This window comes from Thermobia domestica, chromosome 13 (genome assembly GCF_964235325.1).
Source record: "Thermobia domestica chromosome 13, izTheDome1.hap1.1, whole genome shotgun sequence".
In the NCBI taxonomy this organism is placed as follows: Eukaryota; Metazoa; Arthropoda; class Insecta; order Zygentoma; family Lepismatidae; genus Thermobia; species Thermobia domestica.
This window is the reverse complement of record NC_137466.1, coordinates 68,811,417-68,955,595: the sequence shown is the minus strand read 5'-3', so window position 1 is coordinate 68,955,595 and position 144,179 is coordinate 68,811,417. Positions and strand designations below refer to the sequence as shown.

Genomic DNA, 144,179 nt, shown 5'->3' with positions numbered 1-144,179 from the left:
TTCTAGAATGCTGGTCCTTATACACAGGTGAAGATGGGTCAGTAGCCAGATTGGTTCCTTTCTTATCAAAGTTCAATACTCAATTCACATAGTAGTGCCGAGCGAGCGTTAATGAGTTATTAGCAAGGTTGATATGTATTGTTTATTACAACTCAATGGGGATGGGGACCAGTGTTCTAGAACTCTGCCGTAAACTTCTTTAAATAATCGAACATTGGACATCAGAGAACAGGGTGTCTATCGGTCACGAAAGTCATGAAAAAGTCACTAAATTTAGCTTTTGGGTTACGTTTTATATATATATATATAAAATCTGTACAAATATATAGACTGAAAAATTTTGTTCTATAAAACGTCCAAATTCACCACCAAAAATGTGTGTGGTTGGCTTTAGACGCTACAAAATCACAAGCAAAGCACGCTTCTAGCGCATGCATGAATATACGGCCTAATTCGCACCCAAATTTTCTTTTGAGAATGTTGTGAAATTTTATTGTCTGGTAAAGAAAAGGTCACGAAATTTCATTTTGGAATTATAGTAGACACCTTGGAGAAGTACGTAATTCTATCACCAGAATAGAACAAGCAGCAGCGTTACGTGTACATTACGTAAAGAAGTTTGGTTTGTGTTGAATGATATTTACACAATTACTATTGAAACTTGAGATTGTGGCAGATTTCTGTCACTTCCATCCTGAATAGAGAGTTAAGGCAGAAGACGGTATCTGTTCTTAGAACGCTACTTAAATCGATTCGGGGGGGGGGGGATCTGCTTATCGTTATCTCTTATCGTTTTTACTCTGTATAGATGAATATTGAAGCCGGAAGTTGTAGGGAATTTGTATCACTTCCGGTTTTGGTAGATGTATAAAGATGGAGATCAAATGTATTCTTGGGATACAATATTAAAACCGCAGATGGTTGTTTATACCACATCCAGTTTGGATGTCACCTCCTCAACAAACACGATTTCTTACTTTCGACTCCCTAAATGCTGGTCAAAATTAATGGTGATCCTTTAGTTAATTCTTGAATTGTTTTGTTGACAGCATCTATACAGGAACTAGGCAGCTATTAAAAAGTAATCCAAGTGACACAAACACTTACAAAAATGGGGGGAAATCTGCTACATCTGTCCACGCTAATTGTGATATTATTGCAAGCTTTTGGCTTTATTGCAGGGATCAAAATATGAGGATGTTAGAAACTTACTGGACAAAATGACATGTACCAAGAATTAAAGCGTATCAAAATGAACCTACAAAATATGTGCACAAAAGTAAAAATACTTAAAGCACAATTAAGAAAAGAACAGGAGATACTGAGCAAACTTACATTACATAACAAACTGCAAATCGTACTTAAGTTAATGATATTAACAGTTCCATCTATTTATTTAAGTGAAGCGTCCGTTTTCAGTCTAATGGATGATGTGAAAAATCGTCATTATAACACTAGAGATCAAAGCAAAAAGTCTTATTTTACTAGATTATCACTGGTACAACAGGGCTTCAGACAGAGTAAATAAAATATTCAATGCTTTGCTCAATCATATAAGAACGGAGATAAACGTGAATAAATTTAAACACGTATCTAATTGAGAAAGAATTTCTTAATGTAAAAGAATGCCTAGAAATATCTGTAACAATGTACAATATTTTTTTCTATAGTTATAATTACTTCTGGAAATTATATATATATATATCAGGGTGGATTGATTTAAATCACTTGACTTTTTTAATAAAAATCGAATTCCGAAATAAATTAATTTAAAGTGCAAATAAGTAAAATCCCGTTTCTGTTCTGTTATTTCGATTATGGAAGTTAATAATCATAATACAATGAGACCCAAATGTACAGTATAGTATGAAAACAAGTGTTATGCAGAGGATGATTAGGGAAAATCCCGTTTTGAATAGGTAACGGAGCAATCCTGCTTTCTTTTCGTAACATTGCGTTTGGGTTTTAAAATCGTTAACTATTCCAACGTGGAAATCACCATCGACATTTAAGATGAAAATTCTTTTTTGTGCGTGTCGGTGTTTATTTGTTCACAGATAATAGGGTGTATTTAAAGGGGTCCTATCCCCTCTCCATTTTTTTTTTTTTTTTTTTTAAATTTTATAACTTTAGGCGAAATTTATGTATTTCATGCCGCAAGCTAGTTCTGAGTTTTTAAAAATAGGCCCTTGCCAAATATCAGTAACTTGTGAAAAAAGTGCCATTTTGATAAACGTTGCTGTACTTTTTCCTTAATGCTTAACCTTTTAAATTATATCACCTATTTTTAGGTGATAGGGTAGACTCTTCATTATTCGATTAAAAAGTGCCAATAAGGCTTTTTACTTCGTTTTCTTCAAGACTGGAGGCATTTTAGAACACGTTACATATGCTTTCACGCCTTTCTGCGTTGAGGCATTGTGTGTGATGACGTCATAAATTTAAAAAGATATTTTTTGTTATGCGTATTATTATTATTATTATTTGGCGGGTTACATTTTGCATTCAGGAGACTGAAATTTCGCACGCTCGTTCCGTGCACTCCTTAATAATTTTCAGATCTTTGCGTGGAAACAGCGGGGTCCAGAGGGGCAAAAATGTTTTAAAAAGGATATTTTTAACAAAAAATAGCTTTTTTTTCGTGATTCTCCGCCTCAGATGGAGACATATGAATAGTACAGTTTGAAAGGCTGTTCTATTCTGAAGAAAATGATGTACGTACCATGCTCCTAGGATAAATAGGGATGTCTCAGGAAACTGTTACCTGAGATCCTGTTTTATACGGGAATCTGGGGTATTTGGGGAATATTATTTTTCGCGGGCTTACTTTTGCACCTACAAGATTGAAATTTTGCACATTTACTCAGTGGATCCATCAGTATTTTTCAGATCCAATCCTTAAAACAGGGGGAGGGGTACAGAGAGGTATTTTTTTTTAAATATATTTTTAACAGAAATTTCCTTTTTTCGTGACTTACCCGCCCCAGATACATGATGAAGACATTTAAAGGGTACCGTTTGAAGATTTGTTTTATTCTGAAGAGAATAATGTACAAATCATGATCCTAGGATAAATAGGGATGTCTGAGGAAATTTTATATTACATCCGGGTCATCTGGAGCATTGTGGGAATGTTCTTAGCTAATTGTTAAATTGTTTCCTCAGCCTTACTACTCAAGATAGAAGCTTAAAATTTTGTACACATATTTAGTACACCCCTTAGTATTTCCCAGTTGATTTTGAGATCTGTGCGTTACACACGGGAATCCAGAGGGGATCAATTTTTTTAAAAAAAAGTAAAATATATATATATATATATATATATATATATATATATATATGCCGATTACTCTCAAAATTTATCGCTTCAGGGATATGATAGGGAAATGTGAATGTTAACGTTTCAAAACTGTTCTATTCTAAAGAGAGTGATGTATGTACCATGATCCTAGGATAAATAGGGATGATGCGGTAGCTGCTTGACTGAAAGTCTAATTTACCTTTAAAAAGAGCCATAATTTAAAAAGGGTAAGAAACATTGTTTGGGATTGATATAGGTTAACAATTGGAAATAATTCAAAATTCAACCCCAACACTTTCACTTAAATGGCATAATTAACATTTAATACTAATTCCTAATGCTTTATTTTCAATTCGCGACTTGTATTATATGAGGAGAAAGATTTGATTTAAATCAAAAAAATCGATTTAAATAAAAAAAATCAACAAAAATGATTTTTTTTTAAAAAAAATCACGATTTTTTCCATCTTGATATATATATATATATATACACTTTAATCTTACACAAATACTATGTACATGTGAATTGAACCCTCCAAACATCATGCATTGGTTAGATGGAATAAATAAATGAAATTAAATTAAATGATATATACATGTACGGCAAATCAAACTATTTGAAGTGGAGAATCTCTTGAGATCTTTATCAATCAGCGAACAGAAAATTGTTGTTAAATTAGGATAATGTTGTTACCTTTAATTAAATTTTAACATTTTTGTCCCAAAGGAACTTGAGAATTCCGAAAAAAAAAAAAAAAAAACCCGAAAAAAGAGAACACACCTACAAAATCCAGCTTGGTTGGACTTTTTAATGAACTTGGTTTGTTTTCCAAGCCCTGACTTTTTGAAGTACTAATCTATTAGCGCCTTTACAGTTTTATGATATTCTCTGTGTATTATTAGCATATATATGGCTACAAATGCAGTGTATTTTGGCGAAATTTGTCTCTTAATGTTTAAAATATTCATATTTTATTAGTGACTTGATATTTTGTAACCTTTATTGTAGTACTAACTGAAATACCCGTTCTTCGCACGGGAAGAATAGTTATATAGGAAATATTTGTGTCTCCTCCCCATTAGGATGCGCATTCCAATGAAAGTGTAATGATAATAATCCATAATATACTGTACTTTTGGCATAAATTTTGAAATACGGTGGCTAAGGGAGACGGTGATGATTAGATGGGTGATAATAGTAAAATGAAGGAAGTGGGAGAAAACTGGAGAACTCCGAAAAAGCCCACGCACGGGGTGTTTATCCACCACAAAATTGACTTGCTGCGGACGGATCGAACCAAAGACCCCACATACCACAGGTGAACGCGCTACCACTAAGCCACCGCGGGTCCTCAAGAAATCTATACAGTACGCAGTTATGAGACTGTCTCAATTTTACTCGATAGAAAAATTATTTTGTGTCCTAGATCTGTTCTAGATCCTTTCTGAGTGTCTCAGTAAGTTATATAAAATAATTTTTCATGGCTAATTCCGTCTAAAACGTATCTGCCATAATGTATAACACTGGAATGTGGTGTAAGCGCCAAGAATAAAAGAATAAGATACATCAGGATTTTGTTTACACTTAGGAAGGTGTTGTCAAAGTATTTTATCAAGTGGCGTGCATATTCTGGATCTGCACATGTAGTTTAGTGAAAGTAATATTCTTTGTATGATATTAATAATGCTGTTGTGAACGAGTATATAGTTGCTTCCCTCCGTGTTGGACATACTACATGTGTGAACCAATATTATAACTCAAGAGTGAAATACCCACCTACATTTTAATGTGCAATCCGTGCCTTACATTTCAGCCACCGGGAATTGAACCCAGGTCTTTCGCAGTAAATGCAATTACGCTATTCCTTTTGACCACTGGAGCGTAATGGTTTCTCAACTCAAGTTTTGTAATATCTTATATTATTACTACTTTAAAAAAAAATACTTATTCTGTTAAGATTTATTACACAGAATATAATTGCATAGTAATACATTAATTAAAGAGAGGAGCAGAAGAAAAAGGTAATAAATACAAAGCGTGCATTATATATATATATATATATTGGACCAAGTAACCTGCCACAGGACTATGAAGAAACGGTATAAATCGCCTGGATAGTGAACTTGAGTATCACACATATTAGGAAACACTAACAAAATATGGAGACTTAGTGGTAGAACGCTCTCCTGTAGTGTGACAGTTTCTTGGTTCGATCCCCGACCACGCAAATTTACGGTGGATAATATCATGTCTTTGGGTTTCCTTCCATCTTATTCATTCCACTGTTTCGTTAATTATCATCATCACCCTCTTCCTTAGCCTTAGTGCGTAATGTGGAACGTTAAACTCAAATAATAATAATAATAATAATAATGGGGAGCCGCAGTGGCTCAGTGGTAGAGCGTTTACCTCTGGTGCTTGGGGTCCCGGGTTCGATCCTAGCCCCCGCCAAGTGAACTTCGTGGTGGACAAACACCGTGTGCGTGGGTTTTCTCGGGGTTCTCCCGTTTCTTCCCACTTTCTTCATTCCACCATTTCATTCATTACTCATCATCACAGTCTCCTTTAACCTAACCGGCATAACCGTGGGACTTAAAACTCAAAGATTTCATTTTTTCAAATAATAATAATAATAATAAAAATAAAAACAACTGAAAGTTTTTGTTGTTTTGAATGTGTATTTAATACCCAAGGTTACTATATACATAGTCACTAAATTGTGTTCTCGGGTACATAGTTCAAAACTCAAAATCGTATTTTGCACTCCCAACTGCCACTCGTATTTAGAACATCGTTCTACCCATTATTTCTGTGCTCTCAGAAATCATCTTCAAGTGCAGGCATGACCCTAGCCAGTTTTTTTCATTATTATATTACTACAAAACCTGTAAATAGCAAAATTGACACCGAGCATTCCGCGGAACAGGCCTATCCCTATTCAACACTTCTGACTTTTCTGCAAACATACTTGTTACCTTAACTCCTGTAACTATTTCTTAATGTCCACCGCTGTTAGTTGTTTAAGACTGTTTACGGGCTTGCCAAATTGTAGAATAAATATCACTTACTCCTTGTGCACTCAGGCACTAAAAAATTCAATTGAGGTAATTTATGTTTGAAAGCACCTTCGTGTAATATTCACACTTAAGCACTTCTTTGTTCCTATAACTAACCAGTCTTCCTAGTTAATTTTAACATTGACACTATTAATGTTTGTTTTAATTTTGTATTTTAAATTTTAATGATCGCAATAATAGCAATTCCATTTCCTTTTTCTTCCAGAAAACGTGTTCCTAAGCTATGGCGTCCGTACTGATTATCAAGATCAATGTTGATATTTAATTCCTGTGTCAAAATAAAAATCATTACCCGTTCAAAACTTTTGTGTATAATATTAACATTTGAAAGAAATAATGATAATAATAAAATAAAATGTACATATATTTAATTGTAGTTAGCTATTTGCTACATTGTTCCACCTATGATCCAGGTTGCCGTTATCCAAGTTCAGTTCAGGTCGTCTGTTAGAAAAAAAAAAAAAAAAATCAAAAACATTCTTTCAGTGTTACCTAAGCAAGAGTGTAAGACTAAGACTTCGACTGTGTCTATTTCATGGACTGTTGTTTGAAGATGTCTGGACAGTTCTCTTGTAGGGGGCTCTTCACTTCTCGTATGCCTTAAGTGTTCCCTAATCCTCGGCTTGATATTCCTTGTGGCGATGCCTATGTACTGTTTGTCTTAGTGCAAAAGGCTGCGGAAGATAACTGATCTTTGTAGTAAATTTTGTAAGCAGAAAACAGATTTTAAAAATTAGTCTCAGATTTGACTGAAAATTTGATACCAAAATTATTGCCTACTTTCCTCATCCTTTCAGAAACTCCCAGCTAAAGAGGTAAGGGGATTCACTGGAATTCCTTTTTAACCTTGTTTCAGGTCTTATGTGGGGTTCAAAAGCTGCTTTTTTCAATTTATTGAGAATGTAATTATCGAATTTGTTTTTCTTTCCCAGGTGGAATATTGCTCTAAATGATTTTCTAACTCTGTTTTTGTGGGAATGTGCCAATTTTTCGTATACAAAAAATTCCCATGCTATTTCTTTCCTATAAACTGAAGTGCAGGATTTGCTGTTGAGACGTTGATGTGGATGTGTAGGAAATTGAGCCCTTCTTTTGATTCTTTTTTAACTATGAATTTTATTTTCAGTGTATGTTGTTAAATTTTGAAATTAAGTCGGAAAGTGTGTTATCTTCCCAATAAAATAATAAACAGTCATCGACATAACGGAAATATCTAATTAGGCCTAATTTATATTTTTCCTTCTTCCAAAATTGAGATTCAAAGTTGTCCATTAGCATGTTACCCAGTAGGGGGAAAAGTAAACTTCCCATGGTCACTCCGTCTTTTTGTTTATGTATATTTATGTTATCTTAGAATCGAAAGTAATTATTGTCCAAACAACATTCTATTTGGTCTAGGAATTAATTCGTGCGGTTGGTACGCACACATTGAAGCTGTAGTACAAACACAAAATACATAAATACCTTAAGAAAAATATTGTCCATCGCTAGCCACCACTTTCGCCCATCTGTCAGGCAATGTACGGATTCCGTGGCGAAAGAAGTCCTCATCCTTGGAAGCGATCCAGTCAGAGACCCATGTTTCGATATCTTCTGAAGAAGTAAACCGCTGTCCAATCAAATCGTTGTTCATGCAATCGAACAAGTAGTAGTCCGAAGGAGCAAGGTCTGGTGAATACGGCGGGTGGGGTAAAACTTCCCATCCGACATTTTCTAAATAGGTTTTGACCGGTTTTGCGACATGTGGGCGAGCGTTATCATGTTGAACAATAAGTTTATCATGTCTGTTCTCCCATTCTGGTCGTGTTCTGGCCAGAGCTTGCTTCAAACGCATTAATTGTCGTCGATAACGTTCTCCATTCATAGTTTCACCCGGTTGCAGCAGCTCATAGTACACCACACCTTTCATATCCCACCATATGCACAGCATAACCTTTGCACAGTGAATATCTCGTTTTGGTTGTGATGGACCTGGTTCACCTGGTTTCACCCAGGCCTTTTTTCGTTTAGGGTTCTCGTAATGGATCCACTTCTCATCACCCGTAATAATTCGATGCAGAAACCCCTTTCTGCTCTGTCGTTGAAGCAGCAATTCGCAAATGGTTTTTCGTCTTCCAACGTCTCTGTCTTTCAATTCATGTGGAACCCAATGTGACATCTTTTGAATCATTCCCATGGCTTTCAAGCGTTTGAAGACTGTTGTTTGATCAACGCCTAATGCTGCTGCAAGTTGTTCCTGCGTTTGACACGAATCCTGCTCGAGCAATGCTGTCAATTCTTCGTCTTGAAATTTTTTTGGCTGTCCAGCTCGCTCTTGGTCTGCCAAGCCGAAATCACCACTTCTAAACCGTGCAAACCACTTCTGACACGTTCGCTCAGCTAGAGCATGGTCACCATACACTTCCACCAAAATACGATGACTTTCAGTCGCACTTTTCTGCATGTTAAAGTAATGCAGCAGGACACCCCGCAAAAACACTTTATCAGGCACAAATTGCGCCATGTTCACTTAACTACAAACTGGTGTTGTTGACGCTTTAATCCACTGCCCTATACTACGAACGATACGCGATGACAGGGGTTTGCAACACATGTGTGGATACACGGAACTGTGGGACGCTCCGTTCGTTGCGCCATCTCTTGTCCACCCGCACGAATTAATTCCTAGACCAAATAATATTTTGATCTCATAAATTACCAAATCTGAAACCTGGTTCTCTCTAAGCGTATGTTGAGCGCACAATATAGCTAACTCTAATTGTATGGTGTTGAATTAAATAGAACTAACGCATCTATTAAAACTGTTTTGAATTTGCATTTACTATCAAATATGTATCTGTAAGAATTTCTAAGCCGCTTTTAATAGAATATCTAAGGTCTGAACTTTGACAGAAATAAATCTCGCAACCCATTTACCTATTCTGTATGTGGCAAAATACATTTAATAGATTGTTTACTTTACTGAAGGAAGTTGACGTCATTTAAAAAAACGTTTTACTATACTGAAGGATTCTTTGTTGATTTCGAAGGGAAGTTTTTCCTTACATTCATTTTTCTCCATAACAGTAAACTTATTGCCCTTATCGGACTTAATACACCAGGGGTTATGTTTAAAAAGACATTCTTTAAATTCAATTACCAGTTTCATTAACCTTGGGTTGCTTGTTTTTAAGATTCGTAGCCTAGAATCTTTCCTCCGTCTCATCAGAACAACAAGACCTGAACTGAACTTCGATAGCTGGAACCTCCATCATTGGGGCAAAACAATATAATAAATTGCTAACTACAATTAAACATACGCACATTTAATTTTATTATTATCATTATTTTTTTCAAATGTAAATAATGTATTTAGAAGTTTTGAACAGGTAATGAACACAGTGCTTTTTATTCACACAGGAATCAAATATCAACATTGATGTTCATAATCACTGCGGAAGCCATAGTTTAGAGTAAGACGTTTTCTGGAAGAAAAGAGAAATGGAATTACAATTAGTACAATCATTAAAATTAAAATACAAAATTAAAACAAAAACTAATAGTATCAATGTTAAAATCAACTAGGTGGAATGGTTAATTATAAGAAAAAAGAATAGGTGCGTAAGTCTCAATATTGTACAAAAGTGTTTTCAAACATAAAATGCCTCAATTGACTTTTTAGCACTCTGAGTGCACAAGGTGTTAACTTATACATATTCTACAATTTTGTAAGCACGTGAACAGTTTTAAGTAACTAACAGCGGTGGACATTAAGAAATAGTTACAGAAGTTAAGGCAACAGGTTTCTTTGCAGAAAAAGTCAGAAGTGTTCAATAGAATTGACAGGAGTATACACTCGGATATATATATATCTTCTGACTTTATTGAACACTTCTAGATATATATATATATATATATATATATATATATATAAAATATAGGTTTTAAAGTAAAAATGTGACAAAAAATTAAAACGAAAGAAAAAAAATATTCTGGCTAGCGTCACGCCTCCATTTAAGGGTGGTTCCAGAGAGAACTGGATTATTATGTAGAATAATGTTCCAAACACAAGCAGCAGTTGGGGTGGAAGGTAAAGATTTTGAATGTTTACTATACTTACGTTGTTTATATGTGAAAGTATTTTTCGTTCTACATATTCTGGGAAACTGCATATGGCAGATTCCAGTCTGACTTTTTATTATTATTGCAGTAAAGCCACGATTATCCGCGAATTCCGTGTCAAGGTTGCCGCGGATAACCCGAAAAAAGGCTAAAAATGAGGTGCAAATACGGAAAAAAATATTTCAGCATAAAAACTATGTTTTATTGTACAAAAAACATAATAAAACTTTTAAAGTATGTACAGTACAGAAGAAACCTTTACGTCTAAATCACTAATTACTACGGTTTATGCATATCAAAGTAGAGCTGCAATTCGAAACGTGTACTATTGTTGGAAATATTGATTTTTACAATGCAATTCATTTTTATGTTTTAGAACACACAGTATGTATTTGCATGCGGAGTCTCAGTCTCCGCAGCGACTACTTATAGAAAATAATTAAGCACAACTGCAGCAGAGTTAAAAAAAATTTCGCGGCACTCGCGGATAATCGGGCCTTTACTGTATTATTATTATTATTGTAGAACATTTATATCAGTATTCAGTATTTAACAATATTTCAGTTTTAATTTCAGGGAACTCGAGTGTACCTTTGCGTACATAAACATGGGTATGATACAAAACTCATTTCTTGCATATTTTGAAGAATGAACATTTAAAAAGCATAGTACTACGCTGAAGAGTATAATAGTTGCTGAAGAAAGCGGTGAAGGAGAAAATATACCTCAACTGATCCAGGCTACAGGTCCTATTAGGACTATTAAGTCGTTGTCAGTTCCTAACAAAGAAAGTGTCCACAAAGAAGAAGTTTTCATCTAAAACAGCGATGAAAAGGTCAGAAGTCGGAGTCGTGAAATCGAGAAAAAAGCAAAAGATGGGTGATAAACCTTGTGTACTTCGTGCGGGCGAAAGAGCATTTAAAAGCAGTGATATTATGAGCATGAGTGGTTCATCAAGTGATGAAAATGATTCTGAGGACGAAACATGTAACGAGATATATCAGAATATACATAACACGTATTTAAATACTGATACTGAATCTAGTACGGGAGATAAAATAAAGGCAGTAGGAGATAATAGTGAAGAAATGCCTGAAATAGTGAAGAAAAAGTCCGGAGAAAATGTAGAGACAACGAACGTGAGTGACAAAAACAAATTTCTTCCCATTGTTATCAGGTCATGCACCCGTAAAGCAGTGAAAGCTTCTAGTAGTGTTCAGCGTGATGATACAAGTAGCTGTACTAGTCTTTCGATGACTAATGGTGATGGATGTAACGAAAATGACGGCAATGATGGTGATAACGAATTCCCTGAAAGGAATAACTGGTATATAGAAGATCGTAAAAAGAAAATCTCAGATGTACGTAATAAATATAAGAAGTTGATTAATGCAAAAGATACTTCAGATAATGGAAATCAAAATGTACCAGGTCAATTTGTAAGAGCTCCACAATATGATATTAAAGAACACTTTGTTTTCGGTATGCCCTCAACAAGTGAAACCGAGACGATTTCGAAAGTTCCTTCAAAGGCTCACAAAAGAAAGAAGAAGTCTGTTAGAACAAATCGTCAACAACAAAATACGGCATCGGATTCAAACAAAGACACGATGAATTCAGAATCCGAAGTAGTCAGTCCCGCTAATGATGATACACAGTCTTCAAAAACAGACTCTACCACAAAGAAAAAGCGGAAAAAATCGGAGGAAACTAATGCAGAAGAAGAAGAAATTGACAGTGAACAAGAAAATCATCTTCGCAAAGAAGTGAGGACATTTTTAGCGAGAGTTTTTAAGAAAATTAATGAAGAAAACTCTACAAATTCCAGTGAAAATCAGAATAAGAAAAAAAGACGGAAGAAAAAGCGCAAGAAGCCAAAATTTGAAGATGATGGCAAAAATTTTTTATCTTTTAAGGTGGCACCTTCAGTGACCGCCAACGAAGCTGGTGGAGAACAAAGCACTTCACTACAAGGAAATGACTCGGCGACGAACGTGGACAAACCACAAGAAACTGAGACACTCGATGTAGAAGACAAGGGTGCAAATTCCAGTAATGAAAAGAATAATAATAATCATTCAGATGAAGAAAAGAGTACGGATATTTCATCTTCAAAAGACAAGAAAGGAGCAACACAATCTGCGAAAACTCACCGATACATTTTATTTGTTGGAAATATACCTTATGAGTAAGTAAACAGCATTACAAATTTCTGTCATATTTTTATTACTGTTAAGTTACAAGAGGATTGTAATTGTCGCTATCTGTTAAGAGCCCTCACTACTTCTCTAGCATGTCAGATTCCAGTGTTCTGGGAGCGGGGAGAAGGGTAGCGTAGGTGTGGCCATTCGTCTGTCAGTCGAACTCGTCCTGTAGTGTTTCCACTTTGCATTAAATATCGTTATCGGTACTTAAACATTTTCCTCTTGTTTTGTCATTTGTTAGGAAAATTCTACCACATTCTCATAGGTGACGTATTCACACAAAAGATACTACAAATTTCTTACTGTTCTTCTTGCAGATTTCGTACAGAACGTTAACTTTCTTGTCGAATTATTTTTTTCCTTTAGACAATTCTTTTATATCAGATATGGCAACCTTGAAATTCCGCCCAAAATAGTTCTCATCAGTAAAACGTGTAGATTTCGGTTATAAGTTTTCTTTAAAACTTTTCACTGCTTGAAAACAATCATAGTGAAGAAGTGAACCTTCCTGACATCCCTACAGACACTGATCTCAGCATAAACGATGAATCCTATACTTCTGGGACAGTTTACTGCAATACTTCCGCGATGCTTGAATGGCAATGAAGTTGCATTGTAGTCGACTTCGAAACTACCCTGTACTCTGCAACAGCGCTAGAGTTATGAATAAGCGACATACCACACACACACAAATACACACACACACTCACAACGTGTGAACACAGGTTCTTCTTAGTAATGCGCGCGCAGACTTTTGATACCTGCCGGACAGATAGTAAAATTATTCCCGCACTCCATAGTCCATTGACACGGTTTCCAGCTGTGGAGGAGACCTTTCAGTTCGTCAAAAAGATGAAGGGACTTTGTAATGAGAACTGCTGTGTTGCGTTTCCTGAAGATTTGTTTTTTAGTCTCCCATTGTAAGAAAGCATATGCCCTATGCCAGCGTTTCCCAACCGGTGTGCCGCGGCACACTGGTGTGCCGTGAATGGGGTGCTGGTGTGCCGCGAGGAAATCGAAACAAATTATTAATTCTCTAGCAATCAAATTGCAAGACAAAGAAAAATGTATATTTGTATTTCACATTACTATGAACCTCTATATGAATCTACAACTTTAAGTTTCATACCGTGTTACTTTTCTGTACATTTTTAATGTTGAAAAAAGTATTTGTTATCATTGTTATGCCTATTATTGCTTCTTTATTGCTGCAGGCTATTTCGTAACTTGAAATTTTAAAATATCATTTAATTCTTTCGATAGAGCAAACGCATACAAATTACCTACATTTGTGTTTTAAAACTAAAAGAGATTTGTTTGTTCGTTCGTTACTTAGTGATCTTTTTTTCTTAGTGAAAGGTTGGATAGTTTTCGAAAAAGAAAGCTTAGTTTTAAAAACTTGTGTCCAATATTTCATTGCAATTGTTTTCTATTTTTAAATTAGAATGAAAAATAAGCATAATGATTTGCCACGGCGAAAAACCAGTGATCGAGCTTTCTTCTCTGTGACCAGGAGATCAGTAATCACAGAAAAAAATACCACGGTATTTTATATTTACAAATAATAATATCTATGAGTGTGCCGCGAGAATTCAAGTTACACCCGTAGTGTGCCGCAAGTTGAAAAAGGTTGGGAAACGCTGCCCTATGCAATTTCAGAAACGTATATCACAATACTTCACACGCAAAAAATGCTAATACAGTGGCGTCACTAGAATATTTTGTTTGGGGGGCTGAAGATCTTTTGGGGGGCATACTCTCCAACAACCCAAAAACTCCGTTTAGTATTTTAGAATCATCTTCAATCAAGGACACAATGAAATTCGCTTTTGGGCGAGGGAAGGGGGGGGGGGAGAATATTGTTGCTGCTCTACGCTTTCATATTTTTGTTATCATAGTCATGTTTATTTGTTTCGCTTTTATCGTTGCGGAAACGCACATTCTTGTACTTCATCGATTCATTCAGATACGAGGGTCACTACGAAAGTTTTGTTGTGGCACAGTATTTGAATTCCAACAATTGCGTTCGGTAGTGGTATCCAGAGCGAAGAAGCGAAGCAAGTTTCAACTCGCCTCGCTTATCGGTATGGCCGTATCGCCTTCACTTGTTTGTTGATGTGAGCAGTATTCGGCTGTCTAGAATGGAGCTCGAAAGGGAACATTTTCGGGCAATGATCCTTTACGATTTCAAAAGTGGTTTGAACGAGACACAAAGCCTTGCCCGTTTGCAGGGGGCATTTGGGGACCTTGCTCCTTCCCGTGCTACAATTTTTCGGTGGTTTGGTGAATCCAGAAGAGGCCGAACATCGTTTGAAGATGAAGAGAGAGCTGGACGTCCGGCAACAGCTGTGTCAGATGAAAACATTGCCGGTGTGGAACAAATGATTCGAGAAAATCCTCGAACAACTTTCAAGGACATTGAATCTACAGTGAACATTGGATCGCCAGCAGTAACAACAATTCTTCATGATCATCTTCGGCTCAGGAAGGTTTCATCTCGTTGGGTGCCTCACACTTTGACTGAACACCAGAAGCGCATGCGTGTGGAATGGTGTGACGAAATGCTTGCAAGATTTGATGGAGGCAATTCTCGACGCGTCTCTGACATTGTTACTGGTGATGAGACTTGGATCTATCAATTGACCCTGAAAATAAACGACAGTCTACAGTTTGGATCTTTCCAGACAAAAATTCACCCACGAAAGTGAAGCGACCGCGAAGTGTGGGAAAGAAGATGGTCACAACTTTCTTTTCCAAATCTGGCCATGTTGCAACTGTTCCACTTGAAGAACAAATGACTGTTAATGCTCAGTGGTACACCACTGTTTGCCTAACAAAAGTGTTCCAGAAGCTTCGGGAACGGCGTCCAAGAACTGGATTTCGTGGGATCCTGCTTCATCATGACAACGCGTCCGCACACACGGCCAACATCACAATTCAGTTTTTAGAATCTACGGAGATCAAACTTATGACTCATCCACCGTATAGCCCTGACCTGGCCCCTTGTGATTTTTTTTCTATTCCCCAGGATCAAAGATCGCATGCGTGGGAAGAGATTTTGCAGCCCTGAAGAAGCTGTAGTGGCTTACGAGAATGAACTTTCAACATTTGAAGAAAAAGACTGGCAACACTGCTTCCAAAAGTGGTTTTCGAGGATGCAAAAGTGTGTACAGTGTAAGGGTGAATACTTTGAGAAAATGTAAGTGTTAAATTGATTTTAAGTATGTAAGTTATTTCACATCTCAAAACTTTCGTAGTGACCCTCGTACAAACACGCAATTTTTTTCTTTCTTCATTTCCTTCTTTCCTTGATAGTTATTTTTCTTAAAAATACTTCATGAAAAACTTCTTTCTCAGCAATCTTATTTTTATATTCCACTTCTGACCTGCCTGAAATAGTAATACAATAAGATAAAAATAGGCAATAATAAATAACATATAAAATTTCTTAAAAGTTATCCATCTAAAATTTGCCGCATGAGATAGTTTATAGTTGAGACCTCACCTTGCGAAAACTAAGAAGTAAAGGAATGAGAAGTTCAGTTCACATAGTATTTCCAAGTGAGAAATACGATAGAAAAGCATAATTACGTCCAGTGGCGTATTTACGATTTTGTTTCGGAAGGGGCTTTCCTAACTTTCGGGTGGGGGAACTTTGCCTGGAAATGTGGAAATTCTGCAAAATATTTCAGTTATTTTATTATAGTAAGATTTCGGGGGGGGGGAGGTTAAGCCCGGAAGTCCCCCTAAATACGCCACTGATTATGTCATAATCATAATAGCTATCGCTTTTCTCAGCTAAATCTAACACATCAACAAGTATCTGTAGTCGCTCGCCGAAGACTGAACTTCACATTGAGAACTCTATACAGAACGCGTTTCTGTTTGTTGAAGCAAAAAGAAGACAACCCAATATATCATGAGTCTACTGATGGCGCGTTAGAATCTTACTTTTGAAATAAATTTCTCAGTATATAACGTATTTTCAGTGTGAGATTTGGGAGGGGAGCTTGGAAGAAATTTCCGGGTTTTATCCCCCCAAATAAGGCCTAGTGACGCCACTGTACATATAGTCGTCTTCTGAAAATCAAAACGAAATTAGGTAAGTAAATATGTATATTCTTAAATAAAGTGCTTACATACTGAACTTGCATACAATAAAAAGTCTCATATCACAGAAACAGACACTTTTTATTGGGTCCATTATTTCCCTTAAATGACTACATAGTAAACAACAAGATGAAAAAAAAGACACATGCTCAAATTGGTTATATTTACATATTATCCACACACTGAATAACTTACGTTTCGATTCTGTTTCATTTCCCATCCCTTCTCTCTTTTGCAGGTACCGTAAGACGGTTACTTTGCACACGATTTAAGGAATTTTAAAGAAAATCGCATGTAACTTAGAAACGTAATGATTTAGAACACTGTATTTTAAACATATTATAGCTAGATATGTGTGGAAAACATTCGTATAAGTTCATTAATAAACATTCAGTATGACCATAGTTACTGAAATATAGACTTTGGTGAAAAGTAACCCCGTAGTTGGGGTCACTTTGCACAACATACATAAAAGTATGTTAACATACGAATATAACGTTTCTGTGCAATGTTTTCCCTTCAGAATTTATACATTTTACTTTCTACACAAAAGTGCATACAGTTTACAAATATTGATATTAGAACGAGGGTACTGGTATCGATACTAAGTATGAATTACCAATATTTGTGAAGAAAATTATGTATTTTCTGGTACCGGCACAGGGACTACATTCTAATAGTTCAGCATATGTCCCATATAAATGCCAACTCAGGAACAGAAAAAAATCCCCGTGAACTGATTTGCCTGGGTTATTCCTTATACCCAAGAATATCATCCCAACCGTAATTAGTGGAAGATTTACGGATTTGAGACTTTCAAGCTGAAGTCCACCCAAATTGCATGATTTCTTTTTCAAAAAATCTAATGCTAATCATCGAGCCGTTGACAACCCTAAACTCGGGCCGAGCAGCTATGAACATGTTTGGCCGACGCTCTATGAGTTTTAACAATATTTGGCTCAAGCCCGAATACTTGTTCCTCCGGAACTCAAACCCAGAACCTCGTGACCGATGTCCTTGCCTCCTAAAGACTCCTCGAAGACCGAGATCGACAGTCAACTACTTTTAAGTATTTCAATCCAAACCGCCGACCTTTCATGGGTATACACAATGTTATAATAATAATAATAATAATAATAATAATAATAATAATAATAATAATAATAATAATAATAATAATAATAATAATAATTAGTAGTAGTAGTAGTAGTAGTAGTAGTATAATCATCATCATCATCATTGATAATTATACTGTCTATGTAGGATATTTGAAGAGAGTACTTGGAACTACACAGGGTTTAGCTCAAATTGGCTCGTTTTGGCTCGACTCGACTCGAAACTTGACCCAAATTCGAGTCGAGTTGGAAGAAATTTTTCGAGCCGAGTTTTCGAGTCGAGCTCAAAGATATCTGTTTCAAGTTGAGTCGAGTTTAAAAGAAAACTCGCTCGTGCCCATCCCTAAGTATTACAGTCTTCATTGATAAATCAGTGGCCACCCCTAGAAACCTGGAACGGTGAAACGGATGAAAAATCAGGGAGTTTCTGGGGCAAACTTCTAATCTCCATACGTTGTTATTTATCATAATACCCATTATTACAATTTTGGCCTATTATGATTTGAAGCTAATTGAACTTTCATTCTCATTTGTGAAAATTGTATTATACGGAATATGATTACTTATCATCATTAACAGGAGATGGGCAAATATGGTTTTTCAGAGAGAAATGGAAAGTTTCGCCAATAGGGACTGTTGTTGCCCTGATATTTCTGCTTTACTCTAGCAGAATTATAATCATTGATAATATTACCTCTGCCTTATATTAGCATGTTTCATAGTAACTAAAAATATGCAAAATACAAGTCAATTACATACTATACAGTGACCCTGGTGGAATGAGTGGTTACGCTCGTCGCATTCTAATCAGTGCTTGGGTTCAATTCCCTGTGGGACACAAGTGGCTCGTGTCTCACGTTAAATTATAGATCCCGTCCTTTGGACGTCATCATAATCCCATAGAAAATAATGGCAAACCACCATGGGCTTACCTTGCCAAGAGATATTCGGGTTAAAGACCTACTTTCGGGCAGAACACTCACCATCATATAATGTACACTCATGTCCAAAATTATTGTCGCATGTCTATAAATATGTTGTTGTAGGAATATAATTTGATAACGAATTCTTCCGGTATTTCTTATAATGTTAGTATGTGTATAATCAGCAAAGACATGTATGTGGTAAACTTCATGTCAAAAGAGCAGTAAATAAGAACAATAAAACGAAAATAAAACTTTCTTGTCCATTTAGCAACATTTTGTTTTACTCGCTCTAATTTTCGTATTTATAATTCTTTTCCTATGAAATTTACCACAAATATACATTTCCCGATTATACACATAGTATCAGTATTAAAACTACCCCGCAAAATCATTATCAAATTATATTCTTACAAGAAGACAGTTATAGACATGCGACAATAATTTTGGACATGAGTGTACATCGTTAGTTGTCTTCATTTTTTAAGTTCCGTTTTCTTTCTACATCACTTCAAGTGCAAGACTTTTTTTTTTTTTTGCGCTAGTAACCTCACCTTACGATACGTACAAGTAAAGTGAGACATTCACCAAAAACAAACAAACAAACAAAAAAAAAGAAAGAAAGAAAGAAAAGAAAAGAAATAAATAGCTGCAGGCACGTGTAATGTTAGATGCGTGGTATTCGCAAAAAAAAAAAAAAAAAAAAAAATAGTATTTGTTGCCAGGGTAACTCTATTATCACTGGCATGGTACTGTAACTTATCATTTAATATTAGCAATGTCCGTTGACTAAATACTAGCCCGGTTTGTGAAATGATGTTCGGGAAGAGAAACCGAAGTCAAATAGCAGTAATAGGTGAGACAATACCAAGAATGTATCTGCAGCACACCACAAAATGTACTCAAAATTATAGCCTATTTGTGAGGTCCTAGAAAGGATAATGACTCCAGCTTTCTGAATTTCTCGTAACCTTCTTTAGACCACCTGATTTTCTAGTCAGTAAAGTGTTTTTCCTTTGATTTTCCCCTCAGTGATTTCGGTCGCTACTTTGCCACAGAACCGACAATATTTATAAAACAAGAATGCCCTTCTGATAAGGATTGTGAACAGGGACGTACGCAGGGGGTGGGTCCTGGGGGTCCGGATCCCCCGAAATTTCGACTTTTGTGTAAATTTAGCCTAAGTTTATGGGCAATTTTAGGAATTTTGATATAAAATACCCTCATTTTGAGTTTGGACCCCTCCGAAATAAATTCCTACGTACGGTACGCTACTGATTGTGAATTATGCGACCACCCCCGCCTACTTTACATTGCTTTCAAGCTCTTTACTTCTTCTTTCGCATAGGCAAAATATCAAAATACTTAGTCTTTACTGATGAGTGATAAACATAACAGTGATATACTTGATAAAAGAAAGACAGAATTTGTATGCTGAAGACGTCCAGTTGATAGAAAAGCCATCAACATTTAGGGTATTCGGTGCACTAAACTACAAATCAAAATCTTAAACTAACAACTTATCTAAAAATTTAATTAAAAATCTACCCAAGTAATGAATGAAAAATTAAGAAGAAAATTTTGTCAATAGTTTCAAAATTTACAAATGACATTTAACTTTGTCCGTTCCCTCCAGGCAGCTAAATTTTCCCCTCCATTTTTTTCCTTCTTGCAGAAAAATAAAGGCCGCTCTTCTTCCTTTTGAGATGGCATTTTCCTAATGATTACTTTCTTCAAAGCTGCACAAACACAGTGCGGAAGCAAAACAAAAACACACTATGCGTTCGCCCTGGAATTCGGAGATTACAAACCTACCAACAGAGGAAAGGATTCCCGAACGTGACATAAGCAGCCGATTTCGAACGAACTGAGCTCGTATTTCGCGCCTCCAAGAAGTTGAGTGAGGCAGACTGCAAGGAATAGTATCACTCCGCGCTGACGTCAGAAAGTGGGTGGGTCTATGCTTGCAGCAAACGCCGCCTATGCTGGCTAGATTTTTTTTAACGTACCATTTTCTTTTTTACGTAATAGTTTTGCTAATATGCATTCAAAATAGATTTTGATTTCAGGAACGTTTAGCAAAAGGTACAATCTACAAATCCCTGTTTTTACTTTTTCTTTTACGCAACAATTTGTTTCTCTGTTGAAGAGTAATTGATAGACAAGCTGTCAATTCGATATTTTATTAATACTTTTATTAATTAAAGTTATTTTACCATGCTTATTGGAGGAAATAATTACAGACAACTGTTACATACAATTTAATCTATCTAACAAAAAAAAGAGCACAACGATATCTCACATGATAAGAGAATTAGAGCGAAAATAGATTACCATGGATTTAAATGGCAATAGCAAACTTGGACAGAATGCTATAACTCCTCTTAAATATTTACTGACTTACATTTTAACATTCACTTCCATTTCCCTGAAGACAGATATAGAGCATAAACATTGTGATAATTTAAAAAAAAAAAAAAAAAACTATTAGGTTTTTCTTCTAGCACTAAAGGTTGTTTTTTTATTTCTTGTTTACGTGTTTCTATTTCTTACGTATTCTATTACTATCTGAAATGCCCCTTTCTCACACCGGTAAAATTGGTTTATGAAAAATATTTGAGCCCCTTTCCTGAGGGATACACATTTGCTTGAAATATAAAAATCCATAATGTCACCCCTTATGCTTATGGACACTAAACTTGCACTTAAAGGACATCGGGTGTGCCACTATTCATCTCGGCAACCTTAGCAACTGTGAATTGGGCACTTGTATCGATTGTTTTCGATTAATTTTACATTCACCACTTCCCATTCATCGCTCATCTCCTTTTCCTATAGGTGTCAATGTTATAAGATCCTTGGGAGACCTAAGATTGATGATGATACCAAGTATTATTTTAATTGGTTTAGTAGTTATTGTGTGATGAGGTAACATAAGGGGAGTCAGGCCCGTATCCAGGGGGGTCTAGGGGGGGGCCTAAATTTTCGCTGTCCCCCCTAAAATTTTCACGGTAGGCTTGTAAATGCACTATAATATGGTGATAAACTATAAATGGTTGGATCGCCCCCCTCTAACTTCAGCCGGGCCCCCCCTACATTTTTGGGCTGGCTACCGGCCTGAGGGGAGTCCGAAAAAAGTTTCCCCAGGCGCCTGAAGCCAAGGTGGGGATGCAAGATCAAAAATAACATGTGGCATTCAAGATCAGACGTACCTTTTCCACAAGTACCACGTACATTGAGACATTTGCCATACCGGTCTATAAGCTTCAAAAACCCTTCCAGTAAAAATTCAGGGCTTTGCATACGGAAGAAGCGTCGAACAGCTTTTGTGACTTCAGCATTGCTTCCAAAGCGTATGCCGTTGAGAGTCTTCTTCAAAGCCGGAACAGTCCTCCGCTACTTCATCGATGGTGATACGCGTGCAACCACTACCTAGTTTCCCCCATTGCTGTTCCCTTTCCTGGGGAAAACGAGAGAGGAAACTTATTTTTGGACCCCCCTCGTATAAACTCTCAGTCACTTTCGTATAAATAGATTAAGATTCCTTAGATGTGTATATATTGTGTCAAACGTACTACGCAAAAAATTATAACCTGAAAGAATTGACGTAACTGAGTCTATAAAATATATTTAGAGTTTTTCGATGCAATTGACTAATTCACTCTACTTACAGGTTTCTGCAATTCCTGAATCTTTAAAGTTCCAAGCTTTCGACTCTCCCCTGGAGTCTTGGTCACGGAGGTTAAAAACAGGAAGAGAAAAACAGAAACATCAAGGCTTAAGAAGGAACGAACTTATCAAGAGGAAGAGCTGTGTGCAAACACGTTGTTAAGTGCGTCAGCGGTCTGCAGATGATGTTAAAGCAAACTAAAATATGGCGGAGTCAGTTTGTATGCCTTTTCTGTATTTTGTTGGGAGGTTGCCGATTCATATTCTTTTTATTGTCATGCCAATGCTGTGAAAATTTTATGATAACCATCTTCCATTCGTCAGTCAGCCATCCCTTGTCTAGATTTAATTTTGGCTATCAGAACATAACAACTGGTGTATTAAGGTGTATAAAGATAATAAATACGTCGTTATCCCAAAAGATAAGTACAGGGAAAAAATCTTTGACAAAGTGCAAGGAAGTGCTTTTGCTAGATTGGAGTCTAATCCCTTGCAAAAAGTCATAGCTCATACCAAGACAATTACCAGATCTCTAATATTAGATGATTCAACAAGAACAGCTCTTAAAATATCTGATCCCGGATTACCTATTATATATATATGAACATTATTTTTCAAAAATAAATAAGGCAGAAGTTCCTGTTAGGCCTATTATATGAGGTCAGCGCCATCCCAAGTGTAAATTGGCCAAATGGCTTGTGAATTGTTTTAAGGGTTTGCGTAAAAAATAGTTTTGAGGTAAAACAACCAATATGTAATTTAGTTAATGCAAATAACATCAATTGATGTTGTAGTCATGTATCTGTCCATTCCTTTGCAATTAGTTTTTGAATCAGTTACTAATATCTTGTACAGTAAAAACCTTAGTACTCCAGAAATGAATGAAATTCTTAATCTTCTTGAATGTTGCCTTAAGTACAATAGATTCTTATTTGGAGGTAATATCTATTATCAAGTTGGAGGTTTGGTTGTGGGAAACCCCTTATCACCATTGTTAGCTAATCTAGTACTTCGTATGGTTGAAAGTAGAATTTTGAAAGAACGGAAACTTGGTACAATACGATATTATAGATATGTTGACGATGTATTTTTCCTGTACAATGACGATTCACAACTGGATTACTTATTAAAAGAATTAAATAATATTCATAACAATTTGAGATTCACGATTGAGGAAGAAAAGGATGGTAGTCTTACGTACCTAGGTCTTTATACAAGAAAGCATAATAACAAATTCATTACCAGTGTCCATCACAAGCCAACAGCAGGTACACAGTACATTCATCATAAATCTGCACATTCAGCAGGTATCAAAGCAAATATTTGGAAGAATTTCCTTTTGCGAGCCATACGTCTTAGTTCCTTAAAAACATATTTACAGACAGAAATTGAATACCTGATGAAACTGGGTAGTCTGAATGGGTACCCAGCTTCATTATTAAGTAATTGGTATAATCTGGTTAAAAGGAATTTAAGCTCCGATAAACCTGAAACCGACATAAAGGATAAAAAAATGGATTGCCTATTTTCCTCAGATTGACAACTGCATTAAATAGAATCTATACATAATACGGTTTTCGTACACCTTTAAAACCACCTAAAACTTCAGAAAAGAACATCACCCAATTTAAGAGTTACTACACGGATCTCAATGAAAAATCGGGTATTTACGAAATAAAATGCAGTTGCCAAGGGAGTTATATTGGCAAAACGAAAAGAAATTTAAAAGTCCAAGTAAAGGAACACATTAGGGATTCGAAAGCGGAAAATCCGGTGTCAGGTTTCTCTGAAACTTTCAAAAGAAACGCAACACATGGTAGAAGATTCAAAAATTTTATTTGAAGCTAGAAATGAAATAGAGAGACTGGCTTTTTAAAATTTATTTATTCATTAAAAAAGAATAAATAAATAAATCTAGACAAGGTATGGCTGAGTTATCACAAAATTTTCACAGCATTGACATGACAATAAAAATAACATGAATTGGCAACCTTCCAACAAAATACAGAAGAGGCATACAAACTGACTCTGCCATATTTGCTTTAACATCATGTGCAGATCGCTGACGCACTTGACAACGTGTTTGCACACAGTTCTTTCCCTTGGTAAGTCATTTTTATTCCTTGATGTTTCTGTTCTTTTTCTCAGGAGGCGCGGTGGCTCAGTGGTAGAGCGTTCACCTCCGGCGCTTGGGTTCCCTGGTTCGATCCCAGCTCGCGCCGTGTGGACTTTGTGGTGGACAAACACCGTGCTCGTGGGTTTTCTCGGGGTTCTCTCGTTTCCTCCCACTTTCATCATTCCACCATTTTACTCATTTCTCATTATCACCGTCTCCTTTAGCCTAACCGGCATAAGCGTGGGACGTTAAACTTAAAGATTTCATTTCATTTTTTCTATTCTTTTTCTTCCTGTTTTTAACCTCCGTGATCAAGACCAGGGGAGAGTCAAAAGCTTGGAACTTTAAAGATTCAGGAATTACAGAAACCTATAAGTAGAATGATAATTACAATTTCTAAGCGTAGTTTTGCAATGTCTGATTAATTCACGTTTAAACATTATTTTCCCTAGTCTTAGTTGTACCTAATAACTCACCATTTTTTACATTTAGAAAACAAACTACTTACAATTCTTTTGATTCAGCCGTTTTGTAGTATCATTTTTCATTGAACTTTTAAAATTTTTGCGTAGATTTGACGGAGGACGTAGACACCTATTGAAACAGTAATCAGATATACAAGAAATAGTAAGAAAGGTCAAAATCTTTACTGCTGGAAGAAGAAAAACCGACTAGTTTCAAAATATTTCATGTGTGTATGCGGTTTATCTGTTTTCAGAGAACATGCAAGTGAATGAAAAATTAAATAACTGTTCCTTATGTTCTTTAAGTAACTGCTGACTTACCTAGAAGAGCGCCTAGATGGATTTGATTCCATGCAGTTTCTACTGGATCTTTCGTCGTCATCAATGGATAGAAAACTTTTTCTCTAAATACCTCTCATATCTCAAAATTTTGTAGTACAGGATATGGAGGTTACAGATTATTATCCGAGAAATCCATCAAGACACATTTGTAGGTAAATCAGTAAACGTATTGTTATATCCAAGAAAACTGATACACGGTAGAAATGTTCGCTTATTTGCGCACAATAGAACCGAATGAATTTGTCTCTCGATTATGATTTTTTTTTAACTGCTAATGTCTCAGTCATTATATGTTATTGACTTATAGTATTATATTAAGTATTATTCAGCCGATGATATATTAGCTTACAATCATCTCCAATCCAGTAATTCTTGCCTTCAGAAAATGAATATGTGGAGGTTTTTTTTTTTTTTTTTTTTTTAATTTTTATTTATCTATTTATTTTATTTTGTTTTAGAAAAGAGAGCTTTTATACTCTCAAACCTTTTCGAGAATTGTAATCAGGAAACATAATACCTCATAAAAATAGGACAGGAGAATGGTTTCAAAAGACTTTCCTATCAAAGTGGTACAAACATTTTTAAGAAAAATATTTACAAGCCGTGCGCTTAACAACCAATCAAGGTCAAATGGATTGGTATTCCTTTGGTTGCGCATGTTTATCCAAAAATAAAAAAAGTATTTCAAAAATATAATACTAGTACTTCAGAAGTTCCTCCAGAATTAATTGGAGAATACCCAATTAACTTCAAATCTTACTTTTTCTATTCTAAACAATTTAGTGCGATTTACAATGTCTCTTGCCAGTGTGAAAATTTATAGGTATATAGGTCAAATCAAGAGGAAATATTTATACCAGAATAACTGATGTTCGTGCTACTAGGACTCTCAGTCCTCAACAGTTATCTGGACTTCATTACATATTAGAGAAAATGATCATAATATTGATGATGGACGTTTAATGGAAAAAGCAAGAACTACAACTGAATGCAAAATCAAGGGTTTTTTTTTTTTTTTTTTTTTTTACATTCATAAATTAAACTCTTCACCGAACCTTGACAGAGGTAAAATTAGCCCAATTTGGAGTGACTTTTTTTTTATTTCATGCTTTCATCAGTTGCGAACAAAGAAGAAAATAAAACCAGTAAGCAGTGAAAGTTTCATAGTTACAGTGGTGTTCATGTGTATTTTCTGACGTGAAGTGGCGCCTTTTCACCTTATCACATGCTTTTACGTTTTTGGCCTTTTTCAAACATAAGTAAGCTAAGGATGAGGATGAAAATCGTGTTTCTCGAAAATACAGCTTGATTCTTGGTATATATGCGATGAATATGAAGCTTTTAGTTTACTCCGTATAATCTCAACTTCCGTTTCCTGTAGTTAAGTTCAAGCAAATATGTTAAACGTCGAATTTTCGCTGGCTGCTGCCAATATTCGCAAGACATAGGCAAGGAAAGTACTTTTACAGAAGCTCGTTTAATCCATATGGTAGAGAATTGTACCCACCTGCCCTACGCTATAAAATCGCTTTTCCACCACCTATCATGTTCAGTATAATGGTTCTGAGCAGAGTTAATCGATGTAAATCAAAGTGATTTGAAACGGATGATTTTTTTAATCAATGATTTAAATCACATATATTTTGCTTAAAACAAATAAAATGCAGTATTTCTGAGCTGATCGAATGTTAGTCTAAAACTATCTTCTTAATCCGTACTGTGTGATGGTAGGATCTTAATAAAGCAAGTTTAAACAAAATATCTAATTTTTTAGGTTAAAGTGAATGGCCCATGATTCTGTGACAATGTAATTCATTTAGTCATTTCATATGGTACAGGAGACTTCAGGATAAAACTTCAATCCATTTATATCCTAAGGAGGGAGAGGAGGGGAGGGATTTAATATTAATGCTTAAAAATAGTGTGTCTCATGAGCCTTTCAATGTAGGAAGACAAAATTTAGTATATAAGGTCAACATTAAAAATAATTTGCAACGTCTCCCACTGCCTTCAAAAATTTTGCTTCTAAGGGGAGAAGGGGGAAATTTTATATATTTTTTCTTTCCTTCACATTCAAATCAAAGTTGTCTGTCTGTCTCATCATCGCGAGACAACCGTTAAACCGTTTGAAATGTATCTTTGAACATAACACTTGGCTCGAACCGTAATTGTATCATGTCACTTTTGTAAATGCGTATCATAACGGGGAGGGGTTTTGAGCTATTGATTTGTCTTAATCAACGTAGCATAATTTTGATTTAGATTACAAAAATAAATCAATATAAACCATGTAATCTAAGTAATAAAATTAAATATTCTTAAGAATCTGAGTGTAATAAAAAAAAATCCGTCACCGCGACTTGAAACAAATTTTATTTAAATGATAATAATAATAATAATAATAATAAATCGAAACCTACATATATGTACATTGTATACATAAATCTTTGTTGATAGGACTTCAATAAACGCTATTCCTGGTGATCCCAATCATAAAGACCCATTATTGGCTATAGTACTATCTTTAACAGTTTCATAGTTTGATCTCGATTGAAAGTATATAATAGCTTATCCAATATTACACTGAGTTACAATTCTAATATACGAAAGCGTAAACTATGCCCCATCACAATATGATAGTGTTATATAGTTTAAAATATTACATATTTAGGAGCTTAAATAGTTCGAATTTTAAACTTATGTAACTTAATTAAAAAGTGTTATCCATCATGTGGCATAATAGAAAAGAAATGTAGGTTATAATGAGTATGGTAGAGACTTATAAATGTGAGTTTACAAAGGTAAAAGGCGATTAGTTAACATGTGTTTAAATGAATTCCAAAGTAAAGTCTGAGAAGGAAAATACTCATACTTGTTCCACTAATTTTCACGTCAAAAATGAACAGGAAACAGTTAGATGCATTATCGCCATTATTAATCAATTTTGACCTGGAGTACCCTATAAAGAAAATCAAAGATAGCATCCAGGGCCTAGGACTGAACGGCATTTAGCAGGTTGTGGCGTGTGCAGATGATGTAACTCTGATAGAGGATGATACGAGAACAATAAACAGAAATTCAGGGATTTTATTAAACACCTGCAGTGATATGAGTTCAGAAGTAAATGCAAGGAAAGATAAATAGATGAAAATTCTCCGTGATGGTAATACTGCAAATTATGGATACGTTAAAATATCAAAGAACACTTTCGACAAAGTTGATATTTTCAAATATCTAGGATCAAAATAAACAGACTGAAACCATAACCACGAACAAATTAAATATCGACTGAAAACAGAAAATTTGTGTTATTGTTCAGTGCAGCATCGTTTGTTTTCGCGACTTCTATCGAAGAATTTGAAGCTCAAACTATATAGAACGGTAATTATGCCTGTTGTGTTGTGTGGTCACGAAACATGGTCTCTAACTTTGTGGAAAGAACGCAAATTAAAGTATTTGATAATAGAATCCTGAGGCGAATATCTGGATCCAAGAGGGACGGAAATTGGGAATAGTGGAAACTTTATAATAAGGAATTGCATACCGTTTACCAAACATTGTTAGGGTTATCAAGTCTAGGAGGCTCAGGTGGGCAAGTCATGTAGCCAGAATGGAAGAAAGTATGAACGCTTTCAAAATTTTGACTGGAAACCCAATTGGATAAAGACCTTTAGAAGATTAGGAAGATGCAGATGGGGGGGGGGGGGGGGCAGTTAAGATGGATCTCGCAGAAGTACGGATACAAAGGAAGGGTACACGGAAAAAAGAGGCTCATCGAAACTTTTACGAAAAAGCCGATATGGACACCACTTGTTTGCGCTAGTTTGTACTTCTAAATGCACTACGAATATTGTGAAAAAAGTAACTCGTTGCAGAGAAACTTACACGAGAAAAAAGCCATACAAGGAAAGAAGGGACCAATCAACATTTTAAATTGCTTCTTCTGGAAAAAATGTAAAATGTCGATTAGCCCCTTCTTTCCGTGTACCCTTAGAAACTAGATCCATTTGACTAATGAAAGAAGTCTGTGGAGAGCTTTTGTGAATACGGCATTGAACTTTCGGGTTACATAGCCATAGAGTTAATTGGTTAGTTAGTGATTAGTTGAAAAAATTATGTTAGAACTATGAGCTTCATTATAGAAGACGCATTCATGTATTCTCAACTTGAAGGTTATTTGTGAATGAGTAGTAAGGTAGAGACGGAGCAGCAGACCTCTATGATGATAGTTGCCTTCCTGGACTCAAGAAAACTGGCTGTCACGAGACTCGAATAGAATCCAATTAATGACTTTGACAGTACGAGTATGTGTCAGTACTATTTGTCCTCTATGGCCGTGTATATGTTGCTCTCACGAATGTCCTTCGTTCTTACTTTTTGAGAAAGACAGTATGCCGACGTCAGCAGAAGAGAAGCAATTTTGTATGAGAGAAAGATACCCACCCCGAGAAATAATCTTTTCATTGATTTTGAAACTATAAAAGAATGAACATCTCCAACTCAGCACGAATGTTTTCTCAGAAAGGACAGAAAATGATGATGGCAATACAAGTCCTACATTCCCCTAATGCATCCGAGTAAACTAGGTTATAAAGTAAGGCAAAATAAGATTCGTCAGTAAGGTGGAGGGTAAAAAAAAAAAAAAAAAAAAAAAAAAAAAAAAAAAAAAAAAAAAAAAAAAAAAATTCCGCCTATGGTAGTTATTAAAAGTAAAAGTGTTCATAAAACCCAATATATCGTATGAATATGAAGTTCGAGCATTAAATGTTACATTTATGTAAGATGCATGTGAAACACTGTTGCAAGTCACATAAAGAACCTAGAGAACAAAGATGTTGATATTCTGCAAGCTTATACGTTTCTTCGAACCTGCAACAATAATTTTAGTATGAAGCGCTTCATGCACCAATATCCTTCTTGTTTTGGTGAATACTAAGGTTAATAAGCTTATCATGAAACATTTGTGTAGTGTGGTTCCTAAGATTATTGTTGCAAGTTCGAAAAAATGCCTAAACTGACAAGAGTATCAACCAACAATTATGCTTTGTTTGCAGTCTACTTTATGTGACTTGCTACATATTTTTCAGAAGCATCTTACAGAGATATATTGTTTGATGCTTGAACTTCATAGTCATATTTCATCTCCCTTAGCGTTACGGGCGTAATCGTGGGACATTAAACTGAAAGATTTTATTTATTTATTCGTAGTCACATGACATACTGACTTTTATGAACATTTTTACTTTTTATAACTATCATAGGCAAGAACTGGCCGATCTTTACCCACCTTCTTTGGTGGTAGCAAAGTAGGTGTTTAGAAAATGCACCCATGATGGTGAGAATTTATCTCTGAAACTGTTTGCGGTTTGTTTTTAGTCGGGTGATTTAAGTGACTGAGTGTTGGGTCTTTTCTTTTTAAGGTGCGTTGCAAGATGATACGGCCATTGCTTGTATAGGTACTAAAAGCGAATGTAAAAAGAGGAAAATAAAAACGATGGGATTTGTAGTGTAACACTGACAACAAGTCGCAGCAAATGAAGTAATTACTACATTTATTATATGGAAGAATAGCTAAAATGAGTTAGAATAGAATAATTCCATTAATGATATGAAATAATACAAGAAACAATGGATATATGAACAAATGCACTGTTGCAAAATGGTGCAAGCACTGTACGTAATATCCTGTGTATAAACCATTTTTCAAAAACTCTATCAAATGTGGTATTCATTAATTTCTGTGAGATGAAAATGTCAATTTCATCCCATGCAGCAATAATGACATCTTTCAAATCTATCTCCAGCATACACTAGCTAACACAACACACCCCAAGTATTTTCCATTGAATTGAGGTCCGACGAGATTGCAGGCCAATTCGCTATGCACGGTGTTGCGTTGAAATCATTCTTTGTGGAATTAGCTACATTAATAATAGCATTATCCGGCTGAAACATCCACAAAGGTCCACTGATCACACTAGCGAAAGAAAGTAGGTTATCTTCTAGCACAGTTTGATAGTCAGTGGTCTTGACACGATAAAAGAAAGGATAGCCAAGTATGTTTCAATCATGTGCATCAAACCCACCCCACCGCACTGCCGTTTGGAAAAGATCTGTTATCATTTCTCAAATCATGTCAGTAATATGCCACCCATTTGGCACATCCAAATTAAATTTCATTTCGTTATAGCTGGCCACCATTCTCCCTTCTAGTTCACATGCTCTTTCGTCCAGCATATTCTCTTGTCTTGTGATTGGCTGTGAGCCGAGGCTGAACCTTCTTGTGTTGTAACACGTTGCACTGCTGTATAACGTGCACAGAGTTAATTTGTGAACACTAATGGTTTAACCACGTGACATGTGTCCTAGGCTTGTGCTGTCACCACCAAACGTACGAACTACATTTCTTACTTTGTTCAGTGTTAGTTTCCGTGGTCTTCCAGTCGACTTCTTTACACTATAATTTGTCCCAGATTCAAATAATTATGCACCAGACATGCGGTGCGCCCAAGTTACCTACCTATAGCTCTGGCCGACATTTTTTCAGTATTATAAGCGATAATTTGCTCCTTTTCATACGCTGATAGAGCGCACCTCCGATCCAGTTTCCTACTTGTCAGTTCTGCATACGAAAAACACCTTACATACCCAGTGCTGTGCTTACGTGACCATCTTGAAAGGGTTTATAGTGTTACCAGCCTTTACCAGTGGAAAGTAACGCCTCCTATCACATAGTAATCGTGTGATTTTGCAACAGCAAAATCCGGCTTTTCAGTTTTTTTTTTCTTCTAGTTAGCATAGAATTACATAGTCAGTTTCTTTATCCAGCGCATACCAGAAAATTGTAATCTTTGTTACGTGGAATAACACCGATGGTCGTATCATTTTGCAGCGCACCTTATTATTTAACTTGCATCCTATTGTTTCATTAAGTAATTATAAGATTATGATGTAATTAATACTGTGATGTGTGGCTTGTGCCAAAGAGTTATTGAGTAATAGTGAGGAAATACTTTTCTAAGATATGGCGCGATGGTTTTGAGGGAAAATCTGACAATTTATATCTTTATTCAATGTATCAACAAAATAATAACTACATTAGAGTTCCGAAAACTCGGCCTAATGTAGACCGAAGGGTGACCGAGTTTGTGAAAATGCCGGATTACCGGGAATGAGGTTAGAAAAAAAATAGTGTTTTCTCAGAAAATACAGTACTGTACTTATATGTATTGGTTGCTTAAACAATACAACAGAGAATAAACTGCCCAGTTATCCTTATAAATAAAGGAAAAGTAGGTAGACCTACTTTATGAAGGCATAGAGCCTTTACTACACATGAAAATGAAGATTAATGAATACACACTGTACAGTAATTTACCTGATAAGATAGACTTCAGAAAAATACCTGGCAATGACCTTGAACAGGTCTACGCGCTGTTTTTTTCGCCCTGCCAGGGTGTGGCTGAGTTATCCGGACTGCCGAGTTATAGAGTGCTGAGTTATCCGGACTGCCGAGTTATCGAGTGCTGAGTTATCCTGACTGCCTAGTTATCAAGTGCTGAGTTATCCGGACTACCGAGTTATCGAGTGCTGAGTTATCCGGACTGCCGAGTTATCGAGTACCGAGTTATCCGGACTGCCGAGTTATCAAGTGTTGAGTTATCCGGACTGCCGAGTTATCGAGTGTTGAGTTATCCGGACTGCCGAGTTATCGAGTGCTGAGTTATCCGGACTGCCCAGTTATCAAGTGCTGAGTTATCCGGACTGCCGAGTTATCGAGTGCTGAGTTATCCGGACTGCCCAGTTATCGAGTGCTGAGTTATCCGGACTACCGAGTTATCGAGTGCTGAGTTATCCGGACTGCCGAGTTATCGAGTACCGAGTTTTAGGGACTCTACTGTAATAACAATAATATTACCACCAAAATGCAATCATTTCGCTTGAAAAGAGTTTTTAACCATGCTTTCAAAAAATAGTAATGATAATCCATAAGGATACAGCACAAAGACAAAGCCTTTCAAAATTTATCAATATGGAAGAAGAAAAGAAACTAAAGTGCAACAGTAATCACTCAGTAAAAGAAACCATTCATTTATATACTTGGAATAATTTAAGAAAGAGTACAACAAAAATCTCATAATTTTGTCTAATCATAGAAATACCAATTAGGTACTTGCTTACTATTGGCTCACTGATCAGTTATGTTGTTAGTTATGTTCTTCCATTTGCTTCTTGTACGAATTTATTAAGTTGAGTCTCTGTTATTTCAGTGCGACTGTGGAAGAAATAACGAAGCATTTTGAGATAGTAGGGAATTTGAAGTCCGTAAAATTACCTGTCCACAAGGATACCAGGAAGCCACAAGGATTTGCATTTATAGAAGTTGCTGATGAAACAGCTTATAAGGTAACAATATAATGAGACAATAAATTTTCATTGTTCTCAAATTCTTAACTTGAATAGATTGTCATTTATTTTTCATATACAAAGCTAGTTGTTCATGTGATTCCATGTCAGCATTAATAAATTACCGTGAATTCACAATCTGGTTATTTAGTTCTTATTGATAAATAGTCTTTTGAGGAAGGATACAGTAAATATATGTTAACTTGTACTTTATGTATTATGTAAGTATATTTCCTTCAGAAAGAACCTTCCAAAATACTTTTTTTTTTAGCTTTTCTTTCTTCTGAACTGCTTCTTTTCCTATTCCTGTCCCTGTTTATATTTATTTACTTCGGCATCTTCACTAATAATAAAAGTGGTCGCGTGTTCAATTTATTTCCATTTGTTATATATATATATATATATATATATATATATATATATATCACGGTTAACTTCTTCCAAATTACCATTGCTTTTGTTATCATCATTTAGTTCTACTACGTACTCTTTACAGCTCTTGCTTAAGTTTTCTAGTATCATGTTAATTTTTAATTCACATTTCTCACCGAAAACTGCGATATATTATTTGCAGAGCTAAAACATTTAACCTTTCTACTTTCTCCCAAAACATTGTTTTCACTTGTTGTTCTAAACAAATTTTAATTAATTACATTATGCTAAACAAATTGCTGTTCCAATTACATTTTTCTCTGTCATGTCTTCTGTGCCAACACTTACGTATTGGTTCATGTATACATTTTTTACGAGCCTTTAATACTTCCGTAGAGCTCCTTCGTGGCTAAGCGGTTAGCGAACGCGCCTTTGGTGTGAGAGACCCAGGTTCAATTCCCGGCGGGAGCTCATGTGGTTCGGATTCCACGTTAATCAGTAGGTTCCGTCACATATAGCTTCGCTGCTAAAAGGGATGTTAAACTCAAAATCAACTCAAGTCATTTAATACTTCCATGGCATTATTCTATACCAATCTTCTTTAGTCCTTCCGTCAAATTATCCAAGTTCACTTTATCGTTCGAAATCCAACTACATGTATTTGAACTTTGAAAATACACAGAAGAGATTATGAAATTTTAACTTTTGACTAGCTGAACCTGTGCTCTCTACACAGCGCATCATGCAAGAATCTCCTTGTCATTCCTCACAACATCTGCACATGTCCCCTTACAGACACAACTGAAAGACATCTTGATAAAAATCGGGAATAAAGGGAATATTTTTTCAATATCTCGCACCGTTTCCAAGATTTGAGCCTATTTCCTGGTGGAGTTTCTAATTCATGTATGATCAGTGTTTTCTTTCTTCTTATATGCAGTATGTAATAAGCAGATACATTACATACACAATTAATTATAATATAAGTGATATATGGTGTTCATTAAGCAAAACACTCAAACAATAAAGATTCATCGTAGACTGGGGAAAATGTTATCCTTCGTTTTTCATTATCATTTAGCTATGAAATAAACGCCTGAGAGACATGCAACCCCTGTATACAACAAAGTGGTATTGGAATGTATAACTCATAGGATATGATGCTTTACTTTATTAAAATTTCAACACTTCTAGTATACCCCTAAAAAAATGTAATGAAGAAATAACGGTCACATTTTTAAAATATTCAGTTAGAACTGGATCATCTACACAAAATTTGGAATCGACCAGTGAAAACGGCACGTTTCTAGCATTCGTGGTTTTCGAGATCTCATGGTCGAAAATATTGGAGACAAACTTATAAAGTTTTCTTTGGAGACAAACATATAAATCTAGCATTTTAATATATAGATTATTTTTTTACACAATATGGCGATAGACAGAGAGAGAGTTTTTAAAATCTGTAGATATAAAGTATGATTTGGAAAGTTTGTTCGGAATTGCGTTGGACAAGTAATATTAAGAATAGTACATACAAAGAATGTAATAGTTTGTTGATGAATGTTCTAATTATTTTGAAATACGAAAACAAACTAAATATGACCTTATTCTCTGATGCACTATTTAAATTCTCCCTGGTTCACGTAGAATTAAAATGAATATTTTTATATTGCTGTTGGAATAAACAATTCATTTTAAGAAATTAAGAACAAAATAAATAAATAAATAAAATAAATTATTTTAAAGAGTGATCATTTTTAAAAAGATTTTCTTCAATTGTAGAATCAAAATCTCTTTTGTACCGAACAATATTTCTATATAATATTGTTCACTTTCAACATTAGATAATATTGTTGGTTCTTAATATTACAAAGAGTGTTGTTATTTGTTGAAGTATTGTTGGCTCTCAATATTGCATAGAGTGTTGTTTGTTGGTTTGTCGAAGCAGTGTTAGTTCCTAATATTGCATAGTATTTTTGAGGTATTGTTGGCTCTTAATGTTACATAGAGTTCTTGTTTATGAGATGTGAACATACAGTTAACGCCATGAGCATATATTTTATGCAGACTTAGTCTATTTCTGGGAGCCATGTGCATATATGTTATGCGCACTTTACGTATTATTCAATAAGCCAGTGAACGTTGCTGGCCCCAGAGTAAAGCATCTGTTAAAGGTGAAATTCGAACCAAATTAAGTGTTCAGTGCTCTCCTATCGGGAACTAAAGAACCCGTGGCATGTACGACAAGGGTGCGTAAACTAGTTATTAGACCAGCCGGAAGGACTGATACTAATACATGATGTATATACGTACAGTATTTTGCGCTTATTCTGAATATATATATATATTGAGCAACCGTGTATCCTTTCTTGCCTTAGCAGATTTTTGTTTTATTTATTACTTTATTTTTTCATGCTTGAGATTGAATTTTACATATTTCTGAACATCAAATACATTTTCATTAGATCATATATTGTTTTATCTTTTTAACACAGAAAGCTCTGACTCTTCATCGCACTTCTTTTCGTGGTCGGTGTATTAATGTTCGAGACAGAATGGCTGATCAGACAAAAGGGAAGAAAAGAAAGAAGAACCATAAGGAAAAGAATTTAACTCTGAAACAGTTACGAGAAGGTGGTAAATTAAAAATAATGAGGTAAAATGTATTCTATTTAAATGAAATAAACGATTGTTCATTGAAACCATCATTTATTTTATTTTATTTTATTTTTTCATTGTATATTTTATAAGTATAGAGTATGATGTGTAGTCAGATATGAATGGGTATGAACTTCTGCTTGTAGAATAATTGCAATTATAGTTTCTTATTACTTACAAATAGGGTTACCAGATTGAACTGAAGGCAAGCCTCGAAACCAGCGGCATTTGTATAATTTCGGACACAAATTTGAAACTGGAGATTTTTGCATGTTGTTATCATATCACCGTCACGTCTAACACTTATAAGGACTATTATTAACTACAAACATCACCATTTCTACTTACTAAATGAATAACTAAATAATGAAAATACATTAGTAATTACTAACATACTTTATTATTATTATTTTTTTCCTTTTTTAAGCTTCTCTTTGCGTGAAGAAGATTTCTATTTCCGGAACCCTTTTGTAAAAATCTCGGAGCAGGACGTTTGGGCGAAGACGTTTAGGCGCGGCCATTTGGGCGCAAAGGCGTGTATTTGAATATGTTAATTTCTTAAATGGGTTATAATGTATTTCATACATGGAACCCGGATGTCTACACACTAAAATCCTTGAAAATAAGCACTAATATCACAAAGATAAACAAATAACTGCACAACTTAAAATATTCAGAAAGGTGAAATTTCATCCCAATTTTCTGAAAAAGCTATCTTCAAAAACTCTAAATTTTCGTTACGTTACAGTATGTCCTATGGTTAGAGGCGCAAGTTTTTCGCAATGCGCGATAAAACGAAATGCGTCAGAATTATGTAATTTTCAGGTTCTTGACGTTTTATGATATTCTGTGTATATTTTCATTGGTTTCTCTTGCGCGATAAAACGCGAAATTGGCAGTTTTGCGCGAAATTTCTAACAATACGCGATACAACGCAAAATTTTAAAAAATACGTTTATATTACTTTAGAAACGCTAGTTTTCCGCTGACGGAACGGTAGAACGTGGCATGAACTGTGCATTTTGGGTGATAGGACACGACTATACGGAACATGTTGCCCATTAGCTATCACCATCGCAGCTGGATGGGGAGTTCCAAAGTGATGATTGTTTGAAGTTTGTTGTAAATGCACTTACATATGTGTGGCTTCCAACAAGCAATGCCAATTGTGAGAGATTTTTTCCAAGTATGGACTGATGATAAGTGACATGTAGGATGCTTATATTTAATGCTTAAATGCAATGTGTGCCTATGTATTTTTCAGAAGACAGCAAAACTTTCCTACTCATAGTAAGTTTAGTTACTGATTTTCCTCAGTTTGATTTGAAAAAAATATTTTCTACGGGTATAAATTGACATTGCGAAGTGAAATATTCAGTGTATTTTGTTTTTAGGTAATTAATGGTTTATTTTTATAGTGTTCTACGAATAAAACGAACAATTGTAAAAAAGTCAGGGAATTCTTTTCCACAAGAGCTACAAAAGACGCAATTTTATTTGGAATATGCGACAAAATGCGAAATATGAAAAATGAAACGCGAAATTTTCAAATTCTTAGTGCGAAAAACTCGTGCCCCTACCTATGGTAAACAGTCACTGAAAGTCTGAGCTGCATTAAATGTTTGGTTCTAGTAAATTTTTGTATAAAGAATGAAAAAATGTACGGCTCTAATTATTTTGTTTCTAGAATAATATATCCTAATTTCAGGAAAATCGGAGATCATGATTCGCGGAATTTTTTTCAACACTAATCTGTATTGAACTGAAATAAAATTTGCAGTAGGCATCTTGTGACACCCCAAAATAAAATTGTATGAATTTACCTTTATATCATCTCTAACGTAAAGGAATAGGCATTTTGGATATTCATAACTTCATAGCTATTCATAACATTGTATTACTGTTTATTACCATATTTGCAACAGAGATAACTGGAAAGGAAACAACATTGAATATAGGTGGTCCCATGCCAAAACGGACTAACTACATTTTTGATGAAATTGAAATAGTGACATTTGTGTTGAGAACTGGAAAGTTCATTACTCGCCATAGAATCCACTTATCACAACAACTTACTCCATCAATTGGCAAACTAAAAAAAAAAAAAAACTACAAACTTGGTGAATTCTGGCATGATAAAACTCTCAGTTCACAAAATGTCACTCTACCTCAGTTTTATCACTAATGTAGTTAGTCCGTTTTGGCATAGGATCACTCATATAATATAGATATTGAATAATTTGTTTTTGTGTTATGTTACACTTACCATGACATTATTCCATGACGGAATTATGGGCCAAACCCCATAAGTATTCTACAATGTCAACGGTTTCAAAATTCTGTACGATACGACGAATTCCTTCAACTGCCTGAATATATTTTCTTCTTTTCTTGAGCGACTTGCCTTGTTCACTAAGTAACGCTTTTTTTGTATCCTCCTAAGGGCATCAAAAAAGCGACAAATCGACGGATGGCCCATTTCAAGCGCCGATTGCAGTCCACGATGAGCTGGTTCGGCGTTTTGTTCGTTCTTGACTATGGTCATTGAAAACTGTCGTACAGATTCCACACCCTTATTGGAAATAATGCTATTCTTCTTGTACCACGCGTTTTAATAATTTATTATAGAAAATGAAAGTGTAAAAATGAAAATATGTACAGTATTGTACACATTTTAAGATAAATTCTATAATGTTTGACTCAAAAAATCAAGTACACAGTACAGTATGAATGTATAGTCACATCTTTAAAATAACTAAACAATAATGAAAAAGTGCGTTTTTTTTTTTTTTTTTTTTTTTTTTTTACACAAATTATTACATATGTCTTATTTTATTAAAAACAAGTATTCTTTTAAAATTAAGCCACTTAGTACGGAGTACGGTTATCGCGACCCGGATAATCGAGAGTCTGCTGTAGTTCCTTCCTATTTTTTTTCAACTGGTAGAGACAAGTTGTGCATGACGTGCAGAAACTTTGCTGTGTTAAAGATGTTATTTTTTAGTTTTTGCAAAATTATTTGTGGAAGTGTTTCGAAATTTCCAGTGCCTACACATCCGGGCTCTAGTTATGGAATTCACTATGACATATATAGGTAAATAAACCTATTTGGATAAAAAGTTTTGCGCCCAAATGTCATGGACCCGAAAATCTTGATAGCTCAAGTTCATCTGAACACAAATTTCAGCTATCACAAATTCTGTTGACTTTCAGTTTCTAAACACCCGTTCGACATGTGTATTACTGACTGATAGAGTGAGAATATACACCATTACTTTGAATAGATTTAGCGCATCTGCTTTTTCGAAAAACGCGCTCCATAACTTATTATTATTATCTTACTGCCAAATGTTGATATTACAGATTTCAAAATAGAAAAACTCATTGCACAGTCCACTTCCATAGGAACAAGTTTAAGTTTTATCTTCATCTCTGTCAAATCAGTTAATACCACGCGATAATACAGGCGTAACAAGTAAAGAAGATAAATCTAGCCTCTTGTAACAATGAAAGTATAATCCTTATAAATAACTAACAACAACTAGGTACAACATGTAGTATCAGGCATAAATGCCTAAATGGCATAGGTAATTGTAAGTAATTTAATATAATGTTTACTTGGTGCTTCCATATATTCTGTCCCTATTTGCTCAGTAGTTGCTCTGAGGAGTTGGAACATGTAAACTCAAGGACTTTGATTCAGGCCGATATAAAGCACAGCTGGTGCGGCAGGAGCTACGTATTAAAGATGAAGTAGGGAGTCAGAAAGACGGCCGCATCGCTATAATTTCACTATACAAGTGTAACAAAACACCAGTGAAAATTTGGAAGCTCTTAAAACCGCTAAAAACCACAACAAAATTATGTATTACGCCATTAACTGGTACATTGAAACTTTATTTGTTGTTGATAGAGCAAGAACAAATCGATCACGTGAATAAAGATACAAGCAGCCATTAACACCATCGCCCAATTCGAAGAAATTCGCTCAAGAAACACAATTAAAATATGGCAAGGAAAATAAAAATCCACTTTTTGTACCATGTAACGTTAAAGATCTCAGGCCTGGAGCCTACTGCCGAAACATCAATCAAAGATTTACATTACATTTGCAGCACAGAAAGACAAGAGCAAATCAGCCTGCTTAAGAGATACTTAAGACGTTCACACCACCAAATCCTTTCCATAGATGATTTTCACTATTAAAGAAAAAATTTAACCGCGAGATTGATAATATTGTATGCGCATAGCAGCTCTCAGAAAGCTGCTGACAAAATTCCTAAGGTGGAAATGAGGTATCACCCAGCTTCAGTGATGATTTGGTGGGGGTGTCACAAAATTGCACTTGTGCGAAGTGGGAGTTAAAACTTACGCCATCAATTAACAAAGTGATGTGTTAGAGACAGTTGTGAAACCCTTAAGTACTACGTTGTTTGCTAGGCAGCAGTAAACATTCCAACAAAATTCCACACATACGCATAGGCCAAAAATGACACAACACTAGCTGGCGTCCAATGGTTCTGAATTTACCACCAATTCCGATCTTAATTCTTTGGCTTACAAACTGTAAAACATTTGAGAGAAGACCTGCACAAACTTCGTCGCAATCTTAAAAAACTGAAAGCAAATTTGGTGCAGACAGCAGCATGCATATCACTGGATATGGTGCGTGCGATGGTGGCCCGGACCATTTGTGTAAGTGTGTGAAGGCCAAGGGTAGAATATTGAAAAACTATCCGTTGAGGTGAATACTAGTAGGTAAGTACTCTATATCATAAGGTACATTGTGTTTCGTCAATTGCTCTATACACACACACACATGCTCATTAAATCTTGCGCGTATACTGTAGTTCGCAATTTTTCGTATTTATTACATTTTTCCGTCCGCCTATGGTTAAAGTTGAGTGATTAGTGAGTGAAGATGGTAGAAAGTATTCCTTATATGAAAATGTTCCCAAAATGTTAAAAATAATAATAATAATAATAAAATTAATTAAGCTCGATTGAGTGAATCCTGGCAATCGTGCTTTCGAGGGATTTTCGTTGTAGCGAAGGAAATGCAGAATCTCCATTAAAGGAGCTGGGTAAGGCAAGGAAGGGAGGGAGGAAAGGGACTAAAATGATGAATCTAATGGTTTAATGTCAAGATTGTCTGCCAAACATATATTAATGTCTGTAATCAAGATTAAACTCTTCGCGTTTAAAACTTAAGGAAAGAAAACAATAACACACTATATATATATATATATATATATATATATATATATATATATATATCGTCTTAGGGAGTCTTGGACCAGCACGACAGGAATAAAAGGGGCCAAGAAAGGAAAATACTGATGGCCAATTTTTCACAATTTATCGTAGCAGTGGATTTATGTATATACTTTGAATAATATTGTTGAATAAAATATACCAATTTTAATAACAGTTCACACACTTCTGCAGTATAAGTCCACTTTTCTCTTTCTTTTCTATAATGTATTAATACTTTATGTATAGTCCTTTTAATATTGGAATGCACTATTTTGTGTGGTGATTTTTTTTTTCCGTTTCCATTTTCCACTTCAAATTACAACAATCACTTTTAACGATATTATAACACAACAAACCCAGTGTATTGACTTTTAGTGCTCGTATGTTGTGGCCATTCTGTAAAGTAATACAGAAAAGCACTCATATCTTCCGTCTAGATAACTTTTTCAACGAATAACAGCATACAAACACACAGGAGCAACTCCACAAACAAATGCACGAAACAAACGCGTCAGATAGGTTATAACATTATCCTAGTATATTTGTTTTTATTTATACAGTCCACACTTTAAGAAAAACACGAACAACTGTTAATTCTCTTTTTATCTTCTTCAATTCTCATTGCTGAAAAGAGTTAACTGATTTCTGTTTATAGTTTTTCGCTGATATTGAAGCTTCCACCTCTAGCAGTCGTGAACTCAATTGGTGATAATTTCCTTCGAATCTTGCTAATTGGCACCCACAATTTGTCATCTTTAGACATTTGGCAAGAAGTTATGGATCTATGTGAATGAAACAAGTGAATAAAAAGATCGTTGTTTTCGTCACTTATTTTTTTCATTTCCTCGATCTACCAGTTATTGTCATAAATGCAAGCTACAGTCACATCTTGTATTTTCAAGAACAACACACTTTCTTCTGGAATTGCTGTAGTGCTGCAATCGGTAAACTCTTTTGAATGTAAGTATCTATAAATCTGACTTTCGTTCAAATTAAAGGTACAAATCTTTTAAATTGGCTTGTTTGGGAATTTGCTTGCAACAATCAAATCTATGTAAGATATCTTAACTTCAATACAAAAATAGTTTGATGGAGATCATTTGGCCAAGCTGTGTTTAATTGTTTTTGTCCGTATTCTTTTGTATTTTGCTTAAACAGTAAGCCAAATAGGACATCCTATTAATAAATTATTCTTGATTAGGTTATGAATTGCATAAACTCAAAAACCGCGTTAAGACAAAACAGCATTTATATATTTTCTTAAAATTATTATTTTTTCTTTCAAAACACGATTAACAATTAGTTTGTACTAGTAAAATGCACAATGCAACTAAACTATATGTTTTAATATCTAACATATAGGATGTAGTTATAGAATGAACCATCAGTTTTAGTTGCTAATAAACCAAATTTCTCCATATTAAAAAAAAAATGAAACTCAAAAACTAGCGAATGTCAAAAATTTTTCAAAGTGAACATAATTCGCTGTTCACTTCTATAATTGCAAGCTGCAACTTCTTTACACTCATCACACATTTGTTTCGTTCTATATATTACACATTACTACTGATCTACTGACAAAATAATATACTATTAAAATAAACCAAATCAAAGCATCTTCTAAAAATTTGAAATTTCTAATTATGTATTATTTTCTGGTCATTCAAATTACAGCAGAAGCCAAGACACTTCCTGTAGCAAGCCACAAATTGCAGTTGAACAGACTCTCGTCGTAAGTTGAACTACAAATCCAGGGAAAAAATATTTCGTTGGAATGCCTTTTCAGTTGAATTTTGATCCAAGGCGATGATCACATTTTTGCTGTTGCCCATACGTAATATAGCCCAACTAAAATTGGCCATTTCATATATATATATATATATATTTTTTTTTTGATTCAGTGATTTGATACAAGATTAGTAGCTAGGTAGGTTCCTTTCTGTACCTAAGTTTCATATTTAATGCACATAGTATTGCCAAGCGAGCGTTAGCGAGTGAAGACGAGTTAGAGCCCCGCAGGGCACGTTGTTTTCTGTCTTCGTTACGCATCGGTTCCATTGAACGAAATAGCCAAAGTAAAGACTTGCCCTAAAATTTATCAAAATGACTTGATAATACTCCTAAAAGCAAACGATCCCGTTTCGTGTAGCATCGATGCCTTAAACCCCAATCAATAATGTAACTAAGCTTTGGTTCACGTTTTCTTGACTGAAGTTTGTGGGTAAGTAGCTGAAACATTAACATAATTAACTTCAGTATTATGCAAGCAAGTATATTCCAAAGAAAGACATTAGGAATAAAAACTTAGCAACCACTTTTTATTGTTAGTAATTTATAAGATAGGTCTGATATTATTGACGGTAAAAATCATTATTGTTTTTAAAATTTAGGAAGTAATAATTAAAATTTGTTTCAGATACATTGTTGTTTTCCATCAATAAATTATAAACATATTTTTAAAAACTTTCTTTAAGCCTATATAGTTCAAAGTACAAGGGCGCTTTATTTTTCAACCCATTAAGGCACTAGAGAACCAAGATGGCGAAATGTAGATAAGAGAGATCTGTTCATTGGAGCTCGCACATCTCCCATGTCAAAAGACAGACCCTGCCGTTCAACCATTGCCAGTAGGATGCAATTAAAGCGCCCGCTAAGTGTGAATTATATGGAACTACATGATGCAATACGACTTCGACAATACATAATACAGCCGTAATTTATCGTCGAATGATTAAAAGTTACTGTAAGAATTTTATAACTGATTGATGTGTGTATAAATTCTACAAAGAGCTTAAAGGAAGACCGACGCACGACGAAGGTAGCTAAAGATGGAAACCTGCAGCGGAAGACAACCTTGATGAACGATTACATAATGTGATTCGTGAAAGGGATACTTCTGAACTATCTGATCTTGGAATTTTTCTCAGCAGCCACCTGGAGATATCGAATTACATGACGTAGTTCACACCTAGCGCTCGCCTCGATTCAACTTGATATATTTTCATGCTCGCTACTCCACAAAGAATGAACGCCAGAGTCTGTCATGTAGTATAGGGGACCATGCTCGGGTGATGCTGTACCATGCATTACCGCAGTACATGCCCCTCTGGAGCCCGGTAATTCGATGCGTGGAGAAACATATAGAACTTCAACATGACATAAAACAAAGAACATTTGAGGGACCTTTTGAAAAAAACTGATCGTTTAATTTTTATGTGAGTGTAATGTAAGTTTATGAAAGTAATTCTTGTACTCCGTGACCAATGTTTCTGAAACAACTAACTGACATTTATAATTCCATGCTAATCTGAAAGACTGATAAATACAGTGAAACCTCTGAATAACGGACACCAATGGGACTGGAATTTTTGTCCGTTACTGAGAGGTGTCCGTTACAGAAAGGTTACAAAAATTTAATTTTCTCAACGGTAATTGTATGCAGTAATATACAGTAAATACGTTATGTATGAGCGTAAATACGTAAAATTCAATATGGAAATACTCTATTTAGTACGAATTTGAATTACTGGGACGGATGAAGGTGGAATTCATTTCTGTTAAATAATATTATTGTTGGGGAATGTGTTAATATGTTCGTATACTGCAAATGATAATGGGTGTATGGTAATTTTCTTAAGGACATGTCATCACCCTGTAAAAAATCCATTAATTCACTTACCGCCTATATTAAAAGTAAAAATAGCTTTAAAAAGTATGCAATATTGTTATTAAATACTGAAAATGTGAAGAAGAAACTCACCAAATTTCTTGGGGAAAAGTCTGCAGCAGTTGTCTGCCGTGTACATCCTACGGACACGAGTTTCTGTTCGAAATTTGCTTGCAACTGTTGGATCAATTGGAGAACTTCTATTTCACGCGATTAATGGCAAATTTCTTTAATTGTTCAACTGTTTGACACACCAATTTGTAGAAAAGCAAAATTTTGCTTTTCCAAAAAAGTAAGAGAGAAAACATTGCTTGTTGAAAAATGTTATCGCAAAATAAACAATGTTTCTTTTGTTATCTATGAAATTGTCGGGAAAGATAGAAGGCCCAGAGGAAAAAGCACTAAATTTGTTAGGGAAGGGAAGATCCGCACAGAATTCTTGACCATACGACTAATCCAGCATGAGTGTTAGTGCTTATTGAAGATTTTCTATGATTTCCGCCAGATAGCAGTTTATTGCGGGCAGAAAAAAAGAAGCATTTCAAATTCAGCTTGAAGTTGTTCTGTTTGATGATAGAGACACTTGTGGGGAAAAAACTTTTCTGTCTACTGTCAAATATCGCAGAACCAAGAATAATTCCTGTCTGTTATGAAGAGGTTATTGAAACGTTTGGGGGTAAAAAGGGACTGTTCGCGTCCGTATCTGAGAGTGTCCGTAAAAGGGAGGGTTTTGTTCCGTAAGAGAACATATATTTTTGCCGGGACAAAAAAATCTGTCCGTATTATGGAGGTGTCCGTTAAGGGAGGTTTCACTGTACAAAACTCAAAGTAGATTTTATCAGCACTATTCAGAGACGTTTTCATGTGTGATTAGCGTCGTACTAAGAGTTCTATATTTAGAAACTCACTGACTAGTTAGCCACGATTTATATCTAAAAAGGCCAGTCACGACTTTTCCGTAAAATTGTTCAAACACATTAAGAGAAATGAAGATAAGAGATAATATTAAATATAACGCAGCGAACATCAAGCAAAATAATAGTCTTAAATGATAAAGATACAAGTATGCAAGGTTTAATAATGAACTGTTATTTAATACTGAAAATATTAACTGAACTGCAATCGAAACTACTTCATATTTGAAATTTTTACATTATTATTCAAGAAATTTTCCCACAGGTCGTTTAATGGTACTCCATTTGGAAAACTATTCCCTATATCTTTTATCATTTAATACAATAAGACTATCAGAAATTACGCTCTTCTGAATTAGAAACAGAAGTGGTATCAATAACTGGTGCAATTTCGAAACAGATTTCTCAAAATTGTAGATCTTGTAGTCGCCACTTTTGCTTTTAACGAAGTAGGATGTTATTTGAGATGGTATTATTCTACTATATGAGAGAAATATGATAACTTTTGAAATCTAAAAAGATGTTACTATTAAATGACGTGCAGGGAAATTTCTTGATTTCGAAAATAAAATGGTTTACATTACAGCTCAGCTCAAAGTTTCAATATTAAATAACAGACCCTTACTATACTGTATACTTGTATTTTCTCATTTAAGACAAGCAATTTGCTTGATTTCTCATGAAATTTTAATTTCTAGCGTTTGCATTCGTTCAAAATTCTCTCTAACCTTGTTTCTCCTAATATGTTTGGACATCCCTGCAGAAAAGTCGTGGCTGATCTCTTTCGATATAAGTTGTGGATAGCATCTTTAATATGTTTCTCAATACGAAAATTTTAATTACGCATTAGTCGAACTCTTATACGACGCTAAGAACGGCACTGAATAGAGCCGTATATGTTTTTAAATGAACATACATATGCACTGGATTATAGTACATATGAAGTGGACACGTAATTTATGGTGAAATACAAAAGTAAAATAAACAGTTGCAAGGGATATTACATGGATCGGAAAAAATATAATTATAGCTTACACTTTTGCAGATATCATTAAAAAATAAAATTGAAGTAGAATAAGTAATACATAACTTATTGCTGTAACACTTGTGCTGTGCATAAGTGTTGGAAGTCTTGTAGAACGTCTATGTCCGTCCGTCTGTTTGTTTATCTGTCGACAGATTTCAGAACAAAAACGGTAAGAGATATCAAGAAGCTGTTTTTTTGTAGTCGATTCAACGTCCCAAGAATAGGTTCCATCTCCTCTGTTAAGGGTGAGGTTAAGTTTACATATAAGTTGCGCCCTCCGATCGTGACGTAATGTCACGTGGTATTATCATGGTAGCGTGTCGGCTGTGAAGGGAAGGGTGTTTTTTTGTGAATTGTGAAAAAGGTAGAATAAAACGAGCTCTGCAGGGCTTCTAATCCCCCCTTCGCTCGCTCAGCTATGTATGTTTCATACGGTAAGTGAATCACTTTTTTTTTATCAATAAAGTTGTGTGTGCAAAGTGAACTAATACCACGTGACATTACGTCAGGATTGGGTGATGCAACTTCAATGTAAATTTAGCCTCACCCCTCTGTTAACCTGTTATTCAAACCGAGAGTGGCTGAAATTGACCATTTCCGGTTTCAGTGTTTTTTGCTGTAGAAGAATAACGGTAATAGATAGCGACAAGCAATTTTTTGCAATCAGTTCAGCATCTCAAGAGAACGTATCATCACAACTTCCAACATTCTACCGGAAACGAGAGTGGTTGAAATTTACTAGTACTTGCGGTTTTGATACTGATTTTCATAAAGCTAAAACGGTAAATGATATCGAGAAGCGGTCTCTTTGTAATAGATTCAGCGTCCCAGGAATAGGTTCCATTGACCCTCTATTTAAATCGTAAGTGATAGAAATCAGTCGTTCGCCATGGCACAAAAGCGGTTTTTAACAATCGATTTAGTGTCTCAAGAAAACATACCTTCACAATCCATTAAACTCTAATATTTTTACGAAAAATATCTTGGTCATAATTTTTCATCGTAGAGAGTGGGCGGAGAATAATCCATACCACATAAGAGGGCTTAATTCACCGCTTATTCTTGACTTATTTTAATCGTAAGCACAGAAGATTACGGAAAAAAGTCAAAGAAAATAGACATAATATTGTGTCAAAACCGAATGAGTTTTATACACTGAGTTACGAAAAAGAGTAAAAGAAAATGTATGTTATACTGTATCAAAACCAAATGAATTTTAGAATATTTGTTCTTAACTCTAAAATAAATTGAGGGAGGGCTAGGAGGGTAAATCCACTATTTTATCTTTTACTGATTTTTAACTCTCTACAGAGGGGATGATTGGGAAGCCTGAAAGGAAATATACGACATATTACGCCAAAATTGAACACTTTATAACGAAAATTGTCGTGGAACATATTTTTGAAATTGAAAGGGGGGGGGGGGGAGTGAATTCACACTTTCATTCCTGACATATTATAACCATCAGTTATAAGAATATTCCGATTATCATAAAGAAAATATATATTAAATTTTATCACAATCGAAAATTTTTTACGTGGATTATATTGAAATTTCATCTTCCATCTTCATGTGTAAACTCGCTACATGGGGTGGATTTTAACCTCTTTACCCCGCTTATACTTGATAGATTGCAATCCCAAACAATAGGGTTACATCTGCAAATGAAAGGAAGACACATACCAATAATCATCAAAATCGGATAAGTTTTACGAGAGTTATCATGGAACAGACAGATGGACAGACACAGAAATGCCAATCAAGTCGAATAGTAGAAGCTCCGTTATCGCTCGCTTCAACCATAGTGTACAGACCTTTGGTTCCCGAGTTATTCGCCATGGGTTTAGGCTTAGTAAAATATCACTAAAACGTAATTGATGGAACTCATCTGATTTTGACCAAAATTAGCCTTGGGGAGGGGGTAAATTTGACGAAATTAGTGCACATGTGAAATACTAGTGATGCCGTATATTGTTAAAGCGAGTGATTCTCTATCTCAATAATTTTAATTTCAAATTGTAGGAGTAAGTCTCTCATCTTCGACTAAACACACACAATGTTCTGCAAAAATCTGAGTGTATTTAATTAATATTCAGAAAAATATGTTATATAAAACTGAGGAGAATGCGCTGCCTCATTTCATTTCAACTGCATTACCATTCCGTTCCATATTTGGTCTACTTCATCTGCAAGCAGTTGAGACGATTGGAAATACCCAGATAAAAAATTAAAACATATTCGGCAAACTACAATATTTTTAAGAAAGTTATCATAGACATTTTATTTAAATCTTCGGGGGGAGGAGGGGGTAAGTGAGTCATTATATTTTATTAATTTCAACTTCAAGCGTGGGAATTATGTGGAGGTCTCACTAAATGCACACACCATATTGGGTTAAAATCGAAAAACATGTACGAAAGTTATCATAGGACATATTTTTTTAAAAGCTGGGAAGGGCAGAGGTTCACCCTTTCATTCTCAATATATTTTAAATCCAGAGGTGAGAAAAGGTTTGAAATCTCAAAAATTATATGCAATATTCCATGAAAATCTAATATTTGTACGAAATATATCTTGACTCATACTTTTATATCCAGGGAAGTAATCCATATCGTATTAGGGGCCTAAATTCACCGTTTATTCTTGATTGATTTTAACCAAGCATAGATTACGGGAAAACATCAAAGAAAATATACATAATATTGATAGAACCGAATGAATTTTAGAAAATTTATCGCGGAACTCTAAAAGAAGTCGAAGATGGGAGAGGGCTAGGAACGTATAAATCCACTACTTTACTCTTTACTGATTGTAATTCCCTCCAGAGGAAATAAATGGGAACACTATCAAAGAAAATAAACGACATGTTATGCCAGAATCGAACATTTTAAAGAAAAGCTATCGTGGAACATATTTTTAAAATTGATGGAGGGGTGAATTCAGACTTTCATTCTTGACAATTTAATCCTAAGCTCTAGGGATATTCCCAATGCTATGACGAAAAATTATATTAACCTTTGCCATAATCGAATTTTTTTAACGTGGTTTACATTAGAAAATTATGTTGCATGTCCTATGTAAGCTTGCAATATGGGTTAGATATTACCCCCCTTTTCTCCTTCCTTATGCTTGACGGATTGAAACTCCAAAAAACAGAGTTATTTCTGCAAGCGGAAGGAAGGCATATATACCAAATTTTATCAAAATCATTTTAGTTTTACGAGAGTTATCGTAGAAAAGACGGACGGACGGACAGACACAAATGCCAATCGAGTCGAATAGTAGAAGATTCGTTAAATCTTGCTTCAATTCATGGTGTCCAGACCTTTGCTTCTCGAGTTTGATCAAAATTGAAGTTTGGACTTATTTGTTACTAAATTCAAATTTCATCCCTGATGGCAATAAGAAACCTGCACAACATAAGAATCCATATACCCACTAAACTCATTGAAATCTACCATTATTTCAGATATGACCAAGTGAAAACTTTTGGTTCTCTAGTTATTAGTTATGAAAGAGATTTGGACGTAGTTAAATTTTCGCAAAAAATATTCATTAGACGCGATTGATGGAACTCATTTGATCTTGGGTAAATTTAACATGATATATAGTAAGCATATGAAATAATATAGTATGCAGAGCTTTGGGTTTCGAAATGACATGCAAATTAAATTAAATTATTTAGTTTTACGTCCCACAGTTATGCCGGCTAGGCTAAAGGAGATCTTTGGGTTTCAAGTTATTTGTCATTACTTAATATTTGAGTCCAAATCCCAAATTCCGTGGCCAATAACTCGAGAACCAAAGATCTGTACATCACGCTATTTTATATACGTATTGAACTTCTTAACGTCTACTAACATTTCAAATTGAGTCAAGTGAAAACCTTTGGTTCCCGAGTTATTTTCCATCAAATCTATGGCTTGGACTTTACAAACCAGTTACCAGAAGTAAGTGCAGTGTGTATTTATAATAAAAATTTGCTTAAGACCAATAAAGTACTACTTTTTCCGCTATAAAGAAACTAACGAGTTTTAATATTGCATATTATGTGTGCTTTCTTTTACTCCTACTCCTATTACTATTATTAATATCCAGAGTGGTGGAAAAGTTAGTGTATCCGTACACTCATAATTCAAGTTGAATTACGAATATTAGTTTCGTGGATCTACATAAAAAGTACCAGTTTTAGTAGTATTCTTCAAACTGTTCTCCAGTCTTACAGGAAATATTGTGTAACGATTAACAACAGGATAACATATACGATGAAGTAACGTTTTATCATTGTCGAGGACATGAAACACCTTAATGACAGATTCTTTCAGCGCTTGCAAATCAGCCGATAGTGAGGATAATACCATATCCTTAACAGTTTTGCAGAAAGCAAAAATACGTTGCGTTAAATCACAAGAAGGTGGGGGCTATTCTGTGGCTATCCACTCTTCAAATGTAGCATTCAAAAGACTTCGAACATCAAGTCCATAATGGGGAGAAGCTCCATTTTGCTGTCATGTAAAACGGTGGTGAGAATAAGTGGATTTATTTTTCAAGTTCAAGTTGCACCGTGTGACCGTTGAACTATATAATTTAGCACGAAGTGTAATCACATCAAAATGTAAATGTCATTTTTATGTTAATAGCGAGAGAAGAATAATTTAATCATCCTCCAAAATATATCCTCTTTCAATCTAGCGACAATATCATGTGACTGGATATTATAATGATACCACTCTGTACGCTTTTCAGTTACTCACTTTTTCTGTAATATTTATTTTTCTTCTACTGTTGCCTTTCTTGTCTGATAAAGTATTTAGCGAAAACTTAGTTACAACAGTGCGTTTTCTGGTATTGGTCCCAAATCCAGTGCCAATATTTCTACTAATACTTATATATATTTGATTTCGTCCCATCAATACTCAATAATCCAGTAACTATAGTTGGAATAAAATACAGTATCATAGTGAGAGTAAGTAATATAGAATAACATAATAGTAGTCTTTAAAACAGGGGAACAATGAAAATAGAGTAAACTGGATGGAGTAGACTGAAGAATGAAGATTTAATATCATACAGTCTGTAGCATTTTGTAATATTAAGCGCATATAACCCTACAAGACACAACATGTAACGCAGAACTGTTTAAACAATATGGTTTCGACTATCCAAAATTTTGAATACACGAGTAAAAAATATATTCAAAACCTCGTATGAAATGAAAATGAATGAAATAATATTTATAAACTCACCATTTCATGGGTTATAATATGGTCTGCGTTTGTAAAGATCTTTCGTATAATTCACTATATACAAGAACATTCTAAATTCTACACTGAAATGGTAGAGGGAAAACTTTTGTCCGTATAGACAGATTTTTCTTCTCTTTTTTTTCCCCGTGAATTTTAACAATCCCCGTTAAAATATCTCCACTTTCAAGATGATAATACTACCGTATCCCTACATATCATAATAGTGCTACTCTGTATGCTTCTCTGCCGTTGCTGTCTTCTGTAATATTTTTTCTTAGCGTTTCCCTTTCTTACCTGATGAAAGCTGTAGCGAAAGATCATTAATCTGCTTTCTTTTCACTTATATTTTGTGTGATAATGTTCTGTCTTATTTGTATCATATGTCTGGCGCCATAGGATATCTCCGTTATGAAAAAAGAAACGAAAAAGATGGAAAGAGAGAAAAGTTGTTGAAAAGAGGTAGCTTTCAATTTAAAATGGTGATTTTTCTTTTCATTTGCACCAGCTGTTTCGGCTCCACGCTGGTAAGGTCTCCTATGTTAAATGAATAAGCAACGTTGCCAGTTCATCAGATTGTTCTCTTGGTCCTGCACCAAACCAACAATACAGCATTGTTGGAAAACGGATTTGAAGTGCTCTAGGTTCCCTCACATAATAATGTGCACGTTCCCCGTGTCATTTTTGCACACATGTACGTTTCGTTCGAATACCTTACTGAACTGGAAACGCTGGTTTGTCATTCAGCATAGGGTGCCTTACATGTGTGGAGCCTAAACGGCTGGTGAGGTTAAAAAATTGCCCTAAAAATTGCTGCACTTGACTACTATGGTGGAATTTGTAAAATGAATTCTGTGTCCAAGCTCTAGGCTGTGCTCTGATAATCCTGACTTTTCGGGCTGCTGGAAGAACAATAAAGAAAGCCATAGCTATCTCACGAGAAAGGAACAGTCTCAATAGAGACAATGGGTTTCAACTCAGCCCTATCTGGTCGGCCCTTTGCAGGAACAAAAGAAGAAAAGAAAAGAAAAAAACATTCAACAAAGGCATTTCTCGTAGCCACAATAACAGCATATCAGGAGTCAGCATCCCTCAGACAATCAGAATCCGGCATTTCCCTCAGCCAATCACAAGCTTCCATTGATAGCTCTGCCCCTAAATAGTCACCATATATACATGTCCACATCTCTAGTCTCTTCATTGCAATATCTGCATTCGAAACGTTGGATGTTAATACTGTTAATACCTTCACCTGGCTGATAGCCCGAGAAGATTTAATAATAATAATAATAATAATAATAATAATAATAATAATAATAATAAAAGACTAACATGTAGTTCAAAATATAGTTAACGGACCTATCCAAAGTTGAGCACAAGCCTAGGAATAAGGTATCAATGTCAAAAAAGGTCAAAGGGCACGAAGCTTAAATGTCATATTTCAGTTAAAAAAAAAATATATATACCAATGAAGCTATACATTGATATGTATGAAGATTGAACTGCAAAATAACCTTCCGTCAGATGAACTGAAAACTAATACCTGGTCTCTACCTATTTATAGTAGAAAATTACTGAAAAGAAAAAAAGAACCTGCAGTGAGGAATACATACGTATAATAGACGTTAAAAATGTCTAGTCAACAAAAAGTTAATTAATGCAGTAAGAGGCTAAAGTCTGAATATTTAAGTGTTATTGTAAATACTTACAAGTATATAATATTTCTTCTATTCTATGTGTCGATCATCATGTGCTAATCATTTTCTGTACGAACGCTTTTGTGAAAACTTTTTCTAGTTTGTGTGTCTGTGTGTTCCACCCCACAGAGAAAAAAAGTGAAGTCACAAGGTTTAGATCAGGACCCCTAGTTGAACCCATGCTCAACGAAAGGTTTTCAAACCTCTCTTTCAATGTTTCGATTGTTGCTCTTGTGCGATGTGCTGGAGTCTCATCTTATTGGTATTACAAATCATTATTTGGGTCAACATTTCAGCGATCAAGTTCGGGAAGGAAAAAAAAAAAAAAAAAAAAAAACATGCAACATATTTCGATGTGCAGTTTGGATGACTTGATCTTCAAAGAAAAACAACCCAAGTACACATTTTGCTTTTAGCTCCATCCATACCATAATATCTCTTTAGCCAGTAGGACGTTGTACTCTTTCAAGTGAAGAGTTGCTGCTCTAGAACAGAGCATGAGACGAAGACACGGTTTCATTAATAAAAAACTACGCTTCGCATTATAATTCGATAAAGAAACATCGGATTTTCATTCAGCTTGGCTATAAGGCAGTTGCAAAAGAACACTCTTCCACCATAATCTCCTTCCTGTAATTTATGTACTATCTTTGGGCTGTACGCCCTAACTCCTAGTACACGCAAGATTCTATTTAACGAACTTCTTGTAATGTTAAGAGGAATTGTCCGACGACGGATAAATTTTCTAGGCGAACGAACCACAAAAGGAATAATTTCACTTTTAATGTCTCCAATGGAGATGTATGTTGGTCGTTCCAGTTTTTGTCGTCGTTGAGACAAATGTTCTATATTCAAGCAGTTCTTTCTAAAGTAGTCATAAAGATGAACAAGTTGAGTATTACTTATTTTCACACCTCACTGTGCAAATGCCTTTTTTCGTTTTCGTGTCACCGATTTGCTACTGACAATAAACCATTCAATAAAATCGGCACGCTATTCCTTTGATAAACTACCAATTTTAACATGTAATAAGATTAAAAGTTTAAATGAATCAAGAGAGAATAAATGATACCCTATGATAATTCTTGATTGCACACAAGAATCACTGACGGAAACGATGTAACCTGAACTGAGCACTGTGTCTGTCCAACTGAATTATTTCTTCAAAGATCACTAAACCAATCTTTTAAGTAAAACAAAAGAACTGTTGATGTGAACCCAATATGCCAGATTAATACTTTTAAAATTAACCGCATATTTCTTATTCGAATAACAAATATTCAAAGAATCCTTCAATCGAATGTTCTTGAGTCAATATGAAATATGGAGTTCGAGATTCATTTTTCTTCCATATCTTTCATATAAGAAGTTTGAAACTCTACAGACTTCACATCTCATACTCATGCCATATTGTATTCCAGGCGAAAATTGGGACAAATATGAAGATGAAAAAACAAAGCTAAAATGAGCTGTATATGCGCATTATACTTTACGCTCCCCCTCCTCCCATCTAAAAAACGGAGAAAAATAGCCACTATTTTCTTTGTGTTAAAGATGTTGCAATATGCGGATGACAGATATGAAGTGTTTAATTTTTTTTTATTTTTTTTTATTTATATTTTTTACACGTGATAATACTTTTCTAGGTTCTATTTCAATTGCGCTTTCAAATTCGCTTTCCGTTAAACTCTTCAGTTTTATCTGACTACTCACACCGTACATTAATTTAGGTATTTCAACAGCAGTTAGTTATTTTTATTTAGATTAAATTAAATTAGATTTATTAATCATTCTGTGATTTAAAATTATCATTTGATCTGAGTATATTGAATTCATTGTTAGTTTCAAAACGGATAGTTTAAAATAGTTACTGTCATCTATTCACCATTTTAGTAATTTCTAAGACATATATATATATATATATATACACACTCTTCTTATATAATTATCATCATCATAGGTATTCTGCCTTTATTGGCAGGTCACTTGCCGCAACTGAGAAGCTTCCATGCTCCACGGTCCTCCGCTAACTTCTTCGTCTTCGCGTATGATCTTTCTGTTTTTATATCATCCATTAATTGTAATCTCCTTCGCCCCCTCCCTCTCTTTCCCGCCACCATACCCTCTAGGACGTCCCTCATGATACAATTTCTTCTTAGGCAATGTCCCAACCAGTTTCTCCTCTTCCTAATAATATCTAAAAGTGTTCTTTTCTCACCCACCATTTCTAACACTCTCTCTTTCGTTTTCCGCTCGACCCAACTAATTCTTCTCCACACCCACATTTAGAAGATTTCCAGTCGATTTTCGTCACCTTTACGTAATGTCCACGTTTCCGCCCCATACAGTACAATACTCCACACTAAGCATTTTATGAGTCTTTTTCTCAACTCTTTATTCAAGGTCCCACAAAACAGACTTTTCTTCCTCCTAAAGGCTTCTTTCGCCATTCCTATCCTTGCTTTTATTTCACGTTCGCACTTCATGTTATTACTAAGAATACTACCCAGATATCGAAAACTATTCACTTATTCTATTTTCTCCCCTCCTACTTTTATATTTGACACAGACCGCTTCGTTCCAATCACCATGGCTTTTGTCTTTCTAACATTTATTTTCATCCCATATTCTTCAAAGCCCTTTCTAATTTTTTCTAACATTTTATTGATTTTCTTTTCAGATTCTGCTACAAGCGCCATATCGTCTGCAAATCTTATGCATCTAATCATTCTACCTACTACCGAAATGCCATCATCATCATGTAAACTCTTTTTCACTATCTCTTCTAGATAGACATTAAATAGTATTGGCGAGAGGCAGCATCCTTGTCGAACTCCCCTTCCAATTGCACTCTCTTCCGTCAGTTTTTCCCCTATCCTAACACTTACTTGTTGGTTTAACACAAGGAAAATAATGTTATATAAAATAACATATAAAGATCAATATAATGATAACAGCTCTTACATGACAATATAGTTAATGTTGATAGCATTTTTTATATAATTTGAGTGATGTAACCTGTACTTTTCATTTCATTTCACTTTATTTCTTTTATTCCATGTGAAGCGAACTTTAAATCAAATAAATTATTAAAGTACTTTACTTTGTATGCAATCTTCATTAATTTGATCACCATGTAACTCATAACAATCACATACAATATTTTTCTTTGATACAATATTGTTTTCAATTGTTATGTTGAATTAATTCATATTTTAGACTGTGTAAGCGTCCTAATACTATATCTTTTACAATTTACATTATCTTCTATATTTTACAATTTTATTTACCTGTACCTGGACGTACAGTTTTGTACGTTTTGCACAATTCTTAGTAATAATATCCAATAATTTCGGTCCAATTGTGTCCAAAATGTTTATTTATCCAATGATTTCGGTCCAAAGTGTTTATTTATCTAATGATTTCGGTCCAACTGTGACCAAAGTGTTTATTTGAGATGAAATCTGGTAATTGCAATATTTGGGTACTGAGACAAAAAAAATGCATATGTCATATTTTATCTCTACACAAAATATGTTACTTTTTTAAAATACGAGGACTACTTTTTTTTTTTCAACCTTCGGTTGCTCTTATACGCGACCAGACAAGCATAAGGATGCGGATCTGCGCACTGTGCTACTGCGCAACTACCCCACCATAACATCTGCCACGGCAAGGTTCAGCACGTTAGTAGGAGTTGAGCTACAGGCAAATAAACATGGCTGCCATAATTGATTCTCCCGCCAAGTGTGAGTTGCGAAGCGTCATTCGTTTTCTACAAACAGAAGGGAATAGTGCAGCAGAAATTCATCGCAAAATGAGCCGTGTTTATGGTGCACCTGTATGAGTGAGGCTGTTGTGCATGAATGGCGTAGAAAATTTAAACAAGGCTGAACGGATGTTCATGATGAAGGTGGACAGGGACGCAAGTCTGTCGCCAGTAACGAAACTTTGTTCAGCGAGTGGATCAAGTGGCTTTCGGTTCATCGAGTGACTTTCATCTTTTTCTGCTGCTGAAACAAGGTCTGAAAGGACAGCACTTTCGCACCAATAGTGAACTTCGAAATGTTATGAAGACCTATCTCCCTACGCTGGCAGCGACCGTTTATGAAGAGGGTATTGCAAAGCTTGTTCATCGACAAGACAAATGTCTTAATTTTTATAGTGACTATGTGGAGAAGTAACTGTAATTGTGCTTGACTTTTGGTAATAAAATGATTTTGTGATAACTTTTTTTCGTGTGTGTGTGTTATGCTCCACATCGGAGGTTGAAAAAACTAGCCCTCGTATGATTGTGCATACATATTGCAGTAATTCAGCTTCATATTGTTCATGGACATGTGTTAGTAATGTTGGGAAGAATAACACCAAATTGCTTTTAATTGCTTATAACCTGTAAACTTCTTTTCCTTCTAATTGACCGTAATATTGTTTAATGTCACCTATTATGAGATAATCCTTTTCAGGTTTAATATATGTATGTAAAAGTAACGCCTGATAAAATTTTCAGTGTTCAATCGTGTAAGCTTATTAAACAGACCAATTATTTTCGTGAATATAAAGACCGAGAGTCATTATCTTCAGAAAGAGATACCTATATGAAACATCTATAAAAATGGTAGTGATATCCTTCAAGTAAATTTGTGCTGCTTACAGTTTTTGTTGGTGCTATTAAAAAAAAAAACTATCTTCGTACATTTTTGATTGACTGCTCCAAGAATTAACTCGAACCCTTAACGAATATCTCTTTAGAAGATCGTCCTTCTTCCGAATATGTTTATTTAGATTACCTTGAAATTCAACGTATTATGTAATTAGATGTTTTGACTATTATATTGACCTTGTTTTCTATATTATTATTTTGGATTGTTGATAACGTATTCTTAATTTCTTTCTTATTGTTTCTTTAGTTTAAGACCCACGATTAGGTTTAGAGGTTGAGGGAGACAGTAATGATAATAAAGAAGGAAGAAATTATGGAATGAAGAAAGTGAGAGAAAACGGGAAAACCTCGAATAAACCTCCACATACAGTGCGTCTTTCCCACAAAGCCGACTTGACGCAAGTTGTGATCAAACCAGGCATACCTCTTACCAGAAATTAGCACTCTGCTACTGAGCTATCATTCTTCTCTTAATTTCTTGTGGAGTTTGTTTTACAATGACCATCTGTTCTTGATTTCAGTTTCTTCAATGAATTAAATTTATTCAATTTCAGAGAACTGATATTCTATTTCTCTCATTTGTTATTTTGTTTCATGTAAAATTGTACTTCATCCTTCTTGAAGGAGTTCAAATAATGCCTTACTAAGAGTTTCTTCAAAACCCCAAAGCGATCTTTCATTCTATTATCACTCCTATATTCAGCTATCTCATATACAAGTACTTACATGTATCAAAAGTTCTACGTCTCTTTTGAATCTTACGTCGTCCATAATATTACTTTCTCAGATGATGGTGCAGCTGATTTTATTTGATTTTTTTCTAATCTATGTTCAACGAAACAAGTTTAAGGACTTAATTTATGTTTGGGTGGTTTCAAAATTCATATCCAATTTTATTATATTTATTTAAATTGTAAACCTCCATTTAGTACAATATGGTTGAATTAAACCTTGAAACTTACGATATACTCCAGGCCTCTTTGATACATGTTCAACATATGCATAGAGTCCTGAAGCTAATTTGTGACTTCAAAAGGCGAAATAAATATGAAATGTATCATCTCGAAAACAGAAAGTATGTAGACATACACGGTGAGCCAAAAGCCAAGTTACGTGAGAATTTATAAGATATACGTATATTCAATATATATATATGTTCAATATATATATTTTCAACATCAATGCATGCGTGCAAGCAACGTCTTCGGCTCTCTCTCGAACCTTTGACAGAATGTCCAAAACAGTGGCATAAGCAAATGGGGTGGTTTTGGAGTTTTACTCCCCTGAGCAAGATATTATGCCCCAAAAAATCTCATATTAAGATATGTATGCATACATCTGAAATTATATGAACTTGAGTCCTTGAGCCCAGCCCCTTGATGAACTTTTGCGTACCTCACTGGTATGGAATGATCATGTCTGCATATTACACGATGCATTCTTTCAGATGCTAAATATTTTGAGTAAAATGAGTAGATTTCCTTTAAATTAGCCCAAAGATAGAAATTTATTGGTAATAAGACTGGAGGCTATAGTGGCACTTAACGGTACCATGGCAAACGATCCACGCGCCAGGAAATTGGTCATCCGACTATTTACGGACAATTAAGTCGCAATGAGAAATGACACCATCCTGTTGCTACATTGCGGGGAAATTGATACTTCATTCATGTTTAGGAACTCATCGTCTTGAAGAGGGTGTTTGTAAAAATTCGCGTTCCTCCTCACAAAATTTTATGCGACGATCAGGATCATCTGCATTGATTTTTTTTATCCTTTCAAGTTCAGTGTCCCGTTCCAATTCCGGGGCTTATGAGATAGACCTTCAGTTTAAGATGTAATCCGAATCACATAATGTGTTCAATATGCTCTCCTAACGACAATCGAATCTAGGAGCCAGCGTACTCAAAGATGCGCGTGCTAGCCACTAGACCAGCGAGTAAGGCTATTCTTACTGAGGTGTTGTAACATTTGGATCTTGAATAGATATCACTTCTTCTTGTACAGAATGCAACACATACTCGAATTCGAATGGCTTATGCTATGCTTCATCGAGAGACAAGAGTGGTCTTCGTTGCGTTCTTGCATAAAGCTGCTTTCACTAGTTGATATCTCTTCATTAAATGAAGTACTCGCTCTTCCACTGTGATTTATCATGCACGTTATCAGTCTCCTCAAATCGCTATACCTATATATATATATATATATATATATATATATATATATATATATATATATGTGTGTGTGTGTGTGTGTGTGTGTGTGTGTGTGTGTGTGCGTTTGTTTGTTTGTTTGTTTGCTGCGTAAAAGGTGTTAAGTCCAAAGTGTTCCAAACGTTTGAACTTAAAAATCCTTTTTACAGTACTTTGTTGGGAACAATTTATGCAAAGATTTAAAACACTCAACACTTCGCCAGCAGTGTAAACCGCTTAATAAACTCTGCTTTTTAAGACTTAACACAAGCAGAAAATTTTCAATCCCAATCTTTATGATTTATGATTTTTGGACTTGACACCTTTTATACAGCATAGATATATAAGTAAAATAGTAAAATCTAATAATAAATTTTAATCGGTGGTTATCCCTTTTAGATTCTGGCATTTTTTAGGTAAATTATAGACTTTCAGTAAAGCGGCTACAGCATCATCCCTATTTATCGTATGTTCATGGTTCATACCTCATTGTTTTCACAGTAAAGCAACTTTTTAAATGACACTATTCACATTTCCCTATCATGTCCCTGAGGTGGAAAAGTTTGAGAGAAATCAGGATTTCTCTTTGAATTTTTTTTTTTTTTTTTTTTTAATTTTGCGCTCTTCTGGACACCCCCACCTCCCTATGTTAACGCAGAGACCTGAAAATCAACTGAAAGATACTAAGGTGTGTACTAACTGTGTGTACAAAATTTCAAGCTTCTATCTTGAATAATAATGGCGAGAAAAATATTTATCAATAATCCTCACAATGCCCCAGATTACCGCAAAAGACCTGATCTCAGGTAAAAAATTTCCTGAGACATCCCTATTTACCCTAGGATTATAGTTCGCCCATCATTCTCTTCAGAATAGAACTGCCTTTCAAACGGTACCATTCACATGTCTCCATCATGTATGTGAGGCGGGAAAATCGCGAAAAAAGGTTTTATGGTAAAAAAAAAATATACCTTTTTTTTTAACCTTTTTGCCTCTCTGGAACCTCCTCCCCCCGTGCTAACGCAGAGATATAGGAGAAATCTGATAAATACCACTCGGTGGACAGAATGTTTGTGCAAAATTTCAATCTTCTAGGTGCAAAAGTGAGTCCGCCAAAAATAATTAAAATAGACCAAACAAAATCTTTTTAAAGTTATGACGTCATCACCTCCTATGTATCGACCCAGGAACGCGTGAAACCATATGTAAAGCCACATTGCCACGTTAGGAAAACTTGTAGCTGTCATAAAAAAAAAATCTTGAAACCCTACCATATTTCACCATGTACGCGTAGTCTTCAAAAGGTTATAAAACATTTTTTCCATCTTGCAAGGAGTTGAACGATGCGCAACTTTCTGGGACGTCTTGTTTGCTACCTGCTATCGCCCTCCCGCTGACATGAAAGAAAAACCAGTTTCGCCGCTTCCGAAACAACGGATTCTTTTGGATAGGGAGGGGAAGTGCGCCAAAATACACGTTTTTAATGAAGAGGTTCACTGTTTGTCCACTAGAGTGCAGTGCTGCATGTGTGGAGAAACCTTTCTTGCTTTCAAGAAGTTGTAGCATGTAAAGAGTAAATAGAAAGATCGGGTTGCAAGTTTTTTTTATGACAGTTACAAGTTTCATTTAACGTGGCAATGTGGCTTAACGTATTCTACAATGCCTCTAAACTTGAAAAAACAGAGAAAAACGAAGTAAAGAGCTTTATTGGTTCTTTTTTAATCGGATAATGAAGACACTACTTTAGTACCTGAAAGTAGATACTAGAACTCCAAAGGGTTTATACATTTTTAGTTTCGTTTGCATCGTCGTTGAATGATAAGGTTGACTTTGTCTACTTTTACCAATCTTATGGTGATTTATCTATTGAAGAGAAAACTTTGTGGATCATCCTAGTCTTAGCACTTCCTCCTTTTAACAGGACATTTCTAGCCAACTGGCAGGCATTTAGTTTTAGTTTTGGTTTTAGTTTTCACATAATCATCCGACGAATTTTACTTTGAACTTGTTGTAAGATGCCAGGTGTTTGAATAATCGTCCTAATAAAGTTCGTGTGGAATTAAAGCTGTCGCAGAGTATTTGTAGTAAAGTCTGTAACCGACAACTTACGCTTTACATTCAACAGAAGGTTGTGCTTTATTTGTTACATTTTCTAAACATAGTACAGATCATGTCGAAAGAAATGATTCTTAAGTTCCACGCTTGATGGATTTTTTTTTAAAATTCGTTCTTCATGAACTGTACTGGCTTTTCTGAATTTTTTTCAAGGAAAATTAATTAGACAAAATGAAAATTTAGATGTAAAAAAAAAAAAAAAAAAAAAAATCCAAAGAAAAAGAAAATAAATGGAACTACACCATTGGAAAACTTTGTAAATTTGGATCACTTTTATTATGGCGTTAGGTTATTACTTGGACCAGAATGTTACGTTTTCAAATTTTTCGAAATTCAATCTTGAAAGGGTAAAGAGGGAAATTACTATTATCGAATATGTGTTTTTAGGGTGGTCCTTAATTTTTGATTTCCGAATTTCTTTGGACGAACCCCCCAAAATGGTTCCATATGGGACTAAATTAAGCCAGGAGAAAAATTAGATTCATTGAATAATTTTAAATGGTGCCTCAAGCGAACTGAAGTTTTGAATCCGATTACAACACATAGTATATGGGGAAAATCTGGAATAAACCCTTGTAATTTGGAAACAGCTTAAGGGAATGGGAAGATGTTTTGAATAATGGAACTAGAGGAAGAGACACACCTAATTTTGTATGGCATTATCATGGCAGGCATCTTGAAGTCCGCCATCTTGAATTCGAGTCAAAATTTTCAAATAGAAAGAGGGTCATGTGGCATATCGTTTTGAGGTAGCGTTTCACCAGAAGTACAAATCTGGCATTATTTACAAGCTATCTATAATCATGTAAGAGCTATTACGTGTGAAAAGATTTCTCCGAGGGAAAGTGCACGATTAGCTGTTAAGGAAACTGAGGTATTTTGGCAAAAGACAATGATACCAAAAAGGTAAAGGATACCTAACGCAGTAATGACAAGCTGATAGCATTGTATGAGAAATGGCGAGCATTTCAGAAGAACAATAAAAGGTCGAGTGAAGTGCAAGTGCAAAAAAGAAGAAGCCTTCTTAAATATCTTGAATATCTTAATTATTTTAAAAGAAGCCTTCTCAAATAAATATCTGATTTATTTGATATAGCCCATGCTAATGTTCCACGTATTATTAAAATCAAAGAAGATAGTTTCTTTTGTCTCAAAGACAGAAGGGACAATTTGGTAACATGCTTGGTAAAGACATGAGTTTGGCGTGAAAAGAACAAAAGAGATATGCACGGCTTCAAAAGAAAGTGGAACTCAATAGAAAACGCACTTCTGAAAATAATTTGCTTGAATATACACCAAAAGACATGGAGGTAAGCAATTCAAGTAATAAAGAAGAAAATCCAATTGGGAATGTTAGGGAAAGTGTAAAAATAGGTGCATGTGTGCTCGGATCCTTCAAGGGATGTAACAGGGGAAAAACTAATTTTATTACTCCAATACAAATTGCTGTTCTTGATCGATACAAAGTCACTGATAGAGCAGCAATACATATTCTGACAGCGACGGCAGAAGTATTAGGCCATAATGTAGAGGAACTAGTAATAAATAGGTCTTCCATTCGCCGATGCCGAGAGAAAATCCTTTTCAAAGTTCCACAGGACCACAAAGAACAATTTCAGAGTGCATCAAGTGCGTTAGTTGTGTATTGGGACAGAAAACTACTACCGAATTTGGCAGAGAGACTGCCGAGAGGTTATCAATAATTATTACAGGAGATGGTCATGAGAGGCTAATTGGTGTTCCCATTTTGTCATCATTAAGAGAAGAACATATTGCTTCTACCATAGTTCATTCGCTTGAAGAATGGAACTTGGTAAAGTTCATGCAGGCAGTCTGTTGTGAGTCATGTTAACGGTGCTTGCATTCTACTAAAGCAGAAGCTCCAAAAAATCTATATCTCCCTTGTAGGCACCACATTTATGAACTGGTTTTAAAATGTGTATTTGATAAATGTTGTGTTTCGTTTGCATCTGGATCGGATGTTCCCTTATTTAAGCGATTTCAGAACGAGTGGTCTAAAATAGATTGCACTAACTTTATTATAGGAATTGATGATGATGATGATGATATAAGGAATAATATTTCCGATGTAAAAAATGAAATGTTTAATTTTGTTATCAAACGTGTACAAGCAGGACACCTCAGAGAAGATTACAGGAAATTTTTAGAACTGATCGTCATATTCTTGGATGGCATACCTCCTCCAGGCTTTTTTCTTTCGTTTGCCTGGAGCAATTCACCATGTAAGATGGATGGGAAAAGCAATCTACTGTTTAAATATATTTCTCTTTCGCCAACAATTTCGTTTAACGAAGCAAATAGAAACGGGTCTTCGGAGAGTACGCATTTTTCTGATACAACAATATGCAAGGTTTGTTTAAATGTCATCAAGCATCCCATTCACCATTACAAGATCTGCAATTTTTGAAAGGTCCGTACAGTTATTGACAAATAGATGCTGAATTATCTGAAGTGGCTGTATTTTCTCGCTATTTCTGGTACTTGACGGAGAAACACGAAGTGTTGGAGTTTTTGATGATGAAGATAGCATAATTGAAAAACAAAAAATTGTTGAAAGAATTAAAACTGTAAGGAGAAACCGTGAAACAGCTAAGAAGCTTGACGCAAGAGGTGATACGATAAAAATTCTTGTGAAAAGAGAAATAAGTGATTTCGTGACAACAAACACACAAATTTTCCTCGAGAGGTTTAAAATACCCAAAGGGTTTCTTGAGTGTGATCCGATTTCATGGTCAAATAACAGTGACTATCTTCAAGGAAAGACAATAGTTAAATTCATTCACGTAACAAACGATACAGCAGAAAGTTAAACTAATAGAAGATAACAACAACGTTCTTACGAAAAATGAGGATCAGAAACAGTTTCTTTTGCAGACAGTGATGGCCCATAGACGATCTTTTCCTAAATGTGACAAAAGTGAACTATGTAGCAAATAAGATTGAAAACTTAACATAAAGCTGCTACATAAATAAGGGGTATTTCAATTTCTTCCAAGTTGTAAGTTTCATTTTCCTCATAATGGTCTATGAATCATCTTAATGGAAACTTATTTTTAGTTCATAGTGAAACAAACATTCAACTTTCTCTAGCAGTTTGTTTCAGTTTGTAATAGACTTCGAAAATTCTTACAAATCTACGGTCCATAACTATAATAAAAAACAAACAAACAAACAAACAAACAAAAAACATTACACCGACGCATTTTGTTTTTTAGACGTAATAACTCTTACATGATTATAGGTAGCTTGAAAATAATGCCAGATTTGTAATTCTGGTGAAACGCTACCTCAAACAGATATGTCACATGACCATCTTTCTGTTTAAAAATTTTGACCTGAACTCAACATGGCGAACTTCAAGATGGCTGCCATGATAATGCTATACAAAATTAGGCGTGTTTCTTCCTCTAGTTTCATTATCCGAAACATCTTCCCATTCCCTTAAGCCGTTTCTAAATTACAAGGGTTTATTCCAGATTTTCCCCATATACTATGTATTGTAATCGGATTCAAAACTTTAGGTCACAGGAGGCACCATTTAAAATTATTCAATGGGTCTAATTTTTCTCCTGGCTTAATTTAGTCCCATATGGGACCATTTTAGGAGGTTCGTGCAAAGAAATTCCTAAATTTATTTTTCCCCATATAAATAAGGACCACCCTAATGTGTTTTGAACCGGCATTTATTAAGTGGGAACAGAGTATATTTCAATTGCACGCATTCAGTATGGAGAACGCATAGTGAGGGACGCTGGGAAAGAGGACATTATACCAGTAATAGGTTAATTTTACATACCAGATAGTACAAAGATACAAATATTTTATGTTGCATGTATTACATTAAAATTTATTAAAATGTTTAGCTTCTTACAAGGCATGATTGAATGAGTATATACTATCTAAATGAATGAGTTTATCTAACACTTTGAAAACAAAATTTAAATATGTTAAAGTAAGTACACAAAATAACCATACAAATAAATATGGTTAATAAATTATATAAAAGAAAACCTTCACCCTGTAAGTTAAATGTGTATTATTTTTAATTATATATGTGCAATATAATGGGAATTTGATATTTGAAGATGATCGGCAATAAATTAATTTTTTCGCAGGATGTACATTTTTTACAGAATATTTCTTCCAGAAATATGTTATAAATATTATAAATTAAGAACTATAATTATGGTTATTTTTCATTTCCTTCCTCCTGTTCCACGAATAATATGTTGTAAGGAGCTCTTTCTCTGCGTTCAAATGGAGTCATTCCGTTTTTCCAAAGAGCAGTGTTCAATGTTGCCATCTCATCTGAGTTACTATTCCACCAAACAACATTTCCATCTGAAGTTACGAAAAATCATTAAAAATAATTAGAATATAATGAACAAAAATTAATAAATTCATCCATACACTAATTTTATTTACATAATAATGATAAAAGATTCTTAATACCTAGAAATATTCTAAAGCACATAGTATGTAGTGAATCACTAACACATCATTTCCTTTTTAAAAAAATATCGGTTAGTACATCTATAGCACACCGGTAACGTTTTCAATATATGATTGACAGCAGGAGATGTGGCTAAAAACGGTAATTTTAAGAATAATGTATGTTGATGAAGATGGGAGTATCAATTGAAAATGACGACAAATATATGTACGGTTCTGAAGTGTATTAAAATGTTACTTTACTGTAATAACTTATCAGTTTAGTTCCTTAAATAGTTTATGAATATTCGTAAAATTTAGGAGTATTCTTAGGGCATTCTCTGTAGGTATTTAATTTGGGTGAAATAACACTTAAATACTTCACTGGACTTAATAAAGAAACTAAAACTGCTGAACTCTGTATTTAATTTACTTGCAGCGAACTTATCTTACGATGTTCACTTTGTTATTAATTTATTACGAAATCTATTATTATTATTATTATTAATAGAGTAGTAGAAGTAGTAGTTGTTGTTCCGTCCGACTCTTTGGCCAGGTGTACACTATAGTTAAAATTGTGCTTAATTAAAAGTTCTGATTGTTTATAACTAACAAATTTATTTGTTTTTAGTTTATCCCTCTCCCCACAATCACTCTTAACTCCATACTATATATATATATATATGCAATTATTTAAGGATTTCGTTATACCGACAAACTATAGCACAGGTCAGAGCCGTACTGGCCAGGCGGGAAACCGAGAAATTTCCCGGTGGGCCGTGGATAGTGAATTTTTTTAGTGGGTTCTCCGCCTTATATCGTAAGTAGCGGTAGACCTATATGTATAAAGAGGCACACATCATGCATTCCTCGCGAGAGTAAGAAGAGGACAATAACTATTGGTGCTATTCTAATTTTTTAACAACCGGTTCTCTCTCTCTCCCTCCCTCTCTCTCTCTCTCTCTCTCTCTCTCTCTCTCTATATATATATATATATATATATATATATATATATATATATATATGTATATAACAAAAGTAATTTTTTTACTGACAAGTAAGAGATCTATACAGCATCCTAGTACAAGGTAGTGTGATGAAATTAAGTAGCATTGCGAATATCTTAGGAACGAAATATCCGAAATAGATAGTTGTCAAAAAGTATTGGGAAGACCTTAATCCAGCAATTGTTGATAATAATGTGTATGCGTTTCAAATATAAAGAACCCTTACCACTACACTTAGTTCTCATTCTTGATATCTGAACATTTCTTAGATATCTTCTAAGAAATAAATATTTATACTTTGTTCTGAGAGATCATATGTTTAACCCTGGATATAATTGTGTAAAATTTACTGTTTCTGGGTATAACTGTGTAAAATTTACTGTTATGTCTGGGTATAAGAAACGGTTCTGCGAACTCGAAATATTTTAACAACCGGTTTTAGTGGACCGGTCCGGCTGAATAGCACCACTGACGATAACACGTCGAGTATCGGCAATACAGTCAGCTAATCTCAGACCAGCATTGCTAGCCCGTGATGTTGCGAAAACAGCCTTTCACATTTTTCGTAATGCAATCCTTCAAAGGTTCCTGATTTCCCACTTTGCTTTATAATTTTGCTAATATTGAAGTATTCAGCTAAATTGAAATCTCAAATAATGCCATAATTTGAAACTAAATAATAATTCACCGTTGTTTTCCATATAGAAAATATACAGGGCCTATATATAATGCAATAAAATATATAATTAAGACCATTGTCGGTCCTGAAACGGAAAAATAGAAGGGAGCACATCAAAAACTTTTATGATGGGCCCTCTCTCAACACGTTCAAAAGGGCTCATGAATGATATAGCAGAGATTCATGTCATGTTTGTTAAACTTTTATGGTAAAAATGTTTTCAGTAATTTTTATAATTTTGGAAGCCCTCTTGGTCACGGAGTCGTGGACCAAAAAACTCAACTCAAATCAATATTTTCTTTTCTAACAAAGAGGAAAATATTAATATCTTTAGAGGAAAATCACGGAAGCAATCACTATGTTGTAGATAAGTAGCTTTTTAAGCGGTATATTTTAAAACGCGTGTTAAGGGTATCATAAGGAGCCTTGTGCAGATGTAAATTTAAGTCAGTTTTCTTTCCGTTTCGCCAACAATGTGTAAAAGAAATAAATAAAATTCATTCATTCGTACCTTACTTTAAAAGGATTTATCTACGTAGTGTTTTCCTAAGGACTGTGTGGTTCAATGTGAAATAAGTGCTTTGTAGGTTCATGATCTTGGCTTGTGCGAAATAAGTACAATATACTATACATTTGCTTTGAATTGTGTGTACAACCAGTACGCAGTACGTACATGTTGGAGGAGAGGCCAGTGTATACATGTGCATGGGTCCCCTAGAAGGTACCGTCCGGTGGGAACTTGGGCTGCAGTACGGCCCTGGTGCAGGTAGTGGCATCTATTAGCATAACCGTTTATCATTAGGATTAGCGTGCACATTAATTGAGACGTTTCACGTTTATTATTATTATTATTATTATTATTATTATTATTATTATTATTATTATTATTATTATTATTATTATTATTATTATTATTATTATTATTTAGCAAAGCTAATAGTAAAATCTTTGCGCTTAATTTTAATTGTAACAATTTTTAACTTCAATATCATTATATATTGTAATAGTAGTGTAATAATAATGTCATGTTAAACTATGTTATGACGCTTTGAGCATTGAATTTTCACTTGCAAGGAATATTTCCCAATTGTAAGGTAGATTTTACAATTTTTTTTAAAGAAAAGGATGGGTTTAATATACCTCATTTGAAGGTTTGACTTACCCAAAAGTATCTCTCATACAATACCAATTATGGGACAATAAAGATCTGAGAGTTGTGAAATAAGATAATGTTACGATTATTAAATAAATTCAAATTTTATATTCCAAACTAGGTGTAAGCAATCACTGAAAGCTTTGGTAACAGTGCAAACAATATAGGCTAAACAAAACCATGATTGTAAGAAACATAGTGCTGCAAATTGAACAAAAAGAGAGTTTGGTTCATATGCACTATGTCTAGTTATTACATATTTCACAATATCTGGAAAAGTGGTGAACTAAATAGGCATAGTTTGCTCGAAGAAGTATTGCAAACTTTGAGAGAAACATAAAGAACAATATTATTGGGTCGCTGATCTAAATATTGAAAATACATGGAAAAGAAAATTGGAGAGACAAAATAGTTCTAAACCAGTAAAAATAGTAGAAGTGAAAAGTAGCTCCAAAGAGGATCACTTTCATATCTAAACTTAACAAAATTCTCTAGCATACGAGGGCCGTTTGGAAACTAACGTCCGATTGGTTAAAAAAAAGAAACATCAAATTTAATAAAAAGAATATTATATACATCTAAAAACTACTTCTTTGCTCTGTTTCAACAGTTTCCATAAACATTCAAGCACTTATCATATCTTTGCACTAACTTAGAAATTCCATCAGCATAAAAATCTTCCTTCTGTGCCTTGATGGCCAGCCTGTGACCACATCTTTCAGCTCCTCCTCATCATCAAAGCGCTGAGATCCAAGCCACTTCTTCATATGCATGAAGAGATGATAATCGCTGGGTGCCAAATCGTGAAACGTCGATTTTCACGAATTTTTCCATCAGTTTTCTGAACGAGTACATGAGTGACCACATATGGCCTGGCACTCCTTTCTTCGTCATGAATATTTGTTCGTCTACTTTTAAATGAACGAACCCATTCACAAACAACTCCTTCATTCATAACACTTGGTTCGTACACGGCACAAAGTTCCCGATGAATAGCTGCTGTCGAATATTATTTTGCTGTAAGAAAACATATAACAGCTCTCACCTCGCACTTGGAGGGTTTTTTTATTGCAGCAGAAGCTACATTTTGAGAAGCTACAAAAGTGGAACTAGTGATCTGACAACCTTAGCTCTACCACGGCTGAATGCAGACTGATCTACCGCGCACGTCTGTGTGCAAAGATGGTATCGCCGCTCCCACTACTTCACGCACAGTGACCAATCAGAGGTTACTTTCCAAAGGCTCCTCGTAGACATGATTTGACTGAAGAGCGACAAAAACATTAATTGAAAATATATATATATAAAAAAAATTGTCGTATCAAATATTTCAACAAAAGAGAGACTGACCAAAGCTTAAAACCCACTTTATTTTAAATTATAATTTGTAACTGTTTGGGATATCTAGCATATCCTTCTTCAGACACTATCGAAATTAATGAAAATATAGACATATATATAAATGTTGTTATAACAGGAGAGACAGGAAAGAGAATGAAAGAAAGGATAAAACAACATGAAGATTATGTTAGGAGGAAGAAAGATACCAATGCCATATACAAACATGTTAAGGAGACGAATCATGGAATTAATTGGGATAAGACGGAAGTATTGGAGATGGAGAAAAGAATGATAATAAGGAAGTGGAAAGAAGCGGATTGGATAAAGAAGGTAGGAAGAGATAAACTGATGAACTGGACAGGGGGCTTACCAATTAATGAATTATGGCAAGGAAGTTTGAATAGCATAGAGAAAAAGAAAATTAAAATAAAGAGCCCTTATAAGAACCAAAAATGAAGGAACGTGATTAATTGGAAAGTGAACACGAAGACTTATGGGATTGGCTGAAGGCCTCAATAAATAGAAAAATAAATAAATAAATAAAAATAAACAGTACAACAATGACTATATATATGTCTGTTAAAATAATTTAAACTTTTTATAACAATGACTATATATATAACGGTTAAAGAATTTAAACTTTGTTATAATAACATTTATATATATGTCTGTATTTTCATTAATTTCGATTGTGTCTGAAGAAGGATATGCTAGATATCCGAAACAGTTACAAATTATAATTTAAAATAAAGTGGGTTTTAAGCTTTGGTCAGTGTCTCTTTTGTTAAAACAATCAATCCAAAGCCACGAATAGTCTTACTATCGACGTATTTCAAGCATACAAGTAAGATGATAGTAAATCAGCAGAAAACAATCTGGATGAATAAGAAAGAATAATGTGGAAGTCAATAATGCCGGTTCGTTTTGACAAAACGACAAGTGTTAATATAAAATAAATAATAACATCATAAATAGGGTAATCGCTGCTATTTTATTTTAATATTCAGGAACTTTTAATATATGATAAAATGTGCAATATAAATCCATCTATAACGACTCTGGAACTTATTACATAAATAACTATCCTTTCTGACCAGAGCTTAACGTAGTTATTTATTAAAACTAACATAAAATGTTACAGTTTAAAATAAGATGTTAAAGTTATTTTAGTTTTAGTAGATAAGTATACTGAGCTCTGGTCAGAAAGGATAGTTATTTATGCAATATAAAACAATACTATCTCTAGAAACATTATATAGTGCATCATTATTAAATAGTGAAGCGATTTGCCAGTGTGACGTGTAATTCATAGCAAGCACCTTTAAGAGGCCCCATCATGGCGAAATTAAAATACCGCTAATTTTACAGTAAATATATGATATCTTCAAATAGATAAATAATAATAATAATAATAATAATAATAATAATAATAATAATAATAATAATAATCGAAAAGTGGAACAAGATCTCGCTAGACAATATTATTTTACTAGATATCGTTATTACGATTCACTTATCTGCTTTCGATTTCCAGCCATTTAGAAAATCAGCACTTATTTTCGCGTTTATCAATGGCTGCAAACAGAAAGCTACCAGGTGACCCGTGATAACGATACCTCATGCAAAATAATATTATCTAGCGCGCTCTTGTTCCATATTTTGATTACCTTTTATCTATTTGAAGATATCATATAATTATGTAAAATTTGCGGTATTTTAATTTCGCAATGATTAGGTCTCTTAATAAGAATTTAAAAAGAAGGAAATAAAAATAGCTTTAAATTAAAGCAGCAAGCGTAGCAATACTATATTGTTAATATTTCGTTATGTTTATGACGTTATCAACGGTTTTGACTCCTTGGATTGTTTTAAGTTTAACGCCTTTTGAAGATAGAGATACTTAAAATGAGTTTGAGGCATGGATTCAGGATATCACAAACGTATCAGATGAGGCATGGATTCAGAAAGATATCACAAACATTTCAGATGAATTCCTACAGAAGTCTATAAATCCATCTTTGGTCGGTTAAAGGAAGTTGATGGATGTTACTTGTTCTTCTTATCGAATTTTAAGCTACATCTCTACACTCTTATTTAATAAATTAAAGATAAAATGGGTTTCATTAGCCATTTAATAAGTTATAGGTAAAATATATTTCATTAACCTCGTATTAGAAACGTAGAAGTTACTGTAAATTCGCAAAAAATCTCACCCATCGGCTATATACTTAACAACAGAATACTACCTTTATCAGTTTCAAGTTTTGGAATGTCTTGCTCTGCTCGCTGAGGACGAATGAATCCCACAGGGCCTTCTTTCAGGGCACCAGGACCTGGGTCTGGTGCTGAACCCCAATTTTCCGCTCTAAACCATGGCCAGCTATCCCAGTCGGCACTTTCACTCAAAACCTTTGAAAGCATTGAAAAAAATATATATTTTATTTCCATTTCCAGTTCAAAAGCAAATGAAGATAGTATATCAATACATACATTTTAAAAACCCTTTCGCCTGAGCCATTCAGTTATACAGTATTTACTCTCAGTAACTCATTCTTAGCAATTCTTCATTCTCACTCAAATTTATTCTTTCATACGATAATACATCCTAATCTGGAACAAAGAGGAATTGCAGTACCATTAGAATAGAAAATCTTAATCATAGTTTCTATTCACAAGAAATGTGTCGAAACTGATAGCAATAATTATCGAGGCATATTTCCTTTGTCAACAACCTATTAAATCCTATCAAATATTCTGTTAGCAAGACTGACCTTATGTGCGATGATGAAATTATTGGAGATTATCAGGATGCGTATTTAGTTCAGGATGCTAATCTAAACTTTTCAAATATCGAACAGATATTTAGTAGCCTATTCCTCGAATACTTGAAAAGAAATAGAAACACAAAAGCCCGGTACATCAATATTTATTAATTTCAGAAAAGCCTACAACTCGATTAGAAGGGAAACATTCTACAACATTCTTGCCGAATTTAGTATTTTGGAAAAGCTAGTTAGATTAACAAGGATGTTCAAATGAAATCCAAAGTAAAGTCAGAGTAAGAAAATGCTTGTCCACTAGCTTTCGCGTCGAGCGAATGGCTTGAAATAAGGAAGGAAACGCGTTATAGCGGTGCCATTCTGATGAGGACAGAGGGGTAATTGCTTTCCTCTGAGTTTTTGAGAAACACATTTTTAAAATAAATTTTATACTATATATAAAATAAATTAAAAATAATATATCAACTGTTCAGAAAAATTTTACATATGTATTATATTGTTATCCATTGTTTCTAAATACTACATACTATACGCTATATCTCCGAAACTTATTTACATATTTTTACAATCATATATTGCTGTAAATTATTGTTTGATGCAAATGTATAAACAAACTATTTAAAACTTTCAGATAAGTAGCTATTGTACAGATTATATTGGGTATTGTTACAATTTTATACTAATATACTAATAAAAAAAATCTCTTATATCTTTGGGTAATCATGGCCCAACCCCTCCCCCTTTTCTGACAAAATGATGCTACTGATGTGTTGTCACCATTATTATTAAATTTTGTTTCGGAATACACTGTAAGAAAAATTCAAGATAGCAATCACTATCTAGATAGCTGAATATCACTCACCAGGTTATGGCTTATGCTATTGATGTGAGTCTAACAAGGGATTCTATGAAGACAATATAAAGAAATGCATAGGTTTTATTAAACCTTGCAATGACATGGGTTTAGAAATGAATGCAGGGAAAACTAAATACATGGAAATTAGCCATGACCGTAATACTGCAAATTATGGATACGTAAAAATATCAAGTCATACTTTCGACAAAGTGGATACTTTCAAATATCTAGGATCAACATTAACATACCAAACGCATATCCAAGAAGAAATTAAAAGTCGACTGAAAGTAGGGATTTCGTGCTATTATTCAGTTCAAACTTTGTTGTCTTCGCGAATTTTGTTGAAGAATTTGAAGCTGAAAATATATATTACGCTTGTTGTGCTTATGGTCGTTTACTTTAATGGAAGAACCAAACTAAAAGTATTTTAAAATAAAATCCTGAGATGAACTTTCTATCCTACGTAGGACGGGAATAGAGAATGGTGGAATTTTCATAATGAGGAACTGCATAATTTATACCACTTACCAAACATTGTAAGGGTCATTATGTCTAAGAGGCTCGGGTTGGCAGGACATGTAGCCAGAATGGAAGAAAGTAGGAACTCTTTCAAAATTTTAACTGGAAACTTGATTAAAAAAAAAAAAAAAAAAAAAACTTTTGGCAGAAACAGAAATACCAAGTAGAAATTGGATACAGTTGGTTAAGGACGAAAGTCAATGGAGAGCTTTTTTATATGAAGCATTGAACCTTTGGCTTTCATAGGCTATAGAATCAGTTTTTAATATTTCCCACTCAATATTAGTTCTGTATCACACTCCGCGTCAAAAAAGAACTTGTTATTTAAAATTGACTCATTTTAAAGTCGATGCAATGGAACATGTTCTTCTGTTTAATAGTGAAACGAGGTAAGAATATCCTTGGAACTTCTAAAACAAATTTCACTCCAAAAAATCGTGTTACTATTATTATTATTATTCGGGCGGGCTTAGGCGCAAGAAGATTCTACTAAAGCATATAGTATGTGGTTGGGAACATGGCATCTAAGTGGTAGGGCGCTTACATCTTCTGCGAGGAGTCTCTAGTTCAATGTTAGACCATATAAGCTTATGGCAGACAAACATCGTGATTGTGATTTTCTGAAGAACTCTCGTTTCCTTCTATATCTTCATTTAATCAATTCTTCCATGTGATTGCTTTCAAGATTCATTTATGGGGCGCTAAATGAATAAAGTTCACTTTTGGTCATTTTGGACATATTTAAGAAAACTGCCTAAAACTCCTTTCCGTGTTTGTAAGATTCACGTCCGAGTATTGTAAATAGCTCTCACAATGTAGAAAACAGTATTCACTTTTTCATGTATTTAAACGGAGCGTACACACTTTCTGTATCTTTTTTTAACAAATTTTGGTATTTGAACTTGAACCCTTTGTGCTCTGAACGGCCCCATATTTTAAACTAAAAGATATAATCGTGCTACATTTAACATCTAATTTCATTTCATCCTGTCGTGTAGGGTACATTGTTTGTCAACGTTGAACTAAATTGAATTTTGTGATGATTTTGTTAACCCTTGCCTTTTATTTATGATAGTAATGGTTCTGAGTTTGAGTTGATGAAGTGATGCGAGGAACGCAACTGTCGCAGTCCCATTGCATTTATGTTGGACCTGAGTTTTTCTTATTTATTTATTTATTTATTTATTTATTTATTTACTGTGTTGCTGGAATAACGTATAAATGACATGGAAGAACTAGTTGTCCAACATTGAAAATTTTTATGTTGAGAACGATGCAAGCATCTCAAGAGTGTTCTTGAAGGTTGTCGTTATTATATCTTGAATATAGAGGATGATCAATTCTTTGTAGAACTTAGTAATCGTGGTATTCTTGTTGAGTGTGTGCTTGATTATGGTCTGGTTGGAGTGGTATTTGATAACCTAGTGTCGTGTGTGTTCCCTTGTAGGTCTACGTCTACAAACAAGGAGTCGTTGGGCTCAGCAGGACTCGCGATCAGTTCTGTTGTGATTGGCTGTCGAGTTTCGTTGCGTACACTTACCATCCTGGTTAATTATCAGTGGTCGAGACTGCTAGTACCCACACATGACGCTGAAATCTGTCCAGAATTTACGTACTTTTGATAACCCTTCTAACTATTGATCAAGAAATTCCTGGAGTAGTGACCATTTCGCTGATAAGAGTGCGTTAGTCGTCACTACCCGACAAACTGTGTCTACCCGACAAGCGGCAATAAATCTTTTGCTGGCCTATTGTTACACTATTGTCGTTCACCGATATTAATGATGGTTGTGAAGATGTCATAACAGAAAAGAAGTCCGGCTCACACGGTTTGTCCAACAACGTTCTGTAATTCTACTTCTATTTTGGCACTTGAGTTTAAACTTTCCTTTTAGCACAACATAACTACTTTTCTTCTTTCTTTAATAGCCCCTATCTGATATTCATAGCCAGAAATCAATAAATGTGTTTCGACCTAGTATTACCTCGTACCTTTCCATTTCATATCCCATCAAATAATAGCAACCAGTCGTGTCAATTCGTAGTTTATACCCTAATATCTGCTATACCATATAGTTATCTTGTACCTTATACATGTCATTTTGATGATCCATCATTAAGTGATCACAATTGGTTATGCTCCACTAATCAAGTAATTCGTAATAAGCTTTATCATGTAAGTTTACGAAATTCACAATTTATCTTTCAATATTATAGTTTTATGCATTGCAAATAAATATAAACCTATCACAAGTTATTGAGTAACACGCTAGGCTTACATATGAAAATACGTAAGCGATGGATTAAAACTAATTTTTAACCTTTAATATTAGTAAAAAAAAAGTTATATAAACTTTATTTTATTTTATGTTTTGAAGAGCTAGAATAATAATAATATTCCTCTTATTATCATATCCACAGGATAAATGATATAATAATATATAAAGATATACGTGGCTCGTACTACACCTAGATGTGCTTTAACTCCAAGTTTGCTTACCCACGGTGGTAACGTTCGCCGTCTTCCCATTCTTGGTACTGACTTCGATGCCTTCAAAAAATAGTTGTCTGGATCACTTCGTCTTCCTATTCTAGGGACAGACTTTGATGCTTTTAGGAAGTAATTTCCACTTGAGGCGTCATTTGCTGATGCGGGAGCATAAAACAAAAGAATGAGGAATGCAAAACCTAGAAAAGAGAGAAACCGCTACTGTTAAAAGAATTATTATTATTATTATTATTATTATTATTATTATTATTATTATTATTATTATTATTATTATTATTATTATTATTATTACTATTATTATTACGATAAAGGATGTGTGTGTCACCGCCAGGAAAAGAGAACTATCTGCTATTGAATAGTGTATTTTGCTACATATACAGTATATAAATACGAGGTATGTCCAAAGAGAAACCAAACTTTCTAAAAAATACGATTAACGATACTATCCTTGACTTTCTGCTTGCCAGCGCCACGTAATGGCGTTCTTTCTACCATTTTAACGGTAATTGCATCATCTGCCTTGTCATCATGTAATCGCAAGCGTTGGGATGAAGTTGTGTGCTATACTTGTGACTAGTTTGTGGTATTACGAAATTGAAGGTTTTGGAAGAGTATGTGTGTGTGCATCAAATACTGTGCAAGACATTTACGAAAACTTTGAAAATGCTGCAGAAAGTGTCCGCAGAAGAATCTATGACCCGAAGTCAATGTTATGAGTAGTTTCAGCGTTTCAAAGAGGAAGAACATTCATTAAATAGAGGCAAAACCTGCATGTCCATCAATATCATGTGATGATGTTCATGTTCAGGAAGTAAGTTTAGACTAATTCTATATGAAAAGTGCACAGAGAAGAACGTAGTAACACGCAGGAGCATTTGTTGGTCCTCCTTAAAAATATACTATACGTTTTTGTCTTACTTTATTGTAAATATGCCTGTTAAAAATGAAAGTGTAGTACGTGTTTTATTTCATTTAATTATGTTGCTTCACTAAAATGCCTATATTAGATCATTTAAGAGTATTTAATAAGTTTGATATAGAAGTTATGTATAGAAATAATTTTTGAACTTTCATGAACTATAATTTTTCATAATCTTTGGAACTAAATAATAAAAAAAATATATTATAATAATAAAAGCAAATATAAACCTAAATCAATAAATAATGAAAATAGAGAAGAAGATATTCTCCCGTTTCTATTTCCTAATTACTGAAGAAGTAGCAAAGAGCGTACCCGCATTTGAGTACATGTCTTTGACATTGCAACTGCTGCTCTTAAAGGCCACCATCCGCTACTGATCTCTACCATCTTAATCCTAAAATCTGACATAATTTACACGCGCTTAGTACCTTGGCTTTAATATCTCAATAGAATCTAGCCCCATACAGTAACTTCATTGTTTTATCTGTAGAACAGAAAGAAAAGAACGAATGTCTTTAATGGTTGAACAACTCGGTGATGATCCGCTTTGGGTGATAATGATGGTTGAAATTATAAAACCAATCAGTAGTATATCCTACTGTGTTGTTATTGAATATCCCAAAAATGTTAATATATATATATATATATATAAATTCGAGAAATGGAACATGACAACACAAAACACTGTTAACTTAGCGCTAGGTTTATTATTTTCAATTAAGGCTACCCACGACACAAGGTAGAGTTTTTGTATTAGGATACGAGAGGAGGCAGAGAGCTTCCAATAGAAACAGATACGATTTCCGAGATCAGACATCACTTTCATTACACGTTTCCAAGAGGAAATATCCTCTAATTACCTCGTGGACAAACTGAGGGAGATAATACAGTGTTAAAAGAAATGGTTCAGCACTGTGTCGAAAGCTGCATGTCTTGTATATCCTAGTTAAAATGCTATCTCTCTATATAAATTAAATCAACGTTGTATATCATCTTTTTCCGATAAAACGGATGATCCGTTTGAAGTAAGTTTCGAACATAGTTGACAAGTGTGTGGGTCAAAATGCGTTTTAATCATTTCATTTTGTTAATCAACTATCCACATATTAAGATAATTGATCATCACAGTGTTATTATCTATCCATACTGATCATCAAAGAGTTATCAACTATCTGCACATTGAGATGATTGATCATCAAAGAGTTATCAGTTATCCACAAATTGAGATAATTGTTCATTAAAGAGTTATCAATTATCCATAAATTGAAATAATTGATCATCAAAGTGTTATTCCATCAATTACGGTAATTAATCATCAAAGTGTTGTTAACTATCCATAAATTGAGATAATTGATTATCAAAGAGTTATCAACTATCTGCACGTTGAGATAATTGATCATCAAAGAGTTATCAATTATCCACAAATTGAGGTAATTATTCATCGAAGAGTTATCAATAACCAACAAATTGATATAATTAATTATTTAAATGTTATATACTATTCATAAATTGAGATAATTGATCATCAAAGTGTTGTTAACTATTTAAAATTTGAGATAATTGATAATCTAACTCTTATCAACTATTCACAAGTTGAGACCAACGTGTCTATTGCACTACAGTAGAACCTGCTGCTAGACACAGCGCGTGTACATTGACTTTAATTTCCACAGTACTTGTTCTGATTAAATAAGGGATAATCGAACTAGACCGCCCACTCTGCTCAAAATCTTCATTGTTGCACTTCTTTTTTTATTTCGTCTTATTTATTATTTTGTTTTCTTTCCTTACATTTATTTTATAGTTTTTCATTAATTTAATTATATATGTATCTAGTATCTTCTAGTGTTGTCCACAAAAGAAAGTTTTTTTTCATCTTGCCTGGCAAATATTGTAGAAGTTCCGTCATGTTTCGATCCTCAAAGAAGTCTTCCTCGGCTCATCTCGATTCTCGGAAAGCTTTCGTATTTTTCTTTTTGTATATATTTCTCTGTACAAAATTTATGAACTGATTTTTCTCTTAATTTCATCTGCAAGTTAGGAAAATCCTTCCGTGTCACGAGAGCTCCACAAAGAGTGTGATATAACAGCATGTATTTAAACCAAATACATGATTATGATGAATTCAAGTTTAGCGTCCCTTTCACAAGCAAGGTTATGTGAGAAGGACACCTACAGCTTAACGTTCAATCCGAACTACATGAGCTCCCACTGGAAATCTAACCCGGGTCTCCTGCTCTGGAGATATACGCTCTACCCGCAAGAGGGAGTTCTTAAGCCATATTTATTACTGGAATATACAATGTAATAGCTTGTGTATCTTTAAACGCTGATAAATGCTTAATTACATGGAAAAGTTTACACTTTTCTGTTTACTTTATAATAGTTATTAACATGAATCTTTTAGGCTCTGAAAGAAGTTTCAGATACAGATCCTATAGATGAAAGAGAAATATTTATCTATTTATTTACTTATTTGAAAGTATACAGGCGGAAGCACATAACTTACTTTTTTAACTTATCCATAATTAATGATAACATGAATATGACAAGAAAGAATATAGGAAATGAGACACAAAACAGAAACTAAGAAGTGTACATTTTAGCTAAAGAATAGGAACATAAACCAGTAAATTTAAACAGTAATAAATAATACATGATCAATGATCATTGTGTGCTATTTCACACAGAATTTGTACAATTTTAACTTTTTCGACTGAAAACAGTTCTATCCTATTCATTCAATTTGTTATAGATTACGGCATAAGCATTATTATTATGGGTGGATAAATACAAATTTAGCTTCCTAATCTAGATATATATGATATATATATATATATATTGATTTCTGGACTGATATTTTCATACTTAGAAAGGGGTGTGTTGTTACAGTGTTGAATTATCAATTATATTTGTCAATATATTTTTAAAAATAATAAGAGAAGGTGCAATTTTTCTTTACTTTTTTTCCTTTCCTGTCAATATATATATCAAAAGTTTGTTTTGAATCAACAAATTGATTGAATATTTCTCTTAAAATGGAGACTTACATATTCCAGCTTACTCCTAACGAGAGTTATTCATAGCTTAATAATTACTGAGGACTGTGAAAAAATATTGTATTCCTGAAATCAAAACCTAAAGCTCTATTTGGTGAATTAATAATAGTAACCAAATAATTATTAATTGTTAATTTACAATCAAATATAACAGCAAGATCCCTATTTGATATAACATCCCTATTTGAACGCTATTAATTTCGTATAAATAATTAAATAATTTCTTTCTCTACTAAAGTTTACATTTTTACACTTATTTACACTCAGTTGCAATTTATTTCATTGACACCAAGCTATAATTTTATTCGTCTTTTTGTAAATTTTTACTACCTTGATCAATTGTAATTGATTTATAAAGCTTTGGATCATCGCTAAATAACAAACAATTGGAATTTCTTACCTCTTCCGGTAAGTCATTGATTAAAATTAAAAATTAGAAAGGGCCAAGATTAGAGCTTTGAGGAAAACCAGTTAAATCATAAATTGATAGGATACTTATTGTTGGAATTCTACATATTGATTTCTATTATGTAAATAAGACAAAAGCGACATAATTAGATATTGGATAATTCAACATTTATAAGCATCTTGATTAATATTTTGTAATCTATTTTGTCAAACGCCTTCATAAAATACAAATATATCACTTCTATTTGTTCCTTTCTTTCAAAATAATCATGAATCTCCTGTATAAAGTCCAATAAGTAATTCAATGACTAATGCCTTGGAACAAAACCACAGAGAATACGTCGCCAGAGGGAATTTCATGGACAACGACGATGGAGATAGATATTTTCCGCGAATAATGATTTTCAGCGTCTAGATACCTGTGTTAAGAGGGGTAATGTAGCCTATATAAGTTGCGTGTTCTTTTATAAACGATGATTTTTGGTATTTGGAGGCGTACATATTCCAATTTATTTCGCGCTATAAGTTCATCTTGATTCTGTTACATCAACGCTGGGTTTCATATGAACCTGTCTGACCGTCCATAGCCCAGACTCCATGTTCCGAAACGATAGATGACAATACACCGAGAGAATCACGCATTTAGGATCGGCGACTGTTCCAGACAAGTGCTGTATAGATTTTTACCTATCCAAAATTCGTTTTCCCTTCCATCCTCTTACATCATAATCTGTATCCAGTTTGAAATTGTTCAACTTCATTTTGTTAAGCAACCCAGGTCATGATTCCATTACCTCTGCTCTAAAGATTTTAGTTTTAAAATCCTGAAGTGGGCTTTTCAGAAATTCCCAAACTCCTGATTTTACTTTTGTTACATTAGGTTACACGAACTGATGAGGCCATACTGAACAATATTATTTGCCAATTATTTCATTATCGGCTATGACAGCCTCATGTTACCTCTTTTGCACATAAATACAGTCAAGAAGGACACTTTGTTAAAATAGAATAGATCAATAGAAGATCTTGAGAGTTAATTCGAAAATCTGGCATAATTTACGGAACATCTAGCAATTTATATCTGGTGGATAATAAATAATGAGGTTTCTTAATACTCATGTTGAAAACAGCACCATAATATACAACATTTCTTTAGATTTTACGTTGTTTGCTTCACTTAGTTAAATTGTTGAGCGCTGGAAGCAGCATGCGCAATGTAAATAAATATGGCGCACTACTTATCTGTTTATGAAGAAGCTCAAATCGCTGCGCGCTATGAAGTGTGAAAATCGATCATTCTAGTGCATATGTGATGACTTACAACGAATGGGTCAAGGGCTCGGGGCAACAAGTGGACAAGCCACACTTTTGTGAAAATCCTTTTATTAGTTTAAATGGTGTGTTGTAAGTATATCTACATTTTTAAAAATATATTTCGTCAGATTCCGACACGATGGCAGCACTATCGTGTCGGAATCTGACGAAATATATTTTTTTAAAATGTAAATATACTTACAACACACCATTTAAACTAATAAAAGGATTTTCACAAAAGTGTGGCTTGTCCACTTGTTGCCCCGAGCCCTTGAATTCATCCAGATACAAATAAGTACTTTCATACAAAGTGAATGACCATAGACTGTAAAAGACGTAAGAAGAAGTGGCGGCCAATCCACATCACGGTTGGGGAAAATGTGGCAGGAGTTCAAGAAATATTTACCCGCAGCAGGGGCGTCATTTAGGGGGGCAGGAGGGGGCAATTGCCCCCCCCCAAGAGTTTGAGGAACACATATACTTTAATCAATTGTATACTAATATACTAGTACAAAACATGAAAGTCTTATGTCGGTGGTGCTCTTGCCCCCCCCAAGCGAAGTCTGAAATGACGTCCCTGACCCGCAGCCCGAAAAAATCTACATGCCAAAATTTTTGAGCATGGAAATCCTATATGTACGAGAGTTGAAATTCGAGGATTCTGACCGAAGAATGGAATTCGGGGAATTACAAATGCTGGCTTGGCACGAGGATTGGCCAAAACTGTTTGAAAACATCTTGTAGAGTAACGAGATCTTATTACATGTTGGAGGTGTGGTCAGTCGCTACAACTAGCATTACTACCATTACCAAATGCCTGTTGGGAGAATGCAAACTCATCCTAAATTGACGGTATGGTGCATACGAGTGCGACGACAAGATTCACTTGACGATACCTTCTGCGTGACACCATGAATAACGACCGCTACATTCAAATGCCTTAAAATTACGTGTGGCTTTCAGTATCGTAACGGTAAAACATTGATGGCCTCATTTTCATGCAAGATGCTGCACCACTCCACTTTGCAGTAATTGTTCGGGAATTGTTGGACCAGAAGTTTCCTAGACGTTAGCTTAGACGGCGTAGACCTCACGAACGGCTACCAGAACTCCAGATCTCACTCTATGTATTTTTGTTTTGTTTGACTACACAGAGGAGTAGATGTACATACACGTCGAAGCCTTGAATAGTGGAGGAATTGAATGCACGTATTCAAGAGGTTATTGCCAATATCCCAATTGATTTTCTTCAGAAAAGTATCAGTTGTATATCTGGCTATTTTAGGAAGGTTTTATGTTGAGATTTAACACCACACACACACACACACACACATATATATATATATATATATATATATGCCATCCATGCCATGTTTTTCTAATAAGTATGGATGAATATTACATAATTTAAACAGTTTTTCCATACCTAGTTATCTTTCACCTATTCTGTAGATCGATGTTCGGCATAATTACTAGTCTTGAGTGCAGAAACCGTTTTATATTGTATATGAAGTTTAACCAGGAGACATACAAGTAAATATAAAGTGGTTAATGATATACTATTTGAGTTCCAAAAGTTATAGGTCTAAAGTGTTTAGTAGGTATTTCTTAGTGAACCGTATCAAAAGATTATAACTGTTACAAAAGATAAAAAAAGAATCATAAAATGAAGATGCTTAGAAGATTTCTGTGTTGTCATTAAGCCCGGTATCTCTTCTTACTTGTATGTTATTATACTAGCAGACGTTTTCAGTGGGGATGGGACACAGAGGCTGTCCGATATTTCAATACATCGATCGATTAGCACATGTTTTAAATAACTATATTCGATATATCGAGATTTTTAGATGTTGTCAATCATTTATATGCAAAATATCCTAATTTTCCAATTTTTTGATACTTCGGTATTCGATATTTTAGTATTCATTTTTCGGTATTTTAATATTTTTCAATATTTTAATATTCAATATTCTCTAATAGTTCGATATATTTTTTTTATATATATATTCCGTATTTTTACATTTTGATATGTCTACCAATTTCGATATTTGTTGATATTCATTCTCGAGAACCAAATGTGGATACTGCACAGCCCCAGTGACAAGTCACTTCAGGATTGAATGAATCATAGTCACCTCTAATATTTAGAGGACTGTGGTCAGACAAACGTGGCAATATTGTACTAAAGGACAAGTTCCAGAGTACACTGCCTACCAATTTGTTTTACATGCTAAAAATGTAGGAGGTTATCCATTTTACAGTACTTCTGTGAAAACTAAAGCGAGAAGGTAGGTCTCTTACATGACACACTATGCCTAATTGTTGTGTAGTGTCATATGCAAAAATAATTATGTCGCATCATTTTAACCAAAAGTTATCATATAGATATCTGTTTCAGTTTCATACAGTGGCATATGCAAGGCGGGTTCTTGTTTCAACCCCCTCTTGAACAAGACAATATGTAAAAATAAAAAAATACCACATTAAAATAAGCACAGAAAAATCCTGAAATTATATACACTTGGGAGCTTTAAGTCCAACCCCCCTCCCACTTTAATGAAATTTCAGATACGCTAGTAGTTACATAAGTTATTACTACGAAGTCAGAGGACTTTTAGTTACTCTACTAGATAACTTGGAACCAGTGAGGGGGTAGTTGTAGGGATATTATATAGGTTGAGCTACTTATCTCGAAACACCTCTGCAACTTTGAAACCAATCGAAAAAATACACTGAAATTTTGTGCGATGTGAGTAGCGACAGAGGGAAGTTGTTTCACATTCTCTGTGGTATCTCCAGACATGTATAGATTAACTTCCGAAATTCTTTTTAATCTCCCTCTCTATCAGGAACGCTATGATTGAATTACTAGTTGAATAAATAACTTAAAGAACTTCGGAATACATGTAGTGTATAGAAGATAATACTGCGCTATGTAACTTAGAGATGTCCAAATATGTTGTGCATGACTTAAGACAAGACATAGCTCTTTCAATAGAAAGATATAATATTTTCTGAGTCCGAGACGAGAGCTCACTTTCGCAACGCCTTTTTGAGATAGAACAGACTCTCAATTCTTGTCTCCTAGCCAACCGTAAAGGATTCATAGTTATCTTAGATATTAATAAATTGACAACAATGCTAGCTGACCATTAAGAAAAAAGTTGAAGACGGGAGAAGACGATCTGTCTTCATACTGTCAATAAAAAATGAGGAAGAAAGAAAATTGTTGCTTTAAGATACTGTATTATCTAAATAAGCAGTAAACAGTAGATGCAATAGATATTATAGTAATTAAATTACAGTAAATAGGAACTCATAATGAAAATCGCCTTCATTTTATGGAACTTAGGAAAATAGTTTTGTAGAAATAGAATCACGAAAATGACATTGAAACATTGGAAATTTGAATTGTTAGGTTCCGGCACCTACTCAATGGATTCTGAGTCGTCAATTCATTCGAAAGTACAGGTACATCTATTCACATATGTATTCAGTTTATTTTAAATCTTATGTACATTCAGCTTGCTTTGAAGATTTGGTTGCTCTGCAACCATTTTACCATTTTACTTGGTTCTTGTGTGAAAATGGAAAGAGAAAGAATAACAAAGACGTTGAAAAGCAAACATAATAAGAAGAAAGAAGATCAACAACACAAGAAACATCCAACGACAATAGAATTCAAGCTGGATATATAAAAAAAGACATCAAGCTCTCCTCCATACATCCAGTTGGAGGAGGCAAAGTAGAACTCTCGCTTCTTGTGCCAGGGGACCTTCGTTGCACCTCAGTTCAGGCAAGTTTGTGGTGAACAACATCGCATTTGTGGATTTTCTCGTGTGCTCTCCCGTTTCCTCCCACATTCTCATTACACTAATTATGTCGCAATCATTCACTTACACTAATCATCCATCTTTTTTAGTATATAGAGCATAACTGTGGGGCATAAAACTAAAAATTTCGTTTTTTTACGCATCCAAACAACAAATCAACACATACATGATGAGAAGTTCATTCATCTATAATTCTCATAAACAAATGCATAGAAAAACTGAGAAGCACATAGAACTACAAACAAAGATGAGCGTAACTGCCTTGTGTGATCTTAGGAGTACCACAAACAATATAAATCAGTAATGTCAATAAAAATCTCCACGCTCAGAGATAACCTCCTGTAACTTATGTTAGCAAGAATACAATCTAGAGATTGCCCTATTAACTCATTCGGTTGCATACGCTGAACACACAAGACGTTAGTACATTTACAGAAGAAAGACATTTTTAATAAGAAAAAACATACAATTTAAGAATTTAGAAGCATACCCAGTCCTTCGCTAATGTTGGAACTGCTGTATATATGGACATCTCACACAGAATTATAGGAGAAAACTACTTTGCGATCTTTGCGGGGAAATCTACCGTAAACCCTACTTCAAAGAGCTAAACAAACATCTACGCAACATATACGATTAACTCTCATACTACTACATAATTACTGCCTCTTATGGCCATTCCGAAACCAATAACCAACAACTCCTCAATACCCCAGAAAGGAATATATAAACTTTGAATCATAATGATCTTACGTAGTATTCTGAATCACTCATAAAAAGACCGGAACAGGAGGAAACTCGGTCCCCTATGAAACAAAGAAGTTACGCTAAAATAGTAGAACAACAACAAGCTATTCAAGATAATGAACTACGAACACTGATATTCATCTCTAAGGCTATATCTCAAGATTCATCACAAGCACGAAGTGTAAATGCCATATATCAATTACACTCAGGATTGTAGGGATTTTCCCCAACCGAAAAAACTCCAATGTTTTTTGGGAAGTAAAACTTACGTAAAAACACCACATTAATATTAAAAGATTCACCCTCAAAATATACTCCAATACTTGGATTGAAATAATAAAAACCCTAATATGTTTTATAATTACTTTCTTTAGTCGTATTTTATGGAACATGCCTAGTTTCAGAATCGGCTTAAAATATGTATTTATCAAGATATCATTATCAGAACAAAATATTATTGAAAAAAATGTTTGGGAATCTGGATAACGAATTTTGTTTGCGCTCAATGAAATTCGCTGTAACAGTAATCAACTGTAATCTACTTGCATCATATAAAAATGAATAGGATCTTGTGATCGCATCATGGGGAGACAATTAAATCGTTTGGAATAAATTTTTGGATATAGTTATCACATATCTCAACTGGGCTTTTATCATCTACTTTGAGGTAGATGATACTCAACTGGATTACTTTGAGGGTCAAAATCTGTCCAAATTCCACGATCCTATCAAGTTAGAAAGATAAAACTTGGTATATAAACTTCTCATTAGAAATAAGTAAACCTCAGCATTTTTCACAATTCCCATTTTAAGGAAGGGAGGGGTGTAAGGAAGATAGTTTCTATAATTTCTTTCTTGGCGATGAGAGCGATGTTGCTTGTTGTTTGTCATAACATCACGGGTAAACAATTGAACAATTTGACACGATTTAGTACATGGTTGTTTTGAACATATTTAGTACCTATCTTGACCTGTTTTTTTTTTTTTTTTTTTTTTTATCATATTACTTTGATTCAAGGGTGCATCCTACGGGGACTAGATGGGGTTCAAAATTTATGTGAAAAGTATAGTATGTCGCGAGCCCACGGTATTAAGAAGATGATACTCGATATTAAACTTGTCATTAAAAGTAAGTGGTCACATGCTCCAGCGTTTTCGAAAATTTTCCTTTCAAGAGGAAGAGGAAGTCTATAATTCCTTTCTTCACATTAAAAGCAATGGTTTTGTTTGTGATCGCATCACGTAGTTAAACAATTTGAAATGAATTTTAAAACATGGTTATTATCTACGTTCAGCTGTTTTTTATTATGTTAACTAACTCTATGGCCTATGGAGCCCGGAGGTTCAGTGCCGCGTTCACAAAAGCTCTCCACTGACTTCTATCCTTAGCTAATTGGATCCAGTTTCTACTTTGTATTCCTATCTCTGCGAGATCCATCTTAATATTGTCCTCCCATCTGCGCCTAGGTCTTCCTAATGGTCGTTTTCCTATGGGTCTACCAGTCAAGACTTTGAAAGCGTTTCTACTTTCTTCCATTCTAGCTACATGACCTGCCCACCTAAGCCTCCTAGACTTGACGACCCTAACAATGTTGGGTAAACCGTATAAAGTATGTAGTTCCTCGTTATGAAGCTTTCGCCATTCCCCATTCTCGTTCCTCTTGGGTCCGAATATTCTTCTCAGGATCCTGTTCTCAAATACTTTCAGTCTATGTTCTTCCCTCAGAGTAAGCGACCATGTTTCGCAACCATACAGAACAACAGGCATGATTATCGTTTTATATATTTTAAGCTTCAAATTCCTCGACAGAATTCGCGACGACAAGAGATTTTGAACCGAATAGTAACACGAATTCCCTGCTTTTAGTCGACATTTAATTTCTTCGTGAATATGATTTTCGTCTGTTAATATTGATCCTAAATATTTGAAAGTATCCACTTTATCAAAAGTATATTAAATAATACATTTTTTAACGCCTCCACAATTTGCCGTATTACGGTCCCGACGCACTTCCATGTATTTAGTTTTCTCTGCATTTACTTCTAAACCCATATCCCTGCAAGCGTTTAATAAGATCTCTGCATTTATTTCTACTGTTCTCCTATCATTCCCTATTAAATTTACATCATCAGCATATGCCATAACCTGGTGAATGCCGTTCAACTCTAGGCCCTGGTTGCTATCTTTGATTTTTCTTATGGCGTTTTCCAGCACAAAGTTAAATAATAATGGTAACAACGCATCTCCTTGTTTCAGGCCATTTTCGACGTGGAAGCTCGTGGACAAAAATTTTCCTACCCGGACTTTACTTTGGGATTCACTTAAACATATCTTAATTAATCTAATTAGCTTTCTCGGTATTCCAAGCTCTGTAAGAACGTTGTATAATGTTTCTCTCCTAACCGAGTCGTAAGCCTTTCTAAAATCAATAAATAGTTGATGTACCGGGGTATTGTATTCCCACTTTTTTTCGAGTATTTGGCGAATGGTAAGTATTTGGTCGATAGTTGATCGATTTCGTCTAAATCCGCACTGATAATCTCCAATAATTTCATCTGCGTATGGGGTCAATCTTGCTAACAGAATATTTGAAAGGATTTTATAGGATGTTGACAGAAGAGAAATGCCTCGATAATTATTACAGTCAGTTTTGTCGCCTTTCTTGTGAATTGGAACAATGATTGACTCTTTCCACTCTTGTGGCAATTCTTCCTTGTTCCAGATAAGGAGAATGAGTTTGTGTATCTTGTTCCCCAATTTTTCGCCTCCAGCTAAAATTAACTCAGCCGGAATTTCATCTACACCCGGCAATTTGTGTTTCTTTAATTTCTTTATAGCGGCTTCCACTTCTATTCGATTGGGTTCTGGAATATACGGTTCGTTTTTATTATGTTATTTTGTTATGTTTTTTATTATGTTATTTTGATTAAAGGGTGAATTTTAAAAGAAGTGGAGGAAGTTAGAAATTTCAGCCAAAAATGCAGCATCTCATGAGCTCGTCAAGTTAGGAAGATGAAGCTTGGCATATAAATTCGGTATTTAAAAAATTATGGGACATACCTTTCCCCGTGTTTGAAAATTCTCGTTTTAAAGAGAAAAGGAGAGCATTTTGTATAATTTCTTTCTTCACATTTAAATCGATATTACCTTTTGTTCGTGATCACGTCACAGGAGACGACTGAAATGAGTTTTTGAATATAGTACCTACTTGGAACTTGAATTTTTATCATGTAACTTTAATTAGTACCTACGTCAAGCTGGAATTTTATTATGAAACTTTATTTAAAAGGCGTATCCTAAGGGACAAGAGGTGCAAAATCTTGACGAAAAATAGAATATTTTATGAATTTTTTATTATTATACTTTCATTGATATGAGTATCCTAAGAGGGAGGTTCTGGAGATTCAAATAATTTCCATGAACCTGATTCTTCCAATATAAAGAGCGGGAATTTCGCCTAGTATGAAAAAAAAAAAACAATGGGACTATATTCCCCTTGTTTTCGAAGTACATACTCGCATGATAGTACAAAACAAGTAATAAAATGTCTTTCTTCATGTGTCAGTTAATGACAAATCGAAAACGCTTCTCTCAAAAATTGAAAATTGCTAAAGATATACCTCTATCGTCTCAACTCTAATGCAGTCAGATCGTGAAACTCTTGAATTCATCTACCGACGTATATTACAATTATCATATCTTAGAAAGTCCTTTTAAACGTAAAATCTATTGTAGGATATAAGAAGCAAACTGACAACTGCAAATAAGAATTTAATAAAATCGACTTTCAACATTTCAGTTCTTCCACTGCCTCCCCCAAAAGCAGATTATTTATTTATTTTTAGAAAAAAAAAATCCATTTAATAAAGACATTTATCCCAGTATTTGCCTGGCGTATTTTGAGAGAATTAAAAGAACCTTTAGTCAGGACGGTTAGCTTAGGAATTTGAATCCTGAGTCTAGTAGGGGATTTTATTTTTATTCTATATTATATAGAATTACCCACCTCTTTGTTACTCTACAAAATTGTCTACTTCGTTCTTTCTAGAAATCGAAATATAAACGAGTATCAATGGTGCAAAGAATGTCCCACAAAACGCGTATGGAGTTTTATGGATTCCCTTGTGCCACATTTTTTTTCTTTTTTGTTATAATTTAACTTTAGTTCGATATCACAGGGTTATGCACCGAGGCTGAAAGAGACGGTGATGATTAGATGAATAATAATGGTGACATGACGCAAGTGCGAGGAAACGGAATAAACCCGAGAAAACCCATACACACAGTGTTTGTCTAGCACAAAGTCCATTTGACGGGAAGCTAGTATAAGGAGCACACCCACGTGGAAATCCACATTGTCCAAAATCCCCCCCCCCCTCTCAAAACTTGGTAACACGCATGTGCACCGATTATGTGGGTGCTCCGGGGCTCCGTCATCCACAAAAATAATATTGTGGGTGCGGCGCACCCACAAGATTTTAAGTTTGGACCCAGGTTTGAACCCATTTTTCTTGCGTTTAAGTCAGCCGTGTACCGACTGAGCTAGAGCATCCTCAACTTATCCTTATAGTAACGGAATATTTTACTTTCTCGCAGCACATCCCTTTGTGACAATGTTTATAAAAATCTTTAAGTAAGAATAAAGAAATCAAATATCTAGACTTCCCTAAAAACATATACGTAGGGTAATACGTCCCAACATTGATATGCAGCCACATAAATTTTGGAAAGTCGGCCAATGATTCAATACTATATAGACGTAATGTCTTATAGTATTGGCTTCTCCAAACTTTGAACCATCCTCAGGAAAATAAATTCTCCGTGAGCACCTGGCTGGTATCGAACCAGGAACCCGCGCCAGAGGTAAGCCATTGCGTCCCCACAAGGGAATTCTATAGTTTCATGCGTGCAATAGAACATGAATGCTTAAATGGTATTTTAAGTAGCAATATAGTTTTAAATACGCCTACAAAATTTAACAAAAGCCAATTTTCCCCAATAAAACCCACTGGGTTGGATTTTGTTTTTTAAAAAAAGAAATTTGGTTTTTCATATCCTTGGCTATATTAGTTACAAGAATTTATTAAGCAGACCATAGAAATTAGAATTCGGAGGATCACCACTTCGATCACATCAGTTATACCTCTTATAAGACCATAACAAGATAGGAACAATTTATGCAGGGTAAAAGCGACCGTTTCTGAGATATTTATCAAATCCAAGCTCCACATTCAACAACAGTAGCATCTAAATCTTCACAAACAGCATACATAACAAGTATATCTTCCACAGTTCCGAAACATCTATCATTGCCCGCAATAAATTAACACTTCAGCATCCTAGCAATACGAAAAGACTCCACAACTTAAAGAAGAGAGAAGAAAGTTCTCCGGAAGCTGTCAAGAAATCTGCATCGACAGCGATCTCTGGGTGACACTTTTTTCACACTGGCAAGACAAGAAGTCTGAAGATCGAGTTCCATCTTCCAAGATCTATCTATTGTGTTTAGCTTTCTTCTCAGTCTAATCACAAAATAAATCCAATTTTCCGCCCAGAAGATAACAGGTATTACTCAACTCTTTCTCTTTCTCACCAGGGAAGTAAAATTAATGATAATGATGAAATCTTACAAGGCATTTTCGCAAAACTTCGTCCGAAGAAAAACTTCACTCACTCCCAAATGTGAACTATCTCTTGTGAATTTTTCTTAAGAAATGACTTATGCCATATATTAGGATTATTAGTGAAATATTTGTTTATAAAATATCAACAAAAACCGAATGAAATGTAGGCCTACCTGAGAAAATTCTTCTCCAAAAATCTTACTTCTTGCATATATTTTCATAGAATGACGTAGTTTACGCAACGTAATAGAATTGTTAATGAAATATTTATTTACGAAATATGAACAAAGTCGCCTGAGTTATTTTTAAGAAGTTATTCCATATTCCATATTATCAGGTTAATAATAAGATATTGTTATACGTACAAAATCAATTGAGCCGTTTTTGACAAAATAACATTTTTTAAAAGTTTTAACCTTCAGTAAATTACCCTTATTTTTGGGGTAGGAAGGAAAGTGGAAAACCCTCCTAGAAAATCTTATGAAAAACCTGAATTTGAAATTTGGTGCGCATCCGTTGAACTATATGGCTTCTAGGCGAGTGTACATCCATCGAGGAGAACGGATGAACAGTATTAAAAAAAAAAACAAAAAAAAAACTCTTTTTCGGTATGAAACGTGTAAATCCGTAGAAATCTCGGATTTTTTTTTTTCATAATCACTATATTTGCTTCTCTCCTATCGTCGCTAGAAAGTAATAAAATAGATTATGGGGACATGGTGACTTAGTGGTAGAGTGTTCACCTCTGGTGCGTGAGGTCCCTGGTTCGATCCCAGCTCGCGCCAAGTGGGGTTTGTGATGGACAAACACCCTGTTTGTGGATTTTCTCGGGGTTCTCCCATTTCCTCCTACTTTATTCATTCCACCACTTTCATTCACTTCTCATCATCACCGTCTCCTTTAGCCTAGCCGGCATAACTGTGAGACGTAAAACTTGAAGATTTCATTTTATTTCAAAATATATTACATGAGAAAGTTGAACATTTACAATGTGCAAGGGACACAAGTGAGAGTTGGAAAGATGTTATCGGTTATGTCTATATGGTTAGGATACTTACTTTCCATGCGAGAGAACCGGCCTTGGTTCCTAGAGGGGGTTTTGGGGTTCGATCCTCACGTTCTTCTCAACGTTAACAAACTCCAGGAGAAAAAGATTAATGAAAATTTTTAAAGGATTAAAATTAAAGAAATAATAATCTATTATATTAAAAATTAATATGAGAAAAAGAAAAAAAAATGATATTAACTTGAAAATTAATCATTTAAAATTAAAATTTAAAAAATTGTACTTTTCATTATAATGCAGAGAACTGTTTTGAGTTGTTTATTATTGAGTTGTTTATTATGTAAAATATTTATATAAAATTTGAAGTTTATGTAAAATTTAATGTAAAATTTAAAGTGCATGTAAAAATTGGTGTTAAATTTAAAGTTTATGTAATATTTAATTTAAAATTTAACGTAAAATTTAGTGTAAAATTTAACGTAAAATTTAAAGTTTATGTAAAATTTAATGAATAAAAGTAAGAGCTTGGAAAAATTAATATAATTATTATGAGAAGTTACTCTTTTTAAATGAAACTGATAATTAATTAAAAATAAAGTAAAATAGTCATATAATTGAAAAAAAAATACCATTGAAATCATGTATTTTTAAAACACAATTTTTTATGTACTGTTAATTCTGCAAAGAACGCAACTTTTCTTGTATTTTTGAAAAAGGGGCTAGCATTGATCTACTTCTATAGTGGAACCGCCATTGGTGAAACTTTTAAAATAAGTTTCAAAATTCTTGCAGAATATATATTTCACATGGTTTTCGAGAAATATATACTATTACTTTTTTTAATGGGTACAAACTTATTTTAACGATTATCAATTAAAAAATTAGAATTCATAAACTTTAATTAATTAAATTAAAACCTAACAATTATAATTTTTTACTGATTAACTTAGGCATCACTTTTTTAATTTTTTTTTAAAAAAGATTAATTCCAAACAACTATAACAAATTATATTAGTCCCTCTTCCATGACTATTGTCGAGTGTATTTATAGAACCGAATTTTTCTACGATCACTTTTCGTGATCATATCGACTGATAATGTTTCGATGTAAATTGTAAAGGGTATAAATACGATGCTTGCGTACAATAAACAAACTAACTAGGGAATTTAATGCGGTATGCGAATCTTATGGTACAACGTTCTGAAAATAATACCCTGCTGTTAACAAACCATTGGCAATACTGGTCCGAGCTGTATGGCTGTATCAAATACGGCAGAGGAAAGATCTTATAAGTTATAATGAGAGTATAAAATCCCCCCCTCCCCCTTCCCCAGGTGGTTTCACCTAAAAGCTTCAAATATGACAAAAATACGAAGGTCCCTCCACCTTCAAATGAGGTTTCGAATCAAATATTACCTCTAAACGCTTTACACTAGAATTTGGCCTCATTTTTTATTTAAGTGTTTTCTCATCTTGTATTGCAAATTCTGTAGAAATCTTGTCTAATCTTGATTCTCGAAAAGGTTTTTTTCCCATCTTGTCTTGAAATTGTTTTTGTCTCGTTTTCTAAACTTTTGTACAAAATTTATGCCCTGACTTTTTTTTTCTTAATTTTATTCAGAAATTATTATTGTAATCTGTCCGGATCACGAGAGGTTGACGAAAGTTATGATGTAAGAACATTTAAACCATATTTATTATTGGAGTATATCTAGGTGTGTTACGGTTTGCGTATCTATAAACGTTGATAAATACTCTTCATCCTGTTCGTACAATTCAATTTGTCAATTTATCGTTTTTATATTATGAATCATGTAATAGTAAAACACTGTTTAAGGTTGGTGTAAAGGGACAAGTTTTGCCAATAGATGTCACTACAGTCTTCGTCTCTCATGTACTTTTTACCTTTCACGAAAATTTACAATTTCTCTTACAAATTTCAACCTAGACACTTCAAATTTTTGGAGAAGGAACTTCATAATATATCGAAGACAACAATCTGTGCCGATTTCTTATGTAGAATTTGCTTCATTATTGAAAGAGTTATATTGTTAAAGGTTTGGATATTCCTTTCAACAAAGAAGCCATTTCAACAATGAAGAAAATTCTAAATAAAAAATCGGCACTGATTGTTGTCTTCGATGAGTTATGAAGTTTCTTCTCGAAAAATTTGAAATCTCTAGGTTGAAATTTCTAAGAGAAATCGTGAATTTTCGTGAAAGGTAAAAAATACATGAGAGAGATACGAAGACTGTAGTGACATCTATCAGCAAAGCTTGTCCTTTTAAACTAACCTTAAGACTTGGTTGAACTAGTGTTGCCCACGAGGCTCGTAGATTTCTCGTCTCGAAAACTAGACTAGATTTGTCATGTTCCTCATCTCGTCTCAAATTTAAAAAAAAGGTACTTATTGTCTCGTCCAATACTAGTGACAGTTGCTACTATTATATCAATTAATCGTGCATCCATAACATACACTAGTGTTGAATTCAGACATTTTCACCCGGGGGGGAATGTCAACTCCTCGGGGGGGGGGGGTTGTTTCTCTGTATTTCTGCAAGAAAGCAGCATATTTAACAATTCCATTCACATGCACATCTTACCTAATATTGACAAGGTACATTCGCGAAGTGTCCCCTCGGGATTCGTCTACAATAGATTTAAATGCAAAGTTTTCCGTGGCCCAAAGTGTATTGTACTAATTTTAGCGGCCCATACGGGTAATTTGCATATTTATGGGCCTTCATATATACAGAATTCATAACTACTATAACACTTGGTCACAAAATTGCTTTTAGTTTCTTTAGATGTAACTGAATATGAATGTGGTCATATGCAAAACAAATTGGATCAAGAACTGCTTCTCTGACAGGTTTTATCCACACCGGCCGCCATCTTGGATCCGCCATATTGGATTCAACTTTCGGTTTTTCAAATGGGAATAGGTGCATGTGATACATCAAATTCATACAAAATTTTTCTCGGAAATTCATTGGTGTAGTGAGATTTACAGTAGCTTCTATCATTTGCAAGATATTGCATGTTAAATGTGAGGCACTTCACAAATTCAACCATTAAAAAGTTGTGCAGGGCCTCGTATGAATATGTGATCTTTTACGTGATTCATTGTTGACGAAATGTCTTTTGAACGTACATACATACAGACCACAGACGTAAATAGGATATGGTAGATCTTCACCAAAATCTGGTCGTATCTAGATTTACATTAGGCATTATGTTCGTAATACAATACTTCCTTGTTCGTAGAATAACATGGAAGTAATAACAATCACTCACAGAAATGTTGTAAGATTATGACACCAATGTTGTAGAGAGTTTGTTTATACCTACAGTATTTTCCAGTTAGAAAATGTTTTGATTTGTCAACATCAAAAACGTAGGCGTAACTCACATTACTCTGTAATGTCTATTCGCGAAGTGCCTAGAGAGATTTAACATGTAATATCTCGCAAATGGTACAAGCTACCGTAAAACTCACTACACCAATGAATTTCCGAGAAAATTCTATATGAATTTGATGTATCACATGTACCTATTCCTATTGGAAAAACCGAAAGTTGAACTCAATATTGCAGGTCCAAGATGGCGGCCGGTGTGGAGAACACGTGCCAGAGAAGCAGTACTTGATCCTATTTGTTTTCCATATGCCCACATTCATGTTCAGTTACATCTAAAGAAACTAAAAGCAATTTTGTGACCGAGCGTTATAGTGGTGTATGATTGAATTCCGGGTATATGAAGGCTCATAAATATGCAAATTACCCATATGGTCTGCTAAAATTAGTACAATACACATTAGGCCATGGAGAACTTTGCATTTAAATCAGTTTTACATGAATCCCGAGGGGACACTTCGCGAATGTACCTTGTGAGACTAATTGCTGATAAATATTCTATGTGAGATTACAATTGAAAAAAACAATCGTTTAATTTTATCTAAAACATTAAATAAATTAGGCAAAAATATTTTAGACTAAACTTTAACTACTATTTACAGTAGCTATTTTTGTTATTATTTCCTATATTCAGTAGTTACTGTTTGTTACTAATGTAGAAGTTTTTAAAAAGATTTAAATTAACTCAAATATTTTTTGTCCTAAAACAAACATACATAGAAATATCTTAACAAAAAGTTATCATTCTTTCTCACACTTCTGATTCTAAATCAAGTATATTAGCCTAGGTTTCTTCACTGCATACACATCAATAGTTTAGTTTACGAAATCTTCAGTAGGATTAGTGCCGTGTCGTGGAAAATCAGCGCTTGGCGCGAGTGTATACGAAGGCACCCCTGTATATATGAGTGAGGTCGACGGACCAGCCGCGAAAGGTAAGAAAATTTTAAAAAGTAAATCCTCCTTTTCCTTGATTTTGAGCACTTTTCATTACTTTTTTCTTTCATTTTATATATGTGCACATGCCCACCTCGCACTTACTTCGGCGCCCGGGGCCGTCGCTCCGCTTGCCTCTCCTACATGGCACGGCATTGAGCAGGATCTTCATCACCTTCAATAGCAATCTTTCACTTATATACTACTATTATATTGATAAATTCTATGTAAATCTCTAACCCAGGAAGGATAACTGTTCCCCCCTGATCCCTCTAAATGACGCCCTCTGAATCTCACCCTTTCACTGACTTCTTTTTAATTAAAGAAAAGTGTGTTTACTTTAACAATCGTAAAACACACTATGTCTGTTACTTCCGATTCGAGAAATGGGATTTAGGCGCTCTATTTCAGATCATGCAAGAACTGTACATTTTCAAGAACTGAAGTCTGCTGACATCAGAGATCATATGGAATGATCGAAAGATCTTCTCTATCTTTCCTTTCCTATCTCAATCTGTGCTAGTGCTACCTACTAATATATAATATAGGGCGAGAGTATAGTACCTACTAAAATACAAACCTTTCTTCAAGTTAACAATTTCATGTTCTGCCAAACTCGGTCATAGCGTTAAGAAATACAAGTTTTATTCACTATTTGGTATCCTATCTTAGATGTTACATGTTTAATATTTATATAGAATGGGTCTGCGTCATTTATATGTATATTGACAGATCGGATTTCGTCTGCATGTGCACGGAAAGAAAAGCAAATAATTGGGTGAAGTAATTTCTACATTTTGTGACTGAAATTTTTTGAGTTTCTCCGGGGGGGAATGAATTTTCTTCGGGGGGGGAGAGATTCCCCCCGGGCTACCCCCTGAATTCATCCCTGTGATACACATTGTGGTGGTTCAGTGGTAGAGCGTCTCATTGTGGTGAGAGAGGTCACTGGTTCGATCCCCAGTCATACAAGCTTGTAGTGGATAACATAATGCCCGTGAGTTTTATGTACTCGTAAGTACGTACACCTATTTTCTCTATATTCTCGTTACAGATTTCACCATAATCATTCACTTGCATTAATCATCCGTCTCTAATATAAAGGGCATATACGTGGGCCAAAAAACTAGAAATTTCATTTCATTTTTATATAATATTGCATAAATCTTTGTTATCTATAGAAAGACAAGTTTACACCTGAATCAGGCCGGTAGCCAGTCCAAAAATGTAGGGGGGCCCGGCTGAAGTTAGGGAGATCCGATCCAACCATATTATAGTTCATTTGCAAGCCTACCGTGAAAATTTTAAGGGGCGCCAGCAAAAACTTTGGGGGGGGGGGTCGGCCTCCCTAGACCCCCTTGGATACGGGCCTGATCTGAATGCTACCACATTGAGATGAAGAACCCAAAATTAAATATAGATAAATGTAAATTAGTCAAGCAATGAAACTACATCATTTATAATTAAAGCCCATATATTTACCAACACTGCACCAAAATTTCTATACTAAGCGAATTGGTGAACGTCTCCCAACGTCTATGTAGTTAAATGTCAACGAATATAGAAACATTGTTACTTTGACAAACAAATATGACAGCCATCTTCTACTCAGTGTAAAATGTTTTCTCATGTCTCACTTCATAGGCGAACAGGCTTACAAAATAGGCGTGCGCACGTGGGGGCAAGTGGGGGTGCTCACCCACCTAATGTTTGGCATTGCGCTTTTTTCGATTTTTAAAAATAATTTTCTCAGCTAGTATGAATTATGTTTCACAAAAACGGACACTGAAAGACGTCTGTAATCATCGCTATGCAAAATAACACTTTGAACTTTGCAATACTCGACCAAAATTTCCCAATTTAATTATATTTCAGTCTTCCTTCCGTTTGTTTCCTCCCAGCAGTATATTATAACACATACACACAGCTAACACACTATCTGTAGGCGCCGACTCTAAAGGGGAGTTGGGGCTAAGCTTTTCTCTTCCTTCTCTCCAATCTAAAAGCAGAGAGGTTTTGCTCTTATATAATTATAAAGAAAGTAACGATTACAAGGTGGTTGCATATCTTCAGGAGTACCGCTATTGAATCCCCCCCCCCCCCGCTAATCCAAGGGTCTGCTCACGCCTGTGGCTTACAAAAGTATCTACTTTCAACTTGAAGTGCTGAAGATATATTTTCCAGCATACCTTTTAAAAAATATGGAATATGCAACAGTTAAAAAAAAAAAAAAAAAAAAAAGAGTTGAAACTGACAATAATAAAGTCAACGAAATATAGCAACTTGATGAAACGTCTACAGCCTCTAATTTCTGGAGTCCACTTTTACAAATTCGTCTACCAAATAATTGCGTAAAGATAGTTTTATTATTACTTTTTCAGTATCGCAAACTATCTATGCTGCATGTTGTCTGCACTAGCAGTTTTGTCATTGGCCAATAAAATTACTTTTTTTTAAAGGGAAATTCGACGGCGCTTCTCTTTTTGATATCTCCATGTATTAGAAACTGCCTGAATAGATATTTTAAACTATATTTTATATTACTATTATAGATATATTTTTCAGTTTAAATCTTAAATCTGTATTTTAAACCAAATCCATATTATTCCTATATCACATGAATGAAGAGGGTAAATAAGACTGGAAGTGCCTATGACGATGGTTTCGAAAATGGCGGATGTTTCACCTGGTACGTTTCATTATAAATAATCTCAATGGTATAAAAATAAAAGAAATTCGTGTTTCGATTTATATTTACTATAAAATGCAATCCAGTACACGTCTCTTACAGAGCTAATAAAATCACATTATTTTATATCAATTGTTTATAACAACTACAGAAAGTAGTTCTATTATAGCAGTAGAAACGCGAAATAGGAATTTTACTAACAACAATATAGGAAACTTATTACAGTGATTATGTGTTCGTGTCACTGCATTTACTGGCAGTAAACAAATAGTCAGAGCAACAAGTATGAACCTAACCGTGACACGACTCCGTGACACGACTCCTCAGAACTCCTAACCGTGACACGACTCTTTCTGGCTTTCAAGATGGCATATACGCTTTAGCACAGAATGAAAAATACCAGCACCTCTTAGTTGATAAAAGAAGTTGGTTTCGTTTACCGTATAGCAAAGTGAGTACTCGCCACTACATGTCAACACTAAGTAATGGAAGTCTGCGGTGACTTAGTGGCAAAGTGCTCAACCTCTTGTGCGTGAGATCCCTGGTTCGATTCTTTCTTCATTTCACAATTTCATTCCTTATCATCATGGTGTCCCTTAGCCTCGGAGGAAAATCGTGGGACATTAAACTATTATAGAAATTTAATTTAATTTAATTCCAACGCTAAGTAAGAGACGCGAAAAGCTTCGAGGAGCAGTAACTCATTCTTGATGCAACCGAAATAAATGCAGGTTTACCGCTGAAGCCTACAAGCACAAAACTTTCTCCTCAATTGCTTCCTTCCCAAAGAGGACACGTGACTGAGTGGTACAGCACTTACCTCTGCTGTGTGGGATCTCTGGTTCGATCCCCGCGTTTTCCTCCCACATTTCACCCTACCAAGTGTTCCATAATCATTCACTTGCCTTAATCACTGTCTCCCTTAGCTTAAAGGACATAATCGTGGGACGTTAAATTGGAAGATTTCATTTCATTTCATTGCTTCCTTCTATACAAAGGGTAGCCACAAGAAAAGTACTTATAACAGGAGATGCAAAAGCTACTCTTTCCATAAATACAAAAATATTATATTTAACACATGTTATTAATAACTAAGTAAGTTTTGCAACACATGTTTTTTGAAGATGCAAAGATGCATAGAAATAAAGAAAAGCAATATTGAAATGGCGAAAAATATTACATAGTTTTCATACGTTATTTTGATACTACTTCCGCTCTTTCTTCAACATTGCTCTTCAAAATGGAACTGGTGAGACAGAGTGAGGGTAAACGAGGAAAAATAAATTATAGTAAGATGTGTGTGTGTGTAGGTTATACATGTTAATTGTACCTCGTGTTAGTACAGCTTTGCTTTTTCTTTCATGCTTCTGGGGCCGCGGTGGCTCAGTGGTTCTCTGAAGAGCATGGTCGGAATTTTAGCTGTCCTCGATATTTCTGTGATCATATTCCTGTCGTTTTTGGATTACGTAGAAAATACGTGCAACGCTCATGGCTACCAATATCCCGGTTGGAATAGAGCAGAAAAAGAGTGGTAGAGCGTTCACCTCTGATACGTGGGGTTCCTGGTTCGATCCCAGTTTGCGTCAAGTGGACTATGTGGTGAACAAACACCGTGTGAATGGGTTTTCTCGAGATTCTCCGGTTTCCTCCCACTTTGTTCGTTCCACCATGGCATTAATTTCTTATCATCACCGTCTCCTTTAGCCGAGCCGGGATAATCGTAGGTCGTAAAACTTTAAGATTTCATTTTCATTTTTTGTTTGTTTGCTTGTTGGGGTCAAATATTGCAACTTAAATTTCACACACTTTCATGCAAATTAGAGCTCTGAATTATTGTACAGATATGTAAGCGCTATAACAATGCAACATTCTATGCTTGTCGTCTACATTTATTTATTTACAAGGAGATTTACGGAAGTGTCATTCATCGATTTGAATGAAACTTTGCATACTTGTAGAACATCGAAAAATAATCGAGGCGTATTTTTTCTTTCGGCAATGGTGCGGGTTTAAGGATAGAAACCACCCTTTGAACGGTAGGGGTGGTCTCCAAGCATAGACAGAAAACAGTCATTTAATGTAGAAGAAAACATAGTGCAAGAGGAGTTTTAGGACAGCTGATGCAGAATCTGACGCCAAAATTACAAAATTAAAAATGGCGAATCCAATATGGTGATTACAATTACAAAAAGTCTTCTGATTTGAAATGCTCTGCACTTAGACAAGAACAAACATAGTTGCAGGGGCTACTCCGAGAAGGTTGCTGACCGATTTGAGACCCCTTTCTGTACGTACTTTAACGGGATGCTCGATTAAAGTGCGTCTCTGCACCTCTTACTATTATGGGTGCTTATTTATAGTGAACCCCTCGTCTCTCATTATTCGAGGTGCTTATTGCAAGTGAGTCCTTTCGTCTCTTACTAGTCGGTGTGTTTATTTAAAGTGAGTCTCCTCGCCTTTCACTACGTGAGAACTTCATATATTCTCAATTGTTATAATTATGAACTTATCAAGAAGAGGTTTTACAGTAATGATATTCCTCAAAAAAGTGTGTGACGTATAAACATAATTTACACCACGTACACTTATTACGGAAATAACTGTAAACAAATCGCAAAACGTTGCAGAATCTTTGAAACAAATTTTACGGGATTTTCAAACGCAGGTCGTTTTTCTGATAGTATGGGTCATGGCAAGCAATCGATCGAGATATCGATGAAAATATCATTCTATTTCGTACAAATTACTTGAAAGGCGCATATCTCCGGAACAAATGAAGAGGTCGGAGTCATTCAAAAACAAGTAGATAAAACATGTAATAGGCATTAGATACGTATCGCATTCGTTACAATCACAAATCTCAGTATCCCGGACAAAATCGTGGAGTTCATATTCAAATTTCTATCTGCCCATTCAAATTTCTGTCTGCGCATTGAATTGAGACAATTCAAGTTGTTTGTTTTCACAACAATGGAAGCCAGCAGGAAAAGTACAGAGGTTTCCAACAAATTTGTTTGGCTTCTTCCTATCAATCATGGCTAGGTCATACGTGTGCGTATGTGTGTTTATTTGGTATACCAAACGGTTCTGCGAACTCGAAATATTTTAACAACCGGTTCTAGCGAACCTGTGCGAACCGGCTGAATAGCACCACTGCTAATAAGATGTGCAAATCTGGGAGAAGAAAACTGATTATGAATCAGTGATTGAATCTTTATTATATTATTACAAGATGTAAATTTATGTTCTAGTTGTTGAGAAGGACAGTCAGAAAAATGTCTCAAGAAGTTTTTCCACGGTTTAAAGAACAAGTCAAGGGGCTGAATCGTACCAGTTCCTGCAGGAAAGGTTTCCATTTTGAGGTACTCTTTTGTTCTTAAAATAGGTTTAAAGTTGATGAATTGTGACCACTCCACGAATCAAATAACAAAATGGACTTTGCATTAGACGCTGAAAGAAAAACCTCATGAAACCACGATCTCATAAAATTTGTCAATTTTCCCTAATTTGATGCTTTCACTAGAACATTTTCAGATTTAAAGAGGTTGTTTTGATAATGAGAGGTGAGGGGAGTCACTTTCAATAAGCACTCCTAATAGTGAGAGGCGCAGAGACGCACTTTAGTCAAGCATCCCGTTAAAATACGCACAGAAAAGGGTTTCAAATCGGTCAGCTACCTTTACGTAATAACTCCTGCAATTATGTTTGTTCTTGCCTAAGTACAGAGCATTTCAAATCAGAAGACTTTTTGTAATTGTAATCACCATATTGGATCCGCCATTTTGAATTTTGTAATTTTGACGTCAGATTCTGCATCAGCTGTCCTAAAACTCCTCTTGCACTATGCTTTCTTCTACATTAAATGATTTTTTTCTGTCTACGCTTGTAGACCACACCTACCGTTCAAAGGGTGGTTTCTACCCTTAAACCCGCACCATTGCCAAAATAAAAAAATACGCGTTGATTATTTTTCGATGCTCTACAAGTATGCGAAGTTTCAATCAAATTGGTGAATGACACTTCCGTAAGTCTCCTAGTTAGAAATAGTAGTTCACCGCCTGCTGCTTATACAACCGGGACACACACGAAAGTTTGGCTGATTGCGGAATATAGGCATTCCATTAACTTCGCATCGAGAGACTATTTTGTCCTTTTACAATGCAATTTAAAATATTAAATAAAAGTTAAATTAATTAAATAAACAAAAATCGTAATAAAATTAGAAACAATTCTTTTTTTATATAAATTGAATTAAAAATGAAATTTTTGTGGAGTAATTTACTGTAATTGCCTTAATTTAGAAAAAAATAGAAAAGTTGCATTAAAAAGTATAGTATACTCATGTACTGTATATTGAAGGAGCATTAGGTACAGTAAGGGAAACTTCTGGATGGTACACTTTTGCCGTAAATTTCCATATGGATGTACTATACAGAAGTGTTCCTTACTGTACAAGCTGTATCTCCATATCTCATTATTGTTTTTGTTCTGATACCTGTCAAAACAGACAGACGGACGGACTAACGGAAAAAAGGCGTGCTATAAGACTTTCAATACTTACGATGCACAGAACAGTTTGAAACTCTAATACTGAAAGTGAATTTGATGATTTGATTTTTGAGTTTAACGTCCCTTCCAGCAGCGAAGCTATATGAGACGCGGACTTACTGATTAACGTGGAATCCGAACCACATGAGCTCCTGCCGGGAATCGAACCCGGGTCTCCCACGCCAAAGGCGCGTACGTATTACAAATGCGTTGCCTTTAAAAGTTTCTTTGTATCGGTTATCATTATTATTGTCTCCTTTTCAGAGCATGCTATTAATTGTGATTGTGTCATTTAGAATCTTAAGAAGCTTGTCGTATACCTTTGTCACGCATGAACTTTATTTTCAACTTGACTGACAACTATTTCCGTATGTTTCAGACTTGGGTAAAACCTACAGAGTAATATTTGACGGATCTGATAGTGATCCAAGTGACATAGATGAACCTGGGTTCTTGGCTGCAGTCAAACGAAGAAGAAGAGTTTAAACTTATCCCGAAAAATACTCAGATGACATAATTTTTAAATATTTCCCCCCCCCCCAAATTTCCATTGCTAGAAGAAAGCGTACTTTTCCAAATTATGACGTAACAATCATAATTTCAGCTCTGTTCTTACCGTATGTTCCTAATTTTAAAAGAAAAGTAAGTTTTTCAATTTCCCCCCAAAGTATAAGTCCTGACGCGTAGAAATGGAACATACATCTCTGTTCTTTGTCGTCATTTTTGATTAGATTTGGGCAAGAAACTAGCTCAGAACTAGTAAATCATGTTCCAACTGCCTTGTAATATTATTGCACTTCCTTTCTTGGCTTTTACCTAGGAATTTCAGACGTCCCGGTTTAGCCGGAACAGTCCTGATTTTAAATCATCTGTCCCCCTGCCCCGAAAAAAAAAAAAAATTGGATCGCCAAAATGTCTTGGTTTCCCTCCAAAATATCATTCCAGTGATATTAAAAAATAACAATAATAATAAAAGCCTCATGGACATCAACTGATAGAACTTCTCTACTCTCTGTCACTCAACAAGATTGTATATCTGAACATCTATGTAATGTATTGCATTCCTACTCTTTAGTGGAGAACAAGGTGACTAAGTGGTAGAGAGCTTACCTTGGGTACGTAGCGATCCCTGGTTCGATTTCTGGCTAAGTGTGGGCAACATTGTGTTCGTGGGGTTTCTCAGGGTGCTCCAGTTTCCTCCCACACTTTCATTCCACCAATTATTCCATCATCATTCACTTGCTTTGATCATCCGTCTTCCTTATCCTAAAGAGCATAATCGTGGGACGTTAAACTTAAAGATTTCATTTTTTACTCTTTAGATTTTCCAGTAATCCCTTGCATTTTATTACTTCTTTTTAACAAGAAAAATAATAATTCTCGGAATGGCATTTGAGCCTCTCAATTTAACCCTTTATTAGACAGTGCTGTTCTCAACCAACATCGCATTTTATTGCATTATCCGGACGAATTATAACTTCAGTGATCATTTAATTGGCATTATTGCTTTCATACAATATTCATTTACATGATTTGCGGGTAGCTTCTTTAGATACTTCTAATCTTCGTCAACAGGGGACAGTCAAATTTAGTATTGTAGAAGCTTTATCTCCTACGTTCCGAGAAAGTTCTTTTTTATTTTTTATTTTTAATTTGTGGTTTCTTGCTTTGTAGGAAAATATTTCAACAAAATTGATGGTAATTACTGAGAGTATTTTTATGATATTTTACCATAATAGGGCAATGCTGCTCGGTAGCTACACATAAGACCTATTTTATGGCAACGTTGGTTTGAAATAAACACCTTGTATTTTGTAACCAAACCACAAAAATACTTTAATAATTACGAAATTATGATCAGGAAGACATGATTCAACCATAAAAGCAAACTATTTTAATGGTTATGCTATCAATACTTGCTCATTAAAGGGTTAAGGCAGGGATGATAAGCACAAGTACCCCAATTAAGACTCTTATTTACAATTGGTATAAGATTTTAAAGTAATATGTTCACACGGCCAAATATTTGTTTATTGAAATTTCTTATATAATCCTGCAAGCATTATCCTTTAAACGAGAGGAGGGTAACAAAGTTTTTTTTTTTTTTTTTGTGACAAAACTAACTTTAAACAAATCAAATTAGCAGTCGGGATGACAATAGCAATAACTAAGAATATATTGTAAATTTTCATACGATATTTTAGTCGGTATTTTAGTGTAGAAATATAGGAGCTTTAACTAAGACTACACTGTACATTTTCATACACTGGAAAAAAGTTCTGTAAGTAAATTGCCAAATATCAATGTAAAATCATTTACCCTTCATTTTATAAGTTGATATACATTTCCTTAGATTAAATCACAAAATTTGCTGGTTTTTTTTTTTTTTACAAATTTACAGCAAATTTATAAAAAATATTTTATTGATAAAAATGTAATTCTACACCATTTTATATTAGTAATTTTACTTTATATGTGTAAATTGATTTAAATGGAGGCTTGGCACACAGATTGCCACCGTTTTTTTTTTTTTTTGTGTGTAAATTAAGCTATGAAATTTTTACAGTGTAGAATGACCCGGCCTTTAGTGTAAATTTTTATAGGATGCCGCGGTTTTAAGTTCAATAATCCAGAAACCTATTTTTTTTTTAATCATTATGCTTAATTTTTAACTTTGGCTGGAAAAACGTCCTGTTTCCAGGATTTCTTGAAATGAAAGTACTGCTTCTCCTTTTTCGTCCTCCTACGACTTTTTTTTTCTTTTTTAAGAGGTAGGGGTTTAGGGATTTCCAGGTGCTTCAGAAGAGGAAGAATGAGGGGGACTGAGAGTTTTGAAGAAACAGATGAAGAGAAAGACGGGAGAGCGAACGTAAACGACATTAGGAGTTGTTGGGAGTCAGCTGGTGCAGTTCGTTTTTAGGTGATACCCAGGAAGATGGTGGGAGTGAAAAGCGTTAAAAGTTAGTATATAGATAGTGTAAACAAAAGAAGAACGTAATTAGGTTTAGAAAAGGAAGAGCGTAACTATGTGATTGTTTAAATATGTGTAATTGAGTAATTGTGGAAATGGAGCCGTAAGTGGCTTAAGTTATTTGTATGTGGAATATGAGCCGTAATGGCTGCAGTTGTTTATGTGTTTGATTGGAGCCATGAGTGACTGAAGATATATATACTGGTAGATGAGCCAAGGATGGCAATTGATATTTTAGTGGCTGATGGTAATGCCAAGTGTGGCCATAGTTATTGTGATAATTGTTTGAAATACAGGAAAATTCCTCTTTAATTATGGTGGCTTGTGATTGTGGTATAAGCCAAATAAAGATTGACTGTGGAAAGATAGTAGTATCGACATTCATTGGTTAACTCTAGTTGATTTCAAGTAATACCTTGCTCCTTTTAGATACAAAAAGTAATATTTGCTATCCTAACAGTAGTTTATAGCGGAGTTGCCTAACTTGAGCTTATGCAGCATCTCGGCTCCTAGGTGCATGTTCGGAGGGACATTGGTGGCCCCTCAGTTCGTTATACGTCAAAATATCATGCAAATTTTTTGTTGGAAATTTTGTCTGTTTCCCGAATTTGTAGGTATTTCCCCCTTTCCCAGAAACAAACAAAAAGAATTGTTAAAGAAAATAATTGGAAGGGATGTGGAGGAATTTTTATGGTGGGAAGCTAAAAATTCAATTCAGTGACAAAATAAATAAATAAATAAATAAAATAAAGTAAGCCTTTTTTCAGAACTACTAATAATTTTTCCAGGCAAAACTCCGCTATTGCCAGGAGTAATTGACGGTTTAATTTGTTGGAAAATGTTCAACAATGGGTTTACGTTGGCAGTTGCTACACTACTGTTTCCCACTATTGGGGGATAATTTGTATTTGAAGAATAACCATAATGTCTGGAAGATTTTCAATTTTGCAGCATCGGTAACGGTGAAATCGCTAAACCAAAATTCATGAGAAAAAACTAGTGAAATAGATACACCTTAGCAGTAGAGACAATAGGCCCAATAGTAGAAAACGGTTGGCTAACCAACTGCCAACATTAGCTTTACGTTATAATTTCCGGAGGATTTGCTAGGCAGCGTAACCCGTACGAAGAAACTGAAATTACGATCTGGCAGTAAGAAGTGGAAACTATTCGATGACTAACATAAATGACGGATAATTTTTGCTTTGCCAACATCATTCTTTAAAATACTTTAGGCCAGCGTATTTTATAACTTCCCAAATCATGCCAACCATCAAGTGCTGCTAGGGTGTATGTTACTATGACAGCATAAGCTTTAATCTTTTATTGTCGTGCCGCTGTCAAAGAGTTTACAAACTTTAAAAAAAATCATCATAAAATGCATAATTGTTCATTTAGCGTATCAGCGCGGAAGTTGGTTTTGCTAAATTGCGAGGTGAAGTTGCTCGAAATCAGTATGTTAAGTAAAATATTGAGTGGTTAGAATCGAAAGATGAGTTTCCGATTCTGTGGCGTTAAATATTTTGCTTCCTCAAGCAGTAGCATTTGTTAGACCTTCATTAAAGCATTATATCTTTTCTCTTTTGTACTGGCGGTTCTTGAAGAAAGTCACATTGTAAAAATTATAATTTTATCGATAGAAGCTAAGAGTAAAATCTATTGTACATTTGTACAGTCAGCGACAAAAGTTCTCTCTGTTTGATGAAACTAGTTTTGTAAATAACTTCAGAATGGAAGGACAATTTGAATATAGTTTTCAATAAATTAAAAAGAATGTAATATTCCGTACCTTCCACCTTTGAACATCCCAGCTATACCACCGTTATTCAAAAAATAAATTTTACCAAACAGGATGAACTTTTGTTGCTGACTGTACATGTAGAAATAATTAGTACATTAGATAAGTTTTCATTCTCTTAGCTCAGGGACGTACGCAGGGGGTGGGTCCTAGGGGTCCTGACACCTCGAAATTTCGACTTTTGTGAAAATTTAGCCTAATTTTAGGGGCAATTTTAGAAATTTTAATATAAAATACCCTTCTATTGAGTTTGGACCCCCCTACCCGAAATAAATTGCTGCGTACGCTACTGTCTTAGCTTATAGCGATAAAACGTGATTTTCGCCAGCATTGACCCCTCAAGAGCCGCCATTGTTTTCTTGTTTATTTTTTAAAGAATAAAAATTATATATAAGCTATTACTTACCAAAATAAAGTACGTAACAGCACTCTCCAACTCTCATGGTATCCTGGAAGTACTCCTTGACAGAGCTCCTCTATATACGTACTATGTAAGTGTGGGTTCAGAAGACAAGTACTGTCTGGATATATCCCTGTTTCGAGACTTTGAGAGCTCCCGAACGAGTCCAATGTAGATGAAACTCTTCCCACAAAACCAAGTTATCTCAGTAGGTGGCCTCCTTCAATCGGCTGATCTACTTGTTGTCTTTCCTTTTTTTTTCTTTCTTTCTTCTCTTCCCTTTGTAGTGATGGCCGAAGGTTCCTACGCACACTCTGATAGACAGACACACATATTCTTCTTTTTCTTCTTGATGTACGAAAGATGTTTAACACCAGCAGAGGAAGAAATTCTGTTCCAAAAAGCAAGAGTAAACATGGATTAATTGAGTGAAGTTGCATGAAGATCTCTTGAGGTTAATGGTTCCAATTTCTACCCCTCCATTCCCCATGTTGAGTGCAAACTACAACAAAATTGAAAAACGGTGAATCGTATCTATGGGAGAAGACATGGAGATTTTCTCCATTTTTTCTAAGAATTGAAAGTAGAAGAAGAAGAGGGAAATTCGCTCTGAAACATTGATGATGTCTTTTCTTCCCCCCCCTTTTTTTTAACAGAGCAGGGAAAAGATGTCCCAATATATCTTTGTTTGTTTGATCTGCTTAGAGTATTTTTTTTATTGTACGTAAATACTACGCAGTATCATGCTTATTTCAAATCAAAATTGAAATTTGTTTACTTACACACATAAAACATACATGAGCTTATTATTTGTTTTTCTTCAAATATATATATATATACAATGCATGAGGTACATAAGTCACGTACACTCATGTCCAAAATGATTGTTGCATATCTATAACCAGGGGTGCCCACAAAGGGGGGGGGTATGAAGCAGACTGCGTCATTGAAATATTTGGGGGGTTAAAAATCTATATAAATATATTTGACGGGGTGTAAAAATTAATCGAAAAGGATATGAGGGGGGGGGGCACCACTGCTATAACTGTCTTCTTGTAAGAATATAATTTGATAATGATGTTGTAGGGCACTTTTAATACTGATACTATGTGTATAATCGGGAAACGTATACTCGTGGTAAATTTCATAGGGAAAGAATCATAAATACGAAAATTAGAATGTGTAAAACAAAATGTTGCTAAATGGACAAGAAAGTTTTATTTTCGTTTTATTGTACTTATTTACTGCTCTTTTGACATGAAATTTGCCACATACATGTCTTTGCCGATTATAAACATACTAACATTATAAGAAATACCGGGCGAATTCGTTATCAAATTATTTCCTAGAACAACATATTTATAGACATGCGACAATAATTTTGGACATGAGTGTACATTCGCGATTAACATTTGTAAGAAAGTGAAACGAATCTTGTTGTTATGGCCTAATTGCAACGAATTATCTATGATGTCGGTTTATTGGAATCGTTTTTTTCTTAAGCTTATTAGAAGTTGACATAATATTTTGGCGTCTGTTTAAAATGGTTTATTAAAACAAGTTGAGCTTTTCTAGATACTGTCGTTTGTTGCATTTGACTGTGTATGCTGAAAAAAAAAATAATAATAATAATTTTCGATTTTTGCCAACGATTATATTATCATGGTTTCTATCTTTACAAAGCAAATTCAGAATTCTAATTCGTGAACCAACATTCGTTTTACTTGTTGGTTTCAAACATGAAATGTAACGAAATCTTTGAGTTTGACACAGGCCCGTATCCAGGGGGGTCTAGGAGGGCCGCCCCCCTAAATTTTTGCTGCCCCCTCCTAAAATTTTCACGGTAGGCTTGCAAACGAACTATAATATGGTGATGAACTATAATATGGTTGGATCGCCCCCCCCCCTAACTTCAGCCGGGCCCGCCGTACATTTTTGGGCTGGCTACCGGCCTGGTTTGACATCCCATGATTATGTAGTTTAAGCTAAGGGAGAAGGCAAATGAATGATGACGGAGGGGTTAATGAAATAAGAATGTGAGGGGAAACGGGAGAACCCCAAGAAAACCCACGGACATGATGTTGTCCACCACAAATTTACCTGGTCGCGAATCGAACTAGGGACCCCACGCATCGGAGGTAAGCGCTCTACCACTGAGCTACCGTGCCCCCCCCCCTTGTTGGTTTCAAATTTTAATTCTCTGTCACAGGCACTGAACCTCGGATCACATGCACCAAAGGCGCACTTGCTTGCTACTAGATCAAGTGATGGAATTAAGATCCCTACCATTTTTCATTTTCTTTTTATGAATTTATTATTATTGTTTTGCATTCTTATGAGGCACCATGGTTATGAAACACAGGTAATAAATTAAACTTAAGTCACTACTTAGATGTTTATTCTCTTTGTACTGTAGGTATTTCTAGCAGAGTTGAACCTGTTGTGTATATATGTGCACCAAAAGTGAGGACTTTAGCCACGAAGCTATGGAAGAATCCATTTTTCCAATATTTATATAAATTCTCCTGTATAATCTAATTTTAATCACGCTTATTTTGGATGTATGTGTATAGTTCGAATCTATTCACAGAATTTTCTATATTGATCCAGGATCGTGAGGCAATTTGAGGAGCTACTTCAATTACGTTAAGTGATAACGAAACCTAATCTAGAAAGGTATCAATAACGGTGTTGGTATCTATGTTTATATATAACGGATCTATGTTGACAATGTATCTCCTCAACCAATTGTAAGATCTGTCTGGTCGTCCATGACTATTCGAGGACAATAATGGCAATGGGGTTGTTGTTATTTTACTTTTATTCATAAAATGGAAGAAATAAGTAATTTTACAATGAAAGATGTAAATTTACTGTATAATGTGCCTCACTGTTAAGTCGTGCTTGTTGTTAGGAAAGGAGAAATAACAGTGGATATAATCTGCTAATGAAAAATGTATATAATTTCATATAACTAAACCGCTAGGCGTAACAGCTCTTTATGGGTCTGAGCTGCTCCAACGCCTTCTGTTAGTGTCAAGCTGAACTAATTTCAGCTTAACGACGAACACGTAGTTAGTTGTGATCTCTAACATTGGTATTAAGAGATTTGTAGACTTAGTGGCCATCACGTCTTTTATTCATGTGACTCCCCACCTTGCCTCACGACACTAACCTCTAGAGTACGGTGTCTCCTATTATTACATATACAATTCACAAATAAATAATCTGTTACAGCAAAATAAAAAAAAAATATCAATTATTATTGGCAAGAACAACATGGATTTCAGTGGCAGAAACATTATTTTTTCTCAATTTTCTCGTCAAAATCTACTCTCAAGTATCTCATGTTGTCCAGATCAGCTAATTGAAATGTGGGGCCGAGGTGGCTCAGTGGCAGAGCGTTCACCTCTGGTGCATGGGGTCCTTAGTTCGATCCCATCTCGTGCCAAATGGTCTTTGTGGTGGCCAAAAACCATGTTCGTGGGTTTTGTGTGGGTTCTCCCGTTTCCTCCCGCTTTCTTCATTCCACCATTTCCTTCATTCCTCATCACCGTCTCCTTTAGCCCAGCCGGCATAATTGTGGGACGTAAAACTTCAAGATTTCATTTTCCCTTTATTTTCCGATTGATATGTGTCATCTTCGGACAATATAATGGGATGGCATACTGTAGTGCCTCAGTAGTAGAGTGCCTACCTCTACTGCGTGGGAACCCTGGTTCAATCCCCGGCAAAGTTTACAATGGACAACATCGTGTCCGTGAGTTTTATCGAGGTTTCCTCCCGTTTCCTCCCACATTCTCACTCCACCAAATTTTTCCATTATCATTCACTTGCCTTAATTATCCGTCTTCTTTAGCCTAAAGGGTATAATCGTAGGACGTTATACTGAAAGATTTCATTCGGACAAGGTATTTGTTACACAAAAATTAAAGTTAATCATATTTTATGGTATATCTCATTAATCATACAATGTACTATTATCATCTTCCTAGTGTAATAGTAAAAAGCTTGATTAAGAATGTACTTCAGCATCTTAATGGATGGCGTGGTTATGGTAGCCCAATCAATGTTCAGGTTTATAAGGAAATTAGTCTTTTTTGACTTTTTCGGCAATCATTCATCAGAATGTATATTTGCTCATATCATTTTGTTCCGCTGTATTAGATTTATCGATTGGTAGTATATATGTCTTATCTCTGGACAATTCTTTCGCATTAAACGCTAATATAATAATATTTTAGAATTTTTAATTTTGAAATGACAATGAAATATTTTTTCTAAAAAAAAAAATAAAAAAAAGTTTAACGCCCCATGATTATGCACTGCACGTCAAAGGAGATAAGTGCTTAATGGAAGTGAACGGTTAAGGAAAAATTAATGGAATTAGAACGCTGCCGCAAACGGAAGATATGTGAGAAACCGAGATCTGTTGTTGATCAACAGATATTTATATGGTTTGTAATTCAACCAAAGATTCTCAAACCTGATGTGAGGGCTCTACCCTTGAACCCCATGTATCGGGTGGCACGGTAGCTCCTTGATAGAGTTCTTACCTCTGGTGCGTGTGACCCATGGTTCGACCCCGACAAAATAAGTTTGTGGTGTATATCTTCGTGTTCGTAGGTTTTCTTGGGGTTCTCCCGTTTCCTCCCAAATTCTCTTCCACCAATTCCATCATCATTAATCTGCCTTATTCATCTGTCTCCCTCAAAAGCGGATCTAGGACAGACTTCTGGGGGAGCGGTGGGTTGGAATACTGCTACTTAGAGCTACCTTTAAGAGGTCCAAACTCTGGGATGGGTTTGATTTATATATTTAAAATAAAAAAGTTTCCTCTTCTGGGGGGGGGACAATCGCCCCGATCGTTCCCCTGGATCCGCCACTGGTCTCCCTTAGCCTAAAGGACATAAACGTAGGACGTTAAACTGAAAAAAATATTTCATTTTTGAACCACTATCTTCCTGATTTGAAGGAAAGTTCATAACTATAACGTAACACAAGGAAGCATACGTTTAACCATTAGGTAGGGTACACTAAAGTAACGATTTGCTGGGAACAGTTCCTTCTTCCTTTTTTGCAATGTTTTTGTTAAGTCACATTTCTGTTTGTTTATTTGTTAAATTAAAATCTTGCAACTTTAATTCCATGTCCTTAGGTAGTAACTATTGCTCTAAAAGTTCGTTCCGATACAGATCCCGATATTTTCACTTAATTTTCAAAAATAACGTATCATTTTACTGTCATAATTAATTAGGATATTTTTCTGTTCTTGTGTTTGTTAGATTCAAATCTTGCTACTTTAACTTCTCACGCTTCCATGTTAACCAAAATTTTGGAATTTTGCACATACACGAAAACCCGGTGGCAATACAATATTGTCATATAATTTTTATTGTAGCTTATTGATTCACCGCAAAATTAAACAAATTATTAACTGCAGATCTGGAGGTAAAAGTGGATTTGAAAACGTATGGCACATGCTGCATCCCGCGTTCCCCCTCACTTTTACCCCTGGATGCAATTATGGTCTAAGTAACATTCACATAAATGTGAATCATGCTATGTCCTCTACACATATCCTCAACATAAATAATAATAATAATAATAATAATAATAATAATAATAATAATAATAATAATAATAATAATAATAATAAGAAACACATTGCAAAATAAATCTGAACTCTTAGTGCAAATCTACAGTGCAGCACACAAGTTGAGAGTTTCGTTGTACTAACTGCAAATTATAAGTTCTGTAAAATAATTGAGGAGTTTGATGCAATAAGAGCGTAAGTCTGAAATATACAGTTGGAGATGAACGATGTTGAAAATTTAAGTAGTGTTTCTTTCTTACATAAAACAATGTAATATGTAGCATTTTATTCCGATATTGAATTATTTATTTATTTATTTAACAATCACCAGATACAGCTCCGAGGCCATTTTACACTGGATATCCAACAACAACAATAACAATGGAAAGGATTTGGGAAGGTATCGGCCAGGGCCTGTTTAGTAGGTACCATCCCGGCATTTGCCTGGTAGGACTGACGGAAACCCTAGAAAACGTCAGTCAGGATGGTCGGCAGCGGGATTCGAACCCACGACCTCCCGAATGCGAAGCCAATGATCTACCACTTGAGCTACTTCGCTCGGTAAATGTTACCAGGAGGCTAAACAAGCATAGCAAAAAGCCACAAATGGCGTTTGGTGCAAGAAGGGCGTAAACTCGCCTACGCCCTTATTACATCAAACTCCTCACTTTTCCAAAGAATTTCTTTTTTTAATTTTAAAATTTTTGTTAGGTTAGACCACTATTGAACCTTAGTTCACAAAATATGTATGTACTTCTCTCTCTCTCTCTCTCTCTCTCTCTCTCTCTCTCTCTCTATATATATATATATATATATATATATATATATATATATATATATATACAGGGTGGGCCATTTTAATTAATCCACGGAAATATCTGAAAAATGATAAAACATAGAAGAAATTTTTGAAGTACACGTTATATATTGCTAAGGGGGAAAACTAATTCCGCCAAAAGTACCCCTCCCCGCCCCCCGTAAATGGGGGTAACGGGGGGTAACTTTGAAATGTCAAATGGGAACATGGGTCGAGTAATACCTCGTTCGAAAGGTTTTGGAAAACTAAGTAACGCTGTACCAAAAGATGTTTCATATTGTGCACCAGTTTCAAAATGGCCGCCATGATATGGTTCGGAAACTCCAGTACCCGTAGTATGAAAATCATGGAAGGTAAATGAATGGAACAAAATTGAAATACGTAAATATCATAGGGCATATCGAATGATGTAATCCCTGTGATCCCAGTGGCCTCCCTGAAGGGGTCTTGTGAGCTAACTTCAAAATTTCAATGTTCGACCGGACAACGGTTCGGGCGTACGCTTGACCTACCCAATGCTGTTTGGAAGGCAGACTTCATGCATAGAGAATTGGTGCACTAAGTTAACGCGGATGGCCACAGTTACATTTTGATTAACTATTAGCATTCATGTCATATTGTGAGCTAGAGGGACGAAACGGTGTGTACGTATATCCCCGAAATGCTTTCTGAATAACCAGCACGCATTGCATAAAAGTTTCTCTTTTTTTAGCCACTGCAGCGTCATCCTTACAAACAAATGTTTCAACCACACCATACCTATTTGTAAGGTTAGCCTTAATTTACGAATTAAAGTAGAGTTCTCGTTTGAACTTACACTTTACTTTCCACCCCACTCACATACTGAGCGCAGGGAGAGATTATTTTGCAGGACTTGGATTTCTCTTTATACATTATGGCAATTTTATTCTAATATTTTTATCTCTGTTGTATTATTCTCGAGCCTTGGAACGCCTCCGTGGTTTTCCTATTTGATTTTCGTTATTTTCATTTATGTCTAACCGTATTCATACTATGGGCACTAGACATTTTCTTAGACACAGTCACCATGTCTTTGCGATCATTTTGAAAACGGTGTCTCATGTCGAAAATTTTCTTACAGAAGCTGTTTGATATTAATTTGTCTATGTAACGTGATGTTACTCGCTTCAAGCTGCTATTTGAAATTTTCAAGTTGGCCCCGGATACCTTTCAGTTGGCCCTTGGAGTCACCCCGACAACACCTCTCGATGTGCCTTACGTCAGTTAGGTACTCCAGTTTTTCTTTTGTTGATTTATCTCCAATCGCTTTCATACTGCGGGTACTAAACCTTTTCTCTGACACGGATACTATGTTTCGGCGGCTTTTTGAGAACACTGCCATTTCACATCAATCGTTTTCTCCTGCAATATGTTAGATTTTGCAAGATTTATCGAACGAGGTACCACTCTACTCATGTTACTATTTGAAATTTTGATGTTAGCCCCCAAGACCCCTTTAGGGAGGCCACTGGGATCACAGGGACCACACCGTTCGATATGCCCTATGATATTTACGTATTTCAATTTTGTTCCATTCATTTACCTTCCATGGTTTTCACACTACGGGTACTGGAGTTTCCGAACCATATTATGGCGGCCATTTTGAAACCGGTGCACAATATGGAACATCTTTTGGTACAGCGTTACTTAGTTTTCCAAGACCTTTCGAACGAGGTATTACTCGACCCATGTTCCCATTTGACATTTCAAAGTTACCCCCCATTACCCCCATTTAGGGGGGGCAGGGAGGGGTACTTTTGGCGGAATTGGGTTTCCCCCTTAGCAATATATAACATGTACTTCAAAAATTTCTTCTATGTTTTATCATTTTTCAGATATTTCCGTGGATTAATTAAAATGGCCCACCCTATATATAGGATGTTTCAAAACAACACCGACAACGTTTGGGAGGTGATTCCTGACACCAAGATAAGACAAAAAGTATAGACAGACTTGGGTGCACAAATGCTTCCTTTCGGAGTTATAGGCTGCCGAAACCATGGAAAAATGAACCTTAAAGGTCCATAGCTCCAAAACTATGAGATTCACCGTAGTCGGGTCAAGAGTTTACTTAGGAATTAATATGTGCCCTACCCAAAAATAAATGTTTCAGAATCCTAGGGTACTCACGCAACAATTTTTATAAAGGAAGTTTGGCTATGGGCATTTAATTGGAAATACTCACCAAATACCTCTATAAAAACTGTTGCGGAAGTACTGCAGGATCCTGAAACTTGGATATTTTGATAGGACACATACTAGTTCCTAAGTGAAGTCTTGACCCGACTACAATAAGTCTCATAGTTTTGGAGCTATGGGCTTTAAAGTTCAGTTTTTCATGTTTTCGGCTGCGTGTAACTCCGAAAGGAAGCATTTGTGCACCCAGGTTGGTCTATACTTTTTGTCTTGTCTTGGTGTCAGGAATCATCTCCCAAACGTTGTCGGTGTTGTTTTGAAACACCCTATATATATATATATATATATATATATATATATATATATATATATATATATATATATATATATATATATATATATATATATACTGTATATCCTATTTCATTATGCAACCAAAAATGCACTGCAGTTTTCCCGTACAGTATATCAATCAGGATATTTTCATAAATTATGTTTGACATTGTGAAATAACGAATAGACCTCCAAGAACTGATTGAATGTCAAAATAAAATGAAATCTTTCAGTTTAACGTACTACGTTATGCCCTTTAGACTAAGAGAGATGGATTATTAAGGTAAGTGAATGATGATGGAAGAATTCTGGAACAAGAATGTGGTAGCAAAAGAGAGTACTCCGAGAGAATCCACGGACAGGATGTTGTCCAGCACAAACTCACTTAGCCGGAGATCGAACCAGGGACCCCACGCACCAGAGGTAAGCACACTACCACTGAGCCACCGTGCCCGTCTTTGATTGAGTGTCAAAACATCATATAACACAAAGTAAAAATAAATATATAATAAATAATAAATGTAAAAAAAATATTTTAAGAACAATGCTTTTATTAACTTTACAAAAAAGGAAAAAATAATTTTGTTGATGGACGGAAAAGGTGGCTTTTTGGTGGAGTAATTTGAAGAACTAAGACCGTGAAAGCATAAGACATAAATTAGTAGAATGGATTTAGACTATAAAAGCATGGAATGTAAATGATTGTAAAGAATTAAGACTATAAAAGCATAGAATATATATGATTATAATGGATTAAGTTTATAAAAGTATAGGATATAAATGATTATAATGGATTAAGACTATAAAAGGATAGGATATAAATGATTATAATGGATCAAGACTATAAAAGCATAGGGTATAAATGAGTATAATGGATTAAGACTATAAAAGCGTAGGATGTAAATAATTATAATGGATTAAGATTTTAAAAGCACTTATTACACTTCTGTCTAACACAGAAAAAGTCAACAGTTCAAAGCTGTCCACTTTAACGAGTAAAGAAAGCTCAAAAATAACAATATGGCGTAACTCCGCGAGCAACAAATATGACGAAGATTCCAACGCTGGCTTACTATGACATCTAGCGGGAAATTCAGAACTTTATTAGTAAAAGGGCATCTTAGCTGATACGCAAAGTTGCTTTTCTATGTCCGAACTAGAAACTACATGGTGCAATACAATTTCAAAGTAAACTTTGCACATGTGCAAAGCTGCGCGCTAATTAAACAACTTAAAGTATAATTTTACAGGCTACCATATAAGGCTTTCGTTATACGATGTGAATATAATGGATGGATGAAAGTGATTTTATTATTAGTTAATATTCTTTGGAAGACAGAAATTGAAAAAATAAACAACTTGAAATGCTTATTTAACAGGCTGTGGCGTTGATGTATACAGATATACAGATCGCACAATTATTTAGTAAGTATTATCATGAGTAATTCTGTTTCTTCATTTTTCTAGTTTTTAAAGGTAATCTTTTTCTGCAAAAGGAAATAGAATTAAAGAAGATTGAATTATATTCTTGTCGTATCTAAATGGACATGTTACAGTTACAGTGGTAAGTCATATTTTCTTTGATGTTCACAAATTAACACATAAGGTACTGTAAAAAAAAAAATCGGGAACAAAATTTAGTTTACCACAAGAGTTACCACTCTCATCTATTGGAGGTTGAATAAAGCTCTGACTTACGTTTTCTGTTCACAGATTGACTTATCTAGATTTGGTTTCGGTACCTAAGTCTTTCTTCTTGAAGAAGTAACCTACATCACTGTAACTTTAACCTATCGAAGTTTCTGTTAATACAGTAACATTCTTTAAAAAATATTTGTTCACCGTTGTCTTTATAAATAGTGCTTCTGTGCAGTGGCGTATTTAGGGGGTGACTCGGGCTCAAGCCCCACCCCCAAAATCAATTTGTTATATGCAGAACTTCATTAAAATTTGTCGGCACACGAAAAGAAAAATATAAGTACTTATTTACGTCTTATGCATAGCCCCCTCCCCCAAAACAAAATCCTAAATATGCCACTGCTTCTGTGTATTCAAGAGATTAGTACTCATGGTGTGACTTTCAGTGAAGATACAAAAAAAAAAAAAAAAAAAAATCGATATTGGCCCAGTATAGCGATAATTGGGGGAGTTGTACTTGAATTTAGACGAACACTCCCGGGAGAGATGAAATTCTGGCCACGCATGACCGAAACAAAAAAATCTGTTTAGCAGTCTATTGTCCTTCGTGGATCTGTAAAGTCAGGGATTTTTGAAAAAGCAATAACATGTAGTATATTTATGCTTACGTGGAATCTAATGTATATACGTATTTATATACTTGTTCTGCAGAATGTGTCTTGGGAGGCATTTTCGTTTTAGCGAATAACTTATACTGCACACTAAAGAATATATTTAAAATTATAAAATAACCTATACTTACTGAACGGGTAATACATAAGCTACTCTACATAAAAGTTCATGAAAACAATAAGTAGTACAGAGGCGACTTTTGAAGGATGTCACATAGGTTAAAAGATAAACATTTTATTGCTACAGGCTAAGGAAAGAAAAGTTAAACTAGGTAATTAATTCTTGTAAACTTCATAACGAGCAACTGCATAATTTATATGGTTTACCAAAGATTGTTAGGGTCATCAAGTCTAGGAGGCTCAGGTGGGCAGGTCATGCAGCCAGAATGGGAGAAAGCAGGAACGCTTTCAAAGTTTTAACTGGAAATCCAATCGTGAAACGTCCATTAGGAAGATCTAGGCGCAGACGGGAGGCCAGTATTAAGATGGATCTCGCAGAAATAGGAATACTAAGTAGAAACTGGATCCAGTTGGCTAAGAACAGAAGTCAATAGAGAGCTTTTGTAAACGCGACATTGAATCTCCGGGTTCCATAGGCCATTGAGTTAGTTAGTTAATTTAGCTATAGATTGTAGCGATAAGAAGTTAATTTTCTGCAATGCGATTTCCCTCTAGAACCGCCACAAACATTCAATGGCACGTTTTTAAGTGTCAAACAGTCTACTTTCCAAGCTTGCTATATTGTTTGTTGTTATTGGATGGTTTAGAAAAGAAAAGACATAGATAGACATAGATACATAGGTACACAGACTGTCAGAAAGAAAGAAAGAAAGAAAATAGAGAAACTGATGAGCGTAGTGAGAGCTAATTAGTGTTACATTGAGTAATAAGTAAGTTTATTTCAGAACATTACGTGTGTGCTTCTAAAAAAAATATCGGAAATTTCATATTCTTCTATTCTCTTGCTATTCCAAGACAGCAGAAGATGCTTGGTTATGGATTTCATTGACAGCATTCTACAGTTGCCCATAAACGTACGAAAAAGACAAGGACGTAGGAAATAACCAATATATAGGCCTATCTATTTAAGTGGGTTTCACTAACAGTCATTTTTATTTTAAAAAAGACAATAAACGTTTTTTTGAAGGCATTATGGTGTTTGACTCCGAGTGTAATTTACTAATAGACAAATAATGTGTCAAGGGTAAGTTTACCTCAACGTCAAAGAAATTCTAAATTTAAGTTTATGTGATGAGAATAAGGATAATAACTGAAAGTTTTCTTTAACCCAATCAAGTATTGCTCTTAAAATTGTATTTTAAATATTTATTAATATTTGACTGACTGCTTTGAAAGGAGAAGTCAAGCTTAATGCAAGGTTCGAACCACGTATGGTATCCATGTTTACCTAGAGCTCCATCGTGGCTACATGGTTCGAGTACGTGTCTTTGGCGCAGGAGACCCAGGTTTGATTCCTGGTGGAAGCTCATGTAGTTCGAATCCCTCGTTAAGCAGTAAGTCCACGTCTTATATAGCCTCGCTACTGAAAGGGATGGTAAACTCAATTACAATCTATTCCGTGTTTACCTAACTAAAAGCAGGAACCCAAACCACTAACCACGGGAGACGACCATTTTATTTCTCAAATTCAAGTCACAATCATTTTGTCTATGTCTACATTATTCTATCCTATAATGCATACTCACTATGTATTATTATCTCTAATATATGAAACACACAGACTTTAACGTTACACTGTTATTCGAAGTGTTATTATGTGAAACAGGCATACAATATTTCGCATAGTGAATGTCAGTTGCATTAATTACATTGTATCCATTTAGCATTTTATCTGTCTTTTGTTCACTTTTATCAATTTGCAGCATAAGTTTTAATATTGATATAAACTCTAATATACCAAGACAACGATACCTAAAATTGTTATTAAAAACTTTCTTTGATATTATTAATGGATACTTGACTATAATCTAAATAACTTCTTGAATGTTTGGTGTTACTTACTTCCTATGCCCTCTGGACGAACACACAGTGCAACTGGCACCCAGTGCAGTTGAGAGTGTATTTGTAGATTTGCCATCCTCAGAGTTGCGAGATAAAAAGGGATGCAACCTATAGAAGAAGGGGGAGACACCAAGCGTTCAGAGATCTAGGTTAACACATCCACCTGTCACCGAAGTCGGTCGCCCAACTCCCTGCTGGCTGTTGCAACTACGGAAGTCACTATTAAAATAAAAGAGAAGAGAACCCCATCACGGTAAAACATGAGGGCTAGATGTATGTATATATGTAATGTGTCACTTCGGATCAATCATTCAACGTGCTAGCATCTGTATATATATATGTGTGTTGAGAGGAGATGGATGGTAATACGTCTTCGTTTAGATTGATTTAGTGTGAAGGACAACTTATTTTATTTTGTGTAACTACACATATGTATACACTGAGAGGGAGAGGGAGGAATGAGATGCATACTCACGTGTACTAGTGTTCTTGATACATTTACAATTAGCAGCTGATAATGATGCTCCTACCATTTGATATTGTTTGATCCAATTACACAGATTTTAAATTTATAGTAAATAAAGCTCTTACACTCACGTGTCTCCATTCATAAGCTTCACGGGGAAAACATAGGCCTACCACAGATGTAAATGATCGCTCTCAGCTATGAATGGAAATTTCCACTAAACAATCCTCATTGTTACGTATACTTGTTGGTACACAGTAGATGGAACAACACAGATTAATGGCCATATAGATTATTATATAGGTCCCATATAACATGTATTGTATTTTTTTAGAAATATATATATATATATATATATATATATATATATATATATATATATATCTGATATTAAGTATCAAGAATATGCTATGAACTATGAAAATGAGTGGAAATATAGTACTTATTGGTCATTATCAAGTATTTAATTGTCATCCTTACTTTCGCGTATCTTACACAATAACTAAATAAACTGCTATAACGTACTGAATTTACAAGTAGTACCGGTATGTGGGTAACTGTTTGGAGTATTTCTGTGACTATTAGGAGCATATGACTATTAGGATGCCTTGTACTTAAATTTCATATTTTGAACCTTCTTTCTCCTTACGCCTTATACTTGAATTTCATATTTCGAACCTCCTTTCTCCTTACAGCTTATACTTGAACTTCATATTTTGAACCTTCTTTCTCCTTACAGCTTATACTTGAACTTCATATTTTGAACCTCCTTTCTCCTTACAGCTTATACTTGAACTTCATATTTTGAACCTCCTTTCTCCTTACAGCTTATACTTGAACTTCATATTTTGTACCTCCTTCCTCTTTAGGGCGGATTTTCATGCAAGCGTCCGTTACGTTAGTTGCTTGTGATTTCTAAATGTAGCCAACAGAAAGTTGTGTTACACGTAGAACTGTACTTAAATAATTTTCTCAATTGGTTATTCAGCCACATGGCAAGCAAAGAACGCAACGAACGCTTGCATGAAAATCCGCCTTAAGACTTATACTTGAACTTCATGTTTTGAACCTGCTTCTTCCTTATGCCTTTTACTTGAACTTCATATTTGGAACTTACTTCCTTCTTACACCTGAACCTCATTTTTCTAAAAGTAATATTTTCAACTTTTAATGTACAGAATATGTCAAAAACTTGCTACTGAGAGGGGCAAATCTAGGACGAACTCCTGGGGGCAGGGCCGGCCTTAAGCCGATTGGACCGATTGCTCCCAATCGGGCCCCGCGCCTAAGGGGGCCCCGCGCTATTGCCGTCTACTCTACTATTCAGTGAAGTTTTAACAGCATATTAGGCCCCAGAGAAAACAAGTGTGTTGTGGTTCCTATGACTAAATTCTGCTCCTAATACATTTAAATAATAGTCTACATGCGATTCTGCTCGCGGGGTCCCCAATACAAAATTGATAAGTAAATGAATAGTTTGTATTGTTTCCGGGCATAAAAAATATTTTCTGAATTTAATGCTGCAGTAGTTTCTTTATTCTTTTTACGTTTACAACTTCTGTTGTAAAAATAAATATGTCCAGGGAGTATTGTGCACACCCCTAACACTCCCCTAAATTTCTTACACACACCCCTGAGCGTAAAAATATTGTTTTCTTTGAGTTTGTGTAAACATTTATTTCATTATTTTGATGCACACCATCTCTAATTTTGAAAACTCCACTAAGTAAAAGTTCGTGGCGTTGTGACACTACCGTGAATATCGAGATGGTATCAAAATAAATCAGCCACAGTGCAACTACTTTGCATATCCTTTCTCTTATTATAGCTAAATTATAAATACAAAGCAAGAGGAGAAACTTTCCCTTCTACTGCGAAAAATCCCGAGGATTTTTTAAAAATCAACTCAGAAAAACTGAGTGTATACTAGTGCGTACTGAAGAGGTGGCTGCTTCTGAAGGTTTGTCTTCTAACTCGAATAATCCAATGCAAAATATTTCATCCATCTTCCGTCAGTTCCTCGAGGTTTGTGATCGTCGCATCATCATTTCATTTTCTCTGCAGTCGATAACGATTTGAAGCTGATCATACCTTTCATAAGTAACTACCTATGATGTTCTCACTTGCGTACATTAGGTTTTTATGACTTGAATTCTTTTCAAAAAGATAAATCTGTTAAGAAATCTTTGAAGCAACGAATTCATATCAATGTGAATTTCAGTATGTCTTACAAATATGAACTTATGGAAATAGACTTCACCATTGTATTTCTCGTAAAATTCTAACCCAATTTGATAGATCACATGACCCCCTTCCTATTTAAAAAAGTCGAACGAGATACAAGATGGCCGACCTCAAGATGATGACCAATATAAGCATAGCCTCAAATAGATGTCACATCTCCCGGTGTCGGTTAATGTGTTTTTGTTTTTCATTTCTTGACCCCGTTTACAAATAAAATGAAATTTTCAAACTTGAAACACATTGTTATGGTTTATTGTGATCAATGACGCTTTTGGACACTGCGGCCGTCTTTATGGGCGGAAGCACTTTAAATTTTGCTTACGCTTGTTTCTTGATATTACACACTTCTCTGCCAAGTTTGGTCAAGAAACTCTATTTCGACATCGATAGGTTTACATGTAAGAGAAGAAAATTATGAAATACAGGTACAGAACCTTCTTGAAAAATTGCGAAGCACAAAGGTGAAATATGTATTTTAAAATTTATTCACTGTCTGCATTTCCATTTGAATTATTTCTCTGAAAAATTACCTGCTATAAACAATGAACAGAGTGAGCATTTTTACCAGAACATTTTGCAGGTGGAAAAATGTTATGAAAGGAAATGATGATGAGAGATTACTGTACTGAAAGAGGACTCCACAACGTACAAACGGGAAAATATTTCGAAACTGTCTTTACCGTTAATCATTTTTCTTAATCGAGCTTATAAGTAAACATGCAAGGTATTCCGGGGATAAACTGACAAACTTATAATATGTGTTCAGGATATCAATACAAGAAAAAAAGTATTTCTGCCACCCGTCGCGTCGACAGATTTGCGTTTGTTTGTTTCACAGAATAAAAGAGGATGTGACTTGTGTGCGTTTTCGTTGATTTTGAGTTTAACATCCCTTCCAGTAGCGAGGCTACATGAGACGTAGACCTACTGATTAATGTGGAATCCGAACCACAAGAGCTCCCGCTGGGAACCGAACCCGTGTCTCCCACGCCAGAAGCGTGTACGCTAACCGCTTAGCTACGAATGAGTTCGTTTGCGTTTTCGTGCTGTGAACACAGTTAATTGGGATTTACGGTTATTATAACATTGAAATACAATTGAGGTAAGTTTCAGTGATATGAAGTCACTGATTTTTGTTTTTTTTTTTTAAAAAGCATAAAGAGCAGTAGGAAATGTCAATAGAACATCAGGTAAAAGATTATCGTATATCATTAACTCAAACAATGAAGATGAATTCATTTTCTCATTCATTCAACTTGCCTTAGGAAGGGGCGACCTTTCATAAGAAATTATACGTAGGTGTTATGTTTTATTCAGTCATATTAATACACAGTACAAGTAAGGTTTTTATTTTACCGTTAAATTGCAAAATAACTTTCGAAAGGCAATTCGGTAAAACCATATTGACAAAAGAAACTATAGTATATATAGTTATTATGACGCAGTTATGACGTCATTCTTTTATATTTTCCACAATATAAGAGTTGTTGGTAGCTTTGCTAAATTTCTAAAACCGTTTTAAAGTATTATTATTGCTGTACCTATGCATGGCCACCCACAGGGGAGGGGAGCAAGGAGGTCAGCTATATCACCTATATGTTCGAAAAGTATTCAATTCTTCGAAATACATGTCAAAACTTGTTAGAATGGCTTGCTGATACACTTATATTTAATAGATTAGTATAAATTCTACAGTACTATGGATATTTAATACATACACAGTGACGTAAACAGGCTTTCATTTCGGGGTGGGTTCGCGGCACCTCCCCTGGAAAGTTTTAGGCAATAGGAAAACTAAAACGCAATTTTAGGGTTTAACAACTTTTCAAAATTTCGAGGGATCCAGACCCCCCAGATTCACCTTCTGGCTACGCCAGTAATATGCAATGTAGGCCTACCTAAATACTTCTTTTACAAATGTACACGAAGTGCATGCGTGGATAAAGTTATTAAGTTGTAAGCGTATTTGCGACTGCGTTTGTGTCCATATTTTGCTCCCCCTTGGAAAAACCCTGCCGGTATTCCTGCTTGTTGAACATAATTATAAGATATGAAGAGGAAAGTTGCAGTTTTTTTAAAAGAAAAAAAGCCTTTTTTAACGTACAGATACATTATCTGGAAGTTTCTTCTTCGCACTATGAAAGAAGAAAATGCAAGATCAAGATTCTTTCCTTAGTAGTTATTATTATTTTATTATTATTATTATTTTATTATTGTTGTTGGTTGGTTGAAGCGAAATATATATATTGTTCTACAGACCTTGGTGCAAATTAGTTGTAAGAATGGGGCCCCGCAAAATGTTTCCAATCGAGCCCCGCACCACCTAAGGCCGGCTCTGCCTGGAGGAACGGTTCGAGCGGGCAGTCGTGAAACATTCTCAACTTTCTCTCACCGGGCTCTTGCAACACTAGTGCCTGTGGCGTCTGGGGGGGGGGGGGAGGGGGAGGCGTAGAGATTGTTCGCTCTCTTGGATCCAGCTATAGCTTTTGACGTTCCCCATCAACCATTCAATAACCAACCAACTAATTCCTCTTTAGGATACGCATTTTAATGAAAGTGGCATGATAAAAACCTAACCGGAGCCAAATTCTAAAATTTATTTCGAATAGTTCAACCGTTTCCCCATGATGACAAGGTAAACAATGTTTTTTGAATGTGTGGAGAAAAATGGATATTGCCCTTCCATTAAAAGTGGAATTTTCTAAAACCATGTCCATTTTTTCAAGCTCACTTAATTTTTAAATAAGAAGTTTATATATATCTACTTTTATCTTTATAACATGAGGACCTTGTGAGATACTCAATTTTTGGCATAAATGTTAAATTTCCTTAGGATACACATTTTAAAAATTTTGTACGCCCAACTAGAAGTATTCCAAACCGTAGCCGGCGATGGCCAAACCAGCAGTTGGATTTGTATAAAAGATACACAAACAACTGACAAATAAACAAACATTTAGTTTTATTATATAAGATTTTGGTTAGTTCCCAGACCCCTGCGTTTACTCAGCCCGCAATTATACTAAATCCCAAGTTTCTTTTCGTATTTCAACTATCTACAGTAAAATATAAGATTTTGTATTCCAAGAAAACGCCCATTTAAATAACATGGGAATTTCTTCACCCTCCCTTTAGATAACATAAAAACTAAAAATATTCATTTTTGGCAGTCTTACTGTGGGTTAGTCCCTGAAGTCTACACTCATTAAAATTTTCATCATTCTAATACTGCCTAAACATTTTGAGGTGTAGAAGATGGCCCCATATAAATAACATAAGATAAAGATTTCATTCCCTATAAAAACACACTAAATTTGGAAATTTTTAATTTTGGTGATTTACTTGGGTAACGTTAATGAAATCGTACAAGCATACCAAATTTCAAGCTTTTATTCCAATTCCAAGTATCTAATTTAAATGTGAGATTATAGGTCCAAAAATGTTCATTTCTTCATCCCCCCTTTAGATCCTCTAAAAATTATATATATTCATTTTTGGCTATCTTTCTGTAAGTTAGTCCCGAAAAGCTACAATCATGGAAGTACCCAATAATTTAGAGGTGTACAAGGTGTCCCATATAAATAACATGGGGAAGTTTTTTCAGTTCCCCATAAAACCACTTTAAAGTTGAAAATTTTTATTTTTAGTTATTTATATACATTATTATTATTATTATTAAGTATTTTGCCTTTTGGCAGGTTCTGGGAATAGTGAGTTTTTTCTTCTTTTTCTTATTTCTTTTCTTCTTAATTTTCAGTTTGGACCTGGAAATATTTTTTTCCATGTTTAACAATTTTCAGCTTCCTCTTTTAATTCCCAATATTTTCTTCTATTTTTCAAATCATCGATCACTTGGGTTGTTCTTCTTCCTATTCCTCGCTTTCCTTCCATCTTTTCTTCTATGGCGGTATAAAGAAGACAATTTCTTCGTAAAATGTGTCCAATCCAATTGGCTTTTCTACGAAAGATCGTGGCTAGAAACGTCCTCTTCTCTCCTATCCGTTTTAAACGTCTTCGTTTGTTACTCTTTCTGTCAATTTTATCTTCTTCATGTTTCTCCAACACCACATTTCAAACCTCTCTAAATATTTCTTCTCTAACTTCCGTAATGTCCAGGTCTCTGAACCATAAAATCCAATACTCCAAATATATCACTTGACCAATTTCTTCTTTAGTGGCCTTTTCTTGTTGAATGCTTCTTTGGCTATTGCAATTCTCAACCTGATCTCTCTGGTGCATTACGCGTCTTTCGTCAAAATACTTCCCAGGTATTTGAAATGGCTAACCTTTTCAAGTACTACCCTGACCTGTAACGACGCATTTCCACAGGATATTCTCATGACTTTCGATTTTTCGATATTGATTTCCCAGTGATATTGATTTCCGTTCCATATAGTTTCCCAGTGTCAGCTATTTTGTCAATCATCTCCTGTAGTCCTTCTTCTGTTCTAACTATAATAACTGTATCATCTGCATACCTGATCTTGTTAATGATCTGCCCTCCAATCTTGAAATCTCCAATTCCCATTAATACTTCCTTCATTAACCATTCACTGTAAATGTTGAATAATTGGGACGACATACTACAACCTTGTCTGACTCCTCTTCCAAGCTCCATGCTATTGGTTTATCCTTCATTCAAGCGCAACTTGACCCGTTGTTCTATGTACAGATTGCGAATGAGCCGTCGGTCTCTCCAGTTGACTCCAATTTCTTTAAGTATTTGTAAAAGTTTCGTCCAATTGACCCTGTCGAAAGCTTTTTGCCAGTCTATGAAGCACAAACACAACCCTTCCTTTACGTCCAGAACTCGCTCTAAGATAATTCTCATCAACCCAATGGCATCTCTGGTGCCTTTTTCTTTCCGGAATCCGAATTGGTCTTCGTCCAACATCTCTTCTATCTTGTTTTCCAGCCGTCTCTTCAGTATGAGCACAATTATCTTTCCAATGTGGGAAATAAGGCTAATGGTTCTGTGCTCGCTGCACATCTTTGCTTCCTTATTCTTGGGCAGTGCTATCATTGTAACATCAAGAAAATTCTTTGACCATTCTCCACTCAGGTAGATCTTGTTAATAAGTGAAGTAAATACTTTCATTGCATTATCTTCTAATCCCTTGAGCAGATCTGCGGAGATGTCATCATCTCCAGTGGCCTTCCTCCTTCGCATGTCCTTGATGACTTGTATTACTTCACTTTTCAATATACTGGGTTCTTTTCCTTCATCATCCACCTTTTCCTCTGCTTCGATCGCAATATCTTTGAGGCGGTTCTTCTGGTCATACAGATCTTTTATGTAGGAAAAGTGGGGGCATAATGACCCCCCGGGGCAAGATGGTCATATCGGTGTATGGTGGGGTTCCTCCGGTGACCGATAATTGGGACTACTGCACAAGCCGTAGTCAGAGTGGTGCAAAGTGTTTTGAAAGGGAGAGGTCGCTACCTTCAATAGCGTGTGATATAAGTGGAGAAAACCATTTTCATAGTACGTCGATATAAGATATGTAGTGAATATTTTACCCGCTACTTAAAAAAGTAATTACTTGAATAAAACATGGTACACGCATAGATAGTGAGAAAGGTTTTGCCATGCATGCATGCATGATTTCTTTGCGGAAGATGGTGGATAGCAGATAAACGGTTTTTGAAAGTTATATCGGGATTGGGGCAAATTGCCCCTTAAAATTCTACAGGGGATCAAAATACCCTATGTCGAATGGAACAGGGTACCATATTACTCTGCGAATAGTGTGAAGGTCAGTGCTTCCTGTAATCGAGCTTGTGTCCTTCTTTTGTGATCTTTTGGCATGTTAGTGACCTAGTCTCGAAATTTTTTGATAGCCCCTCTATTCCACTTTGTATTTTCTTTTTCATTTAATTTTATTTTAGTATTATTTTCGTTTTTATAGTTTTCCACTCATTGTTTTGTAGTTGTAGAAAGTAACTATTTCATTAACTAGCATTTCCTTATCGAAACAGAACATAATTTTGGTTAATGTGTGTATGTTCCGAGGATGGGGCCATTTTACCCAGGGAGTTAGGGTAAAACGGTCACTCACAATAGATCAATTTATTTGTACATACAGCACAACTTGTTTGGTAAAACTTTCACACCTTATACCTCTTTACATTTGTAGAAGAAAGAATAAAGAATATTGTACTGCAAAATCATTGACTTTCCATTCATAGCAACGTTGAAATTTCAATTTCAACCTTAAGGTGTCCATTATGCCCCCACCTCCCCTACTCTTCCTAAACTTTAAGAATTCTTTGATGGTCAGTGACTACATGACCTTGTTGATCTTCGATTCCAAATATGCGTATGCATTTGTTAGCTTTTCCTCCTAATTCTTGTGTTTTCTGGTACATCAGATCATATCTTCCGCGCCGTTGAAGTTCCATTATTTCTTCACATATCTGTTCCATGTACTTTTCTTTGGCTTTGTCCGTCTTTTTTTCTCAATTCATTATTTAGCCTTCTGTATTCTTTCATATCCGTGCTTCTCGCCCTTCTGCGTTCTTCCATCTCCTTAAGCATCGCTTCAGTTACCCAAGGTTTACTCGGTGCCCTTTCCATCTTACCAGTGTGGTTGTGGAGTGTGTCAAGTCACGCTATACATAGGTAACGCTAATGAAAATGTACAAGCATACCGAATTTCAAGTATTTATTCTAAGTATCTAAAACATTAGATTACAGGTTCAAAAAAAAAAAAAAAAAAAGTCCACTTAAATAACAAGGGGAATTTCTTCATCCCCCCTTTAGACCCCCTAAAAATTAAAAGTATACACTTTTGGCAATTTTCCTGTGGGTTGGTTCCGGAAGGCTACAATCAGGCTAAATTTCAACTTTCCACATCAACCAGAAGTACTCATTATTTTAGATCAGTTCATGTAGTTATATTTATAGACCCTATATATAATTACGATTGGAAAGTTTATAGATGCCTCTGATTAATTCAGAATATTAATTAATTTATTATGGAATTAGCTAAACATGGAAATTAGAATAATCCATCCTCTTTCATTTAAAATTTAAAACTGAGCACATATTTTACGAAACACACAAAGAAAATGAACATTTCTTCGCTGAAGTAACAAAAAACATAAGTTGATGCAGTATTCACGTAAACTATCCATATATAACTATTCGTATAGAAGATTAGGTAGGGAATTATAAATTCGTCGTTTATGTATCTGGTATTGTCCGATCTCACGATTAAAGAGTAGCGGATTTGAATTATTTTTAGCTCAAACCTGAAAATTAATTTTTAAGCTATCAATATATAATTGTCATTTTAATGAAAATACGTCTAACAGTGTTGCCAGGCCTACTGATTTTGCAGATCTCCTGCTTTTTCTATGTTCTACTGATCTACTGTGAAAGAAAATGAAAAGTGAACAATCTCCTGCTTTTTCCTTACTTCGAGAAGTTAAAGAAATATATTATTATTAATATTGAATTTTCATTTTTTCTTACATAAAAAGAGGTTAATTTCTCTGTATCCATACACAAAGCTCAAGAGTTTTGATGTATATAATATGAATACAAGGATACAACTGTACATCTTCTATATGCATGATGCTTGGCGATCATGTGTAAGATTTACGAGTAAGTGTTGTTTAGATTGGGACTTGGGTTGGAAGCAGGGTAAAAGTGAGGGATATGCTGGGGGACGTCGTTACCCCACTTCCAAAAATATCTATGGCGTTCCCCACTTCCTAAATAATTACAGTAAATAAACATAGCCAAGGAGGACGGCCTACGGCATATCATGCGTCATCCTACTATTTCAGAACCACTTTTACCTCTGGTTTAAAATTTGAAACTGAGCACATGTTTTACGAAACAGACAAAAAGAATGAACATTTCTTCGCTGAAGTAACAAAAAACATAAGTTGATGCAGTATTCACGTAAACTATCCATATATAACTATTCGTATAGAAGATTAGGTAGGGAATTATAAATTCGTCGTTTATGTATCTGGTATTGTCCGATCTCACGATTAAAGAGTAGCGGATTTGAATTATTTTTAGCTCAAACCTGAAAATTAATTTTTAAGCTATCAATATATAATTGTCATTTTAATGAAAATACGTCTAACAGTGTTGCCAGGCCTACTGATTTTGCAGATCTCCTGCTTTTTCTATGTTCTACTGATCTACTGTGAAAGAAAATGAAAAGTGAACAATCTCCTGCTTTTTCCTTACTTCGAGAAGTTAAAGAAATATATTATTATTAATATTGAATTTTCATTTTTTCTTACATAAAAAGAGGTTAATTTCTCTGTATCCATACACAAAGCTCAAGAGTTTTGATGTATATAATATGAATACAAGGATACAACTGTACATCTTCTATATGCATGATGCTTGGCGATCATGTGTAAGATTTACGAGTAAGTGTTGTTTAGATTGGGACTTGGGTTGGAAGCAGGGTAAAAGTGAGGGATATGCTGGGGGACGTCGTTACCCCACTTCCAAAAATATCTATGGCGTTCCCCACTTCCTAAATAATTACAGTAAATAAACATAGCCAAGGAGGACGGCCTACGGCATATCATGCGTCATCCTACTATTTCAGAACCACTTTTACCTCTGGTTTAAAATTTGAAACTGAGCACATGTTTTACGAAACAGACAAAAAGAATGAACATTTCTTCGCTGAAGTAACAAAAAACATAAGTTGATGCAGTATTCACGTAAACTATCCATATATAACTATTCGTATAGAAGATTAGGTAGGGAATTATAAATTCGTCGTTTATGTATCTGGTATTGTCCGATCTCACGATTAAAGAGTAGCGGATTTGAATTATTTTTAGCTCAAACCTGAAAATTAATTTTTAAGCTATCAATATATAATTGTCATTTTAATGAAAATACGTCTAACAGTGTTGCCAGGCCTACTGATTTTGCAGATCTCCTGCTTTTTCTATGTTCTACTGATCTACTGTGAAAGAAAATGAAAAGTGAACAATCTCCTGCTTTTTCCTTACTTCGAGAAGTTAAAGAAATATATTATTATTAATATTGAATTTTCATTTTTTCTTACATAAAAAGAGGTTAATTTCTCTGTATCCATACACAAAGCTCAAGAGTTTTGATGTATATAATATGAATACAAGGATACAACTGTACATCTTCTATATGCATGATGCTTGGCGATCATGTGTAAGATTTACGAGTAAGTGTTGTTTAGATTGGGACTTGGGTTGGAAGCAGGGTAAAAGTGAGGGATATGCTGGGGGACGTCGTTACCCCACTTCCAAAAATATCTATGGCGTTCCCCACTTCCTAAATAATTACAGTAAATAAACATAGCCAAGGAGGACGGCCTACGGCATATCATGCGTCATCCTACTATTTCAGAACCACTTTTACCTCTGGTTGGAAGAGTAGCTTAGATCACTTCTCCAACGATCGTCAGCTCTTATTTTGAAGTAATTAAAATTCAAATTTATGTTTTGTATGTATTGTTTTATTTTGAAATTAAAGTAATAATGAATTCTGGACCTCTTGTTTTGACCGCTGTCCCCTTAATAATGGAAATTTTTTTGGTCCCCCTGCATTTGCACTAAAATGCCGCATCTTTTCTGTGTGTACTACTGTGGCAACGGTGAGAAGACGGCCACAGCTCCGAACTCTTGGCGCTTGGCGGTAATGTGTTACACGAGTTTAACAAACAAATAAAGATTTCTCCGTTCTTTTAGAGCAGCGTTTCCCAACCGGTGTGCCGTGAATGGGCCGCTGGTGAGCCGCGAGGAATCGAAACAAAATTATTAATTTTATAGCAATCAAATGGCAAAATTTAGGAGAAAATGTATATTTGTATTTCACATTACTATGAACATCTATTATGCATCTACGATTTTAAGTTTCATACCGTGTTACTGTTCTGTACATTTCTAATGTTGAAAAAAGTAATTGTTATCATTGTTATGACCATTATTGCTTCTTTATTGTTGCACACTATTTCCTAACTTGAAAATTTTAAATATCATTCAATCCTTTCGACAAATTACCTACATTTGTGTTTGAAAGCAAAAGAGATTTGTTTGTTCGTTCGTTATTTAGTGATTTTCCTTCTTAGTAAAAGGTTGTATTGTATTGTATTGTATTTATTTCATCCTTTTTTCATACATTTAGCACTGTATTGCAATGCATATGAAGTGGACATGTCATTTATATATAAGCACAAAAGTAAAAAGAATTATAATGAAAATTGCAGACACTAGGTTAATAAATAAGCCTTACATATTATATTTTATTATACATTACATTTTGCATAATATTAAAAATAAAGTTAGAATAAGTAATTATTACTTGCAGTGTATGTAGAAATCCTTGAAGATATATGCTAAAAACAAGCAATGACACTAGTGACTGTTGATCATGTAGTTTTTTTTTCCAGTTAGCAATTCATGTATTCCTCTACCAAGTAAAAGCAGTGTTGTAGTAAATATTTTTGTAGTTCTTTTTAAAATTTAGCAACAGAGTCCTGAGTCTTTATATCTTTGGGAAGTTTATTGTAAAGCATGATACCCGCGTATTTACACTCTTTTTCATATAATATGGTTCTGTGGTCTACAATAGAAAAGTTTTGTTTGTTTCTTGTATCATGATCATGTTGCTGTTCTACTCGCGTAAGGACACTCTCTAGGTGTCTCTTTACAAATATCAATAGATTTAAAATGTACAAAACTGGGAGTATACGAAATATTTTAAATATTGGTTTGCAGTGATCTTTTGGTTTAGGTATTGTAAGGTATTGTAAAGTTGGTAGGCCAAGGTATTGTAAAAGCTACCTTGGCTTTGTGTATATTTCTCCCAAATATAATGCCATATGTTATATTTGACTGGAATAATCCAAAGTAAATTGTTTATTTAACTTGTTGGATACAGTTTTTAAAAAGAAAGCGTATTTCTAAAAATTTGAGTCCAATATTTCATTGCAATTGTTTTCTATTTTTAAATTAGAATGAAAAATATACGGGGAAAAAGCAATGATAGAACTTTCTTCTCTGTGAGAAGGAGATTAATAACCACAGAGAAAATATCACTGTGTTTTATATTTACAAATAATAATATCTATAAGTGTGCCGCGAGAATCCAAGTAACACCCGTAGTGTGCCGCAAGTTGAAAAAGGTTGGGAAACACTGTCTTAGAGTGTCTAAAGATGTAATATTTAGGATCTATAGGCCTACTCGGCATGGTTCTGCCAACCAACGTAGCGATATTTTGACCCCGGTGCTTAAAACGCAGCAGAAACGCGTCCCCTATTTAAAAGGGTCAACATATTGTAGGTTCGGAATACTTTTGGACAAGTTCTATCTTTCTAAAGTTCTATCTCCCTGTATACTTATCCATAATCGATAAGTACACTAGCCACTCCTGAATTGACCTTGAAATCCACAATATTAGTTTCTACTTTCAGCTTAAGTATTTCCTCCGCCATATTACTTTTGTACGGTCTCTTAATTCCATCAAGCCTCAAACTTCTTACCTCATCTTCCTCTACTTCTGGATGCCTTATGTCATGTTCCGTTTTTCCCGGCGGGAGCACATGTGGTTTGGATTCCACGTTAATCAGTAGGTCCCTCTCATATAGCCTCGCTGCTGAAAGGGACATTAAACTCAAAATCAACTCAATTCAACTCATGTTCCGTCTCCGTCTTCTTCCGGTCTCTTTCCTTTCATTGTATTCTACACTTGCATTCTATACTTTCATTGTATTCTTTTTCTTCTACTTTTCTTCTTCCTTGCTTCTTTCGTCTCCGGATACTCTTCCACTTCCAGTGGATTTCTCTCCTAGGCAAACTCCGTACTGCATGAGGAGCAGTAAAACTGCAGTGAGCGGTGTACTGATCAGAAGGGGCTAAATGTTTTACACTTTAATGCGGCAATTGGACTTACAATATTTCACATACAAAGCTCAAAACCAATTCGTAAACTTTTCACTATTATTTAAAATCGGTTCTAAAAAAAATCGAGTCACTGAGCCATTCAAATGAACCGATTCAGTTAAGTGAGTGAACTACTAACAGGCGACTACATGAAATGATTTCACGTTTCAAAAATATCGAAATGATGGAAAATTAACGGCTAGGCTAAGGAGACCATTTAAATCCGTGACGTTCGTTCGTTCATAGCTAGTCATAATGACTAGCACCCTTTTAGAGGGTTACGCCCTCTCTTAGGGAAGAGTATTACGTAAATGGAAGATTTAAGGGATTTTGTGACGGTCTCATAGAAGTTCTTTATTATAATAATTTTTAAGGTCTTAAGGATCTTTCCGATCCTTAACATTTGGTAGGAAATTAACGAAGAATTGCAGTTAATTTAATATTGTACAGAACTGGAACAGCAGAAATATGATAGTAAGAATGGGTACCTAGTGGTAAGGCATATCATATTTATACAGAGTGTGAATGATGAGCATGAAGAATGAGGCGAGGTGTGCCATCACATCGCAACACTATAAGTGTTAGTCAGACAGACGAAGATATCTTCTCGCCTAGGGGCTGATCGAGGTTTCAACGTAGATAATGGGAGCCCTGTTGGGAGCAGATGGATTCAGCGTGCAAATGATGGAAATATGAGTGGAAGATGATCATGAACTTGATAGTCTGTGAGGAGCTCCTGGTCTAATGCGTCAGGGGGTAGAGTGTAGCAGTAGAGAGTATAGAGTAACGATAGCGGTGGGGGGTAATATCAAGATGAGAAGGATGGAGAGCTAAGTGGTGCATAGTATTCAGAAGTAAAGGGTGTTGGGTTTTATAACGAGAGCATATGTATGTCAGACGTAAAGTTTCAAGATGAAACTGAAGTGTAGGAAACTGAATCCGGTCGTACAAATCTGCTGTGGGACTAGGCAGTTTGACTCGATATGCAATGCGGAAAGCATGTCGTTCTAACACTAGTAACTTTTCGTAAATTTTGCGGGTAGCCGCAATCCATGCAACATTTCCGTAAGTCAGCACAGGCCGTAGAAAGGCCTTGTATGTGTTCAGAATTGTGTTTGGTTTTAGTCCCCAGGACGTTCCGGTGAGCCTTTTTAATAAGTTAAGTCTATTGTAGGCTTTAGTTGTGACTGTTTGAAGATGTTGTTTCCAAGTGAGATGTTTATCGAATGTGAGCCCCAAGTAAGTTAGAGTTGAACGTGCCTGGATGGGAGTTTGGTCTACTTGTAGTGAAAGGTGGTTAGGATTTCTTCTGACTCTTGATGTTCGTTTCGGTGGAATGAAGACAATGGCCTGCGTTTTTGTGGCGTTGATCGTTAGCTGCCATTTGCCGCACCAGCGAAGGAAATTGTTAATTGCTAACTGTAGAGCAGTGTTGATGGATTGGATAGTAGATCCTAAAGCAAGAAAGGCAGTGTCGTCGGCATATTGAAAGAGGTGAATTTTATGAGGAAGTGGAGGCATATCGGCAACATAGAGAAGATAGAGGAGTGGTGACAGAGCCGATCCTTGAGGTACTCCACAGTGAAGGAAAATAGGATGTGAGAGGCAGTTATTTATTGAAACATATGACAGACGGCCGATTAAAAGTTGTATATCAGTCTTATATATGGAACAGGAAATCGAAGATGAGTTAATTTGTATATAAGTGCGATGTGCCATACCCTGTCAAATGCTTTCTCGAGGTCAAATAATACAAGACATGATGGTTTGACCGAGTTATAGTGTTGTGTAACCATGGTGGTTAAACGAAGTAGTTGATCGTTGATCGAATAACCTGGGCGAAATCCTGCTTGGTGTATGGGAAGTATCTGGCGTCTTTCTATGTATGCATGCAGACGTCTTACTAGAATACGTTCTAGGATTTTACTAAAAGTAGACGTTAATTGAATTGGGCGTTAGGATGATAAGTTGGCAGGAGGTTTCTTTGGTTTTGGAAACATTAACGTCTTAGAAGTTTTCCAGGTGAAAGGAAAATAGCCAGTTCGCAGAATAAAAGTAAAAATCGTGGCTAACAAATTAAGCAATATAAGCGGGCTTTCTTTTATATGGCGATAGGTTATTGTATGAAAGCCAGGTGCACTATTTCTTTTGTTGCGAACAACTGTACTGATATCTTGAACTGTGATTGGCTCTGTTAGAGGTTCATTTTGCGGAAGAGAATGAAGGGCATGAGGTTGTAATGAAGGAGAAGATGGATTGACTGTGTCAGCTGGATGTCTATATAAATATGTGGAACTGAGTGGTGTGAAGATGTCTTGGAGGAAATCAGCAAAAGAGTCAGCTTTGGCGGAATCTGTTTGTATAGGTAAGTCACCACTTAATAATGGATATGGTGTTTTAGTATGTTTTCCGCAAAATTTAAATCGTTCGTTCATAGCTAGTCATAATGACTAGCACCCTTTTAGACGGTTACGCCCTCTCTTAGGGAATTTAAATCGCCTGCTTTCCATGAATATACTAGAAATCACACCTTATAATCAATGTAATGTAGATAATATTTTTGCAGTTTGTTTCAAATTAAGGACTTTAGAAAAGAAGAGCATTAGAATTTTGGTTAATATATTTTACTTTATTTAGTGTTAACAGAATTGTAGTCCCAGTTATAAAAATAGTTTGCTGTTTTATGTACTACAGGTGATGCGAGCATTCTGCCATCTGTCGGCAATAGATTAAATTCATAAAAAACTCAAGGAGAAAACTTACGTATCACACGAGTACAAAGAACCTTTCATTTTTTGGGAAGTTGTGTTCTTTCTATAAATAGATAAACGGCAAATGGAAACAAATATCTCTATATTATTTCATTTGTATTGGTATTAAATAATCCATATCATTAAGAGACACCATATATTATACATTTATTTTATTTCTTTTCAGAATATTGATTTGTTTCCCCCTGATGATTTATGTGCTAGCGAAGGGGGGGAAGACTAGGGTTAGAATCATCAGGGGGGATGAGAGGGATTTTTCGTTCTCGTAAATTTACCAATTTCCCCTCATATTTACTATTCTTTCCCCTGATTTACCATCCCCCCCCCCCAAATGTACTGTAAGACGAGGTTAAATTGCAACAAAATGTAAGAAGAATTGCACAGTACCCTGTCGGTAAAACCATAAACTGTAAAGAGAAAGTTTCAACTGCCATCGTAAGATAGAACATTTAACTATATTTTGGATATAATGTTTCCGGTTAACATCGGTTCTAATTACCCGGAGGGTTTGTTGTTGTAGAGGTTGGGACTTTGAACCAATAGTTGAAATTTAAGTGTGAAATGTTTTAAAGTCATAAAAGAAAAACTGGGAGGAGGCGGTTTCAGCCTCTAATCGGGAATACTTTACACCTGACAAAGTAATATCTTAGATAGGAAATTATTACTACCGGTACCTCCTGCCTTCTAATTTTAGGCAAATTTCCTATTTAGGTAGATGCCAGAATGGATTTCTTGTTGGAAAATAAATTACGAACAGTGACGGATCCAGAAAAATGGTTGGAAAGGGATTTCGCCCAGATAAGTTTCTTTTTTTAAAATAGAAATCACTATACTTTTGGAGGCATTAAGCTTATACGCATAGGAATGACTAACATTCATGGGCGCCTGAAAGGGCAGAGGGCCGGACCCTCTCTGGCTCACGGTAATTCTTAAGATTTTCTAAGATTTTCTTAGTGC

The 144,179-nt window shown here is 35.0% G+C and overlaps 2 protein-coding genes across 2 annotated transcripts in view; one reads left to right on the top strand and one right to left on the bottom strand.

Annotated features, from left to right (window-relative positions):
- LOC145668210 (uncharacterized) overlaps positions 1-36,903 on the top strand; it is a 42,252-nt gene extending 5,349 nt beyond the window's left edge. The window contains exons 2-4 of the mRNA XM_081735857.1: positions 11,057-12,668; positions 33,694-33,829; positions 36,697-36,903. Of these exons, the coding sequence (XP_081591983.1) occupies positions 11,308-12,668; positions 33,694-33,829; positions 36,697-36,861 (1,662 nt within the window). The 5' untranslated portion in view covers positions 11,057-11,307 and the 3' untranslated portion in view covers positions 36,862-36,903. The remainder of the gene's footprint in view (positions 1-11,056; positions 12,669-33,693; positions 33,830-36,696) is intronic.
- Positions 36,904-67,481: 30,578 nt separating this feature from the next.
- Positions 67,482-125,960, bottom strand: ETH (Ecdysis triggering hormone). Its single transcript, XM_081737535.1, has 5 exons — positions 125,837-125,960; positions 112,609-112,993; positions 78,921-79,108; positions 74,512-74,674; positions 67,482-67,995 (listed from the first exon to the last, which is right to left on the bottom strand). Exons 2-5 carry the CDS (start codon positions 112,643-112,645, stop codon positions 67,844-67,846), a joined length of 540 nt encoding a protein of 179 aa, XP_081593661.1. The 5' UTR covers positions 112,646-112,993; positions 125,837-125,960; the 3' UTR covers positions 67,482-67,843.
- Between the last annotated feature and the right edge of the window lie 18,219 nt (positions 125,961-144,179).

Excerpts from the sequence above, each read along its gene's own strand:
- ETH (XM_081737535.1), bottom strand. The coding sequence starts at position 112,645 with ATGAGAGTTGGAGAGTGCTGTTACGTACTTTATTTTG. Across the intron at positions 79,109-112,608 it reads CTGTTACGTACTTTATTTTG|GTTTTGCATTCCTCATTCTT; the intron begins GTAAGTAATAGC and ends TCTCTTTTCTAG. Across the intron at positions 74,675-78,920 it reads GGCGAACGTTACCACCGTGG|GTTTTGAGTGAAAGTGCCGA; the intron begins GTAAGCAAACTT and ends ATGCTTTCAAAG.